The following is a 144,179-nucleotide window of genomic DNA, read 5'->3' on the forward strand; positions in this document are numbered from 1 at the left end:
ATAAATATAGAAAAATCAAATTAAAAAAAAATTGAAGGAAAAGAAAAAAAAATGGCGTTGCAACCACAAAGTCAATGAGTTTGCAATTCACAATAAATGCAACTTTTAAAATCCAAGGTGCGTTATTTTTTCTTAGTTTAATGGTTTTATTTAAAGATTTTATTTCATGGGGTTTTGATTTTAAGGATGGAGTTTTAATAATTTGTATGTTTTAACTATCGAGGATGTATTTTTTAATGGTTTTTAATGATGATTTTTCAATAAAAATAATTTTCAGGATAAGGTTAGATTCTTGAAATACAAATAGTTTATTTGAAAACGCGGTATAAACTATATTCTCTTAAATTTTAAATTGTTTTTGTAAAAAAATATTATTTTATATTTTTAAATTATTTTGATATAATCATCTAAAAAATAACGGCAATTCAAAAAGAAAGAAAATACACAGTAATCTTAATCTTTTTTTCATTAGTGTATTTTACTAATGATTTAAAAAGATTTATGGAAATGTCACCATCCCTCGAAGGTTTGATATGGGCAGGAATTAAAATCATGATCCACACATGGGTTTTTGTCACCTTTTGTTTCATTCTAGTGTTCCCTTGACTCGCAAGCTTAATCATCTCTTTACAATCAAGTGTTGTTTTGTTGAATCGTTGTAGTCAAGCAAACAACCAAGAATCGATCGTCCCTCGCAATATTTGATTATTCGATCAATTATTTTGATCTGATTTCTTTTTCTTTGAAAACCCATTTGATTTTTATAACAATCTGCCAAATACCTAGAGTTAACTAGCAATTAGAGATTCAAATCTCATTTTTTTTTTATTTTTTAATTCACGCAAGTTGTTGTGTTGATGTAATTTCCAAGTATATTCCTATCCATGACAAAAACCCTCATTCATAACAAGTGTTTAAATATGTGCATGTTATACTGTAGATATGACCGAGTGCAGATCTATAGGCATAAATCTAAAACTTGTACTACAAGGATTTTTGTCGCAAATAAAAACTTACATACTTTCTAATCACTTCTAAATTATAAAATATTATTAAATTTTTTAAAGATTATTGAGTATATGATATGATATCATTTATATGATGCACTATAATGAGTTATGAGGCACCATTCTGATTGTGAAGATTGAAAACATTTTAATAAGATGTATTTTTAATTTTTAATAGAACCATGGAATGTATATCTTAAGTTATGTCCAGATGAATTTAATCCATTATTGTAATTTGAAATGATATTTTTTTAAAAAATTATTTTTTTATATTTTTGGATTGTTCTGATGAGCTATTATTAAAAATAATTATTTAAAAATAAAAAATATTATTTTAATATATTTTTAAATAAAAAATATTTTAAAAAACAACCATTCGTTATCTTCGTTAACCTGACCACCTTCTTGATTCCGTTTTAACACCAGACAAGGAATCCTTAATTTTCTACTCATGGGACAAATCCATAAGACCCCAGATTTTAGGCGCAACCTAAATATCGTGAATTTGCCATGGTCCCTAGATTTCATGAAAAAATTCAACTTCCCAATTCACAAAAAATCCCAAAAGATTTCAGGGAGGCATTTGGTTTCTCGGAAGCAATACATTCTCCTCGTCCGTATCCAAAAATCTGAGCGGGATAAACGGCCCTTCTCTCTCGCTGCCTCGACGCAAAATCTTTACTCTCTCTTTCATCGAAATGGAAGTTACCTACCCTACCCCTGCGCTTGCGTTCGACTAAAAGTACACCCCGCCGCTTTCTTTACATCACACGCATTTATTTTCGTCGTCAGAAAGTGTTTAGAATTATATCAGTTTTTTATTTTAAAATTATTTTAAAATAATATTTTTATTATTTTAAATTTATTTTTAATATATTATATTAAAACAAACTAAAATCAATAAAAAACTTAATTTTTTAAAAAAACTTCAAAAATTTGAAAAGTATGTTTTAAAGCAAAAACAAATGTAGCGGGGCCAAAGCAAACCTTAATCTTCGCAATACGCCACGTGTTAGTTGCCTTAACACCTCATCCTCCCCTCCCTCAGCCCCAAAGCAGCAGAAGTACAGCATAACTCAAGAGCGTTAACTCTTCACAACTCCCGACAACAAGGAGCTGTTTGGCTACCTCTCAATTCCTTTCTTCCCTTATTTTTTAAGAGTATAGTTTGGTTTTCTTTAAATCTCGACAACGTGGAGCATATAAATTTTAGTTCAAGAGTTACCACCAATTAATTTTTTATATTATGATGATAGGAACATCTTTCTCAACATTCCCCTAAAATATTCATTTGGACCCGTGCTCAGGAATAATCAACCCGAAATGAATTGGGAGGGTACCAAACAATCCCTTAGAAAAGTAAAAGGAAGAAATAGTTATATTAATTTGAATATTATTGTATACTTTTCTAATAAATCGAGAGTAGTGGTGCTTAGCCTTTTCATTTATTTCTCTTTTTTCTCAAAATCTCTTCAGGAGAATTCATGCTCTCTGACCCTCACCATCTAAAACCTTTCCCTTTTTTATTTATTTATTTATTTTTTAATAATAAGTTCCCTTTTTGTTTTCCGAGCTTTGACCCTCTCCGTGCTTTATTTTATTTTTACAAATACATCTAAAGAGAGCCTGTCTCCCTTCTCTCCCCTCCCGTTTCTCTCTGTGACACCACCACTTCCTCTCGCCGGAATCCTCTCAATCCGCCACAAAACCGACTTCATCGACCTTGAAGACTGCTATTTGCTCTTTATCCTTCTTTCCAACAGTGATGATCACCGGCTTTGACTTAGTTTTTTTGGTGGTTTTAGAGAGAATTATAGATCTGTAAAGAGCTGGTTTTTTGGTTAGAGAGACAGAGTGAGAGTGAGGGGGTATTGATGTGAAGAGGAAGTAGATGGTATATGATGAACGGAGCTCCGGTGAGCGATCGGAGAGGGAGGTGGTGTTTTCGTAAATATCTTCACATGGAATGGCAGATCTTGTTAGCTACGGTAATGCCGAACGTGACATCGAGCAGGTACCTTCTTCTCCCTTTACCCACGCATGAATTTAATTTGTGTCCTAAGTTCGTATTTTTTTTTGTTTGCAAATTTTCGGGTCTAATTTTTGCTGCTGTTTTATTTTAGGTAGGAAATGCCATCGTTTTTTTATTTTTTTTGTGAATCTCTTCTTTTTAAATTTTCTTTGGATGCCTATTTGGAGAAGTGAAATGGAATTATGTTGCCCTGTTTTGACAAATTTGGACAGAAAAAGTGGTTAACTTGTTGCAAGGTTTGTTGAATTCAATGTAAAAAATTGCATAGAATCATGATGCCCTATTTGAAAGAAAGAGAAAATAAAGGAAATTGCTTCTCTCGTTTTTAGTTATGCATTATCCGAGTTAAATTAGGCCACATATTTGTTTTTGTTATGTTTGGAGTACAGTCATAATGGGCCATAAAATGCCCATATATTTCATTACCATTTTTCTTTTGGGAACCTTTTAGTTGGCTGCGGCTATTTTTAGCAATTGAAGTGGGGTTTGAAGGTGCATTTTAGAATTTAGAGGGAACACACAATAGGGAAGAGTAGTGCATTTGTCTCAGCTTAATACCAAAACTCTACGTGTTATGCCAAGAACAATATTGACCATTGATTTTGGATTCACGATGGGATTAATAAACAATATATTTCATTACATGTATTGAACCAAATCAGAAATACTTTCAATGTCATTGGGTTGGTTCGTTCATTTTGTTTTGCAAACTTGTAAAGGATAAGATCAATTTATAAGACGGGTTGTGGAATAGTATCTCCGCCGAGGAGATTCAATAATGAGTTAGGAAAACAAGCAATAATATGCATCTGAAAATTCTACTTGATAATCTTAACAAGCAGTTGTGCCAAAATATGTGTAAAACAATTAACTAAATTCAAAGAGGACACCTTTTTCCTTTTTGGTTGTCTTAGTAACATATCGTCCACATGCCAATTGTATCATGCCAATGGTTCATCTTCTGCGTTTTGCAGGCGTTAATTGCTTTGAAGAAGGGCTCTCAACTTTTGAAATATGGTCGCAAGGGAAAGCCAAAGTTTTGTCCGTTTAGACTTTCTAATGTAAGTTTGATTCTTGAGAATTTGACTAGGGACACTTCCAGTTTCTGCTTTACTCATTTTCAGTTTAACTGTTTATGGTTAAAATCACAGGATGAAACAAGTTTGATCTGGACTTCAAGTGGTGGTGAAAGAAGTTTGAAGTTAGCCTCAATTTATAAAATTATTCCAGGACAAAGAACTGTGAGATTTGTTTTTCTCTTCTGTATCTGTTTTTTTTTTTTTTTTTTCCCTGTTAGCATAGCATATTTAAAGCCTCTGCTCTTGTATATTTTGGATAAATTTGTTGTATTTATTTCCTCTTAAATGTGCTACCAGGCTGTTTTCCAAAGATATCTTCGCCCTGAAAAGGACTATTTATCATTTTCTCTTATATACAACAACGGGAAGCGGTCCCTCGATCTGGTTGGTGATGAAATTGTGAAGTTGTGTTTTGCTGCTTCTATATCTCTTAAATTGTGAATCTTATATGACCTTGCCTTTAGATTTGCAAGGACAAAGTTGAGGCGGAGGTGTGGATTGCAGGCTTAAAGGCATTAATATCCTCCAGTCAAGATGGGCGCTCCAAAATTGATGGATGGAGTGATGGAGGCCTCTACCTTGATGTAATTCTACCTACTTAAACTTTAGTTAATTTTCACCTCATACTTCCTCCTCTTCCCCTTTCTCTTCCCCACACCCTATCTGGAATTGGAGTTGTTCTGTTTCCTTTTTTTATTACGTTAGTGATGTTATGTTCTTGTTTCAGTGCGAAATACAATAACTATGAATATTGTTCCTGATAATGCTGCTGTGTATTGCCTGACATGAAAATATCTGATTTCAGGATGGCAGAGATTTAACATCAAATAGTGCTAGTGACAGTTCTGTTAGTATTTCGCGTGATATTAGCTCTCCAGAGATTTCTGTCAGTTTGAACCCAAATACATCTCCGAAGAATTTTTGGCCTGAGAGTTCTCTGCATTCTGATCGGTCACATGTAGCATCAGAAAACACAAATATGCAAGTCAAAGGATCTGGTTCAGATGCTTTTAGAGTTAGTGTTTCCAGTGCTCCCAGCACTTCCAGTCATGGTTCTGCTCCTGATGATTGTGATGCTTTAGGTGATGTATACATATGGGGTGAGGTCTTATGTTCTGTTAAGGTTGGGGCTGATAAGAACACCAGTTATTTAAGCACTAGAGCTGATGTGTTTCTTCCCAGGCCTTTAGAATCTAATGTAGTTTTGGATGTACATCATATAGCCTGTGGAGTCAGACATGCTGCCATGGTCACAAGGCAGGGTGAAGTTTTTACATGGGGTGAAGAATCTGGTGGGAGGCTTGGCCATGGTGCTGGGAAAGATGTTATTCAACCTTGCTTGGTTGAATCTTTGGCAGCGACTACTGTTGACTTTGTAGCATGTGGAGAATTCCATTCTTGTGCTGTTACAATGGCTGGGGAACTCTATACATGGGGAGATGGGACGCACAATGCTGGGCTTCTTGGTCATGGCACTGATGTCAGTCACTGGATACCCAAGAGAATCTCTGGTCCTCTTGAGGGTCTTCAAGTTGCTTCTGTAACATGTGGTCCATGGCATACAGCCTTGGTGACATCAATGGGGCAGCTTTTTACATTTGGTGATGGAACATTCGGTGTCTTAGGCCATGGCAACAGAGAAAATGTTGCATATCCTAGAGAAGTAGAATCACTTGCTGGGTTGAGGACAATTGCTGTTGCTTGTGGAGTGTGGCATACCGCTGCTGTAGTGGAGGTTATTGTCACTCAATCAAGTTCCAGTGCTTCGTCTGGAAAATTGTTTACCTGGGGTGACGGAGACAAAAATCGTCTTGGACATGGTGACAAAGAACCTCGACTTGAACCCACATGCGTGCCAGCATTGATTGATTACAATTTTCACAAAATTGCTTGTGGACATAGTTTAACTGTTGGCTTGACCACGTCAGGACATGTTTTCACAATGGGCAGTACTGTTTATGGTCAGCTTGGGAATACTTATGCTGATGGGAAGGTGCCTCGCATGGTAAAAGATAAACTTTATGGAGAATCTGTTGAAGAAATTGCCTGTGGTGCATATCATGTAGCAGCTTTGACATCCAGGAACGAGGTTTATACCTGGGGAAAGGGTGCCAATGGCAGGTTGGGCCATGGAGATGGTGAAGATCGAAAAACACCTACTATAGTTGAAGCTTTGAAGGATAGACATGTGAAATATATTGCATGCGGTGCGAACTATTCTGCAGCTATATGCTTCCATAAATGGGTATCCGGTTCTGAGCAGTCCCAGTGTTCGTCCTGCAGACAGGCTTTTGGATTTACTCGGAAAAGGCACAACTGCTACAATTGTGGACTTGTTCACTGCCATTCATGCAGTTCCAGAAAAGCAACAAGAGCAGCCTTAGCTCCTAACCCCAGCAAACCATATCGTGTCTGTGATACCTGTTTTGTCAAACTAAATAAGATGTCAGAACCTAGTAACACTAACAGGAGAAATGCTGGACCTCGCCTTTCCGGTGAAAACAAAGACAGGTTGGACAAGGCTGATTTAAGGTTGTCGAAGTCTACACCGCCTTCAAACCTGGATTTGATTAAGCAACTAGATACCAAAGCAGCCAAACAAGGAAAGAAAGCTGATACGTTTTCTCTTGTTCGGTCATCTCAAGCACCTTCTTTGTTACAGCTGAAAGATGTTGTTTTGTCCAGTGCTATTGATCTGCGACCAATGGTTTCCAAACCTGTTCTTACGCCATCCGGAGTGAGTTCCAGGTCCGTGTCACCTTTTTCAAGGAGACCTAGCCCTCCACGTTCTGCAACACCTGTTCCAACGATGTCAGGACTTTCCTTCACCAAAAGTATAGCTGATAGTCTGAAGAAAACAAATGAACTTTTGAATCAAGAAGCGCTTAAGTTGCGTACACAGGTATGCTGGCTGAAATTTCCACATTAATTAATCACACATTTCTGAATGAATTAAGTTAGGTTTTCTTTTGGGTTGGCTCAATTATTATTTGGTTTGGATGGAATTTAATTTTGATGGTATGGATCTTGTTTAGGTTGAGAGCCTGAGACAGAGATGTGAATTCCAAGAATTAGAACTTCAGAAATCTGCGAAGAAGATACAAGAAGCTATGGCAGTAGCTGCCGAAGAGTCAGCTAAGTCTAAAGCTGCAAAAGATGTTATAAAATCACTTACTGCACAGGTACTTCTGCTTTACTAACTGTTCATTGCTTCTCTGTTAATGAATTTTCAAACTTCTCTATGATAGTCTCAGCACCTTGATGGCACGTGTCACAATATGTATCTGCCTTGGCAAATCTCTAAGAATTTGATGGAACAGAATCTGTAAAACTTGAAAACACTGATTGCCATTAATTTAGTTAGCTTTCCAATTTGTAGTGATCAGAGAATATACTTTTTTTTTGTTATTAGTGTCATTAGAATTTTTCATATATTTTCTTAATTTTTGTGTTGTATTTATGATTCTAAACTATTAATTCCAGCTCAAGGATATGGCTGAGAGGCTGCCGCCTGGGGTCTATGATGCTGAGAGCATGAAACTGTCTTACCTACCAAATGGTTTGGAGACAAATGGCATTCATTATCCTGATACAAATGGAGGGCGGCATTCAAGATCCGATTCTATAAGAGGAACTTCTTTGGCTTCCCCGACAAGAAGCGACTCCACTTCAATAAATGGAACTCTAAGTATCGCTCAATCATTCCGGGATTCACCTGTACCCAATGGGAGGGATGACCATCTGGCTGCTAGACTGTCCAATGGTGGTGGAGGGGTTCAGCCAAGTGGTAATAGTATGTCAGAGGCGATTGATGGTAAGGAACCTTGGTCCCCTCAAGATGGTGATAATGGTATGAAATCTAGGGATTCATCATTGGTTCCTAACGGGAATCAAGTTGAGGCTGGGTGGATTGAACAGTATGAGCCAGGAGTGTATATTACTCTTGTTGCCCTGCGTGATGGAACTAGAGATCTCAAACGAGTGCGCTTCAGGTACTTACTTATTTCATTTTATTTTAAATACTAATGGCTCACTCATTTTGTGGCTTAGAAGCAGAATAAAATCTAAACAACTGGTTAACATGATGTTGATGATGGGCATTTTTTTATAAATCCCTGTCTGGATTTTTTATAAACAATCACAGACCATTTTGAACATGAGCACAGATTGTTATATGGGTTTGAAATCATTTCATTTACATCAGTTACTATTAATTTATCTGCAGTCGGAGAAGATTTGGGGAGCACCAAGCAGAAACTTGGTGGTCGGAGAATCGTGAAAAAGTGTATGAGAAGTACAATGTTAAAGGTTCAGACAAATCATCAGTTACTGGCCAGGCAGCACGTAGATCAGAGGGAGGCATGTCCTCTTCTTCTATACCTTAGCAGCTAAATGTGGGAGGGAGGGAGTCTCGAAACACATTTTCTACCTTCAACAAAGAAGGTTTTAAGGTTAATCAAAGATGAAGAAAGTCAATAGCCCGCGTTCTATCCTCTTCTCTTTTTGGTGTTATCCTCCCCACCTCTCCCCTTAATTATTTCCTTCTTCCATTTAATTTCTTCGGGGGGTATCAACCCTTTACATATCTGCTGTATTTGTAGTGTATATAAAAGCATCAATTATGACAATCTAGGCAAGAAAGTTTTTGTCCCTGGCTTTCCAGCCATCCACACTGAGCTCTTGGGTCCCATGTTCTCTTTATCATGCGTTCTTGTTATGCGTTGATTTGTTTGCAGGAGCTTTCCTCGATGCCTTGCCCTGCATTTCATTGTTTTAGATTGTTCAAACCAGATCATAGGCAACACAGAAAATCTCAATCAGCTGTAGTTATCCGAGTTATAAGAGCTTCGAGTTATGGTTTTGGTCATGGAATACCGAGCATTAGGTAGTTAAAGTAAAATCTATTGAGTAATTTTCATCCCTTTTATCTAGCATATGACTTGTGTTAACAAGTTTCACAGAACATCATCTCTAGTATCGCCCCGGATGTAGCTTTATTGCTGTCCTTTTTAACCTCTGGAATTCTTGTAGGTCGAGCCACTTCACGCATCCTAGCCAGATCTCACATGGTTGTAACAGTATGCTTTTGAATCAAAGCTTGTGTGGCCGATCGGTACTGCTGAAAGCATTTTTCAACAGTTTCGTGTGGGTTTCAACGGCGAACGAGTATCATAAATGAACAGAGCAGTACCTTAGTACGTTGTTTATGCTTCTGTCGTCCCCGTGAAAAAGTTTAACTCTAAGGTCATGCTAGCCATGATGGATGAATAGGAGGAAGGATGGATTGGATAAAATGAGGATGAGCAGAGACGAAATTGAAAGTTTTGCAAACCGTCCTTTCTCCAATCCCTCCTGGTAAACGCTCTAGTCTTTCCTTGTAGGCCTCGTAACCATATTTTACATATAGTATGAAAGCAGGCAACAATTTCCAAAAGTGGGGCTGGTTGAATTTACACACATACACCAGAACAAGTTCATGACACAAGATGAAAGAAGGTTAAACAAGGTCACGCACACACATCGTCACACCACTATTTTGTAATGCGATTGACCTAGAACCGCCATGGAAGATAAAACAAACAATTCTAGAAGGGTGCGCGTGTTTCAATGAGGTTTGATTATTCACTGGCTAGCAATACATCTACTACATTTAACACGAGACTGAAGTCAGATCATATATTTTATACAAACACTGGCATGATATCTTGTATGAACTCTTTCAAGAGGAGTTTTGTGAAGGGGAAAAAAGTGGCAAGCTTTATGTCATTAATCAGCCCACCAAATAGTACGTTGATATCCCTCTACCAAGGAAAGTTTAAAGATTCAGCAAGGGTCCTCCTCCTTGTTTAACCAAACCCACTTGAAATTTCCCTCCTCCAGTATCCAAATTTCATTTTTTTTGTAACGACCATTGACTACAGGCTTTCTTCGACGATGACCATTTTCACATGGCCCCTCCAATTCTCCCTCAATTAGGTCATAATAACATGATCGTTGTTTTTTATTTTTTTTTCAACTAGCATAAACAAATCCATTTTGACCTTTTCTTCTACAAATGTCACCTTTGATAGAGATCCACGTCTATTATGTCATCTTTAAGCTGGATAGTCAAGAATGTCTGGTGCTATATTTACCGCTTAAATCTTTGATCTGCTTCTACAAACACTATCTCATTCTTTGACGTTGTAATTGGTTAATATGATGCCAAATAGATTATAAAATTTGACCAATGAAAATTTACAAAGATGTATAAATGAGAGCATATCCTGATAACTATGAAAAATAAATTGTTTGAGTATTATACATGGTCTAGAAAGTGGAGTACATCTTTGCGGGTTGTAGTAGGTATAGAAGTGTAATGGAGATACGTGCATATAAATCCATATATTAACCTACTTTGAAAATTGAGGAACAGCTGCAGGAGTACTCTTTTGTAGACCAGTGTAGGAGGATAGCTAGGTATGCAGCAGCACCTCAGAAAAGAAATCTTTTCCATCAATTGATTGTTATATCAGATCACTCAAAACGAACATAAAATTACGTCACCTTTACATAACCCTTGAGCGTGTAAGGAAGGTCAATTTGATCAACTGTTCATATCAGCAATGCAATATTAAAATTAATTGATTATGAGAATCAGCGAGCTCATCAATTACACAGCACGATCACTGCTGTAATAATAAATATAAAAATAGCAGTGCCAACTTTGTAAAACGGGGTGGATACATGACGGAAGAACAACTACATCCTATCCATGATGAACCAAGAGTAAATAAATAATCAAGCTCAATGTCTGAGAATTCTAGTTAGCAAAACAAGAAGAAGCAAGGCAAGCATGAAGAAAAGAAAAGAAAAAAACAGACTGCAAGTTTGTTACAAATATTTATAGTAAGTGTTTACAAAAAATATTTCCAGTCAGTTTTGAGTTATCATTCTATTCCACCCAGGAACAATATATGTAATTGCGAGAGCTATCTTAAAATATATCCTCCGAGAGAAGGAGGGTTCACACTACATGATGCCCCTGTAGATATACAAGCTTGAGCAATTAATATTTGCTAGCTTTCTCATGATCTTAACAATACTATAACTTCTCCCACTAGATGGGCCAAACAAAAGAGAAATGCCGACAAGTTGAACAAATAACCCCACCAGTCCTCGTATACTGATATACATACCTTGCTTCTATGAGTAGTGAAAGGATTAGAAGACTGATCAAGTGATCACTTGATTAGTCATGGAGTCTCATTCATGGAAACGACTTCGAACTTTGTAAGCCGATGTCATTGTGCCTCTTTGAAGGACCAGATGGTGGGATCGGCATTCCTTTTGGCAAGAAACCCATAAAAGTACTTGGTGATGAATTCTGAGAATTGGGCTTCATCATCTTGAAAATTTGACTCTGCCGCGCGCCATATGTATGACTAGCTGAAGATGTAATCAAGAGCAACCATAGAGCTAGAACTAGATGACTCCTCCTGCCCATTTCACCAATCCAAGAGGGAAAAAAGAAAAAGTGTGTGAGAGAGAGGGAGGAGGGGGGGGGGGGGGATTTGGTAAGCTAAAAGGTTTAAAGTGGAGATGACTGATAACTACAAAAACTCATGCATAGGATATACTAGTAATAAATAATGAGTGTGGTATGTTGGTGATATTGAGAGGGGGGGGGGGGGGGGGTGGTGGCTTGTTTGCGAAGGAAATGGATGAAATGTTAAACAAAGAGGAAACAAAGAGGAAATGTGGAAACATGAGGAAGTAAATGCTGGGTCGTCATGTGCTGATAGATTAACCTATTCGGCTGTGCTCTGTTTAGTGTATTCGGAGATTGATGACTAACGTACACGACCAAGTGAAATAAATAAATTGTGCTAATAATACCCTGCATATTAAATTTGTTCTGAGAGGGCCTCGGATTGAACGGGTCCTTAGGAAGTGTGTCTTGAAAGAAAATGCATTTGATGAAACATCAAGGCCAAAATGGAAGAAAAAAGATTTGGAGAAAAAGAGGGATTTGTCTAGCACAGTTAGGTGTCTGCGTGGGGCCATGCCATGCTTTAATGGCCGACTACAGACATGAACTGAACTGTTGTGTTAGGTTCCCCAACAAAAACAACATGGAAATCTGTCCCTTTGCTAATCCGCTAAGACCCTTCATAAACCTTTCCAGTAGAGGGTCTTCACGACATCATTTAAAGGAGAGTGTCCTCCCATTCCCCGCACGTAGTGTACTGTGAGTAATACCAAATCTTTTGTTTTCTTTAATTCATACGATATTCCACTTTTTTCAGTGACATTATTGAAGTGTTCTTTGATCTCAATTTGTGAAACAGGGAGGGGAAGGATACTGATCAATATACATAGCGCAATCAGCAAATTGACTTGAGGATATTCATTACTGTTGACTAGAAAAAAAGGATTCCAATAATGGGTTCTCCTAGCGTTCTTTTTTTTTTTTTTTCTTCTTGTGAAATTTAGGGAAATGTGCATAAAGATTTATCTCTTAAAGATGAATAATTACCAATAAACTCTATCTATGGTATTCTTGTTAGATCAATAAGTTCATGTCTTCTTATATTTTCACAAAAAATCCTTAAAATGCATTTTATATAACTTTTTATTTATCCTTTTGCTATTATAAAATGTTCCACAGCAAGTTTATCATGTAACATTTTAAAATTATATTCTTTTGTGATTCTTTTTCCTAAAAACGTTTTTAGATTTTTTTAAGATATAGGATTTATTATCATATAATCTATTATTGTTAATTTCTATAATCATCATATGAAAAAAAATCAAAATAAGAGGAGCAAATCTAAAATAAAAAAGGCTAAAACAATATCATTAATTATCAAATTGAAAAAACAAAACAAACAATATTTTACAAAAAAAAACTCAAAACAAAAACCCAAAATCAAAAGAAAGAGAAGTAAATCTAAAATCAAAATAAAATAAGAGGAAAATTAGCATTTCAATGTTTGAGGAAATAACATTAATTGATTTAAGGGTAAAATTAAAAAAAAAACCAGACATTTAAAAAAATTCAAAACAAAAACCCAAAATCAAAATAAAGAAGATCAAACATTTGATTGAGGGGTAACCAAGTAAATTTGCTATTCATTTTCAAATCAAAAGACAAACCCGCTGTTGTCTTGACTTGATAATTACAAAAAAAATCAAAAGAAAACGATGAATAAGCCCTTTGACTATAGTTAAAATATATTTTTTTCAAGGGATAATAAAGTAAATTTAATCGGTTTTATAAATAAAAAGACAAAATCTACCCTTTATCATAGATTTTTTTTTAATTATTTTAAGAGCATCTCACCATTACATTCTAGAATTAAAAAAAAGAAAGCATCTTAGACTCCAATCAAAATGATAATTACTAGTTTGTCTTCGTGAAATTACAATTGTATCCCAAAAGCTATTAGAGGAAAAAAATAGCAATTACACAATTCTCATCCACAGTTAACTAAATCTTTGGCCACAATGATTTCTCCACCTCTTTTAGTTTTTTTTTTCAATAAGGATAATAAATGAGTGCACTAAGATGCCTCCACACATTCTACAGAGAGATTAGCCTGTGTATTTCTGTGGTTGCAATATGTTTTTGTAAAAAAATAATTTTTGTTATTATTAAATTATTTTGATGTATTTATGTTAAAATTAAATTTTAAAATAAAAAAAATTATTTTTATATATTTCTAAATAAAAAATATTTTAAAAAATAACTCTTATTATAATATCAAATTAGCAGATAAAATCGAGGGATAAAAGTAATATGGGCAGTATTCTTGTTAAAGTTTGAGGCTGAGGTAGGGAGGATTTTTTCCAAACTTAAATTGTTTTTTAAAGTTTTTTATCTTGAAAAGTTATTAAAATAATAATATTTATTAAAAATTATTTTTTAACATTTTCACATTAAAAAGACTTAAAAATTAAAAAAAATTAATTTTTTTTTAAAATACAGTTAAACCCACAGTAGCAAACACCCACCACGTTGGAAGGGAGATTAGGGGGTAAGTTATCTTGGGATTGAAAGTTTTGAGTGACTGGTCTATGCACGTGTAACATCTTCTGAACACCAGCTAGCGTTGTGGAGGCAAGTGATTCTCTAATTGAGGCTTTTTTTCTCAACTGACGGGTGTTTTTGTCAATGTTATTGTAGCACTCCACCGTTAAACCCTTGTCAAATTTGTCGATTATTCAAACTCGTGTCCGTATTTTGCATGCAACCCCTAGACTACAATATGCATGTCACTTGAAACATAACGTGCTCTCTAGAACTCTTCAGAATTGAATCAAGAACATATTCCTTTCTTGTGATGCCTTTCAAGGCCTCCAGAACACTTTTTTGTGTGTGTATTTTTGACCTTTTGCATTGCCTTTCAATATGTTTGGCAACACCTGCCTCTGAAAGACTAAAAATACACCTTCGTCTTTTGTGGCTGGGACTACGCCATGTGTAGGTTGGGTTTTTTTTTAGATACAATCTCTATAAAGCATAATATGGACTGTTCAACTTGCTACTTTCTGCATGACTTTTCTTCATTGACTGGTAATTTTGAGACAAAATAGCACTACTTTGCATCATCGGCAATTTTGAGCTCAGGCAATGCCTAGGCCGTCGTCATATATACCGTGATATATCAGTACCTACCCAAGCTCAACATTTGTTGCCGGGAACTAAAGACCGGTGGCATCCACGAGGGAGATGGAATTTCTAGAATATCGGGCGTGAGGTTAGGGAGTTAAGATTCAAAGGAGGTTGAGGCTCTAGAGAATATATTGGGCTTGTTGCTATGCTAGCTCACATAACAGTGACCTAGCTAAGCATAGATTGAAAATCAAAATAAACTAGCTACTTGGAATTAATGAAAGGACCACTTCCTACTTGGAATGTCAGTTTTCACGTTGCTTCCGTTAAGATCCTTTTCAAACAACAAGATTCAATTTTCACGACTAATATATATATTTTTTAATTAAAGGGAGTATTAGACTAATATGCATATTTTAACTTAAAATTAATAATTATATAAATTTTTAATCATTTTAAAATTTATAAAACTTGAACTAATAATTTTAAAAAAACAAACTTACAACATAATCAGTTAAGCTATTTCTCTTTAGATTAATATATATCTTTTATATAACTATAGTGTGAAAATAGTGATTTATTTATACTTTTTTAGTATTGGTTAATAAAATAATATTTTTCATTCTAAAAAACTATTTATTAATTTAATAAAGTCTTGCTTTAGCATTCATATATTAAAATTTAATAACTGAAAGTCCCTTTTCTTCGTTTTTCTTTTCTTCAAAAAATGGTAAAAAAAAACTATATTAAATTATTTCTCGTAAAAGAAAAAATGTAAATGCATCCAAAATCAAGTTTCGTTTATGTTTTGTTTGCAATTTCACACTAAGTAGAACGATAAAAGTATACGGATTCCATCATAAGATTTGATTTCCATCAATTATATATATATATATATATATATATATATATATATATATACAAAAAAAATAAAATCCTCAGGGGGTTGGCGTGGTAATTATGAAAGTTTACTCTTGTTTTAACTTTTCTGTTCAAACCTTGAGATAATTAATTAGAAATATTTATAAATTCTTATGAATACACAACAAGAACAATCTAAAAAATGCATTTTTAAGATTGTCCATATGAATAAACTTACAAAATATTAAAACGTTAGGGGACTGATATTAACAAGTAAAAAAAAAAAACAGAGAAGGGCAAAGAGGTAGCGGATGTGAAACTCGGCCATTGAAGTGCAAATCAGCCACACCCCACAAGGTAGTTCTTAACTCTTTCCTCGTAAAGAAAACGAACATAATAAATACATATATAATTACGTATGGAAGCATCCAGGGTTGTTTGATAGCTTGGATCTGAAGTCGAAGGGCTGCCCAGCTATTTCATTAGCATCCACAGCTGGAAATCCGCCATTTTTTGTAGCTTCTACCTGGCGCTATTCCATATTTACCTTGAGCAACTTGATGATCCAAGAGACTGGCTAGAGAGGCGATTTTCACAACTGATTAGATCATTTATTTTGACTCGTACTATCAGAGCACAGAGTGGGGTCACGGTGGCCGGCTCTGATGACTAACCAGCTGAAATCTCCATTAATTAATTGGGTGAAAACGTAGAGAAAAACGACTTGTTAAAAGAGAGAGAGTCTCTAAATAATTGTTGCTGTAATATTAGCTTATTGACATGGGGTCGCCTTTTCATGAAGTCAAATAAATAGAGATGGGGACATGGCAGAGAAAATTAAGAGCACCAACAGCCTGATCAAAAGAGTCGTGGTGGCGATTGCAGGGATTGAAGAAAATCACAGGTTTAGGTGATAAGTCAAGAGTCAACAAGGCATGCTAGTCCATCCCTGTATTATTGCAGATGCGTTTTCTTGTGTAGTTGTATTCAAGGTTTCAAACACAGACCACCCGTTTCCTTAGTTATAACTTTCTTTGGAGTTGAAACTTTTGTGGTGTCCATATTCTTCAAACATCCATTATTGTATTCACTTGTTAACTATAAATTAAAGAGGGGGGTGGTTTACTTTACCCCTCAATCACTATTTATTTATTTATTGAAATATTATTTTGATTTTTTATTCATATTTATTTAAATTCAATCTTTAATGTTATGTCTGCTTTTTTTTTTTATTAAGTTGTTATACTCTCGTAACTCGAATTATAAGTTTAATAGGTTAACCTGGTTGACTCAAGGTTTTTTTAATTATTTTTTTAATTTTATTTTTAAATATTTGGATTGTTTGAAAATTAGACTTCATGATTTATTTTATTTATTTTTATTATGTTATTTCAGTCTCATAACCTGAGAATAGTGTTTCAAGAATTAACCCAAGTAGAGTTGAATTATTTTTTATGTCTCATTTTTAGTATATTTTTTTTCAATTTCATTTTACAATACTAGATCGATTGAGAATTAAATTTCATAATCTGTTTTGATTTGCTTTTTATGATGATATCTTTGTCTCATGATCAAGGTCACTGATTTTGACATTTTAATCCCTATTAAATCAAGTTGTTTTTTCTTTTTAAAAGGTTATTTCGGTCTCATGATTTAGGTCATGGATCTTTTAAAATTTGATTTTATTTTTATCGGGTTGCTCTCGTCTCATGATCTGGTCACGGGTTTAACAAATTGACCTAACTGACTTTTTTTTTTCTTTTTTTAATTGACTTTTTACCTAATTTCATCATTTAATGTTGTGTTTGATTGAGAATTATGTTTCATAATTTGTTTTAATTTATTTTTTATTAGTTTATCCCGGCTTCATTACTCGAGAACAAATGTTTAATAGGTTAACTCAGATTTACTTGACTAATTTTTTATGTCATTCTCTTAATTAAAATTTTTACAAATTTTACCATTCAACATTAAACCCAACATGGGTGATTGAGAATTGAGTTTGATAATTTATTTTGATTTGCTCTTTATAGGGTTATTTTTAATCTCATGACCAAAGTCGCAGATTTGGTAGGTTAACTCGGGTTAAATCAAGTCATTTTTATGAGGTTATTTCGATATGATGACTCAGGTCACGAGTTTGGTGGATTAACTCGAGTTGTTTTTCATGTTCTTTTTTAATTAATTTATTTTTATTTGATTTGTTTTCCATAGGATATCTCAGGTTATGCTAACCCGGGTCGCTTTTTTAAGTTCTGTTTTACTTGATTTGTTTTTTCAATTTTATCTTTCAACATTGGTTTGATTAAAAATTAAACTTGATAATTTATTTTGATTTGCTTTTAATAGGATAATCACAATCTATAATCTTAGTCGTAGATTTGACATAGTAGCTTGAGTTGATTCAAATCAATCCAATATATTGTTATCTTAATATTAAAAATAGTTGTTATCTTGGATTTTAGTTTTTAGTGAAACTATATTTTTACAAGTTATATAGATTGTTTTTAGACCTATAAATTCAATCAAGTTATATCGAATTAACCCCTACATGATTAAAACTATTTTTGCTAAAAAATATATTTAGTAACATCTAAATATGTTTTTTCATTTTAAAAAAATGATACCCTATTCCAGCATAGCTCGGGTAAATAATACAGTAACTCTATTAGTTAATATGCTTATTTGTACAAAAATAAATAAATAAATAAACAAACGCATATGATCATAATGCGAACAGTACCATCCTGGACTCGTAGTAATAGTTTATCAAGTACAGATTTTGAATGGCAAATGAAGGCAAAAAAGTCTACGTACCCCTGTCCTCATCATGAAATAAATAATCTTTTGAGTAGGCGTACATATTAATCTGTGATATAGCCTTCTTTGCCGGTGCTGTCCAAGCATAGATTAATAATAAAAATATTTATTTTTTTATTTAAAATTATTATTTTTTTATTTTCATATTATTCAAATACGTTGGTATAAAATTAAAATTTTAAAAATAAAAATATATTATTTAAAAATAAAAAAATATTATTTTAAAATAAAAAACACTTAAAGAATAATTACTATCACACCCCTGAATTAAAAAAACACATCTTTGTATTCTTTTATAACAAATGGAGGAACCGGTAAAATATTTGAGATCATGTCTTAAAAGAATACTAGTAAAGCTTGACTAATTCTATCCAACCGTGTCAAAATAAATAAATAAAAATGGTTAAAATCCTTGAAACATTGAAAATACCTTCAAATAAAATTATTATATACTACTATACAAAAAAAAACAAAAAAAAAAAAAAAACATTGAAGGGTGAAAAATAGCTTGGACTTGGAGACTTGAAGGTGGTAGGGGACCACCGAAAGGAGAAGAGTTCCACCACTAATCCACAACCTGCTCCCTCTTCCACGTCTGTTCAATTCCCCACTTCCATCCTTTTTATTAAAAGAAGTGGCCATGCCAAGAAAACAACGACGTTACCCTTTGACTCCTTCTTCCCCTACAAATCCCCTCTTCCCTCTCCTCCAATCTTTGCCTCTCTCTCTTTCTTTTTCTCTAAAGAAACAAAAATGGGGAGAGACGAACTCTGCATAACCGTACCCAGTCTTTTTCACTGTCCGATTTCTCTCGACGTAATGAACTCTCCCGTGAGTCTCTGCACCGGCGTCTCATACGATCGCTCCAGTATCCAACACTGGCTCGACTCCGGTCACGACACCTGTCCTGCCACCATGCAAGTCCTCTCCTCCAAGGACTTTGTTCCTAACCTCACTCTCCGCCGCCTTATCAACCTCTGGACCTCCTCGAACTCCTCTCCCTCTACTGCAGATTTGGAAGAGAAGGTTATGGCTTGGATTGAAGAAATTAACAACGCAAAACCCGAGAGGTGTTTGGATTCGATTGTGGAGTTTGCTAGTCGTGGAGAGGTGAACAGAAGTCTTTTGGCAAGTTTTGATGGTTTTTTGGAGACTATCGTTGGTGTTTTGAGCATAAATGGCATGCAAATTCGTGTTTTGGAGTCGGTTGTCAGGATCTTAAGTTTAATTTTGCTTGAAAACGGAGTCAACGAAAAATTGCACAAACTAATCCTCAAATTATCTTCGAACTCGAGTTGTTTACCTTCATTTATTTCTATTCTGCGAAATGGGAGTTTAGAGTCCAAGATGGCATGCTTCACTGTTTTAGAATCAGTTACTACAAACAACGAATCAAAGCGATTCATTGCAGGAGTGGAGAACAACTTCTTGCCTGTTATAATTCATCTCATCAAAATAGATAACGACAACCAAGAGTTACACGACGTGGTTTTATCGTTCTTGATTGCGGTTTCTGTGACTCGCTCCATCAAGTCACAGCTGGTTCAACTCGGAATCGTCGAAGTTTTATCTAACATGATGTCGAGCAAAAACGCTGCCATTTCTGTCGTGGAGAAGTCACTGAAGATATTGTCAATGGTTTGCACGTGTGCGGATGGACAGTCAGCGCTAAGCGGTGACCAGAAATGTGTGGGGGCAATAGTGGAGAGACTAATGAAGGTCTCAAAAACGGCAACGGAGGATGCCGTGGTGGTGCTGTGGAGCATGTGTTGTTTGTTCAGGGATGAGAAGGTGGTGGAGAAAGTGGCGAGGAGTAACGGAGTGACAAAAGTATTGCTGGTTATGCAAAGTGAAGTAGGGGAAGGGAATTATGTAAGGAGGATGTGTGGTGACTTGATCAAGGTTTTGAGATTTGGGTGTAAGAATGTTGGTGGATTTAGTGGGGCGGTGAGCTATGAGACCAAAACTACACATATCATGCCTTGTTAAATCTTGATATGCTGTTGATCTCTGGGGGTTTTGTGGATTATGTGTAATTGGGAGTTTTTCTCTCGACATTATCAAACACATGAACAGATAAAAGACTCGATTTTCCCCCCTTTATTATAGAATTTGAACTTGTAGCTTTAGCTTCGTGTCTAATGAAAAAATTTACTCAGTTACATGACTTTATGGTATATTTTTCTAGCTCCAATACCCTTTTCAGATCAGATAATATATATACCATCTAATTGATACAGTGTGGAAACAGAACAAAAGAAAGAAGGGATAACACCATATCGAGTAGTTCCATCCCATATTTTGCAACTGCTTGGCTTAAGATGTCTGGAGAAAGAAAGCACTTTATGTTTTTTTTTTTTTTTATTAACATCTTATCCTTTGTTTTCCAATAATTATTTTGAGAAAGCATTTGCGGCTTCCTTTCTTTCACTGGTGTTTTTTTTTTTTTCAATTTGAAGTTGTTGCTTGGTATCATTGTGATGGTTTACTGGGCGAAGAAAACTAATAATCAAGAACTTGTTGAAACTGTTTCTACAATTATTTGGACGAAGATTGACTTGCGTTTTTCTTTCTTGACTAAAAGATTATTTATTAACCAAAGTATTGTGGGTTTCCAATGATGCACTCTGTCTGAGTGTTTGGGAAGGAGGATTCGTAGAAGGAAAATGATTTCCAAATAAATAAATCATTCTAAAAGTCTGTGAAAACTGATCTTGCAAGTGATAATCAATGAATTATAGATCCCCCAGGAGTATTAAGTAATGGATGGGAAATGTTGGTTTTGAATATCGTACTCGCAGTCACAATAATAAAATAAATTTATTTGTAATTTTTTAAGATATTGGTAGACAAATATAAAATTATTTAGAGATTTATTATCTAAATATTTAATCTTCTTTGATTTTGAATATTTTTTTAAAATTAGATTGTCACAAACAATAAATCGTTTAATTGTCTGGTTTCTAGTGATAATCCACACTAACCACCGGTGATAAATTTTCTAAATCCTTATTTAAGAAAGAGGGATTGCTATACCTAGAGTATTAACTCTCTATTTTGTGACGCTTTTGCACCGATCAAGCCAACTGGATCACATTGAAAAAACTCTTACACTATTTAATTTTAAACCCGATCTAAGCTAGGAGTCGATCAAGATGTTTTTTTGTTAATTTCATCAATTTTTTATCAATTTCACTCTCCTAATTTCTTATTGGCCGGCCAAGTCGACTAGGTCATGTTAAGACAACTCCCGCATGGTTTAACTTTAAATTCAAGCTACGCAAGAGTTGAGTTGGAAGGTTTTTTATGCCAATTTCATTATTTTTTCTCAATTTCATTCTTATAATATTTTTTATAGTCCTTTGGAATGTCTTGAGAATGACAAAGTCAATTATATCATATTAAACTAACTTTTATATGATTTAATATTAATCTTGGACTAAACAAGGGGTCAAGTAAAATGATTTCAAGGTTGATTGTTAGGCTGGACTGACTAAAAATACATAATAATTCTATATAACCTAGATACATTTTTTTTTATTATGTTCAAGAATTTGTTTTTATCCAACCCCGTAGTGTGAAAACTAGTTTGTTTTTTATGACTTGGACTTGCTCAATTAATATCAGTGAAACCTTAGATGGAAAAACAGTAAGCGAAACCTTTTATAGTAGAGGTATGAATGATGACATGCTTCTTCTTCTTCTTCTTCTTCTTTTGCCAAAGTTGTAAAGTATCGGCAAAGACCATTCATTGGTACTTTTTCCAAAAGGGTGTTGGGTACATGTGTACAATATGCTAAAAACAATTTATGTTTGAATGTCAAAATGATCACATGCATGCATCAAGTAATACATGCATGTGTCTTGGTGAAAGATGAAAAGAAAATGGTAGCAATAAAATCTCATCAAGCATTTCATATTCTCACATTTATGTTGCACATACATACATGTATGTTATATTAGGTAAGCATCATGTTGAAGATGCATGGGCATGCAAGAGAGAAAATGGAGACATAAATCATTCATTATCTGGGAAACATGACGACTTTTGTTTGGGTTTCCACACAGAGGCTGCATTATTTTTTTAGCCTCTTAAAAAAGTTAATGGGTCTCCTCTTTGATGGGTTGGGAGGCATGGAGGCTGAGTAATTGAATATGGTTGTTGACCTTCGACTTCTTGGATCCTTACAAAAAAAGTCTTCTTGTGGGAGGAGGATCAAGGGACTTCTGATATAAGTTAGCATTAATGAAGGCGGAGGAAAATCTTTTGAAGGTGTATTCTAGGTATCTCTCTTTTCAGATGCTTATTTGAATTAGCTCAGTGCGGTTGACGGGGATTAGTTATAATTAATTACTTTGTGAGGTGATTATTTATAGAAGAAAATCAGAAGCCATTAACGCCTCCTTGGAAAGGGAAATGTAAGGTGTCATCCATGAACAAACGGACATTTCTATACCAATATGAACACTCGAAGGCCCAAAAATAGAAATCCTGAGTCGTGGCATGACTCCTCAGCCCAAGGTGTGAACCCCAAGCTTAAAAAGACAGGCATATGTCCGCGGAGCTGTCCTACAACTACTACAAGTGTTTTGCCCAATAAAATATCAAATTGATTGGAAAAAATCAAATCAAAACAAATTATGTTGCTCACTTAATAATCAACCAAATAAATGATAAAATTAAAAAACAAAACATATGTAATTGATAAAACTAAAAAATTAAGAAAGAAAGAAAAAATAAACACAACTCCAGTCTCTCGAGCTAGGAAGACCCAAAGTTCTTAGGTCTCCAGAAAAAGACCCATAGTTCTTAGGCCTCTAGAAAAAGGCTCAGGTGCGCGGGTCTGGAGCAGCCCGAACACCTAGGTCTTGTTTTTATTTTTATTTTTATTTTTCTTAAGGAGTGGACGACTGGTTGTCCACTCCTTAATGCTTTGAAAAAAATAGTAGGCGGCATGCACTACTCTGATTTTAGCAATCTCTAGTTATTGAAAAAATAAATGGGTCTATTTCAGATCAAGAGAAGTTTATTATCAACCATATTTGGACCCAAAAAAACACTCTAAACACCTTGTTAAACATATCTACAATCTTTAATAGCTCAGAAATTAACTCTAAAACCCACAATCAGCCTAAAATATAAAAAAAAACACCTTTTATAAACTTTTCCTATTAAAAGAAACCCATTGAGACCAAAACCACATGTTTTCTTGGCTTGAAATTTGTATCAACTAACACTTTCTCTCTTCTCTCTCAAATAAGAAACCAAAAAATAAGAAAAATGATATTTGGAACCAAATTGAATCTCATAAATTGTTAATGATTGAAAGTTTATAATTCTAAAAGTTGAAGGACTAAAGTATACATTTAGCCTTAAGTTTAGAAAAACTATATTTTTTTGATGTTTTGTTTTCTTAATTTAGCACCCTATCTTTGAATCTTGCCTTTTAGTAATAAATGTGCTTTAATTAACCATTATATGGGCTATAAAGATGTAATAAAAAAAAGTCGAATCTCACCTAGATTACATTAGGTCACCTGGATTTAGCTAGGCCAGTTGCTCCTTAAGATTGTTATTGTTTAAAACCTAGCCAAATCCCTAGATTATATGGATATTGCATTAATTTGTCCGGCCAAACTGAATTTTATAAATATAAAAGTAAATGTACTTTTTTTTTATAATCAACTTAATTTTAAGTTAATTTTGATTTTTTTAAAAAAAAAGATATACATGAGCTTCTTAGTGGTTCTAATTTTAGAAAGAAGAAAAATTGAATAAAATTTTAAAAATTGTTATTTTAACAACTTTTATTTATTCCCTTTTCTATGTTTAATTTGTTTTGGGGAAATTTGGGTTTGATTTAAAAAATTTCGTGAGCAACCACGCCACGAAAACCCTAATTTTGTCCCCACAGCAAGTCAGCAACTTCCTGGATAGTTCTACAAATGAATCGCCCTATCTTCAATCTCAGCTTTCTACAGCATCTACGTGCGCAGGGAAAGGGAACCTAAAAGACATTGATATCTTGTGGCCAAGCATTATTTGTCTCCAACTTGCTGAAGTAAATATCATTTCAAGAGAAAACGATCAAGCCATCTTCAGTTCATCATTCACAAAGCCATTAAGCTCTGCTTTGAATAGCTCATTGCCACAACTTGCACTGCAAGTTACCATCTTCTATCCAAGAAGGAAGCCAATGAGCTAGCAAACATTTGGCCTTGCTATGGCCCCGAGGCTTCCATCTGAATCCTAATACTTCCATTCCATAACAGTATTAAATCTATTCATCGTTGTTGAACTGCCAACCAATTAGTTTGTTGACGCAGCGATCGATTTTTATCAACGCAACTTTAAATGTCTAGTGCTGCTGCCAACCATAATCATAATAGATAATAAGAGTATAGAGAACAAATCATATTGAATATAATTTCATGACGTTGATAGAAGATTTAACAAGTTAATTTGAATTGACTCAAATCATTATGCCATGCAAGGGTAAAATGACAGCGGATCTTGGAAAATAATTGATGTGCATCTACAACCCTATAAGCTCAGCCTCTTGGACCGGCTCATCCCCGCTACTTATGCCGCACTTACGATTTTCTACTCCCAAGACTGAAGCCAATAATTTTGACATCATCCAAACCTCGGCTCATTTACAGACTTCCCTCTCAGAAACGCTTAATCTCCTCTATCCATTTTCAGGTAGGGTGAGAGATAACATCTATATTGACTGCTTTGATGAAGGTGTGCCGTTTGTGGAAGCCCGAGTCCTTCTTGCCATGTCTGAATTTTTTAAACATCCAGAAATCGAGTCGTCGAACAAATTCATTTCATGCTGTGCCTTCTCCAAGGAACCAGGGGATGGGTACCCCTGTTAGCTTTCAAGCGAACACATTTTTATGCGGCAGAACGGTAATTGGTGGGCGTATATCTCGAAGTCCACCCTGATTATCCTTGGGTGGAATGTGGGCTGCGATTATCCATGGGGGCATAAAATAGAACAGTCCATCCTGATTTTGCCAGGACATCATCCATCTTTCCACCAACAGATTCTTTCATAAAAAGTAGGATTCTACAGTTGATGCGAGAACGTCTTAGGATCTTTGTTTGATCACAATTCACTTGCCACACTGAAGCAAATGACAAAAGGGAATTGTGAAGCTGAACCAAGCCGTTTTGTAGCACTGTCTTATTTCATCTGGAAACATTTCTTGGCTGCATTTAGAGCTGCAACAGGCTCCTCAAGGCCATCCGTTTTATGACAAGCAATGAACATGCAGAGCAGCTGACAAGGTCCATTTGCTAATACGGAGATGGACATAGGGTTGCATGAATTGACCGACATATTAAGTGAAGCTATTGCGAAACTTGATCAATGGTTACTTGAAAAGTCACAGGGAGACGAAGGAATTCAAGATGTTTCAAAAAGCATAGACATGCTAGAAGATGTGCTTATTGAGGAAAAATTAGATAGGCACTATTAGATAGGCACTCCATCACAATTTGGACTAATATTGGTGTTGATAATGTTAGTCTTCGAGCCTTGAAGCCTGTTTGGATTGGGGTTTTGGGAAAGTTGGTGCTGCGCTTATGAATTTCACTATTTTGATTGAAACAAAAGGGAGTAGAGGATTTGAGGCATGGATCACTTAAGATGAAAAAAAGAGGCTATATTGAGGACGATCCTGAATTCCTAGAATATGCAAATCCGAACCCTAAAATTTCAAGCAGCAGAAATTGCCATGCAAGGGGTAAAATGACAGCGGATCTAGGAAAATAATTGATGTGCATCTAATAAAAAGGTTATGTTGAAAGCAAAAAAAAAAAGACGAGGACTACAACGACAACGACAACGACAATAATAATAATAATAATAATAATAATATAGGGAAATATTATTAGGCAAGCCAGACAAGGCATTGGTTTCCTTTTCTTAGTCTCCATGTTTGTATGTGAAATATGTAGTCGGATTCAAATGTTTTCTTATGCAAAATACAAAAAAGAAGTCAACTCCATTTTCATACAAGATACTGACCCACTGTAAAGAACAACAACATTCTCTAATCTTAAACCCTAGTTAGCACAAAGTAGAAAAATGATCCTTATTACTGATAGTAACATCTCAAAAAAGAAGCAGCAACACCATTGGATGTTTTTCTATGGTTGATTTGCTGTAACAAAACAATCAGTGCAACTCTGAATGGTAGAGTCCGAATGCAGTTGCTGAATTTCTCATAAAGAAAAAGATCAATTTAGCTGTATGAAGATAAAGATGTGCATCTAATAAAAGTAATGCCCACACACCAGATGATTGGCTTTCTTCTAGTTACTGCTGCTTTTATGTGATTTGACAAGCTTCCAATTCTGTGAGTTATAATTAGAGAGTAAAATAAAACCATTCTTAGGGTCTCACCTTACAGCTTAATTTGTGCAAATGTTACTTAAAAGACATTTTATAAATAAAGCAATCGTCATTTGGTATGCTTAAAGAAAGACTTCATTCTCCATTCTCACATTTGCTCAAATCTTTTCATTAAAAAAATAAATCAATAAATGCATATAGCCACACAATCTCTATTCAGGTTATCCACTATAAAACAAAGAGAAACAAATTAATCAAACAATGTGTAAGTAAAGTTGCCTATAGCATTCCTTTCTAGTTTCTAGCAACTAATAGTAAGAAAAAAGCATAAGTAAACTGCCTAAAGCTATTCCTTTCTAGTTTCTAGCAACTACATTCCACAGTGTGTTTCCATATGGAACATCTTGCTATTGCAATTAGATTCAGCCAGTAGCTCGGGTTCCACTACAAAATATCATTGGAATAAAATGAAGTTTAAAAAGGAACAGTGTGCTCAACTAAATCACAGGTATTTGAGTGAAAAACTAACAAAAAGAGAATAATAACAAAAAATAGTTAGGTAGGGGTCCTGTACAGTAAGTAGCTGATGGTAACAAAACAGTATCTTCCATTGTATCTTCAACTTTTACATGCATTCCAGTGGTCAATTGATAAATCAACAGCAATAAAACTTAATGACTTTATTATCAGACCGTGAGCATGTGTGGCAATCAATTAAGAAAATAAGTCAACAAACAATGAAAGTGGATTCACTGGAACTCATGCAAGAATTTTAAATCAGTATTGCAAGCACAATATCTTTCATGCTAATAATAAGAGACCAACCATGTTGAATTTTCTTATTCCAAGTGTGTACAAATGCAGAAACGAAAATTAGTTTACAACCATTTCACCAATAGAAAAAGCAACCAACGAGAAAAACAAGGGACAAGAATTACCAGCAGCAATGGCAATCAATCCCAATTCACAGCCACCAATCAAGTAGGAGCAGCATCCAACTTGCGCAACTCCTTGTGCCTCAAGTACCGATGCAAGATAGTAAGCCTTGCAGTCTCAAATGCAAAGTATCCCAAAGCCGAAAAGCAAGCACTATGAACCACTCTAGGACCCATTCCCCTAGTAAAACCTACCCACCCTTCCTCCGTCAAAATCTGCTTCACTGTCGCCGAAACACCACTATACATTGCAGCTGCAGCCTTATCCACAACGTCCTTATTCATTTGGGTCATCAACCTGGTCTTAACCACATCAAGTGGTGTGGTTAAAGACGCTGAAATAGCCCCAGCCAGTGCCCCACAGCTCACACTTTCAATTGGCAGCAAACTGTTCTTTTTAGTCTTAGTCAAAACAGCAGCTTTTAAATACTCGAATGAAGAATAACTCAGAACACCAGCAGGCAAATTCCTTAACAAAGTAGCAGAATACCCTGCATAAAGACCCAAGATACCATCGTTTTCCAAAATTCTCAGCAAAACTTCCCAAGATCTCCCCTTTGCACCAGCTTGCATTTGCTGCGTAATCAATTCTTTAGGCACCATTATTGCTGATGACACAATATTGCCCATTGCACCAGCAGTTGGAGGGATAAGCACAGATGGGTACTTCTCAAATTTTGACAAAATTGATTTACCAAACTCACAAGTACCAAAATACACGGCTGAAGATGCAGTAGAACCCACAATAACAGCAGATACACCACTATAAAACCCCAAAATCCCTTTATCTTGAAAGGTCTTAATCACAGCATCAAGTGTATTTTTATAAATCTGAGATGCACCCTTTGTTTGCAACTTCGTTTTAATTGTATCAAGCGGGTGCAGACACACATAAGTAAATGCACCAGCTATGCCGCCGCCGCCTGCTCCTATAAGTGCTCTCTCAAAAACAGAGAGGTTTTTCATTAAAGATTGGACTTTGGGGCTGTTTCTTGAGGTGGATTGGACCCATTTTGGGCTTTTTGGTGCGAAAATCTGGGAATTTAAGGAGTTTGAGGCAAATGGGAGGGTGGTTTTATTGCGGGTTTTGGTCGGTTTTTCTGGGTTTTTAATCAATATAAGAGAGGAGAATTGAGTGAAGAGGTTAGTGAAGTCAGTTTGGATTGCTGGGTTGTGGTGATTTTGAGAGTTTGGAGATGGGAGGCCTAGAGATGCACACAGATTTGTCTCCATTTCTGAGGGGAAAAAACGCTTCTTTCGCTACCAGCCTCTCATCTTCTTTCCAAGGGTTTTTTGGAAGCCAACATTTACATGAGAGACCAGAAACGGTGCCGTTAGAGGAAGGCACCAACGCACCAGCTACTACCAAAAGACGGCCTTTTTCTTGTGCCACTTATTTAAAGCCCACAGCATTGCAAGTCAGAAAACAAGCTCAAGATAACAAAAAGAGACTACAAGGCCAATGACTGATAATCCCAAAGGGAAGCCCATTCTTTATATACAATTTGATCAGCTGCGAACTGCAGGTCTTTTCCCTCCAAATTCTCTCAGGCCAAGAGAAACAGATCATAGAATCAGATAACCAAGAAAGATTCAGTTTTGGGTTCTCAAATCTTCTGTTTCTTGCAAGAGCAACTTCTCTATATCCAATTATCAGATAATCATATCTGTGATTTCAATGCGTTCGTTTTCTTTTCTTGTTTTCTTGCTCTCCTTCTTTCTTTTATTTGATTTCAGCTTTCCCTCTCTTTCCGTCTCTTTCTTGCCAGATAGAAATGTTACTCTCTATGGTGATGCACATCTCACAAACAATGCCATTAGTCTCACTCAACAACACACCTGCCCTGCTTCATCATCATCATCATCTTCTAATGGGGTGGGGAAAGCTCTCTACCTGTACCCAATTAGGTTTCTTGATCCTATAACTAACACAACCGCGTCTTTCTTTTGTCGATTCTCATTTTCCATTATTCGATCCCCACTTTGTTCTTCTGGTGATGGTATGGCATTCTTGATTACCTCTAATGCTGATTCTTTTAGTCTCTCAAAAGGGTACATGGGTCTTCCAGAACCAGCCTTAAACCCTCAAGATTCATTCATTGCAGTGGAATTTGATACAAGTTGTGATCCTTCGCTTGGTGATATAAGTAGCAATCACATTGGAATTGATGCTAACACAATTGTCTCTTTTGCTGCAATTGATGCTGTGTCAGTAGGGATTGATCTACAAAGCGGGAGGCAGATCACGGCTTGGATTGAGTACTCAGATTCATCCAAGTTGATTCAGGTGTGGGTCAGTTACTTTCAAGTCAGGCCACCAAGTCCTATTCTTGTGGCTCAGGTTGATCTCTCTGAGCATTTCAAAGAGTACATGCATGTTGGTTTCTCTGCTTCGAATGGTCAGGGTTCAGCTGTTCACATTGTTGATCATTGGCGGTTCAAAACTTATGCGACTCTCTCGTCCGTGACACCTAGAGATACAAGTGATAAGGGGGATTGTTTAATGTGTTATCCAGAGAATCCAATGTACAATTACGGGCCCGGTACTCAAAATGGATGGAAAAAAAAGCTACTAGACATGGCTCTGGGATTGGGAGGTTTGGCTGCATTTACTGTCTCCTTAATTGTAGTTCTTTTTGTTATCATTTTCTTTGCGATAAAGAAAGGAAAGGGTGTTGGCGGAAGAACTGAAGAAGGCCGAATTAATAGAGTACCAAGAAGGCTGTCAATTACTGAGATTAGGACAGCAACAATGGGATTTCACCGAAGCAGAATTATTGGTCAAGGCGCTTCTGCTACAGTTTTTAAAGGGTATCTGTCCTCTTGTGGATCAGTGGCAGTTAAGAGGTTTGATCAGGCAGGGATTGAATGTGCTCGCAATCCTTTCATCACTGAGTTTGCAACAATGGTAGGTTGCTTAAGGCATGAGAACTTGGTTCAGCTTCAAGGATGGTGTTGTGAGGGAACGGTATTAGCTCTAGTCTATGAATACTTGCCCAATGGTAGCCTTAACGAAGTGCTTCACAAGAACTCCAGCTCTGCAATTTTTCTCTTGTGGAAGCAAAGATTAAATATAGTCCTTGGAGTTGCTTCTGCTCTTTCATATCTACATGAAGAATGTGAGAGACAGATAATTCATAGAGATGTGAAAGCTTGCAATATATTGCTTGATGCAGAATTCAATGCCAAGCTTGGAGATTTCGGTTTAGCGGAAGTCTATGATCATAGTTCTGTGATGAGAGCAGCTACTATACCAGCTGGGACAACAGGATATCTCGCTCCTGAGTATGTTTACTATGGTGTTCCATCGGTGAAATCTGATGTTTACAGCTTTGGTGTGGTGATGCTAGAAGTAGCCACGGGAAAAAGACCTGTAGATGATGTTGGTGCAGTGCTGGTCGATCGGGTATGGAGCTTTTGGGAGGAAGGGAAACTGATAGAGGCTGCTGATTCAAAGTTGTTAGGGATGTTTAATACACTGGAAGTTGAGAGGATGCTCATGGTGGGACTTTCTTGTGTGCACCCAAATCATGAGATGAGGCCAACAGTTAAGGAGGCAGCCGTGATTCTTAGAGGCGAAGCGCCACTTCCTGTTTTGCCACAGAGGAAACCAGCAGTGGGATTTCAGTCTGTTTTGTCAGAGGATTCCGATGAAACACTGAATTTAGCAGGAGATAACAGTCCATGTACTGATGATGTAACATGGATGACACCTAGGACCAGTTTTGGCTAGAACAAGTTCAGAAAACATCGTGCATTTAAATGTATGCGTATGAAAAACCATCTGCAGTTTGAGTTTTAATTTCTTTTGATAATTTTCCTGTTTCTGAAAAACTGATATGATCTTTTGCTAAGTTTGTGGATCTTTTAGATCTCTATGTGTCATCATGCATGTCAAGATGTTCAAAGAATTGTATGCCTCATGGTGTATAAATGAGAAACAATTATTTTTTCGGACTTCTGTATTTAGGCAAATATGGATGCCTTCTTATCTATTCCTGAAAGGAGAAGGATAATTGAGTGCCTAGTTTTTTGTATATCATGATTTCGCAAGTTATTCGAAACCATGCTAATCAATTCTCAAGTTGTTTTCTCAAGGCATTATACTTATAACGATGATGTGCCTTTGCTGGACAAGATAAATCTGCATTTTCAATGCCATGAAGCACTCAATAATACCTATCCCAATTGCTAGGAATTGAGATGCACATTTATTTTATCAGTCTGCATATTGCAAAAGTCTTTAGTTGGCCACGACTTGTGTGGTTGTAACCTGATCAAGTAGTTGAACAGCGAAGTCATTCTAAACTTTGAGTCAGGTCTCTCAGATCAATAGCAGATTTCAGCTTCACAAACTGGAATGTTCGGGGGTGTTTGAAAGTGTGGTAATGATTGCTTTTCAAAGTGTTTTTCGTTAAAAATATATTAAAATAATATATATATCTTTTAAAAATTATTTTTGACATCGACACATCAAAAGATATGAAAACATTAAAAAATATTAATTTGAAACCAAAAAAAATTATTATTTTTAAATATTTTTAAAACACAGTTTCAAACTGTTTTAAATTAAGAGCAAACTGTGATTGTAACAGGCATAATCACATGCTAAATCCACTTTACCATAATAACATGTCTTGTCATTTCTTCCTTGTGTGGATTTTGGTATGAGCATCATCAATGTAATTGCTGATCACTTCAATAAATTCCTGAATTTCCGTTGAGATTTTGCTTAATTGTAATAAACCACAATGATACACAATGACAATCTCAACTGTAGGCTTGAAAATTATCTGTAAAATATCCTAACACTCACCTTTAGGCTTTAGCTCAGCCATGAAGAGTCTATTGAAATCACCTCCTTTTGTATAAGGAACATTCCAGGCCAGTCATCAATAAAAGATTTATGAATTTTCCTTTGTAATTTTGTAGAAGGAATATTTCCCTTTTTGTATAGAAATACAACAAATGCTTGACTATTATTAAAATCAATGATGTTGGTGATGAAGTCCTGAAAACCTCAAACAAAAATGGGTTTTTAATGGTTATATCTTGGGTTGTGGTGATTGAGCTTAAATGTAAGCTTTTCTCTTTAAGCTTGGTCACAAATCTCTTTCTCATACTTGAAACCCTTCAATGTTTAAGTTAATAAATGTAGAAGAAAAAAATAATGTACAGGAAAAAATAATAATGTGAGGAGCAAGAGAAAAGTGTGTTGGTTGAATAAACTAGTACGTGAAGCTCAATTTGCTTGTCTTGGCTTGGTTTTAATGTTTTACTAGATGACCAAAGGTATTTATAAACCTTTAGTCAAGCCAACATACCATATGGAGAGTGATGTTGTAGGTATCTCATGATGTGTGGAGTTGTAGGTATCTTAGTGAGTGGAACAATGATGGAGAGTGATTTTATGGTGAGTCAAGAAAACTAGATATCATTGGTAAAGAGATTGATGTTGGTTTATGGTGTTGTTATGCCATTGGATGGAGAAGTTGATGCGTCTGCTCTAGATAAAGAATTTGTATATGTGAGGTGTGACATGCCTATATAGAGAACTTGTGTGCTTCCATAAAGAATTAGTGTGTGCGAGGTATGCATGCACTAGTAGATGGTGCACAACTCCTTGAAGCTAAAAAAATGCATTAAGGTGTATGCCGAAGGTGATATTGGACAACTCAAGGTAAGTTAGGAGAGAGTGAATGAGAGACTGTTTAGGTCATCCTAAAATGACTCGGATTCTAGTTATTTGGGCTTATAATGTATAGCCTTTGGGCTTAGTCCTATTGATTACAATGAAGTCCAAATGGTTAGAATTTTTTTTTGTGCACTCTCATTTACCTCTGAAGTCTTTTAAATTATGGTGTTTGAAAGACTTGACCATAAGAAATAAGGGAAATATTTATTATTTTATAATGATGTTATCTTTTTGTGGCATTTTTAAAGCTTGCAATAGAGATAAATGTTTTTTTTTATAAAAGAGATGAATGTTTAATCAATTTGTTTCTTCCTTTTAAAATATAGGACATTATTATTTAAAATTTGGAGAATGTTTTGTGATCATGGAAGCAGTATTAAAGCATTATATAAGGAGATTGCAGGCTTTAATGAATTTATTTTTAGAGACATGGAGATTTTGTCATGGATATTTTTATTAGAGACGTGGAGATTCATTTAAAGATATGAAGATATCGCCATGGATATTTTTATCGGAGATATAAAGATTTTTCTATAGAAATTTTTATCGAAGACATGGGGATTTCATAATGGAGAATTGATTGGAGACATGAGTATTTTCATTGGAGATATTGAGAAACACTACTAGTTTTATTAAAAAGTTCAAAAGGCTTTCTCAAATGGAGATATAATTTTTGAACATTATTGAATCTCATGTAATTCAAGGTGAGGATCTTTCCTTGTGTTGTATAAATAGTTGCATTTTTTTCTTAACAAAATATTAAAGGTGACCTTTGGTAATCAATCTTTTTATCTTCCTTTTCAAGGCATGACATTCTTCAATATCATGATTGTGGTCGTGGTGAAAATGAATTATTGGGGTTCCTTGTGTTTGTGTCACTCTTTATAGGATGTGGATATTGTACGAAGTATTTTCCCTTTATAATAGCCAATACCTCAACATGCGTTGTGGTCAAAGGTGTGGTTAGGAGTTTAGAGAAAGCCATGTGATTAGGAATAGATCCCTTAGTGTTTCTTTTGGATGCTTTGGTTAGAGATTGATTATATTGGAGAGATTTTTCTCTTTGCAGATGCAAATGAGGGTGTTCTTATCTAGTCACATTTTCTTTTCTACTTGAACATTGTTTTTCATCTTTTGTTTCATGTTGAGGAGAGTTCGATCACATAGAGTATACAATCATTCCTATAAAGAGTAATTGTATACCTCGCCAATTAAGGCTTCAATGGTGATGTGTTAGAGTAGATTCTTCATGTTGAGCATTTTCTTGTGAAACATTTAGAGATATATTCTAGTGTTTTCATCTTCTTATTGTATAATGATAAAGAGCTTAGATGTGATCGTTTTTTGTTGATATACTTGTGCTGAAGTGAGAGATGAGTTTGATATAATGATCGTGAAAGTCAAGGGTGAAGTTAGGCTCGTTTGTTTTCTATAAAGTAGTTTCATTTTAGAAAATAATTTTCATGAAAAGTGGATTATTTTTTAATGTTTCGTAATGTCAGGAAAAATAAGTTGGAAAACTGTTTTTAGTATTTGGCTATATCATGAGAAATTAACTAGATAATCACTTATTAATATTTTATTTTTTTCAAGTTTATTAAAAGGATGAGACCAGATCTGACATATGAAAAAGTTGAAGGATGATGAAATTGAAAAAAATAAATTATTTCAAATAAAACAAATAACAATAAAAAGAATGAGAACCAAATCTAATAGATAAAAAAAATTAAAGGAGGATGAAATAGAAAAAAAATTCAATTTCATAAATTATTTCAAATAAAACAAATAGCAATCAAAATAATAAGAAAGTGTTTAGTCATTTCACCTTTTTTTTTTAAGTTTTGAAAAGTGTTTTCTAGAGAAAATAAAAAGAAAACATTTTTCTTTCTTTAAGGATAATTTTTCATTTGACTAGAAAATATTTTCCCCTTGATCGATTTTCCTTAAGGTTACTAAATATTGAAAAGTAGGGAAAATGGTTTCCAATAAACTGTTTTCTTGGAAACAAACGAGGCCTAGGCTAAAAGATATGGTACGACACTCAAACAAATCCATGGAATGTTGTTGGGAGAATTTTGCACATAACATCATTGTTTTGTATTACAAGTTGTAGGATATTTCTTATGTTTTGTATGTGCTCTCTTATGTTTATGAGTTCATTATAGTTGTCTAAGTTGGTCTTGGCATAAAAACAATACTTGGAGAGACAAGTGTGTAGCACTTGACGATAAAATGGGGAATCTCCGACCTGATGAGAGTGATGTTCATTCTTAGTAGCTCGTTCAACTACTAATCTAATCTCCTAGTTGGGCTTTTTTTCTATAGAAAACATACAGGTGAGATCTAGAAGAGGATTGGTGAAAATAACCACTCTTGTATCTAGAATTTATTAAGAATTGTTCTTCATAGCAGATATGATATTTTTATAGAGTTAGAGTACATCTATTCTCATTTGATTTCATGTCTGTTTTATTCCTTCAGGGAAATGGAGTTATCTTTATACATTCAGTAGTGTATGTGATGGAGATAACTATTATGTTTCCTATTGATGGAATAAAAGATTACAAAGTTGTTTTTGTATAGCTTACACAACATTGTTGAGCATTTGCACTTAATGAGAATTGGTTAAGGTTTGAAGAAAATGAAGTTCCTATAATGGGAACATTAATTATTCTTCCATGTCTTAGAGTTTCTACGTCATTTTCTAAGGACAAAAGTATTTGAATGAGGTGTAAAAAGGGAATGAAATAATTTTTGTCCAAGTTCCTATACATGACATTACTAATGAAGTCTAGAAAATCTCAAATAGAAATGGGCTTTTCATGATTGTGTTTCGGGTTGTAGTGATTAAGCTTGAATGTTGACTTTTCTCTATAGGCATGGTGTTTCCGACAAAAGTTTCTTATATGAACAAAGGACTCTCTAATGCTTAAACCAATAAATATAGGAGTGAATAATGTACAATAAAGAAAAATAATGTAAGAAGCAAGCAAAAAGTGTGTTGGTTGAATGAAGCGGTACTTGAATCTTAACTTGACCAGCTTAGCTTGGCTCAAATTTTTTATCTAGTGACTAGAGATATTTATAAACCTTTGGTCACATTTGTGTGCGCGAGGCATGTGACTATTTGGAGCTAAAACAATAATTGAGATGTTTGCTCGGGATAATATCGAACAACTTGAGATTTTATTTGCTATTTTTAATTACATACCTATATATTCTGTTTATTGGAAAAAAAAAATTCTAAATATTTGAGCTTTGCCTCACAGGGCTAGAAATGTTTTATATAGGTATGGTAGATGGAACCTCAAACATTGTTTTTTCCAATGAAGTTAGCATATAGGCATGTAATATTAAAATCCTAAAATTTTAAACTTTGATCCTAAAATAAAACAAAACATCTACTTACAAAATATAATATTCATTAATGATAACTAGTAAAATATTTGGACATATATGGTTCTGACACTAACAAATATTACTAACTAAATAGGTAACCCGTGCTTCATCGAGTGTCGAGCTGATTTTTTTTATAATGTTAAAAAATGATATTCAAACGCTTTTGATGTGTTTTAAAGAAAAAGAAAAAAATCCACAAATCAACTCATAGACCCTACTAGGTCCAATGAGATGGTTCATCTAATTATATGATAGAAAAAGCAATGATGGTAAATGGACTAGATTTTAAAAGAAAAAAAATAATAACAATGACTAAAAGAAAAAGAACACTTACCAAAAGAGAAAAAAAAATACAAAGCAGAATCCCAAGATAATTCAATGGTAAATGATGAAGTTGGAAAACAAATAAAAAAAAATAAAGAGCCAACCCGAACTAGCATGACAAACTCGCAACTTGGATCACAAGGTCGGGCCAATCTCATAGAAAGTAAATTGAAAAAAAGTAACGATGGTCGATCCCTAACAATCTAAATATAGAATGATGAAAAAAAATATTAATCAACTAAAAGAATCTCAAAAAAATAAAACACCTACAAACCTGGGTAAAGGCCACTAAACCTTGTGAGCTTGATCATACAAACAAAATAACCTAATAGAAGATAAAATGGAGGAAAAAAAATGATGAAGCTCAATTTTAAAAAGAATCCAATTTTAAAGATCGAAACTGAAAAAGGATATAAAAAAGCTACCCCAAAAAAAATATCTGAGTTAATCAATCAAACATGTTGTCTAAATCTTGTGATAAGGATAACTTGATTAAGAGGAAATTAAAAAAAATCATAAAGCTTTTTTTTTCAAAATAAATAACGTTGAAGGATGAAATAAAAAAAAAAGTGCAAAAAAACAAAAAACAAAGTCAACCTATGTTAACTTTTTTAACTTATGACTTGAGTCACTAAACTGGAAGCATCTAATTAAAAAAAATCATGAAACCCAATTCTCAACAAATCAAATGTTGAATGATAAAATTGAAAAAAAAATCAATTACATAAAAGGATCCAAAATAAAAAAATAGCAAATATGAGATTGAGGACTAAATTTAAAATAAAAAAGAAATGAGCGGACAATATAGAATTTTGAATTGAAAAAGAAATCCAAATTCACAACATGATTTGAAATACAAAATAAAAATTAAAAAAATAAGGACTAGATTTGAAAAAAATAACAAATCACAATTATAGATTTTGACAAAAAGGCCTAAAACAACAATTAGAAATATATATAAAAAAAGGATCAAAGTTAAAATATCAATAAATAAGAGGACAACTCTTAAATTTTGAATGGTCAATGCGAATTTCGAGAAGAGAGAGAAAAGAGAAGAAGAAAAAATAAAAAGTCATTGACGATACACTGTCACATAAAATGATGACATGCGCTATCTTATATGGAAGGAGCACCCCGATGCTTCCAATGTCATCATGAAAGCTATCATATGTCACCCAACTTTGATTTTAAATTATATTTTATATTTATTAAAATACTAAATTACCTAACAGTCAACTTAATAATAATTAAAAAACCAAGATAAAGAAATCCCTTAAACATTAGTTAAACAAGTTTTGCTTTTATGAGTAATTTAGTTATTTCACTATATTTTTTAAATGAAAAAAGTTTTACCTATCCACGATTAATATGATAATGACTAATCAACCTTTTGAAAAAAATCATATTATCTCCAATAACAAATTCATCATTTGTTTTAGAAGGATAAATTAGTCATTATACTATTCCAATGAATAATGAATCCTCTCACATTGAACATTGTTTTTTTTTTTGCTCTCTAATTAGTTTTTGTTATTGATAATATTAATATGTATAAAAAAACAAAGCAAAGGTTAAACTTTATGGTTTTTTTGGAATCAAATTACATATAGAATTGAATTCAATTTTACATGTGATTTGAATTTATTTGATAATCTATTTTGAAAAATATTTTTTTATTTTTTTTTAATTTTAACCATAGTTGATCCCATGTAACTAATTTGAAGTACATAATTTGACATTTATTATTTTCTTTTCACATTATTTCACAAATTTTTAAAATCTTTAAACGCAAAGTCAGAAATAATTTTACCTTCACTTTTTTTTTTTCGTGTTCCCAGTTCACACAATTAATTTCTTATCTCTACTCTTTCACGAAATTGTTATGACTTTTTCAAAATACTTCTAAAACTTCGTGATTAACGATTACTTTTTAAGTAAATGACGCGTGTCCCAAGTGCCCTAAAAGCGCCGATACTTGCGTTAATGCTGTTTTTTTTTTTTTTTTCCCTCTCCTACGAAAATATACTTGAATAATCTTGTGCTAAATGAAATTAAAACCCCAACAATCTGCTAATATGCTGGCTGTTATGGTAGCAATTTTTTTTTAAAAATAATTATCATTATAATATTAAAAGAGTGTTTAGAAATACGTTAAATCTATATTTTTTTCAAAATTAATTTTTTTTATTAAAATTAATTATTTTTATATATTTTGTATTATTTTAATATGTTGATTTTAAAAATAATTTTTAAAAAATAAAAAAAATATTATTTTAATATATAATACTTTGAAAAGTAATCACAAACACATTTTCAAACAGAAGAATATGCTCTTAGTGCATCCAAATATGTTTCTTAACAGCATTGGTTTTTTAAGAATAAAATTATGAATGAAAGTATTTTTAAATTAGTTTAAATAGTAATTAAGGTTAAATTATTTTTTTAGACATTCTTAAAATCACAAACTCTTACATTTACTTTATTTATTCAAAGAAAATTAATTAATTCTCCTGGATGTTTAAGAAAACAAATCTTTTCAATCAAGGCAACTTCTCAGGGCTCCAAATGGTATTCTAGTTTATCAAATATTAGTAAAATTAGTTAATTAATTCTCTTGGGTGTCATGGATGACTTTCTTTTGTTATTAAGTTTCCCTTATTTTTTTTATTGTCCTTAATAAATCTAAAATCCCAATTCCGACTGTGATCTGAAAATCCATTACAGTATTGCCCTAATTTTTCCAAGAAGAGAGAGAGATAGATAAATTTGTTCGGACTCTTTTACCCAATTATGATCACAGTAAATTTCTTTTTGAAAAGATTATTTTAAATAAAAAAAATAATCAACCGAACCCTGCTAAAAGAAGTAAAAAAGAAAAAAGAAAACTTAATATGTCTGAAATCCCACAACTCCACTTTTTGGCCTTCTACGGTACCTCCAGGCTCCAGTTCAGTGTTGAACGCCGTACAGCATTGTAAATAAACACAAAAATAGAAGAAAAACGGCGCAACAAAGTACAAACGTATACATAAACACAGCGTTGTCGAGAGAGAGGTGGGGCATTCGAAATCGAAACCCTGAATGAATTCATATTGCTTGCTGCGTTCTGCTTTCACTGCTGAAAAATCCGCTGGATTTATGATACTCTTTTGATTTAGACCTCAACTTCACCATGGTTAGTTAATTTCCCTTTTCCCTTGTAATTATTGGGTTATTGCCTAGTTAATGTGGAATCTCGAATGATGTGATGTCAGGGTTTTCTTTGCAATTGTGAAGGAGTTTTAAACTTTCTAAACTGACCCTAATTTTCTCTTCATTTTTAATAGCATTGGGTAGATTGCTTTCAATTTTTTTTTTAATTCTTTTTTAATGTGGAGACTACCGTAGAAATTGCTTTTCTGGCCTCTTTTTATGACATTATTGAAGTGAAGTTATGCTTCTGTGTTTGCTGCCTGCAAAACCGTTTTGTGTGTAGTATAATATGTTTTTGATGAATTCTTCCTTGCATATACACATATTGCAATGAAAATTTTATTTTATTATTTTTTCGTTGAGGAATTGGGACCTTTAATGGAAATTTAAAACTTTGGAACCCAGTGAAATTACTGCAATTGCTACTAGCCCTTCTTGTTTCAATGATTTCTATGAAATATCCCTTCAATTGAAGGAAAAATGAGTTTACTTTGTTTTGCTAATTATGTGTCTGCTAACCTAAAAAAAAGAAAAAAAATGATTGACTGCATCATTCATTGATGCTTGACTTTTGATATAGCAGGGCAGCAGGCTGCCAAAAGCAAGCAAAACGACCTGTAGGTTCACACGTTGAAACTTGTATGGACGATTTTTTTTTGTTTGTTTCTTGAACTTCTATGAAACCTGTTTTCCAAAATATCTGTGGTAGCCCAATTATGATAAGGGTTGATAGTATGTCTCGCCTCAGATGTGGCAATCAAACAATGAAATGCTGAATAGGAGGATGTTTTGCATGCACATCGTGTGTTGCTTCGTAGCTGTTCTTCTGGTTCATCATAATTAAATCTCAAACTTATGTGAATCTCTCTTTTTAACTGCTTAGCAGTAGGCTAGGACTAATCCCTAGGAGAGAAGATACTGGTAGTCTTGCTTTCTGCAGTCATGAAACGAGGAATGGGTTTATGATTCCCATGCATATCAAATGACTTGCTTCATGTAGTTTCTAACATGCTTTTGATTAAATTCCTTTTGTCTTTCTGATGTTTAGTAGCACTATTGTTAGTTTTTCAGGCCTTGTGCCCTTAAACTTTTTTGTGGTATAAATATTCCATATCCAGAGAAGGAAAAACATATGCATTAACACCATGTATTTGGTGTTGCAGGTAACTATTTGTCAGAAGTGCGGTGATAGAGGATTTGATGCGGCTTTGATTTTTTGTGATGAGTGTCAGGCTTACGCTGTGCATTGGTGAGTATACCTGTTGTCCATTTGATTGCAATCTGTTATACTACTAATGCTAGCTAATTTGGTTTCACATCAACATGAAGAAAATCTGTAATTTTTTTGGGATATTGCCATTATATACAATAACATGCCAGCTCAGTTGGCACTTTAGTGGTGGACTGCCATCCCTCTTGGAGTATAATTCTATGCATATGCTGGATGGACTTGCTATAAATGCTACATCAAACTTTGAGTTTGTAATTTTTGTAATGGGATAAAACATTGTTTTGTGGTTGTTGAATTTTCTTGCTTTGATTTACTAGATTGAATTGGCTAGTCAGTAGTTTACCTTTCATTGATGAAAAGAGAAGTTTCAGATTCTGATGTTTGTACTTTCCTTTTGTTTTTCAGTTATTGCTTAGATGTATTGCCAGCAACTTTTGATGAATATGTCGTCTGGTTATGTTATCACTGTGAATCAAAGGCTGTAAAATTATCCTCTCTTGACAGACCTAACTCTCCTATAAGCACAGAAAGTGACTCAGACAGTTTAAAAATTATCCAACTGAAGAAGAAAAATCCCTTAAAAAGACTGGAAGGGAAGCCTAAGGAAATGGTTTTTGATTGCTCATTGACTAACCCTGACTTGCTGAGACCTCAAATCAGCTCTGACTTCCAACTTGTTGAGGTGGACTGCTGTGAGGATGATGGAAAAGATCAGAAACTTGGAAGTCAAAATGGATTGCATGAGGACAGTGTTCCTGAAGTTGCTGAATATCTTGAAAGTAAAAATCCTATATCTCCTCTACCTGACCTTCAACTTGTTGATGTTGATTGCTCTCAGAATGATGAGAAAGATCAGAAGCTTGGAGGAAAAAACAGTTTGGAGGAGTCTGGATTCCAAGAGACAGAACCTCTTAGAAACAAAAACTCTCAATTGGTTGTATGTGATGTTCAGCCCCTTCAGATACATTGCCGTGAGGATGGGGGGGAAAGTCAGAAGGTTGGGAGACAGAATGACTTGAATGAAGGCAACTTTGTTGAAGAAGATGAATTGGATAAAACTAAGAACTGCCACGTTGATGCTCCTCATTTTGCTGAGCAGAGTTCTATTCATGTGCTCCCGATAAGAGATCCTATTTGGAGGTCAGTTTTTAATTATTTTATTCCATATTCCCACACAAGTTTTTGATGAATTATTATGTGATATAAAAGAAGTAAAAAAGTTCAATTTGATTGTTTGGTTAACAGGGGAAGCATGAGCATCTTCCAAAATAATTATGGTGCTCCTGGTGGAATTGTTGCTCATTTGTCTAGCATTGCATGCTCCAGAGCGAGTGAGGAGGCAAAAGGATTATCTGGATTGCTTTCACCAGAATTGCTTCCTAGATCTGGGGTATGGCCAAAAAGTTTCCGGAAGTTGGGGCCAGCAGCTGATCATATAGGTCTCTATTTTTTCCCGGACAATGAAAGGTGTCAGTTTAAACAATTTTGCACTAGATTTCTTTTTTTGTTTTCTTGTTTTGGCTACTTAAAAGGATTCCTTTTCTTCTCTTCCAGGAATGAAATTGTTTTTGATAGCCTAGTAAACGACATGATCAGCCAGGACCTTGCCATGAGAGTCGTTATTGAAAATGCAGAGCTCTTAATTTACACTTCTAAGATACTGCCCATGGATTGTTGGAGTGAGGCTCTCAAATCTTTTATCTGTGGAAAAGCTCTATTTTTTCTTCTCTCTTTCTTTTTTTTTCCCCGAACCATCGTTTAATCTTTCTTTTTCTAAACTGACTTGCAGGATTCCAGTCAAAGTTTTATCTGTGGGGAGTGTTCAGGCCAAAGAAGCCTTCGGCACCTGATGTTGTGCCTGGAGAGCAACAAGGCCTCACAAAGGCCATAACCTGGGAAAGACGGAGTCCTGTTAGTCCTTTAAGCAATGGCAGTTATGGTTCTGGCTTGATGCGTCCATCGCAAGATTCTTAATCAGAATTTGCACATTGATTCCTTTACGGTTCCTTTCTTATTGACTGAAAGAAAGTAAATATTTAGCTTAACTGCAGAAGGACGTAGGAAAAATGGATGGGGCACATCTAACATGAACATGACCCTTGATCATTGGAAATCTATAGCACCACCTCAAATGTTTTTGCTTTAGAACTGTGACAGGTTTTTGTTGATGAACAGGACGATGGAAATATGGAGGATGCTGCACTTTTCAAGTTACGTTTCAATTTATATATATATATATATATATATATATATATATATATATATTACTAGGAGTGATGATTGCATTTAAGAATGAGTTCTCATTGTAGCTGTGGATTGAATGAATTGCTCATAAGCTATAAAAAATATTTATCATCATGTCAGTGTCAGTGTACGATAATCTAATCTTATATTATTATTTTTGGTTATTACAAGTTGGTGGTGATAATATTTTTGGATCAGTTCTTGCCATTCAATAAAGCATTCATTGTGAAGATTTATGGTTACTTTTATAGTACCAAATGGAAGAAGATGTTCATCATGTCATTTTTTTTAATATATAAAACATCGAAACTTGATTGCTTCTCGTGTATGAAAGGCAAAATCGAAGCTCTTTGGGTTAATTATTTGAAAAAAGAGCTACTGCTCATCCTCATAGATGAAATTTCCCTCTTAAACCTAGGAAACAGTCCAGTCGGAGGACCATGTGTTTCAAAAACGTGTTTGTTTTTAGTTTTAAAAATTATTTTTTAAAATTTCCAACACTACTTCAATAGTTTTTTAGACAAATTGTATTGATTATGTCTACAAGCTGTATATACGATGGTATAAGCAAGTGAAAGACATATTACTGTTCAAAAGGTCTGCACGATTATGGATTTAATATTAGGCCAGCCTGCTAATGCCCTGGTAATTACCTTTTGTTTTCAATAATTTCAACTTTCCCAAAGTGATTAGTATAATAATGCTAATATGAATTTCATTGACTGGTCTTTCTTCCTTGACAACTGTTCTTGTTTAACCACTCCCACGTAAGTTGGCCAATTAATATAAAATAAGTAGCAAGTGGTGAAGTATCGTATTTGATTTCTTTTTACTTTGTGGCCCCAGAAGATGGAAGATAAAAACTTTTAGGGGTAGATATTTTTTTGTTTTAAAAATTATTTTTTAATTTAAATTAATATATTTTTTGATATTTTTCATGTGTTATATTAAAAATAAATTTATATAAATATAAATATATATTTTAATATTTTTTAATAAAAAATACAGGTGCACGTCTAATTCAAGAACACCTGCACGTCTAATCTAAGAACACTAGAACCTTTTCCGCTGTCAACTTGGAAGTGTCTTTTCTGCTGTCAACTTGGAAGTGTTTGTTCACATTGATAGATAGTGTGAACAAACTTGAATGTAGAACGGGACGGTCATATTTCTTAAAACTTAGATAATTTGATTTAAGTTGAATAATCATGTTCTAATGTTTTAATATATGATATAATTTTTTTTAAAATAATAAACAATATGTTATTTCTCTTATCTAATCCAAATTACTAAATCTAAAATCAATGATAAAATATGCTGTTTTGAAAACATAAAAGAATTCAAATCCATGAAGTACGTGTCATAAAACATTGGATCTGGACAGATGTTCAATGCCTTCACATTTACCGGGGAGAGGATAACATGTTCTATACTTTTATTGACAATTTGACAAGAGTTCTTGCGTCAGCGGCGGCCCACTGAAGCACGATGTATCCAGGTGCTCTTGACATTCACCAACTCTGCTGCAATATTCCAGCCTCAGGGCCACATATGAAGAAGAAAGGTGCCTAGCCGCTGTCCAAGTTGGGTTTACCTGTATCAAAAGGTTACGGGGGCAGACCGACAGTGTTAAAATTTGAGATTTCACCTGAAGTTTACCTTCAAAATTATGGAAAACTATCTGTGCTGTGTAGCTCAAGATCCATTCCACATTCCAATAAACTAATAAATAGATAGAAGACAGAGGTCATCGGGTGTCTAAATGGTGGGAGAAAACAGCACTTTACAGCGAAAGAGTATCTTGCTTTTCCAGGGGAACCCAATGGTAATGTTTTGTTTTAGGGAAAATTCTGCAATGCCTTTGCATAAATTGAAAGACATTAATTTCAAAGTGTTTTTACTTAACGTAATTTATATAGTTTTCCAAAACGATTTCTGTAATTTTTTGAGCAGTATACACAGTTTTCCAAGATGAATATTGTCATTTTCCGAAACAATATATACATATATTTTTTAGTTTGGCTTATTTACTATTATTGTCGCCTATGTTTTTTTAATTATATTGTTAAATTAATTATATTTATTGAACTAAATTGAGTCAATAATATCATTTTTTAATTTTTATTGCTTATTTAAAAACATGCTTCAACATTATTTTTACGTTTGAAATTTTTTATCCAGCATGCGGCATAACGTAAGCAACCTAGTTGCCTTCTAAGTACTTTCACACTTTTTGTGTTATATATTAAGATATTTGATATTATAATATTTTTTATTTTTACTCAATCATAAAAAAAAATTGTTTGGTTAGTTAAAAGTTTCTGCTTTTTACACCAAACATCACACATAATTACATTTTAAATTCTAATTTTATATAAACTAAAATAATTTACTTTTCATTAATGAAAAACTATTTTTATTTATTTTATATATAAAAATTCATCTCATTACAGTTTTAATAAAACACATTTTTTAAAACAAACAACTAAAATATATTTTTTTATTGTATTTTTACTACAATGCTCAAAATACTCTTACTCGTGAGCAACTCGCCACCGCTCGGTCTCGTGGTCATGGCAGTGATAATTCATTTAACTGTGATGCCGAGTTAAAAAAAAAAAAAAGGCAAAAATTCAAGGCGAAGGGTTTCCTTTACGAGAAGAGTTTAGGTTCAAAATGATATTTGTCAAAAAGGATGAAATTGGATTTGGTAGAGGAGCTTGACTTGACTTTGATTCATGTATTAAAAAACTAAAAATCAACCCTATTTCAAGCTGCTTCAGTGTAACACCTGATCAAGCGACCCCATTTTCCTTGTTTTGTTTTTAATAAAAATTGTTGCCGCTCTCGTTTCGCGTTAACCCCGTGTTCTTGTCATGAAAAAAAAGAAAAAAAAAAAGGGGATAGAATAAGTAAGGTGATTATATATATATATATATATATATATATATATATATATATATATATGGAAAAAAAGATATGAAATATTTACCTCTGCCTGTGCGTCAGCTGCTCGAAGAAAATAAATATATAGTTATCGCCATAAATAGAGTAGTTTTTTTTCTTCTCTCTTTTTTGAAGTTCATAAATAGAGTAAATTGATGATAGCTAATGAGGATCCATTTCAGATATAGAGGTCATGACACCCTTTTGATTTATAACCAGTGGAGGTCTGGTTTTAATGCCTCTTTAATTTGAAGGGTCCCAATGCTGCAATGGATTTGTATGGTTCAGTGATTTTATTAAATGTTATTTTATCTGATATGCCAGATCCAACCTCATGCCATCCGAGGTCGCTTACAAGAATATTATCTCTCGATTCGTGAAAGTCTTCTACACCGAGTCTCACTGACAAGCTGCATATATATAAATCATTGCCACATATCCCACAAAATGCTTCAAACAGAAGCGAACTCAACGAACTGTGGCATTGAAATATTCAAACATCATGATTGGAAAGAGTATAATATAGAATAAAGAACGCATAAAATGGTATTTATTGTTTTAAATTGTATGCCACAGAGTACATGACAAAAAGGGATGAGTCTGATCAACAAGATACCTGGGCTAGCTAAGGTGCCCCAATCAAATGTCCCACCGAATTAAAAATGTGAATAGATAAAGCCATTCAGAACAATCCAACTTGCTAACCCCCCACATGAAAGATCAGATGACTTCCACTATAACCCCATTTTTCTATCATCAGAAGCGAAGTGAATTAAGCTTAAGAAAAAATTACCAAAACCTTTCCCATTTTTCTGTATCTCTCCCTACCTTGATACTATCAAAAGTCAAATATATTATTGTAAGTATTGAAATTATTGAAAAGGTCAATAGATGGAGTGCTTGGTGAAAAGAAGGTTGAAGGACTAGGCATGAAACTACCCTCAATAAAATTCCTGTTGCCATGAAGAATAGGACTCAAATCATGGAAGAAGCTAACCGAGTTTGGATCAGCTGATGCTGGAGAGAATAAGTTTGGTGGTATTGGAGGAAGTGAAGCGGGCCCAGGAGACAGAATACCAGGACCCAAATTTGTTCTCTCCATTACTTGATCGATCTCCATGATCCCTTCAACAAAACCCACATCTCCGCCTAGCTGCTGCTTCAGCTGATCTTTTGGTGACTTGGCCTTCTCTATTGTAGCATACCTTGCCGCTGGCGATATTGCACCACAATCATGATCATTAAAGGGATTGGAGGAAGTTAATGTGGATGAACAAGTGGAAGTTGACGAGGAACCTGTAAGACGTTGGACTAGGGTCATGAAGTCATTAGGGTTTGTATGAATCACCTTTGGTGACAGTGTGTAGATTATCACCGGAGGGCGTGGCTGTGTTTGTTGTTGATTCTGTGGTTTCTGGTGTGATGGTTGTGGGGCCACCGGGGGTTTTTTGATCTTGTGTGAATCTTTGCGGATTTTCAAAGCTGGTGGTCTAGGACCTTGCAATTCCTTTCTTGGTGATCTGCTGATAGGGAAGTCTGGTGAATCCATGCTGAATCTTGAATGGTACTGAAGAAGAAGGAACAAAAGTAGATGGGGATGACGGTGATGAAGAGGGGGAGGATGATCGTTGTGTTCTAAATTATAAGGGGAAATGCAGGGGGGGAGATGATTGAAATATTTAAAGGGAGCAGGTCAATGGAAATAAAGGGATTAATTAAATACCATTGGAAGATGACAAAAGCAAAGATTGGCTACTTGTGTAGTCTTTTCAAGTGAGAGACGGCTGGTTTCGTGGTGTTACGAATGTTTGAACATGTCAAGTTTTTCTTGAGAGGGATGTCAGACGTGGAAAGGGTCATTTGCCATCTGAGACCAAGCCTTGATGACTTAGCATGAGCATGTCCATGTAAGCAAATACAGGAGTAAAGAAATGGTTATGGACAATTCTGTCAAAATTGCTAGTTTCTTTGTAATATTATATGATTTTATGAGTTAATATTTATCTAATGTGTAAAATTAAATTAAAAATTCAAGAACTAGTAAAATTGATAAAATCATGAAAAATCATGATTTCACTACTGTTTACAAGTTTAATGGAATCACAAGTGCTCCCCCAATTAACTTATTTTTCTCCCAAATTAAACCAAAAAACCCTAGCTCACTACTCTCTCTTTCTCTTTCTCTTTCTCAAACCACCTGACACTACCATCTCTTTCTCAAAACACTTTTTTTTTTATACATCGTCTCCTTCTCCTTCCTCTCTGTTTCTTGTTTATTGTAATTGTTGTTAAATTGCACTTCCAAATGAATCAACAACCACAACATCACAGCTAAACCCAACTCTCAACCACTAGTGATTATCCTTTCCCTGCTCCTAAATATTGGCTAGCACCCACCTTCTCCTAACTAGTAGAAAGAAAGATATATGACATGAATAATTGTGAACTTTATGATTTGATAGTTGACATCTTTGATATATGCTTACTAATTTCATTATATACATATACATAAATAGTGCACTTATCATGTAATTTCTTTAAAGTCACTAATAATTCACAATAATTCTAATTATTCTCATTTTTTGTTTTGTTGCTTTCCTTTCCTTTTTCTATCATATAAATTTTTTCATGTTAATCAATAACAATGATATTGAATAATATTTGTTAAATTTTGATAGTGTATGATTAGTTGACTTCATTGTGGTGTGTGTAGCCATCAATTGAACACTGAATGGGAAACACAAATTAATGGAATTTAATTTCAGTAAGCCATGATAGTAATTTTATGCTATCAATTCTTAAAATTTTCATGGATATATATGATGGTTTCTGGATATGGTAGCATTTTCTTGATCATATCAATAATTTTATAGTTAGTGGTTGCAGAGAGCTTTTAGAGCTCAAAATCAATCAAACTCAAATGAGTAGAACCTGATCGTGAAAGTAGTAAATCTTAATGTATAAAAGTCAACTTGAATAAGTGTTGAATTACCAATTATTCTGTTTTGTATTGAGTTATCTCAGTTCACTGTTTATTCCAAACCACCCTTTCATTTTCTTGATTAACAATTTAATTATGGTACAATTAGGTTTTGACTTTAGATTAACAATCTTGTTTGAATTGATTATAAGGCTAATTTGAATTGATTTTTGAACTGCTGAACACATGATATCTAAAAAAACTTCCATTGGCATTAGACATGATATGGGATGATAACATAGTATAGATATTGTTAAGAATTCAAGAGAAATTCAGTGCAAGTATTGTCAAAAAATTCTTAGTTGAGACATTTACAGTTTCAAATATCATTTGGTTTGCACTCGTAAGGAAGTTGAGCTATGTTAGCAAGTACCAATAGATGTAAAGAGAATGATTTTGGATGTTTTGGTGAAAAATTAAGAAGCATTTGAAAAGGAAAGAAATGCTTTTTCAATATATTAGAAAAATGATGAAGATAAAGGGAAACAAATTAGCTCAATAGATAAAGAAAAAAGAGAAGCTAGTGGGAATGAAAGTATACAAAGTACCATCAATTAGCTGTTAAAAAAGGATTTTATAAAAGAAGCATGTTGACAAATTGCAAGGTTTTTCTACATTAGTGCGATTCCATTTAACTATGTGAAAAATCCTAAGTTTCTTAAGGCATTTGAAATGGTTGCAAAGGCCTGGCTAAGTTTCAAGCCTTCATATTACCATGATATTAGAGATAAGTATTTGAAGCAAGAAGTTGATTAAACAATGAACTTACTTGAGGAATACAAGCTAGAATGAAAAACAAAAAACACGTGTAAAATTAACTTACAATTTGACTTATTTAAGGATGCAAAATGGTTGTTTGCATTAAGGCTGCAAAGACAACAAGGAATAAAAAATTCCAGCTAAATGATGAGATTCTTCTAGGGATGAATGCCCATAATTATAAAAGTTTGCAATCCAAGTTCTAAGCTTGACTTGTAGTTCATATGTATATAAGTGTAACTGAAGTGCAATACTTGAGATGATGAGTTTTTTTTTGATATTTTGATATTTGATAAGAATCTTATAAGTTATAAATTTGAATTTCTTGCTTAGGTTCATAAAATGAATGACTTGGAATTTGTAGTGTGTAATTTGAAATTGAATGATAACCAAGTAAAAAATCATGCTGATAATTTTGATGAAGATGTAAATGATTTCTCTTCTAATGATGATTGAATAATTAAGGAAGAAAATCATGGTGGTTCATCAAATTTTGATTTGCTTGGTATCGTTAATAGTGCAACACAAAGAGAAAATGGTAAAGAAGATGAAAGTAATGAAGAAAAAATTTCTAATGATGTTGAAATGGAGAGTTATGGTATTGGATATGATTTAGATATTCAAGTTGATGCCAATCTAAAGAATTCAAGGAGTTTTGAGTTAAATATTATTGATAATATTGGTATTGGTATTGATAATATATACCATTAATATTTAAAATATTGGTGTTTATACTAGTAGTAGCACTAATAATACTCTAAATGGTAATGATCTTGATGGATGTATGAATGTTTTAGGAATAATGAAGAAGAAGAAGGTATTAATGTTGGTTTTAGTTTACATGATACACCTGTAAATTATTTGTTTTAGGCTTGTTGATTGTTAATTAATGAAATTTTATGGATATAATTATATTGTAAGGGATTTTAAAGCTCAACTATGTATGATTTTTTATTTGAACTATGTATTTTAAGGTGCTTGAACTTTTGTATTGTTTATTTCACTTTTGTTTTAATTATATTATACTGATATTTATTACTTGGCTGAAATTATCTATATAATTAGTTAAATTTTTTTTATTTATGACTTTATAATTTTATGATCTAAGTTTATATTTTTCATGTCATGTCAAAAAAAATATTTTTAACAATATATGGTAATGAGGATTAAAATGTCTAAAGTTTAAACAATTACAAGTGCATTTTTAACCTTTAAATGATGAAAAAATCTAATTTCGTAGGATTAGTATGCGTGACTCACCAATGGTATGAGCTTCACATCAACGTTGTTTTGTCTCAAGATTCTTTGATAAGGTGGGCTCCTGGTTGGCATTATTTTTCAGAAACATGATTCGATTGTACTTTAAACACCCCTTAAAATTAAGCTACGAGAAAGAAGGATGAAACATATATTTTTTTTAATGAATGAATATGTTTCATTGATTAAAAAATAAACCGAAACAAAAATATTCTGATTTATAAAGAATGATTACATCAATATGTAATGCAAATCAAATTAAAAAAACCACAAAAGCTTGACAATTCATGAAATTGAACAAAGCTAGAATTGTCGAAAGCTTTCTTCAAAAGTCTAGTCACATGTAATCTCAATTGTGAACATAAATAATAAAACTAATTTTCCATAGCAACTTTTTTTTTAGATATTTGAAGGCAGACTAGTCACATATAATGTCAATTACAAATGCGACACAAGTTCATTATAGACTTTGCTTATTGGTCTTTGAGCCATTCTAGATAGGTTGTTCTTTTTTGTTCAATTCCTTTCCACCTTATAGTCCATGCCACTTCCCGGGTAATTTTCAAGATGTCCTTATCACTATGAAGCTTGTATTAAAAAATACGATAAATAAATAAAACAATGTTTTCTTCTCTAGTTTTTGGTTTTTTATTTTTATTTTTTTATAGAAAATGTCACGCTTCTCTTTTCATTGATCCTTCTTCTTCTTTTTCTTCTTCTTCTAACCCGTATATGAATAATATATATGTACTCATAATCTATTTAATGAACTTTTGCACTCCTATCTTGACACAACTCAAAATATATTTTTAAATAAAAAAATATGATTTTATCAATTTGAATGAAAAACTTAATAGAAAAACAATTAAAGTATAAAAAAGAATTGAAAAATTAAATATTATATAAAAATATATAGACATAATTAAAAAAACACAATATAAAAAATGAGGTCAAAGAATAATTTTAAATAGATCCTATCAAGTAAAAGTTCTTTAAATTTGAAACCTGCACAAGTTAATCACCACTTTAAGTTTAATTAATTAGTTTTTTAATTAAAAAAAGTGATGAAATTTGAACTTATGACTATTTGATTATCTAAAATCTGATACCATATCAAATAATTATCTTAATAAAAAAATTTAAGCAACTAGGTTGAACCTTATTAGTACTTTTATATTAACTTTCTAACACATCACTTCAAGTAAAAGCTTTTAAGCTTGAACCTTGAATAGACACATATTATTTTGTGTTGAAATTATAATTTTTAATTAGAGAAAATAAGTGTAGTGATGTTTGAATTCGTGATCGTTTGATCAATAAGATTGCTATTAATGAAAATGGTTATAGATGAGATGGTTGGATTGAGATGAGTAGCTAACCTTTGAGATGAGTAGTTCGTTGAGGTCTTGAGGGTAGAAGACTTGTGAGATGAGCTATTTCACCTTTAGAGGAGTTTATAGCCGAAAACACAGATAAAAAGGCTAAGGATTTTGATCATGAACATTGTGCTAGGTTTCGACACCATAGGACCTGCAGACACAAGGGGTTTGACTATATGATTATTTTATCCATAGAGAACAAATAGGGATTTTTTTGTGATGGTTTAGACATAAATTTAAGGGGGTATTAAGATGAAGATTCTAGCTTTTTAGAGTAGAAACGATCCTAAAACATATTTGGCATGAGAAAACAAAGTAGAGTTAATCTTTGATTATTAACATTACTTTAAGGAAAAAAAAGTAAAACTTAATGTTATTGAGTTAACGAACTATGTTATTATTTTGTGGGATAAAATTATTTTAGGTAGAATAAGGAATGAAGATAAATCTTTAGAGACTTGGTATAAGATGAAAGTAATAATGAGAAAGAGGTTCGTTTCTGGATATTATTAAAGAGAATTATTTTAGAGATTGCAGAGTTTGACTCTAGGGTCCAAGAGTATGGAGGATTATAAAAAAAGATAAAAATTTCCTTGATTAGAGCTAATATTATGAAGGATTAATAGATGATCTATCCATTAAATAGAAGAATTAAACATCAAATTGATCTTGTACTCATAACAACAATACCTAACCAACCAGCTTATAAAAGTAATCATGAGAGATAAAAAAAAACTTTAAAGGTAAGTGGAGGAGCTGATGTCAAAAGGGTACATAAAAGAAATCATAAGTTTATATGAAATTCTAGTGTTGTTGGTATAAAAAAAATATAGGACTTGGAAAATATATGTTGATTATTGTGCAATAAATAATATGATGAAAAAATAGCCAATAGTTTATTTTAGTAAAAAGGTTAATGGTGAAACATTGAATTATCCTACTTGTTATAAGGAGCTTTATGCTTTGGTAAGAGCATTGAAGACTTGACAACATTACTTTTAGCCCATTGAAACATCTAAAGGGCTAAGAGAAGTTGAACCATCAACATGCCAAATAGGCTGAGTTCATAGAAACATTCTCATATATGATAAAATACATGTAATGTTAGGAAAATATAGTGGTTGATGCACCTTCGTGATGACATGTGCTTCTTTCAACTTTAATGTTAAATTATAAGAATTTGAGTATGTGAAATATTATATATAATTATGATGATTTTGGCCAAATTTATAAAGCATGTGAGAATTTGGCATTTGACAACTTTTATAGGTTTGATGGTTATTTTTTTAAAGAAAAAAGATTGTGTGTGTCTAATTGTTCCATGCATAAATTACTTATTTGTGAAGCTCATATGAGTGGTTTAATGAGGCACTTTAGGGTTGCTAAAACTTTAGATGCCTTGCACGAACACTTTTTTTTGGCCTAAGATGAAAAGGAATATGTAAAGAATTTATGATACATACATAACATATAGACAATCTAAGTCTAAAGTTTTACCTTATGGTTTATATACTTTTTTATCGGTACATAAGGAACCTTGAGTTGATATATCTATGAATTTTTTTTTAATAGAAGTGTCACACCCGACATCGCGGCGGCCTTAAAAATAATTATTTCATGGAAAAGAACGGATTTCTGGCATCTTGTTCTTTGATGGTGAATGGTCTTTGTTTAAGGAGTCGCCACCTAGTATTATGGTCACTAGGAACCCTAACTGGTCAACAGAGATTCTATGGTTCGGGACTGGTTACGTAAGAGGGAAGATATTATCACCCCTTAAACGTTCTGCCTGAGGCAGACTGCATTGCTGGTTTTGTCTCAAATTGCTAAACATTTATTATTTTATGTTATGATGATTTTGCTCATAATATTCCTGACTCTGTCGCCAGTGAATATTCAACTACGGATACCTCCAACTCTGGCGTTGGTAAATATTACGCAGTTATAAAACAAAATAAATTTAAATCCATATTTTTAATATTCCTGACTCTGGCGCCAGTGAATAAACAAATAAAATAAATTTATTTTTACGCATGCACATTCCTTTTTTATTTTTCTAGTTAAATAAAATACAATGAAAGAATAATATAAATTTAAACCGGTATTTTTATTCCTGACTCTGGCGTCAGTGAATAAACCAATAAATTTATATTGTTTTTTTATTTTATTCATGCATACATACTTTTTATTTTTTTATTTTTGTTAACCTTTTTATTTTTTTTGTTTTTAAATTTTTTTATTTTTTTATAGCTCAGCCAGCCCGGCTGGGCTCAGCAGCACTGTGCAAGTGAATTAAAATTCACTTGCACAGTGTAAAAGACGCCGAATTGAAAAGGAGAGCTTGCTTACCTGGTCTGCGAGGCGATGAAGACGGTGGCGAAGCTTTGGCTGGCCGACTACATCCTCTACTCTTCTCCTTCTTCGGCTTTCCTTTGTTTCCTTTTGATTCTGTGCCCGTATACTTTAGTTTTCCCGCAGCTCCTGAGATGACGAAGGAAACAATAATGAAGAGCCGGTTTATTGTGATGTTCTTTGAATGAATACTGGTCTTTCCTTTGTTTGCAGGGACGAAAACAGTTTCAAAGATAATTCTTGTCACTGTGTGTGTGTGCTGCCCTTTTTCTCCCTTGCTCTCTGCGTTTTTATTTCTGCGTGTCTCTCTGTTCTATTTTTTTTTTGTGTGTCTTTTAGGGTTTTCTCTCTAATCGTTCTCCCCTCTTCCCCCTGTTTTTCATACCCTGAGATTTGTATTTATAGTGCTAGAGTCCCTTCGCTTGTGAGAAACCAAGTTTCAATCAAACTCATTCTCTTTTTTTAAGTTCGAATTTGATTAAGAATCAAATTTAAAAGCGGATAACTATCATTATCTTAAAGACAAGGATTATCTCGAAGATAAAGATTATCTTGAAGATAGGGATTATCTTGAAGATAAAGATAGAATGATAAAAACACATTGTAGTCCTTAATTTTCACGGAAGTTAACAAATCACACTTTTCATTGAAATAAATCTCTGATCTTTTAATTTTTCATTTTAAACCCTGTAAAAATTAAATTAAAAGTCAAAGGGCCAAAATTGGGTTATGACAAGAAGTACTGTGTTTGATCTTGATATTAAATTTCTTATCTATTTTTGGAAGGTTTTGTAGAATAAGTTAGGCACAAAGTTGTTATTTTTGACTACTTGTCATCCACAAACAAATAATAAAATTAAAGTGATGAATTTGACTTGAAATACTTTGTTAATAACTATAATTCAAAAGAATTTGAAGAATTGGAAAGATTGCATGTCATTTGTTTAATTAATTGCATATAATAAAAATCTGTATTCTACTATTGACTATCTACTTTTTAAAATTATTTAAGACTTTAATTCTTTAACTCATTTTGATTTGATTCATTTTTCTATTGATGTAAGTGTTAATCTTGATGACAATTGAAAAATACTTGTAGTGATGGCTTCTCATGAGAGAGTATAATGGTAAATACAAGGAAAAAAAAACAATATACATTCAAAGATAATAAGGGTTGAAAAAGGGTTATTTTTGAACTAGGTGATTGAGTTTGAGTTCATATATGCAAGGAGAGGTTTTCAAAATACTGAAGATCTAAGTTGATACCAAGACAAGATGGTCCATTCTAAATCTTTGAAAGAATTAATGTCAATGCTTACATATTGGATCTACTAGTTGAGTATGATGTTAGTGCTACTTTTAATGTTTCCAATCTCTATTTTTTGTTGTTGTAGGTCACGATTTTAGGTTAAATCCTTTTAAGAAGAAAGGAGATGGTGTGATCTAAACTACATTAAAAGACCGATTAGAAGTTTTAGATTAGACAATTATAAGGTTAAGAGAAAATAAGCTTAAAGATTCATTCAATGGGCTTATTCAAAGTATTTTGGCCAAGTTAGATTTTAAGGAGACTACATATTCAACAAGTGATGTTCAGACTTGGTCAATTTAACATATGTATAAGAGAGGTCTGATTCATCTATTTTATGGGCTAATTAACTTTGGCATTTATAGACTTATTTGTTTTTATGTGTTTCATGAATTCCAAGTTATAGGAGGATTCCTTATTGTGTGTGGAAACATAGGAGACCAATAATTATTTTCTTGTTTGTTTTGGATTCCAAATGAAGGCATCATGGTCTATTCGGTCAAGGGTCCTTTTTAAGCAAAGATTTTACTCAATATGTTTTTAATTAATTACTAGAGTGCAACAACATAGTAATAATTCTCAGAATTATTATTTATATTATTTTCATATTTGGGCCTTATTTTAATTTGAGTTAAAGTTAGCCTATTATTTTTTTCCAAGTATAAATATTATTTTGTAAGACTTTTAAGAAGTTAAATACAATATTGTTGCATATTGTATGTGTTCTTATGAGAGGATTATCTTGTTTTGGTTTTTCATTGAACTACTCTAATTTATTAAAGAATTAACCAAGTTTTGTGGTGTCTTTCATACTTATCGTTCATATCTCTTCATAGGTGTTGGGTGAGGGTTTGATTTCTATAGTGTTGGTACCTTAGTACAAATTATTATTGTGTCAAGTTTAATCATAAGCTTGAATTTAGATTTTTTTAGGAATGGTTTGAGTGTAAATTTTTATATTCACAAGGTTCGCAACATCCACCCTTTCCCCCACTCTTTGTAGTGAGTTACTTGTTTGTATATCCATGCTACGCTAAGAGGGATCCAAATTTTCTTAAACATAAAAAGTTTTTCTAGATCTCATGAAAATCTTTGGCATTGTTATTAAAACTGAAAATATAGTCGGTTTGAAGTTTTTTTCAAAAATATAAATTTTTCTATCAACATATTTCTTATTTATCTTAGCCAAAATGATTTTTTTTAACTAAAAGCATTGTTTAAGTTTTCTTTTTTAATTATGATTGTTAAAGCAAGTTAACAAAAAAAATCAAAATAGTATGTTCATATTTTGTGATTGTAAACTATATAATTATAAATATGATAAAATCAATTCAAAATCTATTTAAACATTTTAATAATAAGCAACCGATTTCAATTGAGTTTTCATAAATAATTTATTATTAGTATTATTATTTTCAAATCAAATGCATAATAATTGAAAAAAATATTATTTAAAAATTCAAATAAAAATTTATAATAATATTTAAAAATCATGTCAAAACTGAAAAGTAAGTGAATCTAGTAAAAGTTTTTCGGATATAAAAGAAAAAAGACAAAAAAATAGAAAAAAATAAAAAAGAGCTAGGTCGGCACGCACGCCCAACCCTAATTTTCATGACTTCAATCACTTAATTCCTTGTTCTCTAGGCTACAACTTTGATTTGATGTAAAATAATTAAAAAATATATTAAAATTATTTGCAATTTATATAAATACTAAAACACCATAAAAAAACCTTAATTGTTTTAGTGTTGTAGGTTTATATACACACACACATACAAGCCCACGCCCACGCTAACACACAAACACACATCGATGATTTAAAAAATAGTAGTAGGAAATTAGCAATAAAAAAGAGAAAAAAGAAAAGGAAGAAGAAGAAGTTTCATATCTTTAATGCGGAAGAAAGGACAAGATAAGAATTCTAGTTGAGTTAAGAACATGACTAGAGTAGGTCAAGCTTGACGCTGCTACTAAATTTCCAGACTTTCTTCCCCAAACGGAGGTCAAACCTAGCAACATAACCTTTTAAGCTTGACCGAGCTAGCATCAAATTTTGAGCTACATTGAAATTTAAGGAGATCGGGACAGAGAATAGAAATCCTGCTCGAATGGAGGATTTTGAATGGCTAATCGATAGACTTTAAAGATAGGTGAGTGGGTCTTCGAGAGCACAAGGTCTTCTATTAGGTGGCCATACTTAATACTTAATTCGATCTCCAAGATTGGTTGACATGTTCTTCAAAGAAATGTCACCAAGGACCATCTTGATTTAGCATATCATCGAAAGAAAGTTCCAAACACCTCTTGCTTCAGCATGCTCTCTCGTACTTTTTCCAATCTGACTTGCAAGCACGAAGCTTCGACAAATAAAATAACTAGAAAAAGCACTTAGATCGGATCAACTCACTCTCTTTTTTATGCATAAAAAAATACACAACTGTTGTCAAAGTGTTTTTTAGAGCAACGAAAATCATGATTGTGAATTCTAAACTTGAATTGTATATTTAATAAAATTTAGCCAGGTTCCTATGAGTCAATAAATGTCAATATTATTATAATGCTATTTTTTTAATTAAATATATTTAAGAGATAGATATAGATTACTGATTCATAGAAGCCATACAAGTTTTTGTTTTAATTTTTTTATATATCATTATTTTTATATATATAAGAAGAGCAATAATTTAAATTTTATTGAAATAAAATAATTTGCAAGTATAACTCCTCTTTCTCTTATTAATATATATTACCTCAATAAAAAAATATATTTTTGTTGTTGTTCTATGTCATTCATAAAAAAAAATCACCACTAACATTAAAAAAAAAAAGAAATAGATTAATATCCTAATCCCTATAACCTAGCTAGGACTCTCTCCCCTCCCCAGAAAAAAAATCCACTAAAAACTCACTGTTTCTCATTCAAACAGTGTAGTGTTGTTGAACTGTCTCAATGTCAAGTCCCTTGAGTTCCACCAATGATTCCACATGACCCTTGAGTGTGTGAAGCTCCCTCAGTCTGGAACAAAAACAGACCTCGAGAGGAATTAATAAATACAGATATAGATAGGAAAGAAATTGTTAATGGTGAAAATCTAAAGCTTCGGAGATTATTACAGAGCGACCTCAGCGCGCATCTTCGCCTATTCAGCAATATCAGATTACTCTCCGTAGTTGCTCTTATCATGGAAGAGTTCCGAGCCTTCAGGAGGATGCATTCCATGAATGGTGCCTGACTCACAATACTCACTTGTAGGTATACAGCTGATGCATGCTGGTAATTATGGTTGTTCCTGATTGACCTAACACCAAATTTACCCTGCAAATATTGACAGTGTGCTATCAATATTTGTACTACAGAATACGACAACCTGGCAGAAGGAATAAACATTACAGGTAAGTGATGAGTTACAAAATTCAAGATAATTAACAATAACATTGATGTATGATATAATTAATTGATTTTTTAGTTTAAATAATTTGATTTATATTTTTTAGTCACGATATCTGGTAATTTGATATGAAAACTCTTAAAAGGTAGTAGCTAATAGCAAGTGATGCTGGTAAACTAAGGTGACCGATAGTTATGGTAGCAGTAGGTGGTGCTTGGTAATCCAGGTTATCGATAGCTGTGGTAGTAATAGGTGGTGTCTGGTAAGTCAATTAACTGGTAGCTGGTACCTGCAAAATATCTCTTTTAATGGACGTGAAGACTTTTCGATGGTAAAGTTAGTAACTTTGTAAAGAGAAAAAATGTAATAATATTTTAGAGAGATATAATCTGAAAATATGAATGATGAAAATGTTGAGAATGAAGAGATTGTGAACATTTGACTTGAAGAATTTATGGTATATTTATAACTTATGAATCTTGTTATTTTACATAGAGAAAGAGCTGAAGTGTAATTTTATTTTTATAATATTTTAAGTTATATTTTACTCAAAATAATACATATTAGATAAATACTAAATACCAAGAAACTCACGTAATATCCTAAAAAAATTCTTTAATGAGTGCTAGGCTCGGGGTGTATACTCAAGCCTATGGAGTATTTTTGGGCATGTTTGGGTTTTTATTTATTTATTTTATTTATATCCGTCAATATGATTTACAAAATATAAACATGATAAAACCATGTGCTAGTTGTAAGGTTTATTGTAATTCTTACAGAGAAGAAGTCAGAACTGTGAACATTCCAGAAGAATACAACAGTCATTAAAGCTAAGTAGGTGCCTAGAATGACACCAGTAGCTAAGATCTCCTTATGCATCCAGGAATCAGGAAGTGGAGATGGTTTCACTCTGTCTTTGGAAATAGTCATGATTGTCCCATCATTAAGTATGGCAATGATCAAAACCATGAAAGGAGAAAAGTCAAATTTCCAAATTAGAGCAAGGAGCAGAAAACCCAGCACAATACGGATGGTTATAGACACTGCATAGATGGTGTAATTCTTCATTCTCTGGAAAATGGCTCTGCTTATTAACACAGCACTCACTATCACAGTCAATCCTGGCTCTGTCAGGACAATGTCGGATGCACCACGGGCTGCATCAGTAGCCTTGGCCACTGCAATTCCGATGTCTTCCTTCTTCAGAGCAGGCGCGTCCTTTACTCCATCTCCAGTCATCCCGCAGACATGCTTCCTAGCTTCCAGCCTCTTCACAATCTCATACTTATGCTCTGAATATTTGATCATTAATTAAACTCATTCATATGTTGTTTATGCATAAAATGAAAAAAACTAGTATTATTTTCTTCTTCAGGGAGAAAAGGCAAGATGAAAAATTATATCCATGTAATGCGTGCTCATAAAGGATTTAATTTGTAAGAGGATCTAGTTTTTTTGTTTATTAAAAGAAAATAGAGTTGGATGCTTCGATAACGAGGGAAGCATCAAGTTGCATGTAAACAACATTAATCACATTGAAACAGTAGAATTTAGTCCAATTACCAGGGAAGACACCAGCAAAGCCATCAGCCTTTTCAATAAGCTCATCAACAGGAAAAATAATAAAAAAAGAAATCTAGGAAGTGAAAATGGAGAACAGAGATGACAGAGGACCAAATACTATGGAGGAAAAAATAAATAGAAAATTGAGGAAAAAATAAATAGAAAATTGAGCTAAGATTGAAAAATAAATAAATGGAAAACCAAGTTGGGATTGGAAAATTCAGAAGGATCTTAATTCCATAAAGAAAATTAAAAATCCCTAATTAAATATGGAACAAAATAAAATCTTCCCTAAAATCTCAGTCAATGGTGGATGACACTGCCCAGGTAAGAAAGAAGAGGAGCAGCTATCCCATCGATTCATGCGCCTCCTCCCTTCACTGGTGTGTGAAACCACGTGACATATACCCGTAACCCCTGCCAACCCAAAATCTAACAGTGTCCAGTCGACTCCAACGACTCCCAAAGGTCCTTTCTAACCTTTAATGCATTGAATTATTTATTTTCACAGGTTTTTAGTTATGCTGGGTAGATGTGAGAATTATTTATTTGGTTTGATTTTTTTGATATATTGTCCTTTTGAATTGGGTTGAATTTTGAAGTGGTTGGTTTGAATTTTGGATTGGTTGGATTGATGTTTAAATTATCTATATTAATTGGTTTTTGGATATTATATTTTTGAATTTCGATGAATTTGGGTTTTGTTGGTTTGATTTGTGTGTGTTTAAGAATGTCATTGATTGATTTTGTAATTCAAAATTGACCTATGATTGTAAATCATTTTAGGTTATTCTTCATAGTTGTATTCTAAGTAAATGTTTTAAAAGTTCTAAATATTAGTATCATATTTTTATTTATTTATTCTTATCATTTGTAATAGCTTAGGATGTCATCGTAGCTCAAAGTTAGCTTATGATTGTAAATCTTATTTAGATTTCTCTCCGGATATTGTACTAAATGTAATTGAATTTGTATCATAAATATTGATGGGATGTATATTTGTATATGACTTTTTTTCATGGATTTTTATTTGTCTCATAATTTAAAGTTGATCTAAGAATTCTAAATTTTAATTAGGTTTTTCTTTTGATGTCGTATTGAAAGTAAGCAAGCTGAATTTTCTTTTAAATATTGATTTTTTTTATTAATTTATATGGTTTGAATTCCTCTTGTAACTTAAAAATCAGCATGTAAATTATAAATTATAATAAAATTATTCCTCGAATATCACATTAAGGGTAGACTAGTGGTGCAGGTGAACGAGTTTGTATTGTTGACAAATTTAGCTTAGATCCCATAATCCAACATAGGCCATTATATGTAAGTTAAGGTTTTGAAGTTTATTTAGGACATCATGGCAAAAACTTAATAAGGCATAACCATCATCTTGGGTTCAGAAACCATACTTAAAGGTAAGGATTGAGTTTTGTTGTGAGGTTTAAGATCCAAATTAGTGCCTTAGGATTTAGAAGTCTTACACCTTTAATGACCAAAATACTATTACCCTTTTAGAAAAAAATTTAAATTGTACATATGATGGGTACTTTATATCATTAAAAAAACACAAAGTAGTTTATCTTAGTTAAGATATTTTATGGTGATTTTAATTCTCTCTAACATAACTAGCTCCCTATCAAGAAAACTCGAAGGATTTGTTAGAGTTTCTAATTACCATAAAACTAAGTGGAAATTCTTTATTTTTTATTTTAACTGTTAGCTCGCTCAGATGTCCTCCACAACAGTTAGTTTAAAGCTTAGCTTTGTAAATTTTTTCAATTTTCTTTCTATGGGGTAATTTTATTCTCCTGACTCAGGTTGCGAGTTTAATTGGTTGAGAATTGAGCATCATGATTTTTTCAATTTGTTTTTTATTAAGTTAGTCCGGTCTTATGACTTAGATCGCAGGTTTGCCAAGTTAACTTTTGTTGACTCATTTTTTTTTTTTATGATTTTGCCATTCAATAATGAGCTGGTTGAGAGCTAGGTTTTATTTATTTATTTCTATGGGGTAATCTCATTCTTATGACTCGATTCATGTGTTTAGCAGATTTTCCCGAGTTGACTTAAGTTATTTTTTTTATTTTAATCCTTTAATTTTTTTTTCATATTATGAATTGGATTTACTAATTTATTTTGTTTTGCTTTCTATAGAATTATTATGGTCTCATGACATGGGTTGAAAGTATTGCATGTTAGCAAGGGTTGGTCTCAAGAAGATACGAAATGTTGCCTTCTCTTTTTTAATAAAAAGTGTCATCCAATAATTAAAAATTTTAATAATTTAGTAATTTTAATTTTTAAATTTCTTAAAACATTTGGAGCAATTTTTATCTTATATCCTTATATAACTCAGATAAATTTATCAAATATCAACATTAACTAACCAAATAATAAATCTTGCCATGGGATATATTTCTACTATTTATCCACTTGCACTCATAAAACAACTTCATGAATAAAAAGGTTGGAGGCGTGGCTATCCAAGACCATATAAATTACAAATTAAAAGACTAGATATTATAAAAGGCTTTATCTTCATTTGATTTCATTGTTATTTATTAAAATCAAAGTGGAAATGGATATCTCTTGGATGTAATTTTTGGAAGTGTTATGTGTTAGTCTTAATTGATGATGAAAACATTAGTTTGATTGAGTTTTTAGAACTTTTTTCTAGGAATTATACAATTAAGAGACAATTTTGTGTTATAAAGGCTAACCATGAATCTCAAATCCATGGATGGCTAACCATGGTGGTGGTTAGTGAGCCAAAAACTCATGCCACCATGGTTTCTAATTAGGGCATTATTTGGTGTTAATTTTATGGCATGATGATGAATTGTATGTAGAATTTCAAATTAATTTGTGATGTGTTAAACCATGATTGATGTGTTATGGAAGGTTGTGTATGTATTTTCTTCATGTAAAGGATGGTTTAATTTAAATGCACACTATGTGTTTTATAAATTATGGAAATAATTGTAAATTGATTTATAATGAATTAAATAATGGTTGTTATGTTTTAGAGAGGTTATGTATGTATATTTTTATGTAAGGGATGATTTAGTTTAAATGCACACTAGATGTTAGATGAATCATGTAGAGGAAAATAAACTTATTAAATGGAAGCTTGTCAATCTTGATAATGATTAACTAAATGTCATAAAAGAAACCATGCATTAGCTACTAAACCTCCAATCATGGATTAAGAAGAAATGGTGTGGGATATTGATTTACTTAAGAGTATAATAAATGTACAAAAGTAGCATGTCATTATATTGTTTTACAAAAATAAGTGATGATAAAATTGGTCATTAGATTTTATTATGAAAATGGATGACAATACGATAGATCATTAAATTATATTACTAAATAGGTCACAATATGATTGGTCATTTAATTGTATCACAAAAAAAGGTGATAATATGTTTGTGTATAAGTAATAAATGAACCAATGAAAAATTAGGTACTAATTTGGGATATTCTTTTGAAAATTCAGGGGGACTTAAGAAGTGAAACCCTCAATAAGACGAACACACTCCATAGGAGTTACAAGTATGTGTTCATCAACTTCTTTTTAGTTAAAGAAGTGTTTTGCATAATTATTTAGTGTGTGAATGATGCATGTTATGGGGATGTTTAAGTTATATGAAATTAAGTCGGCCGTAATGATAGGGGCTATGATTTGAAAACTAAGTTGGCTGCAATGAAAAAGGGCTATAATGAGAAATTAAGTCATTTGTAATGGCAAAGACTATAATGAGAAATTAAGCTGGCCGTAATGGTAGGGGCTTTAATGTGAAATTGAGTTGATCACAATGACAGAGATAAAAGAACATCTTAAAGCATAAGTTATGATTATTGAAATGGATAAATGGATACATAGTTAATGGAATATTAATTTATACATGAAAGTGGTAGAATAATAAATATAATAAAAAAGAAAAGGCTTATTACTTGATGAGAAGGATGAAATAAATCTCGTAAAAGGACCATTAATGTTGTGTTTAATCCAAGATTTTGGTAGAGTTATTAGTTTTAATGGATACTTATATTCTTAATATATATTCTACATTTCTATATGTTTTATAGGTACATCTCATCTAGGACTGAGCATTTTCAGTTCGGACTGGTTTTGGACCAAAATAAACAACCAAGCCGATTTTTTTAAGTTTTTGAACCGAACCAAATCGAAAACCGGTTCAAACTGATTAATTTCGGTTCGGTTTTTTCCCCTTCCAAACTGGTTCAAACCGAAATGCAATGCCAAGATGCCATCCTCTAAGAATCAACAACGTTGTTCTCGTTGTTACAACTTCTTGCAAAGGAAAAAATAATTGCAAAAAAACAATATCAGTTCTTAGCAATCACTGCTTTGATTTTTCTGGACACTCTTTAGCTTTTAGGCTCGAAATAATCCCTCTCAGGCAATCAAGGTGGGATCTTTTTATGCCATGACCTATAAAGGAGAATCAAGTAAATCAATGGAAAAATCATCAGCACTTCACCTCTGACATGACAAGTTTGAGAGATGAGAGACAAAAAGCATGGAAGATTGGAAGAGAAGAGGACAAATTTGACTCAAATGTTGAAAGGAAATATTGAAGCTTTACCTGTAATCAATTACTTTTCCTTTACGTTGACCTTTAAAATCCAATCTGTGTGTCATATCCAAATCATTTGAGAGATGAGAGACAGAGAGCATGGAAGCTGTGAATGAAAGGGACCCTTCAAACTGTGAAAGCATTCAAAGGGTTAATGGGAGGGGAGGGGGTGGCTGTGTGAAAGGGAAAGAAATGATAAATGGTCTGCTAGGGTTGTTGATGCCTAATGACTATTGAGAGAGAGGAGGCGACCCGTGACTTGTTTTATTTTTTTTTTCATTTTTAAACCGAACTGGTTCGGTTTAATTTGGTTCAGGTTGGCCGGTTCAGGCACACCAAAACTGGAAACTGAACCAAACCAGATATTTTTCTAAATATTTTAACCGGTTTAATCGGTTTTTTTACCGGTTTGGTTTTTTTAGTTAATTGTTTTCGGTTTTCTTGATTAAATCAGTTTTTCAGTTTTTTTGCTCACCCCCAATCTCATCCATCACCTTAACCTTGATATCATACTTCATATTTTCTTAGTTATTCTATTTTAGGTAGAATTTTGTAAAACTAATCAATGTTATGTAAATAATTCATTATATGTACTTTAAGCTAATAATACCATATGGATTGTAAGAAAAACAAAAAGAAAAGAAGACTTTTCTTTTTTAGAATGTTTGAATATGTTCAACGAAATGTTATAATCATGTTATTTTGTATGTATGTTGTGTATAATCATATTTTGTGATGGATGGTGAGCCTTAAGCCACCTTTGTATTGATAATTTGTGACTTGAGCTTTTTTGGGTAGGGTCTCTGTATAGGAAAAACTATTTTGAAATTTCAATAAAATAAAATAAAATAAAAGTCTATTTTGCTATAATATAATCATTTGAAAGATAAGATTGCTTTATAAGATTTACATTTTTTATTTAGTTGATTTTTTGTTTTATAGGTGTTTTTAGTGTGTTTTGAAATTGTTAGGTGATTTAGGATGGTTTGTATGATTTTCTATGGACCAAGGACATTTTTTTGTTTTTATTTTTCAAAGCACAAAATAATGACCCAATTTCTCTTAGAATTAAAACTCTCAAAGCATGGCTATATGGGCTTTTGATAATTATTATTTGGGCTTTAAGGCAATGTGGTAATTTGATAAAAAAAAAAGCTTTTGGATAACGTGTGTAGCTAACTACAGTGATAGAAACCACTGTTTCGCCACTATATACAATTTGACTCGATGCCCTTTTTATTTTTACATGGTGTGTATTGTGATTCCATCGGGTTTGGTGCCTCTTCAATTTTCTTTTTTCCCTTTATTTATCTCTCTTCCACCTCGATTTATGTGCTGCCCCTAAAAAATCATGGTAGCCCTATAATTTCTGTCCTTTCAAATTTACTCCTTGCTTTTTTATTGCAATTTTTTTTGAAAAAATAATCTTAAATTGGAAAATGTTTCAATTTCATCCTCCTTTAAATTTTCAATTCTCAGATTTGGTTCCCATTTTTTAGATTATTACTTTTTTATTTGAGATAATTTATAAAATTAATTTTTTTTGCAACTTCATCATTGTTCAATTTTTTTTTCTAACAGTTTTATCCTCATTTGTTTTATTTCTATTTTTTTCTTTGAAAACGTTTTTAGATTGATTTTTTTATCCTCAAACATTAAAATGGTTGAGAATTGAACTTCTTGATTTAGTCTGAGTCTGAGATTTCTTGAGTTATGATTTTGAAAGATTAACTCAGGTTTGGGAGATTCATCGGATTTGCTTGGTTTTCCATGTTATGAAACTATAGCTTTCCTTTTTATATTTAATTAAATTAAAATTTTTTATTAAACTTAGTAGACTCAATGATCTAAGTCTCAAGTTTCTTTTATTATTTTAGAAATCCTAGCATCACCTTTACTTTATTCTTCACAGTTCTAAAAAAAAGGGTTACCCTAGCCCTTAGCGTTGTGCCAACCATTGATATAAGTTTACTTAAGTTATTTTTTGTGATTTTTTTTAGTTTAATTTTTTCATCTTTTGGTTTTGGGTTCATTATAATTGAGCTTTTTAATTTGTTTCAATATGAGTTCCATGATTTTACCACGATCTCACACCTCATATCTCAAGTTTCACAACTTAACCATTGTTGACCTAGGTCGATACAATGTGTTGTTATTTTAATATTATTTTTAAAAAATATATTGTCAAATATGTTTTTTAATTTATATATTTTAAGAGTTTTTTTGTTCATTATGCATAAAATCTTTGACTTCCCCCACATGTTTATTTTTTTTCTCAATCTTAAAAAAAATCAATTTATTTCTTAGCACAAAAAAAAAACTAATGGTTGGTAAGTTGCGTACTATGTAAAACAAAAACAATTAGCGAATTCTTTTTAGAGAGCGTTTGGAAATGCGGGCCAATCCGTTTCCAAAAAATTTAAATTTTTTTTGCTAAAAAATCAATTTTTTTGTATGTTTCGGATTGTTTTGATATGCTAATCTCAAAAATAATTTTTTAAAAATTTAAAAAACCTCATTTTGATGCATTTCGGAATAAAAAACACTTTAAAAAGCAACCGCAACCACACTCCCAAACAGGCTCATTGGAGGTTTTAATATCTAACATTATTTTTTTTGAAATAATGTGTGTAGATATAGATTATAAAAATAAAAATTTGAAGTGTAAAATATTTATCTCATATAAAAAACTTAAGAGTCAATTCATGTGGATGCGGGCTATATATTGTTATCTTACATTGAAAAATTAAGAAATAATTCATGTGGATATAAACTATAAAACAATATGTGAGCCTAAGTATTCATAAATTAATTTTATATTTTTTGGACTTACTAAAAAGATGAAAACAAAAAAAAATGGGTCTATTCCGGGTTACAATAAATCACCCGGGTTTCAGGTTGACCTGGCGGGTTACCCTAGTTTGATTGGGCCAATTGTAAGCCTGAGTTTTTGTGATTTGAAACTCAGTCAAGGACCTAAGTCGCTCAGGTCGGGTCAAGTTTTATAACTATGATTATGATTACTTTTTGTGTTTGCAATTTAAAAAATATAGTTTTAAGAAAAATACTATTAGGTGCTATTTATACAAAAAGTAGGTTTAAAAGGACATGTTTTTGATTAAAACTACTGCGGGATGGATATTTGTATGCAAAATAAATAAAAAACAGGTCTTTGTAAATTAAAAAAAACATGTTATTTTAGTTTTAATAAAATTAAAATTTGAAATATAATTATATGTGGAGCCAATGCAAAAAGTAGAATCTATTTTGCTAACCAAATGTAATGTTAAACTCAATAGAGTATATGATCAAAGTATTTATCATTTATCTGGATTAAAAGTTTGGTTAACAAAATAGAGACTATCAAATAGTCTCCATGATAGTTTTCAATTTCTATTTTCATTGAGCTTCTAAACTGACTTTTAATCTATTCTTTCCTTTTCTTTTTAATTTTTTCTTCTATTTTTTTCTTATTCCGATTGAATGCCTTTTGATTTAAGAACTGAGGCTTTTCCCACCTCTTTAATTATTCTTATATAAAAAGTGAAAAAGGTGCTCCATTTTTTTTCCTTTTTCTTTTATTTTGAAATATTATCTTCTATTTTTTTTATTCTTTTAATTTTACTTTTTAATATTTTATTGATTTTGAATTATTCATCATAATTTATTTCAGTTTGTTTTTATAGGCTTATCATAGTTTCAAACAAAAGGTATGGTATTTATTTGTTGCTTAATTTTACAAGTATCTATTTTTGTTATCATATCATTAAATAAAAATATTATTTTTCAAAAAAAATCTAAACCTAGTTGAGTCCATGATACGATTTATGAGTTTATCGAGTTAAGTTGTCAAGCTCAGGTTGATCTAATATGTCACTCTCTCAATAAAAAAAAAAAGAATCATGTCATCTTGTTTTTTAAGCCAAACCACGTTTTTACCAATCATTTGGGTTGTCTTTACACTCATCAAGTTAGTTGGGTCATGTAGAGGCAACTCCTATGCGAGTTGATTTTAAACTTGAGCTAGGCAATGAATTGAGTCAAGAAGTTTTAAGGTTGACCTGCTGGATTAGGTTTAATAACAATGTTAACTAGTTCATTTTAAAAAAAAATCCATCTTCCAATCTTTCTCTTTCATTGAATCCTTTGTAGCTTTTTTTTCTTTCTAATTCCATCCTTCAATGTTTGCTTGATTTTGGATTGGTATTTATAATTTATTTCATTTTGCTTTCTATGAAGTTATCGCAATCTCAAACAAATATCCCTATATTTAATTGATATTTAATTTTTCAAGCGTCTATTTTTTTATATATCATATCATTATGTAAGAAATAGTTTAAAAAACATAAAGTTGTTAAATCCAGTAGAATACATGATCAGAGTTGCAGGTTTGGTTATAAAGTCAAGTCAATCTAATATATTATCGTTTTAATATTAAAAAAAAAAATATTTTGAATTAATTACTATGAAATGCATTTTCATTGGGTTTAAGAATCTAGTATATATGCTACATTTTCCCCGACTAAACACTACAAAAAATTATCACTAAAATGCATTTTCATTGGGTTTGGTTCCTGATGGCAGTTTAATTTTGTCCGAGGTTTTCTTACTTTCTTCTAGCTACCTTTTTCATTTAAATATTGATTTTTTTTGTCTTTTGCACTTGTACATAATAATTGTTAAATATTCCCTTCATTCTCTTCTTATCATCATTGCAACTAATCATAATAATTTTGTCATGTATAGCAATGATAGCATTATTGAAATGAAAAAATTGAAAATAATATAGTACGTACCTTATGATAGCTAAATTTTCCAAAGCTGCTGGATAGTGACAGTGACCTCAGGCTGACTAGTGGTTTCCTTTATTGGCAGGGGATAGTGAACTGGGTGGTCGATCTCCTCCAGGTTACAGAGATGATTCAGATTCTAGCAAGTGGAAGAAAGCACAAGTTGAACCTACCTTACAAATATTTCTCAAGGTAACACAATGATGCATAGAAGAGTTAATATGTAATCCCTCAAGGTAAGCTAGTCTTCGAACTTTTTGCAGCTCCAGGGTGTTAAGAAATCTAAAGAACACAAGCACAAACTTTATAGAATCAGTGGCACAGTGCAGCCAGGAGAGGCTCTTGCTTCTCAGAGGAAGGGCGAAACCTAACGGTGGAACCATCATTTATAATGAACAAAAATATAACAAGGATTTGGCATACTGTTTGGGATTCTTTTGTACCTGCCTTAATTAAAAGGATTTAAATTTCAAAGTAACACTAAAAAATAATCACTTGATGAAGTTTTACACTTTAACTAATAATTCAAGAAATATAATCAATCTGAAATTTTAACACTTAAGTATTGACAATAAGACATTAATAAAATTCAAGAACAAGAAAAATTTTTGCAAAAAAAAAAATTATAATCATGGAGTTATCCCTGATTTGAGGACAACCATGCAATGAAAGTTCTTGATAGAAAAAATATATATATTCTAGTTTTTTTGGGATTTTTTTGGTGGTTATGAAAATAATTGGCTGCTGGTTAGAAGTCCACTGGTTCATCTTTTGATTATAACTTACTAGTATAAGCCTTCAAGTAACATGTAGATTCTTTTTTGTCTTCAAATTACGTACATTAATCTTTTATTATTATTATTAACGTAGTGTTCGGGTCAGCTTGTGCATATCTCGATTAATCCCACGGGTCCTGAAGTTAACGATCATGTAAATCTCTAGTGACTCTGAGGTTTATGAGATTTAAACTAGTAATTTTTAGAAAAAAAATCTAGAGTCTAATCAGTTAACTTACACTCCTCGTAATTACATTTATTATTTTCTTAAAATTTAAGGATATTGCATCATATAAACTTTTTTTTTATCTTCTAATTATTCACATCGATTGATGCTCACATTTTATATATCTTCACCACAATTGAACTTCTCACGTAACCTTTGATCCATACAAATATGAAATAGCCCATTAATATTATATAAGTCTAGACTTCTACCAAGTTTGATTCATAATCAAGTTTGGTCCATTCTTCCTCTCCCAGACTTTATATTTTCTTAATTAATTTTTATGTATAACACATACACTATGACAAAAGATAGAGTGAAATGGTGCTGAAAGTTTAATTCTATAATAAAATGGGTGAAACAGGATTGGTATTGTGAAGCAGGAAGGTGTTGCATTCACCCACCTTACTTTAAAAAAAACTCTAACTTATGCTGAATCACTTCAAGAGTGTTTGTTTCTATTATTGCTTTTGTTTTTCAAGCAAATCACATAAACAAAATGTTTGATAAAATATAAAATGTTAATTATTGTGTGTGAGACCCACTATAATTTACATTTTGGTCGCAGGTTACCCGAAAGCAGCATGAATCTGCTTCTCCCTTGTGTCGCGTCTTTGCAGAGTGAATTAATTCACTCTACATGAACAATGGAGATGTTCTACACTATTCATGGCCGAATTAGGTCTGGCCCAAACTTAAATGCATTGAATCACGTCTGATCTAGTAAAAAAATTCAATGACATTACATAAATTAGAAGGAGATCATATTATAACGTAGCATTTGCAGAATTTGATTGCAATCCCAATTTTGTTTCTGATGATATTTTACTTGATTTTGTTGCACGCTCAAAAAACCATGAAAAGTGTAGTCCTTGTCGGATGAATTTTGTACGTGATGGAATTGTAGATAGATTAATTGAATAATAAAAAATATTTGATATAAAGTTTTATTTATTTAATGATGTAATAGTAGTAGTTAAATCTACAATATTTAAATTAAAAACATCAATATTAATATATATCCTTTTTAGTTAACCAAATACATTAAACTATTTTTTATTCAACCTCAATATAAACCACAGTTTTAACCAAACTTATATAAATACCAAACCAACCTTAACCAAAAGAACTTTTATAAAACAACTTTATTCAAACCACAACCACAAAAACTACTACAATACTAAACACACCGTCTTCCTAATGAGTTAACTAGGCAACAGAAGAAAAAAAAGGGTTGTAGATGTTATTCATGAGCCGGGCATTGAAACATGATTTCCTGGTGGATCACTACCTTTTATGCCTTAAATTGACATTCGACTTGTTATTCTATCGCTATCAGTGTTATAAAATTTTTCTTAGTGATCTGAATAAAAATCTTAATATTAATTTAGATTAATTGTTTATTTAGTTCAACTACAAGGTAAAGCATATAAATTGATGTAGATGGGTTTGAATTTTTTTAAGATTCTAAATAGTTTGATAAGGATTTTTTATCAATGGATTATGCAAACAAACTTAGCAAACTCTTTTATGGACACGTGGGATTACACCTAAAAAGATGCCCAATCATTCCCTCTTTTATGGACATGTGGGATAGAATTAAACCTAAAAAAGCCTGATCATTCCAGATTAATTGTTTAATATAAAAGGATTATAACTTTTAATTTGACTGTTGGATCGGACTCGAATTTTATCGGATTATTTTGTATGCCTAGTTTTATAAGAGACTTAGCTTGACGTAACTAGCCAAGTTTCAAAAGACCCTCAAATTAGACCATGAAAATGTTGTTTGAGATAATTTTATTATTTTCCCTTAATTTTTTCAGATTGTATATTAATTTTGGATTTTTTTCTTTTTTTTTTTTTTTATTTTAAGGATTTTGATTTTTTTACCTTTTAGAGGTTGAATTCTTACCTATTTAAGAAGTTGTACATCTCTTATAAAGATAGAATATATTAGAATTATATTTTAAAATAAAACTACAAGTCAAGGTTCTTAAGGTGGAAACTTATTTGGTCAAAACCTTATCTTTCTAATTGCTTGATGTTTTTCTTTATTTATGCTTCCATCTGCATCATGTATACTATACACATAGGATCACAATAATAAAAAAATCATGCTTGAATGAGATTGCATAAATTTAAACTAGATTATTTAGTAGCATTTACTTGTTGAAGTATTTAGAATCTAATTTTGATTATGATAATTTGTTTGTTTTCAAGGATCACTTCTCTAGCCTTAAGGTTTTATTTCTCATCTCTTGGTACAAATGAAATGGTTGTTGTCGCGGAGTGCGCGACGTCGCGGCGATCGTCCACCCTCAGGATATGTAATGGGGGGTATATATATCAGGTAAATATGGGGAGACAAGGAGTTCTTTGTCTCTTAACAATGAAAAAATTGGTGTGGGAGTCGTCACCTAGTATTTTGGTCACTAGGAACCCTAACTGGTCTCAGAGATCGGGCACGGGGACTGGTTGCGTAAAGGGAAGGTATTAGCACCCCAAATACGCCCTACCTAAGGTAAGCTGCTCTGTTTATTTGTCTGATAAAATCAAGGTCCCGTTGTGTTTCCTAGTTGTTGGTCCATCTATGGTTCAAGAAAAGTCCTCCTCAATAAGGAGGTCCTTATCTTATCGGGTAAAACCTAACCGTTCTAATGTCTATATATAAAAAAACATATTTAATATCAGGAAAACGTTGTGTATAAATTCATAATCCCATATCTGAAAATAAAACAAAGAGATTTTTTAGAATTTTTGAAATATTGGCCTAGTTCTCATGGCTTGAATAAACTGGTTATTAAAGCCAAAATGCATGTTAAAACATATATTGTTTTTGAAAATTTTCTTTTGTTGTGTGAAAATATGATGTTATGATATTTTTATATATATATTGGAGAGACTAGGCCGTATTTTAAAACAAAAACATTTTTTAATTATGTATATTTTTTTTGATGTTTTGACGCAAATCGGGTATTTTAATACTGGGTTGGTATTCTTACGGTATAAAAATACAACCAAATATTAATCCACTTTGATAAAAATATGCAGAAAAATCAAAAATATTTTTAAAGATATTTAGGAAATTTTTGAAAGCAAAAGACATTTTTTATTTTGAAAATCTTTGACGCTTTGCTGAAAACTGGGTATTTTAATACCGGATTTGTATCTTTACAGTATAAAAATACAAACCGATATTAATCAAAATACAGTAATAAAATTACAGAAAATCATATATTTTTTTAATAATTTTTACAGAATTTTCTTAAAATTTTTTTCATATATATATATATATATATATATATATATATATATATATAAATATATAAAATACAAAATATAATATATATATATATAATATATAATATTAAATCGGGCTGGGCCGGTCTCAGCCCCAAGTGTTGGGCCGATTTTGGCCCAAAATGTATTGGGCCGATTTCGGCCCAAAAAACCTAATATTCCCTTCTGGGCCAGGCCCGGCCCAGAAGGCAGGGCTGGGCCAGGATCCGCCTGACCCAGCAAACAAAACGGGCGGGGGGAATTATTTCCCCCCCACCCCTGCATGCAGAACGCTATTCGTTCTGCATGCAGAGAAGGAAAAAAAAAACACAAGAGTGAAGGTGGAGAAGAGTTACCTGGCGCAGGAGGGGTGGCGTCCTGCTGCGTTTCTGGCGGTGCTGCGGTGGAGGCCGGCGGCGACTCGCTGGCGGCGACTCCAAACAGCGGCGCTGCTGTCTCAAGCAGCGGAGAGAGGGATTCTTCCTCTTTCCTTCTCCTCTGCTTCCTTCCCTCTTCTTCTGCTGCTGTTTTTTTTAGTTTTTCCTTTCTCTCTTCGGTTCTTCCCTTTTGTGTTCCCTTCCTTTTTTTTTTTTCACTTTCTTCTCTCCGTTCTCTCTCTTTCGTCTCTTCCTCCTCCTTCCTTTCGGTTTCTTTCCCTCTTCTTCTTCTCTGTTTTTTTTCTTCCCCCCGTTTTTCCCTCTCTCAGTCCTTGGGCTCTATTTATAGAGGCTAAGGGTGCTGCCTTTTACAGCTCTTATGGGAGTAGTCGGCTGGTCGGCCATTGGGCGCGACTGCCAAGGTTCGGTGGGTGGTGCGCGGTGGGTGGTCGGCCATTGTGTTCGGTCGGTGGGCTCCAGGCGAGAAAGAGAGAGGCCGGCCAAAAAATTCAAAAAAAAGCAACCTTTTTCCTTCTTCCCCGCTGCCTGTTCGGGGGGGAAGAAGAAAGATGAACAGTGTCGTTCAAAACGACACCGTTCTGCTCTTTCCTTCTTTTTTTTTTTAATATATGAAACGGCGTCGTTTTGGAGAAAACGCGTTGTTTTATTTAAATGTGGTGCCAGAACGCGCCAAAGTCCAAATCAGCCCTCAATCATCTTTTGTCCCTTCAATTGCATCCCTGCCGAATTCGAACCCCGTCCCTATATTTGGCCGCGTTTTTCACTTTGGTCCTTGGCCTCTGAATTATGCAATTGAGCCCTTAATTGATCAATAAACTTCCAATTTCTTCAATCAGAGCCCTGATTTCGTTAATTGCAGCCCCTATACTTACGCGCCTTTTTCAATTTGGTCCTTGGTTTCAGATTTCTTCAATTAAGTCCCTAATTGGCCCTTAAACTTCAATATTTATGCAATTAAGCCCCTGATTTGACTTAATAAATTTCCCAAAAAATATATTTTGGCCCCAGAACTTAAATTTCTTCTAATTAAAGCCCAAATTGACTTAAAAATCAATTTTTCTTGCAATCAAATACCTTATAAAATCATTTAAAAATCCAATTAAATCCAAAAACATCCAAATTTGGGCTTTTCTCCTCAAATTTCAAATTTTCCTTCTCAACAGGGCTCTCCTCCTTCAAGAATATATTGTCAAAAATCCAACCTTTGTATTTTTAACCTCATTGACCAATTTTCCGACAATTTTCTGAGCGTTTCTGCCTCCTGTTATTTTTTCTTAACCTCCTTTGGTTATATATATATTTTTATATATATATTTTGTGGGGGATCCAAAAATGGATTACAACAGATGCCCCCTCTTTATAATGCTTACGGAGCAGGGATTTTGCGCAGTAAGTTTTATAAAGATAAACCCCAAAACAGAACTCCCAGAACTGATCTGGTTGAAGCTTGATTGATCTGATACTTGTCTTTTATAGCAATCTCAACTTGGAATCCCATCTGGCGATTCCATTTAACCAACATGAAATATGAGGTCTCATCTGGCAACCTCCTTTAACCAATATCAAAATACGAGATCCCTTCTGGCGACCTCCTTGAATGAATATCGAAATACGAGATCCCTTCTGGCGATCTCCTTTAATCAACTTGGAATCCCATCTGGCGATTCCCTTTTTTTCTCTTTTTGTTTTTCTTTTTTACCAATACGAAAATACGAGGTCCCATCTGGCGACCTCCAAATAGCGAAGCACGAGATCCCTTCTGGCGATCTCCTTCAACTTGGAATCCCATCTGGCGATTCCTTTTATTCAAACGAAAAATGGGGTCCCATCTGGCGATTCCTTTTATTCAAACGAAAAATGGGGTCCCATCTGGCGATTCCTTTTATTCAAACGAAAAATGGGGTCCCATCTGGCGACCTCCAAATAGCGAAACGCGAGATCCCTTCTGGCGACCTCCAAATAGCGAAACGCGAGATCCCTTCTGGCGATCTTTTTTTATTCAACTTGGAATCCCATCTGGCGATTCCTTTTAACCAACATGTAAAACGAGGTCCCATCTGGCGACCTCAAATAGCGAAACACGAGATCCCTTCTGGCGATCTCCTTTAATCAACTTGGAATCCCATCTGGCGATTCCCTTTTTTTCTCCTTTTGTTTTTCTTTTTTACCAATACGAAAATACGAGGTCCCATCTGGCGACCTCCAAATAGCGAAGCACGAGATCCCTTCTGGCGATCTCCTTCAACTTGGAATCCCATCTGGCGATTCCTTTTATTCAAACGAAAAATAGGGTCCCATCTGGCGATTCCTTTTATTCAAACGAAAAATGGGGTCCCATCTGGCGACCTCCAAATAGCGAAACGCGAGATCCCTTCTGGCGATCTTGTTTTATTCAACTTGGAATCCCATCTGGCGATTCCTTTTAACCAATATGTAAAACGAGGTCCCATCTGGCGACCTCAAATAGCGAAACACGAGATCCCTTATGACGATCTCCTTTAACTTGGAATCCCATCTGGCGATTCCTTTTATTAGCCAACATGAAAAAACGAGGTCCCATCTGGCGACCCCAAATAGCGAAACACGAGATCCCTTCTGGCGATCTCTTTTAATCAACTTGGAATCCCATCTGGCGATTCCTTTTATTAACCAACATGAAAAAACAAGGTCCCATCTGGCGACCCCAAATAGCGAAACACGAGATCCCTTCTGGCGATCTCCTTTAATCAACTTGGAATCCCATCTGGCGATTCCTTTTATTCAACATGTAATACGAGGTCCCATCTGGCGACCTCAAGTAGTGAAACACGAGATCCCTTCTGGCGATCTTCTTTAATCAACTTGGAATCCCATCTGGCGATTCCTTTTATAACCAACATGAAAAAACGAGGTCCCATCTGGCGACCTCCAAACAGCAAAACACGAGATCCCTTCTGGCGATCTCCTTTAACTTGGAATCCCATCTGGCGATTCCTTTTATTAACCAACATGAAAAACGAGGTCTCATCTGGCGACCCCAAATAGCGAAACACGAGATCCCTTCTGGCGATCTCCTTTAACTTGGAATTCCATCTGGCGATTCCTTTTATTCAAACGAAATACGAGGTCCCATCTGGCGACCTCCAAATAGCAAAACACGAGATCCCTTCTGGCGATCTCCTTCAATCTTGGAATCCCATCTGGCGATTCCTTTTATTCAAACGGAATATGAAATATGAGGTCCCATCTGGCGACCTCCCAATAGCGAAATACGAGATCCCTTCTGGCGATCTCCTTCAATCTGGGAATCCCATCTGGCGATTCTTTTTATTCAAAGCTGAAATACAATGTCGTTCTTCCTGATGGCAGGGTTCAAAACTTTTCATTTTCTCTCTTTGTCTTGTTCTTTTTGTTGTCCCAGAATCCACTATGGTTCGAAACCGTGATTCTTTGCTATCGCCCACTATGATTCTTTCTTCGTCTCCAATCTTGCTGGAATGTATTAAGAACTCCTCCTGCAATGATTCAGAAAGCATATATGCAATGATTTATGATTAGATGCCATGCATGCATTCGTACCTGATTTTGAAACATAGGCCCCATCCTCTTCTTCTAGTTCACGAGACTCCCTCTTAACATGAGCTTGTTTTTTGAAGTCGTATGCTGGATTCATCTCTCGTGTTGTCTCTGACTTTCTTCAAGTAGTCCTTTTCCCAAAATGTATGACTTGTTATTGCCTTTTTGTCATGCTTTTGTCAAATGCTTTAGCTTGGTTTTTAAATCTACAAGCCTTTGTACATTTTAAACCCGTAAAACTTTTCATGAAAACATCTCTTATTGCCCCCAGTGTAGGGGTGTGATTCTAGTCTAGGCTTTTGTATAGAGAAGAAATTCGTTCAGCCGATGCTAAACGTTTTAGGTGCGATAACAACAAGATATGCACTGCTAGGATTAATGTAAAAATGATTGTTGTGAGATCAATGCAAAAGAGAAAGAAGTCAATGGCCAAACTTTGCTTTATTGATTTAGAAGCCTACATCAAGCATAATATCTTTTTACAGAGTCAGAATTCACAGGTCGAGCTAGGTCTTCTCCATCCATTCTAGCCAACTTCAGTGCTCCTCCTGAGAATGCCTTCTTTACTACGTAAGGACCCTCATAATTCGGTGCCCATTTGCTTTGATCATCTCCAGGTAGTGACAATATTTTCTTCAATACTAGATCCCCTTCTTGAAACAACCGTGGTCTAACCTTTTTATCATACGCCTTAGCCATTCGTTTCTGGTAAAGTTGGTGATGACATATTGCCGCCATCCTCTTTTCACTGATCAGGTTCAGTTGCTCGTATCTCACTTTGGCCCACTCGGCCTCTTCTAATTCGGAGTCCATCAACACTCTTAACGATGGGATTTCTACTTCCAAAGGCATCACTGCTTCCATACCGTACACCAGAGAATATGGGGTAGTCCCTGTCGAGGTCCTGACTGTAGTGCGGTATGCATGAAGAGCGAATGACAACATCTCATGCCAATCTCTATATGTGACTACCATTTTCTGAATAATCTTCTTGATGTTCTTGTTGGCGGCTTCTACTGCGCCATTCATCTTTGGTCGGTATGGTGAAGAATTCGAATGCTTGATTTTCCATTTAGTACACAGCTCTGCTATCATTTTGCCATTGAAATTCTGTGCATTATCTGTCACTATCTTTTCCGGAGGACCATATCGACAAATCAAGTCCTTCTCTATAAACGTCTTCACTACGTTCTGTGTTACGTAGGCATATGAACTGGCTTCCACCCACTTTGTGAAGTAGTCAATAGCTACGAGGATGAATCTATGACCATTGCTAGCTTTTGGGTTAACAGGACCGATCACGTCGATTCCCCACATTGCAAACGGCCAAGGAGATATCAGATTAAATAGCGGAGCTGGCAGCATATTGACCTTATCACTGTAAACTTGACATTTATGACATTTCCTGACATAGTCGATACAGTCTTTCTCTAGTGTCATCCAAAAGTAACCAGCCCTTTGGATTTTCCTTGCTATCATATGCCCACTAGCATGGGTTGAGCAAATCCCCTCATGGACCTCCCGTAATGCCTTTCTAGCATCTGCCTCATTCAAACACCTTAGCAGGGTTCCATCAAATGATCTTTTGTACAAAATCTCTCCATCTAAATAGAAGTCTATAGCCAACCTTCTCAAGGTTTTCTTATCTGTTTTGGAAGCTCCCATCGGATATTCATGATTTTGCACAAGGTTCTTGATATCATAATACCAAGGTTGTCCGTCTATCTCTCCTTCAACTAAGCAACAGTGAGCTGGGTCATTTCTAATGTCAATGTGTACCGGTTGTACCTTGCACTTGAGATCAATGGTAGTCATAGCAGCTAACGTGGCCAAAGCATCCACAAAATGGTTCCCTTCCCTTCCCAGATGGGTGAATCTAATTTCTTCAAATTCCTTTGCTAACGTGGATAGGTATTCCTGGTACGGCCTCAACTTTTCCTCCTTGGTTTGCCATTCCCCTTTAACCTGACAAATAATCAACATTGAATCTCTATATACATCTATCTTCTTTATCTTCAACTCTAATGCCGCTTCTAAACCGAGGATACAAGCTTCATACTCAGCTGTATTGTTGGTGCACTCGAAATGCAGTTTAACCGAAACTGGATACTGTTTCTTATCGGGAGAGATTATTACCGCACCGGCCCCGTTACCATATACATTCACTGCACCGTTAAAAAACATTGTCCACCAATCTGTCTTCTCTTCTTCTTTCTCTATTGACAATATATCTTCATCAGGGAAGTCAAAATCCAAAGGTTCGTAATCTTCAACAGCATTATCGGCCAGATGGTCCGCGATTGCACTTCCTTTCACGGCTTTCCTTGTCATATATACTATGTCATATTCTGCCAATAAAACTTGCCACCTTGCAATTCGACTTGAGAGAAAGGGCTTGTTACAAATATACCTCAGAGGATCCACTTTTGAAATTAACCAAGTGGTATAGTATAACATATAATGTCGCAACCTCTTTGCCGCCCACAACAAAGCCTTTCTATCTCTGTGTATCTAGACTCGCATTCAGTGAATTTTTTACTTAAGTAATAAATGGCTCTTTCCTTCCTTCCGGTTTCATCATGCTGTCCCAATACACATCCCATGGCTGCTTCAGTTACTGTGAGATATAGTACTAGAGGCTTTCCTGATACTGGAGGAACCAGTAAAGGTGGATTTTGTAAATAATACTTGATTTTATTGAATGCCTTCTCACACTCCTCATTCCAGGTTCCGGGATTCTTTTTCCTTAGTAGTCGGAATATAGGTTCACACGTTGTTGTTAGCTGAGCTATAAACCGAGCAATGTAGTTTAACCTTCCCAAGAATCCTCTTACTTCTTTCTCCGTCTTGGGGGATGACATGGCTTGGATGGCCCTTACTTTATCTGGATCCACCTCTATACCTCTATCACTTACCACAAATCCTAACAGCTTGCCCGATTTAACTCTGAATGAACATTTTGCAGGATTAAGCCTTAGTTCATATTTCCTCAACCTCTCAAACAACTTCCTCAAAACTTCAACATGATCTTCTCCCCTTTTAGACTTGGCAATCATGTCGTCTACATACACCTCAATTTCCTTGTGCATCATGTCGTGGAACAAAGTCACCATTGCTCTTTGATAGGTCGCTCCTGCATTCTTCAATCCAAATGGCATGACCTTGTAGCAGAATGTTCCCCAAGGTGTGACAAAAGTTGTTTTCACCTTATCCTCTGGAGCCATTTTTATCTGGTTGTATCCTGAAAAACCATCCATAAAGGAATATGTAGAACTCCGGGCAGCGTTGTCTACTAAAACATCTATGTGTGGTAGAGGAAAATCATCATTGGGACTAGCTTTATTCAAATTCTGAAAATCCACGCACACTCTAATCTTCCCCTTTTTCTTAGGTACCACAACAATGTTAGATACCCATTGTGGGTACCTAACTACTTCTAGAAAGCCAGCATCCCATTGCTTCTCGAGTTCTGTCTAGACCTTCATCCAAACATCCGGGTGGGCCCTCCTCAGCTTCTGCTTGACTGGCTTACAACCTTCCTCCAACGGTATCTTATGTACTACAATATTTGTATCCAAACCAGGCATATCTTCATAGGACCAAGCAAAGACATCTGAATATTCTTGTAATAGGGCGATCATTTTTATCCTTTGCTCAGAAGTAATTAAGGTACCTATTTTTAACTCCTTCTTGAACTGATCACTGCCTACATTGATGGTTTCGAGTTCCTCTGCAGCAGGTTTCCAAGTTTGTTCCTGTTGTTCTACTAGCCTGGTGAATTCACTAATATTGCTTTCATCCCACTCTTCTTCTTCCATAGTTATCACATGTTCATTCAAGTTTGGCCATTTATTCTTGATGCTAAATGTTTATGATGTTGCAGGAGATCCGCTTTCAGGATTCCTGAAAGCGGGAAGTGTTTGGTGTAAATGCATAAGAAAAGAAGGCAATTTGTGAAAAGTGCATGATCTCATAATTTATTTGAAGAAAAGGTGGGCTCCATAACAAACATAAAATCTAGCTGACATCATGAGCCTTGATTGTCAACTAGAGGAAATAAAAAAACAAACATAAGCAATGACAAAAGCATGCTAAGGCAAACAAAGTTGGTTTACATTTTGAAAACCACTGGAGCTTCTTGGGTCACCCAGTTCTGGAACTTCTCGTCCTGAGCCAACTTGCGCACAAAGGTTTTGGCGGAGACGTCTTCTATGGTGTAGACCGTCAGTTGTGGGAGTGCTTCATCTCCCTTTCTTGCTACTGTCTTCCTGTTATCTCCTTCCACCTTGTTTTCTCCCAAGGTATTTATGCTCATGTTTGACAGCTCTTGATCAAGGCTTTCAGCTTCTTTACCATGTTGTATTATGTATGCAGCTTTTGGGAATGACACGCTAAGAGGAGGGATTTCTAGCTTTTCTTCCTCAGGCTCTCTTCCTTTAATTCTAGCCATCCTTCTTGCCCTTCTCCGACCAGCAGCCCACCGATAATCCTCTTGGCTAGGTTGATATCCTAACCCAAATTTTTGAGTAGCATTTTTCATCATTGTCGGACTAACCCCTTCTGGTATCCCGATAATAAGGTTATACTGAAATGGGATCCCACGGTTCAAGAAGCATAGACTCGCCATCCTTGTTGCTTCTAAGATCCTTGGCCTTCTTAACACTGTGTTCTCCGGCACCCAATCAGTGTTCACAATCTCAAAGGCATGGATATTGTTATCCTTGCAATCACCTGCTTCGATAAAAGGCACAACCACATTCTTTATCATGGATACTGTCTCCTCGGCCTTGACAGTTACCAACATCCCGTTCATGATATACTTCAGGCATTGGTGCAATGACGAAGCTACTGCCCCTACTGCATGAATCCAAGGTCTTCCTAACAACATACTATAGGAAGGGTGGATATCCATAACCTGAAGTGTTACTAGGAACATTTGTGGTCCCACATACAACTCCACTTCCAAAGTCCCAATTATTGGTCTAGGTGAGCCATCATACGCTCTGGCCATCATAGTACTCGGTTTTATATGGGACTCATCGATCGGCATTTCTTCTAGAATATGCTTTGGCAACACATTAAGGGCCGAGCCATTATCAATGAGTACTTTTCCTATGAGGCAGTCCTTGCACCTAACCGTAATGTATAAGGGCTTGTTATGTCCGGTACCTTCAGCATCAAGTTCATCAGCCGTGAAGTACAGGTAATTAGTTGCATGGATCCTCCCCACCAGATACTCCATGGTTTTATGTTCAATGTCTTGGGGTACATATGCCTCATTCAGTACCTTTTGCAAGGCATTTTGATGCGGCTCAGAGCTGAGTATCAAGGACATCAGGGAGATCCTAGCTGGAGTCTTCTTTAGTTGATCTACTATGCAATATTCACTATAATTGATCAACTTCAGGAATTCATTTGACTCCTCTTCCGTTACCGGCTTATTAACTTCTAGTGCTTTGTCCAGATCTACCACTTCTTTGCCCTTTGCCTTCCTCAACTCCTCGGGCGTAAAGCAACGACCACTCCTGGTTAAGCCACTTATCTCAGTCTGGAACAAAGGAGCTCGAACGTTGGAGGTATAACCATAATTATAAGGCATGGCATTGTGATTCCCTTTTGTGTAGGATGGTTTGACCAAGATTAACCTTGGGGGCCCATTAGCCGTTTGTTGGATCCTGCATACTCCTGTCATCTCATCTTGACCTTCCATCATGCTCACCTCACCCCTGCTCTCCATGGGTTCAATTCTCAATTGCCCTATTTTTAACATTTTTGCAATCTTTTCATGAAACTCGATGCAATCTTCAATATTGTGTCCATCTCTTCCATGGAACTCACAATAATCACCTCCCGCCGGATGGCTTCCCACATTCGCCTCTAGAAATCCTGATCGTAGTAACATGTCGTACATCTTTTCCATAGACACCTTCAACATCTTGCATTGATTTCCCACCTCTATCATGCCTATTCCACTACTGCTTGAGGCATGTTTAGGCAACGGGTTTGAATTAATGTTGGGCTTGTCTTCAAAGGATACCCACCCTATCTTAATAAGCTCCAACAACCTTTTCTTGAAAGCGTAACAGGTTTCAATCCCATGCCCGGGATTACCCGCATGGTACTCACAAGTCAACTCGGGCTTGTACCAAATTAGGAATGGTGGTTGTAATGGTAGTGTAGGGATAGGAGCGATGTGCCCAATGCTCAATAGTTTGGCGTACATGTCCTTCAAAGGCATGGGTAGTGGCGGTAGTTGTTTTGAAGGGTATCTTATATAGGGTCTTTGGTAGTGATTTTGGTGGTTTGACTGATTATTTGTTCGATTAGGGGAAAAAGGTTGGTTAAAGTTCATGTGTGAGAATTGAGAGGTAGGTACTTGTGGATTGTGAGAATCTACTTTCTTGCCTCTATACCCGCCTTCCAAGTGGTTAATATCACCTTCCCTCTTTCTTCCAATAAAACCCTTCTTTTCTACTGGCATTGCTATTCGCCCAGCTTTAATCCCTTGTTCTATCCTCTCAGCTATGCGTACCGCATCATAGAAATGTTGAGAGGAGCTACCCATTAGGTGCTCATAATAAGGTGCCTTGAAGGTATTGGCAAACAAGCTCACCATTTCTGTTTCTATCAAAGGGGGTTGGACATGCATGGCCTCATCCCTCCATCTTTGCGCATAAGCCCTTACCGACTCCTGGCTCCTTTTCTCCATTGCCATTAGACTTGTTCGATCAAGAGCGATTTCCATGTTGAACTTCTACTGTTTGAGGAAAGCCTCTACCAAGTCTCTCCAGCTTCTGATCTTGACACTATCTAATCTCATGTACCAACTCAAAGCGGACCCTGAGAGGCTATCCTGAAAGAAATAGATTAGCAACTTATCATCGCGGATCACTTCTGCCATTTTATTGCAGTAGGAACGAAGGTGAGTGTTTGGGCATTCCAAACCAGTGTACTTAATGAACTCTGGTATCCTGAAATCTTTTGGTACCACGATGTTTGGTACCAGACATACTTCAGCTGCTCGCATAGGGTCAAACCAGTCATTACCCTCAACTGCCCTTAATCTTTCTTCCAAAGCAAACAACTTGTCCTGGTCCATCAGACTGGGAGACCTATTATCCAGGGTTCCTTCCGCTGTTAAGTCAACAGTGACTGGAGCATGAGTTGGTAGAATAGGAGTAATAGGCACAAACTGCTGCCCATTGGCCGAGTTTGCCCCCTGGTTTTGAGATGTTTGAGGAATGTGAACTGCTGGTGCTCCTTCAAGCTGTTGTACTGATGTTCCCTCCCCATTCTTAGCTCGTAGAAGCTGCTCTAGTAAGTCAGTTAGCCGAGAAACTTCATTCTTTATGGACTCCAACTCGGTCTGATAATGCGACTCTAAGTGAGCTCTCTCTTCGTTCTTCATTCTTGCTCGAGACCGGGTGTTGTGGATTTTGGATGTGGGACCTATGTTTCACGGTCTGGGATGCATGGAGAAATGTAAATGAATGTATGATAAAGAAACAATGTATGAATGCATATGTAAATATGCATATGTAAAATTTTTTTTTTAAAAAAAACGATCGATGGCCAACATTCCTCTTGTGTAATGGGCATGGACTCTTTTTGTCACGTTCCTTATCAGAAGTAGTTTCTGCTCAAGCTGCTGCTTTGGTAGGCTTATATATATTTTTTACAAAAGATGGGTCAAAGCCCCTTTTCATTAATATTGGCTAATACATCTCTTAAAAAGATGGTACAAAATAATAAAAAGAAAAATACATCAATCTTCCTCTTCATTCATATCTCTAGCCACTGGTAGGAAAGCGAGACCTCGATTCTCAATTTTCTCTAAGAAGGCGTCCGTCTCAGCCAAGCTTCGTCGATAACGAAAGATGTCCCTTCCCACCCTTCGAGCATTGGCTCTAATAATCCGTGCGTGAATGGCAGCTTCATCCATTTGCTCATCTATTTTGGCCATCTTCTCTATAAGCAACATGTTGTTACGATTCAAGGTATGGTTGTTGGTGTCAATCTGTTCTTTATGTTTTTCTGAAACTTCCAACTTTTTGGTCAACTGTTTCACCTTTTCTCGTTCTTTGTCAAACTTCACCTTCAACGTTCTAATTTCAATTTTCTTAGCTGCCAAATCTGCCTTCAAAACCTCCTCTTCATTCCCCTTTCTTCTGAACTCTTGTAATTCAGCTAGGTGACTTTCTCTCATCACGTATTTCTTGTTTAACTCATCATACTTCTCAATTCGGTCCAACAACTCTGTTTGAGCATGTAAGAATTTGTCCTCGACATTCTCTTGATAGCCGTTGAAGTCGGCTTTCAATGCTTCCAATTCAGAGCTGCTTTGCATCCAATCTAAAATCAGTTTTCCTTTTTCTTTCTCAGATTCTTCTATTACGGCCTTTCCTTTGCTCAATTGCAACTCCAACACCCCTATTTTCGCATCTCTGGATTCGAGCTGTTCATTTAGAAACGCTCTACTTTTATCTCCTTCCATCATCATCCTTTCTAATGCTGCTTTATCTCCCTTGCTTTTTCCCAATTCTATTTGGAGCCTTTCTAATTGTTCCATAAGGTCTTCCTCATTACTGACCTTTTTTCTTTTCAACGACCCTTTTTCAATTCGTGAAGGCCCATCTTCTGAACATGGCTTTTTCGGAGCGACAATCGGGGTCAAATTCCTCCACTTTTCATATCCTTCACTTGAGCTCGGGTCTCTCAAACTTTCTGACTCCTTTTGAATCATAGTCAAATGGCACCAATCTTGTTTGATGGTTTCAAGAACTTCTCTCGCGGATTGATCCTTGAAAAACCTGAAAAATTCAGCAAGTCCCACAGTTCTTGGGATGTGTTGTATGCCACCTAACTGTCTTATCACCAGAGCCGAAGCGTAGCTGACATAACCTGTGATCCCAATTAAAGGTACCCAACATTTTTGTCCACAACTTACTATGACATCAATTGATTTAACCTAAGGGGCCTTCCAACTAAAGCTGCTATTAGGTAACTTTTGCAGTTTTTCCATCCAACCTTGATCACCCAGGATTCCCCATTCTTCTTCCTCCACTATCTTCAAGGGTTTTTGGTTAAACCACCAAAAATTATTAAAGATCGGCTTCTTGGTTTCAACATGGCTCACCATCCAGATGTATAATAACTGAGTACAACATCTTCTGTGCCTTTCCCCGTCTTTCTAAAATGGTTGAGGGTCAGCAAAGTTTCAGCTAATATGGTAGTTGTAGGGTTGACATGAGTATTTTCATATTCCACGAATGCAGCAGCAGCTTCTAGACTTATAACCCCTTTTAAGCTTGGAAACAACACAAGACCATAGATCCCCAGAGCGATTAACTTGTCTCTTTCCAGCACTGAGACGTATTGCTCTTTTTTTCTTTCTAATTCAACTTCCAAAAATTTCCACTTTAAACCGCTGCCATTCTTCTCTAAAAATCTGCTCAGATGTGGAATCTTCAATAATTTCGACAACTCAGGAATCACCTTGTCATTTCTCAAAGGAAAGTAAACCCGGTGTAGGTGTTTGGGAAACTCCATCAACATTCCATACTCCTCTATAGTGGGACACAAATCCACATTTCCAAAGGAAAAGCATCTGTAATTGGGATCCCAAAAATTAATCAAGGCTTTGATTGCTGGGTTCAATACTTCTATCTTTGCAATTTCTAACAATCGCCCATACTTCCCGAAAAATGCTGCCTCATCAATGTTCTGACTATGGCCCAATATTTTCTTCATTTCATATGCTACGCAATTCAGGTCTTTGACTACTGGAAGCTTCCTTGCATCATATCTAAAGCAGTCTCCTTCTGATAGTTGTGACAATTCAGAATTCTGCCCATATTCCACAGTAGAAAATTTGGTAATGATGGCCATCTTATCGTTTCAAAATACCTGAAAACCAAATGCTTTATGGTTTAGATTGTTTTATGCAAAATGTATTTTGTGGAGCATACACCCTATAGCTGGTTCTAAATCTTTTATGCTTGACGAGGGTAGGTTGGCTATTCAGTCTCTAAAAAGGGTCTCTTGTTGTCCCAGTGATTGCCCTCGTGGAGGCAATATGGGGGCTTGTAGGCAATGAGATGGCACATGTACCAACCATTACCAGTCTAAGCACTCAGCGAAGAGTTGGGGTTTACGCAAACTTAAACCTTGACTAAAAGTCGTAAGGTAAGCTGCTAGTCCCCCACTTAACTTAAAGTTTGTGTGTGCTCTCAAAAATAAAGTATGTGATGCATGTGACAGTTCTATATAAATGCATGAAACAGTTCTATACAAATGCATGAACAATATTGCATAAAAATATTTAAAGCATATAAGCAGATAACCAAAGGAAAGGTAAATTAACAATAACGCATGAAAACACAAATAAATCAGACAAAAACAAAGCTTAGTCCACAAGGTCCCCAGTGGAGTCGCCATTCTGTCGCGGAGTGCGCGACGTCGCGGCGATCGTCCACCCTTAGGGTGTGTAATGGGGGGTATATATATCAGGTAAATATGGGGAGACAAGGAGTTCTTTGTCTCTTAACAATGAAAAAATTGGTGTGGGAGTCGCCACCTAGTATTTTGGTCACTAGGAACCCTAACTGGTCTCAGAGATCGGGCACGGGGACTGGTTGCGTAAAGGGAAGGTATTAGCATCCCAAATACGCCCTACCTAAGGTAAGCTGCTCTGTTTATTTGTCTGATAAAATCAAGGTCCCGTTGTGTTTCCTAGTTGTTGGTCCATCTATGGTTCAAGAAAAGTCCTCCTCAATAAGGAGGTCCTTATCTTATCGGGTAAAACCTAACCGTTCTAATGTCTATATATAAAAAAACATATTTAATATCAGGAAAACATTGTGTATAAATTCATAATCCCATATCTGAAAATAAAACAAAGAGATTTTTTAGAATTTTTGAAATATTGGCCTAATTCTCATGGCTTGAATAAACTGGTTATTAAAGCCAAAATGCATGCTAAAACATATATTGTTTTTGAAAATTTTCTTTTGTTGTGTGAAAATATGATGTTATGATATTTTTATATATATATTGGAGAGACTAGGCCGTATTTTAAAACAAAAACATTTTTTAATTATGTATATTTTTTTTGATGTTTTGACGCAAATCGGGTATTTTAATACTGGGTTGGTATTCTTACGGTATAAAAATACAACCAAATATTAATCCACTTTGATAAAAATATGCAGAAAAATCAAAAATATTTTTAAAGATATTTAGGAAATTTTTGAAAGCAAAAGACATTTTTTATTTTGAAAATCTTTGACGCTTTGCTGAAAACCAGGTATTTTAATACCGGATTTGTATCTTTACAGTATAAAAATACAAACCGATATTATCAAAATACAGTAATAAAATTACAGAAAATCATATATTTTTTTAATAATTTTTACAGAATTTTCTTAAAATTTTTTTCATATATATATATATATATATATATATAAATAATACAAAATATAATATATATATATAATATATAATATTAAATCGGGCTGGGCCGGCCCATCCAACTGGGCTGGGCCGGTCTCAGCCCCAAGTGTTGGGCCGATTTTGGCCCAAAATGTATTGGGCCGATTTCGGCCCAAAAAACCTAATATTCCCTTCTGGGCCAGGCCCGGCCCAGAAGGCAGGGCTGGGCCAGGATCCGCCTGGCCCAGCAAACAAAACGGGCGGGGGGAATTATTTTCCCCCCACCCCTGCATGCAGAACGCTATTCGTTCTGCATGCAGAGAAGGAAAAAAAAAACACAAGAGTGAAGGTGGAGAAGAGTTACCTGGCGCAGGAGGGGTGGCGTCCTGCTGCGTTTCTGGCGGTGCGGCGGTGGAGGCCGGCGGCGACTCCAAACAGCGGCGCTGCTGTCTCAAGCGGCGGAGAGAGGGATTCTTCCTCTTTCCTTCTCCTCTGCTTCCTTCCCTCTTCTTCTGCTGCTGTTTTTTTTAGTTTTTCCTTTCTCTCTTCGGTTCTTCCCTTTTGTGTTCCCTTCCTTTTTTTTTTTCACTTTCTTCTCTCCGTTCTCTCTCTTTCGTCTCTTCCTCCTCCTTCCTTTCGGTTTCTTTCCCTCTTCTTCTTCTCTGTTTTTTTTTCTTCCCCCCGTTTTTCCCTCTCTCAGTCCTTGGGCTCTATTTATAGAGGCTAAGGGTGCTGCATTTTACAGCTCTCATGGGAGTAGTCGGCTGGTCGGGCATTGGGCGCAACTGCCAAGGTTCGGTGGGTGGTGCGCGGTGGGTGGTCGGCCATTGTGTTCGGTCGGTGGGCTCCAGGCGAGAGAGAGAGAGGCCGGCCAAAAAATTCAAAAAAAAGCAACCTTTTTCCTTCTTCCCCGCTGCCTGTTCGGGGGGGAAGAAGAAAGATGAACAGTGTCGTTCAAAACGACACCGTTCTGCTCTTTCCTTTTTTTTTTTTAATATATGAAACGGTGTCGTTTTGGAGAAAACGCGCCGTTTCATTTAAATGTGGCGCCAGAACGCGCCAAAGTCCAAATCAGCCCTCAATCATCTTTTGTCCCTTCAATTGCATCCCTGCCGAATTCGAACCCCGTCCCTATATTTGGCCGTGTTTTTCACTTTGGTTCTTGGCCTCTGAATTATGCAATTGAGCCCTTAATTGATCAATAAACTTCCAATTTCTTCAATTAGACCCCTGATTTCGTTAATTGCAGCCCCTATACTTACGCGCCTTTTCCAATTTGGTCCTTGGTTTCGGATTTCTTCAATTAAGTCCCTAATTGGCCCTTAAACTTCAATATTTATGCAATTAAGCCCCTGATTTGACTTAATAAATTCCTAAAAAATATATTTTGGCCCCAGAACTTAAATTTCTTCCAATTAAAGCCCAAATTGACTTAAAAATCAATTTTTCTTGCAATCAAATCCCCTATAAAATCATTTAAAAATCCAATTAAATCCAAAAACATCCAAATTTGGGCTTTTCTCCTCAAATTTCAAATTTTTCTTCTCAACAGGGCTCTCCTCCTTCAAGAATATACTGTCAAAAATCCAATCTTTGTATTTTTAACCTCATTGACCAATTTTCCGACAATTTTCTGAGCGCTCCTGCCTCCTGTTATTTTTTCTTAACCTCCTTTGGCTATATATATATTTTTATATATATATTTTGTGGGGGACCCAAAAATGGGTTACAACAGTTGTAATCAATGCCTCATGATTTCAACAATATTACCTTATTTGGTTCTACTACTAAACAACACCAAAAAACTTTAGGAAATACTAGTTTCTTGACCTGCATTATATAGTTGCTAGATTTTTTCTTAATATTTTAAAAATTATAAAAAAATTAGGAAGTAAGAAATTCAATACATGTTGGCTGAAACACTTATAAAATACTTAAATGGTGATACATTGGACAAAATATTTTTCAAAAAAATATATTGACACCTCGACACATCAAGTTGACTTGGGCCAACCATAATTAACCTGTGAAACTCATGATATTAGATATTAGATAGTGATAAAATCATGGAACCCATAATGAAACAAATTAGATAGTCTAATTATAATGGATCATATATTAAAGGAGAATAAACACATAATTAAAAAAAGGATTAAAAAAGTGATTCTAGTAAAACTACATCTACGATTGACATAACACTGCGGGCTGGGACAAATTTTAAGAAGAAGAAAAATGTTAAGGTGAAGCTAGGATAATATTTCAAAATAACATGAAAGAAGTAAAAGATAAAGTTCGGTTAATTTAATAAAATAAAAAAGATAGCCCTAATTTAACAACATGAAAAATAATAAAAACCTAGGTGAATCTCATAAATTTGAGTTAATATTTTAAAATTATAACCCATGAAACCTCGTATCTGAGCTTAATGAAGAATGTCCATTCCTAACCAATTTAATATTAAAGGATAAATTTGAAAAAAAAATCAATCTAAAAATCTTGTCATAACATAAAATTAGTAATTAAAAGAATAATAATCAAATTTGATATAAAAAAATTAGAAGATGAAATCATAAAAATAAATCTATTTTATAAATCACTTAAAATAAAAAATAGCAATCAAGTGAATAGAAATCAAATCTAAAGATTAAAAAAATAATATATTTTTTATTTTTTAAAATTCTTTTTAACATTAGCACATCAAAATGATATGAAAATACAAAAAAAATATTAATTTTATATAAAAAATAAATTTAAATTTTTTAAAAAATACTTTTAAAATATAAAAATTGAAGCTTTCAAAGGTGGAGTTCTCGTTTTCTTGCAAGAACCCCAAGGCTAAAGCTTATTTTGACTCAGCAAGCACATTTACAGTCAGCATTTAAGCGAGAGTATAACCATTTTAATTTCTTCCCTTTTTTCTTAATACAGGTTTAGGTAATCTGTCATTTTCTCCCTTTCTTCTTTGCCCCATTTCGTGTCTATATTTCAGCTTTGGCTCCTTGTTCATTCACTGGGAGAAAAAAATAAAGGGAAAACCCCTCCATCTCCAAATAAGAAAATGCTCCATATACCAACCTTTACCTCCAAGTGTTTTGTTGATAAATTAGTAACATTTGGTTATTGGTTAATATTAGATGTTTGTGGTAATCTTACGAACCAGGAAAATCTTTCATGATCATGACAAAAATATAACACCTTTAACATCATGTGATGAGATCGGCTTATACGATTACCATCTTTTCTAAACCTCTCCCATAGATTAATATGCATAAACCACTCCAAACTTAGTAAAAGGATGTTGTTAGTGTTAGTGACACGCTCAAAGATTGATACCGAATGTTTTACCAAGAATTTCTTGGAATTAAGCTATCAGACCCCCAGAAGAATTATAATAAGCAACTGGGTCTGGCTCCGAGATGTTTATGATGTCGTGAGGATCCAGGAACTGTAAACACCCAATAATTAAGCTCTTTATCACGATGGCATACAAATTAATTGATCACTCTCTCCCGTAAAACTTACACGAGATAAAAATCCAATTTGAGAAAGAGGTAGTTCTTTTTCTGGGTTCATCTGAAGGGCCATGGGCCTCAGGCTATGATCCCAGTCAACATTTTCAGAGTTTAATTTACCATTTTTCTAGCTCTTTCCCCCCTCTTGTTCGAATGTTTTGTCAAATACTAGTGCGATTACATGTTAGAGCGACAAAACTGCTAATCTCATCCGTCCACGAACTGTAGCAACTATTTGCGGTTTATGGAAACAAATTTTTGGACAAAACTTCCATATTTCCCGATTTCAAGAGCAACCAGCTTCCACTACTAATTTCATATGACGCCGTGTACGAAATCATGGGTCCCAATAAACCGTCATAAACCGGTACCTATACACAGTATATTATGTCAAGCGACACCATGCCACGCCCATGTCTCTTATTTTCCTAGACCTTGTTATTTGGCAACACGCTGGACATGACGTTTTTAGTGCTATACAACCACACATTGAACATTCTGGGATAAATAACAAAAACCAGAAGAAAATGAGTCGTGGAAGCTTGCTGAAAGTCAATTTATTAACCGTCCTATAAATTATTTCTGCAACTTTCTTATGGATAACATGAAAGTTATGCAAAACCTCCCACGTGATTTGAATTATGATCTCTCGATATCAGACCCTACGGGAGATAGTTGATAGTTGCCCATAACCGATTGATCGATATTTCTTTGATTTGTTTCTGCAACTAGTGATGACGTTTTCTTGTTGTTGTGGGTAATTTTGGAGGAAAACGGAATACGGTAAGGGGTGCGCGCGCGTCCACATAGTCGAGGCTTTGTTTTAATGCAAGTGCAAAGAATATCGTCGGGGTGTGTGTCGGTGAATCGCTGTCGAGGGAGAAATGAGACATTATTGTTCGGAAAATGACATCTCGGTAAAGCTAAAACCACATACATTGTAGCACGAGTTTTTTATTCGAAGAATGGTGTTGATAGAAGTCTATACATGGTGGGAGAAGTAGGCGTAGGTCTCGAACAGTGTGGTAAAGAGAGAAGACCTCCTACTTAATTATTGAGTATCTCCCCCTTCGTTTTCATCATGATACTCAATAATTAAATACATGTGTAGCTGTTTATTTTTTCTTTGTTCAGTTAGCTGAATTCAATAAATGAATAATTGCTCTTCCTTTTATTAACACTTCACAGTTATGAGCAAATTCAATTAGATATTTGCTCATAACATGCATGTAACCCACGCTTGCCGATTTTTTTTTCCCTTTTAAAATTAATTTTAAGCATGGAAAGCTCATCAATCACATAGTAATGTAAAAAAATTCAGAGAGAATCTAAGAATTTATTTATAATTAGAATAAATAATGAAAAACAGAAGTATGTTAACTAGCTAGATATTTTTTAACTGTTTGGATTTTACAACTCAACACCAGTGTAGAATCCTTTTTAATTTCTTTTTTTTTTAATTTGAAGATAATAGCACATTTCTTCATCGATCTAGTCCATTGAAAATAATTCAATTTCTCTAGATATTGGATTTAAATAAAAAGTTAGTGAAAAAATATACCTTCTGATAATATTTATCAGGTTAATCTCAAAGATTTTAGTATAGAATCTTCTGGAACTAAGGAATACTAATTGTAAAAAAAAAAAACCACTATAATATTAAAGAGACATTTATAAACACTCAAACTTCTTGACTAATTACAAAAGCTACTCTCTCTCTCTCTCTCTTTCTCTCTCTCTCTCTCTCTCTCTCTCTATATATATATATATATATATATATATATATATATATATATATATATAAAAGGTCAAAGGGTAAGTTAATACTATTTATTTCATTCATGCTTTATTGCGGGTCAGATAATTTTTTAATAAAAAAATATATACAAATTTTTTAAATGTATTTTTTTAATCTAATTTTAAATAAAAAAGTCTATGCATATATTTAATTAAATACATCAAGAACCATTTGTATTAATAAATATATAAAAAAAGTATTAACACATCTATTTAACTCGTCTCGTTGTAGGTCGAATAATGTTTTTCTAACATGAAAGAATTAACGTGTAGGTGTTATTAACGTATTTTATGATATTAAGTAAAAAGTATAACCATGAATTAAAAAATTAATGCTTATATATAATAAAATATAATAAAGATCATATATATTAATAAAAATATGTAAGATCTCAAACTAATTTTTAACATAGTATAAGAATGGAACAATGTTGTAATTTCTAGAATGAAACATTATTTTCCTAGTCTTTGTATAATAATTTTTTTAAAAAAAAAGTGTAAAGAACAAAAATAAAAAAAATATGGATAAAAACAAAAAAGAATGGTATAAATAGGTTATGTATAAAGTGATAAATATTGAAAGTGTAACAAATAAAAAATAATATTTTTTTCCAATAAAAAAGTGTAAAGATTAATCGGTAAAACTTATAATCATACTCAAAAAATTTACAAGAAAATTTCATTTCTTTTTAGTACATATATAATATCAATCAAGAGTAGCTTAATTGACAACCAAGCAACTATACGCAAGATTTTATTTTGTATCCATAAAACTGCTCGTGTCTCCTCAAAATTCCAAACGAAATTAAGCATAAAAAAAGGTTCAATTCTCCCTCGCAATTCTGCAACTAGCTCGTTCCATGAATGATCATGCATTGTACCTGATTGCTTGTTCTTATCGTTAAGATCGACTTCGGAAACCCAAGAGATGCATTGACCACGAAATTGAGGGATTTATGAACGAAGATCGAGGATTGACGTGTGGCAATCATCACCCGCAACCTGAGATCTAGACCATTATTATCGATTAATTTGGTTGTTTTCTTACGTTAAGGAAAGTAATAAAGTAGAAACCTAACCATGGAATTGTTAGGGAGGAAGGCATGCCACGTTACAGTATTATGCACGTAGGCAACAAACATGGCCTAGCTAGAGGGAATGGGGATGTTTTCACCTTTTGTTCGTGACCTGTGGATTGCATCTGTATATTTTTTGAATTGTGAGTAACATTATTTATATTTATAATTAATGCGACAAGTGATTTTCAATTTATGTGACTAATTAAACTGGTTAGATGATCAGTAACCAATATGAAGTGTTGGCTATATAAAAAAAAATGTGCATATGAGGTTGAAGCGTTGGTTACCTTTTTGAAATGTTGGTTACGTGTATAAAGGTGAAAATGATTCTTATTTTAGAAAAGAACACGTTATAAATTAAATAACAAAAATAAATAAAAATATATTAGTCGAAATAATAATAGAAAAATAAGATAACAATAAAAAAAATATATCAATATATATACTAACAGTGATTGAATTAATTAAAACATAGGTCTTGTTAACTTAAATTCATGAAATTATTTTTTTAAATACTAACTAAAGGTATATTTGTTAAGCAAAAAATATTTTCTTCTAATTTTTTAATTGAGCCATTTTCCATTTTCTAATATGTTAAAAAATTCATAAAAAAATAAAAAAATTATTTTCTATTGTACAGTGATTGTAATTAGATGAGAAAAATAATAATGTTAGCGATAGTGATGACAATGTTGATGGTAATTGTTAAGGAGTTAATATAAAATTAAATTATTAATGAGACATTCTTTAATAGTTTAACTTTAATTTTAAGTTAAGATGATTTTTTAATATAATATTAGAGCTTAAATGTACAACAAATAGTTAAGGATTCAAATCTCACCTTTTTTTTAATTGAAATTATAATTTCAATACAAAATAGTGTTGACCCGTGTAAATTTTAAATTTAAAAAGTTTTAACTTGAAAGAATATATTAAGAAATTACTATAAAATTATTAATAAAATCTCACATATCAACTTAAATTATAAGTTAAGATGACTTTTTAATAATGAGAGTAGTAGAGTAGTGGAGTAGTGGTAGTGACAGAAACAATAATATTAATAATATTCGTAACCCAATATAAATTTATAAAATTAAAAAACTAATACTTTGATTAAGTTTAATTGCGTTTTGCAAATTTGTGATCCAATTAATCAAATTTCTTTAGATTTAGAAAATACTATTTCATAAACAATTAATTAATAAGAGGACAAAATATGGACCATCATCATATAAACTTAATAAAGATATCAAGCTATATATAAATTATGTATTTATAACAAAATAACACATTATGTGACAAAATTTAATTATTATTTTTTATCATAATCCAATTCATACTTTTAAAGTAGAGTTTCTATGATCATCTAACCCAGAGGAAGAAAAAGACAACGACAAGTTATAAGATGCTTTGACTTGTCATCCTCAATCACCATGAAGAAATGCCACGTGAAGCAATAGAACCCACACTAGTACAGGTATGAACACCCAACCTTTCTTAGCCCAAACGGCTCGCAACCGACCTCGTTTATATCAATCAAAATCATGCTACAAGCCCCATATTTCTAGTCCCCACACACATGCCCTTGTACTAACTATCACACAAAATCACACCAGTACACTTCCTGTTCTATCACCCCAGATCTCTCGTTTTTCTCTCCGTATCTCTCCCCAAACAAAAAAGTGATATATAGCACTGCCTGCGAACATGTACTCTGCAACTGACCAAATGATGTTTCAATGCCCTCCTAGGCCATTGCCAAAGGAGAAGAAATGGAAATCCAAAGTCGAAGCTGCTCCAAATTGCCCTCGTTGTGCTTCTCCCAACACCAAATTCTGCTACTACAATAACTATAGCTTGTCACAGCCTAGGTATTTTTGCAAGGGTTGTAGAAGGTACTGGACTAAAGGAGGGTCAATAAGAAATGTTCCCGTAGGTGGTGGTTGTCGCAAGTATCGCAGAGCCAAGTCCTCTAAGGTCTCCCAGAATGAACGTGCTGCGGTTTCGGTGAATTATTCTAGGACTAACGAGACGACATTAGCTTGTTCCACGAATAAAGACTCAATGGTTCAACAAGGCGGAGCTAATGGGTCTGATATTGATCTAGCTGTTGTTTTCGCTAAGTTCTTGAATCAAGACTTGAGTTATGAGCCCGATTTTACTGGTGAAGAATTGCTTAATGAGGGCGGTGATCAGATGGTGGATGTATCGAATTCTTCAAATCCATCTGACAGCTTCCAAAATGATTCAATGATGGAAAGCCTGAAGCGGTCTGATCTGATCCAAGAATCCAATTTACTTGAGGGGCAATCTCAGGTGCTTGTAGGACAGAAGCAACGACTTGAAGAAGAGAGACTTCAAGAACTCATAGAAAGTCAAGACATGAATGCATTTGGGTTGCAAGATTTATTGAGCGATGAAATTGTACAAGATGCTTTGTGGTCTGATGATGCAACCTTGCCTAATTTTCCTAATTGGCAGCCCATGCTACAATTGCAAGATTTTGATTCATTTTCAGTGGATGATCGACTAAAGATTTCATCCAATTTTATCAGTGATAATAATTGGAGTTCTTTGGATCTCTCGGGGTTTGAGGTTTTTTCAAGACCTTGATATATACTTTATTATATTTGAATTTATTAGTTTTCACGTGATGATTTATTCACATGTTTTTCTCTTTCTTAAAGAATCATAATTGTTGTGTTGTTGGAAATTTGTTTAAAAAACATGATTAATTAAAATATTTAAGGTTAAATTAAGACTAGGGTCCATTTATTTTTTGAGTTAAAACTTTATTAAAATTTAATCTCTAATATTTATTTTTTAGCATGGAATATTAACATGATTTAAATAAATTATAGATGAATGAGAAAATGATCTCAAAGAATCTTTTGTTGGCATGTTTTGATGAAACTCAAAACCTTTTAAAAAACTTTATTCTATATTAGAAAGAATTTCTTAGTGTTTATAAAGTGGGTAGTTGAAAAGTTAAAACTAGACTCAAATGTCACTTAAGCTTTTAAAAAAGAGAGATGTTCTGGGCAAAATGGACTTCGGGTTGAAATTCATACATGTGAGTCGGCTTGAGCTAGGCTCGGGTATGAATTTATTGTAAAATGATATTTTGGACTACAAAATATTATTTTTTGCTAACTAAAATTTAAACTTAGACCTGGTCCATGAAAAATTATTTTTTTCATCTCATTGTTTATCCATTTCAACCTATGAATGTTAACAATCTTTTCTAGAAGCTTTTAATTTAAGTATAATTATTTTTATTAATAGTATCCATGCTAGGACTTTATTTTTGTATCAATTATAAGTTTGAATAGATGCTTAATATGCATGCTAATATTCTTTTAATATATTTATGTTGAGAGTATGTTTGACATGAGTTTTTATTTTATTTTTAGATTTAAAATTGTATGCACTCTAGGCTTTCCTTGAATACTTTTTATGTAAATAAATTAAATAACATTACTTAGTAGTCTAATATATTTATAACTTCTGAGAAACAAGTGTTACATAACATACCTATAAGAATGAAAGATCATGGCATAAACATCATTATAGATGGACTACGTGGATAAAATTAATTAAAATATACTATCCATGCCTTGTTTTCTCTTTGCTATTGATTTGGTTATAGTAGATGACAAAAAGAATAACCATTGATGGGAAAAAAAAAATACGCCCAACTAAACTTAGGAATAAGAAAGGAAAAAAGAGAAATAAAGGAGAGAAAGAGAAAGGAAGGGCTTAACCAAGCCCAATAAGAAAAATAGATAAGTGAAAAGAAAGAAAAAAAAGTGAAAAAAGAAAGGCCCAACCAAATCCAAGAACAATAAGAGAGGGAGGAAGAAAGAAAGAAGAAGAGAGAGAGATAAAGGGCCCAACCCAGCCCAATGAGAAGGAGAGAAGGGAAAAGAAGGAAAAAAGAACGAGAGGAGAGAGAAGGGAGGCCCAACCTAGCTCAACAAAGTTCAGCATATTCGAGCCTAAAAAGAAAGAGACAAGAGAGAAGAAAAAAGAAAGAAGGAGAAGAGAGAAAAGAAGGGCCCAATTAAGACCAAGAAGAATGAGAGAAAAAATAATAAGGTTTTAACCGATCCTAACAAGGCTCGAATCAATCAATCCCATAGGGTAAAAAAGAATTAAAAGGGGGGGGGGGAGGAAAGAATATGTAGAAATGAATGGAGAGAAGAAAAGAAAAAAAGAAAAGAAAAAACAGGTTACTATAGCATCACTAGAGCTACTCTGCCAAAACATTCTAGACCATGAAGAGCACCTTGCTGATAAAAATCCAATGCCACCATGGAAAACCATCATCAAAGGTTAGAAGGACTTGTATGTATCACCTAAAGGAGCAAGCTTAAGCACACTTCAATATGTGGTTTACATATGTTAGACACAATTCTTTTCTATTTTCTATTTCAATAATTGATTCTTTAATAACTTTTTATTCCAGTCCTTAACTCAGCCCAACCTAGCCCAATAAAGAAGAGGAGAAGAAAAGGAAGATTAAAATTTTCTAAATAGGCTTAACAACACCCACCAAGAAAAGTGAGGGAGAAAATGGAAAAAAAAAACAGAGATAAAGAGAGAAAGGTGGCCAACCCAAATAAGCAAGCACGCTATTCTTTATGTGTTGTTAAATCTCATATTAGACATGACACGAGGGTTAAAGCACTCTCAGTATATTGTCACCGTCCTGATTTCTCTGCGCTATAAGTTATTAGTGTGAGCACACACCTGAATTCTATGTTTTACAAGTTATCAGTGAGGTGTCTGTTTAAATGTTTTGTTTCATAGAGTGGGATTCTATGTGAACAATTCATTTCATAGGTTATATACGGTGATGATCATAATAAGGCAATTATTTTTCATGACTACCCTTATAAGTAGGATATACAATATGTCTATAACACTACTCTCTATAAGAAAGATACATGAGATTTAAAGGTATATAAATACCAAAGACCAATATGTATGGAAGAACAATAGATAAATATATACATAGACCACAACATACATTCTTGTATATATTTTTTTTAATTTCTATACATTATTTTTCTCTCATGCTTTACTAACTTAGACATTGAAGGGTTTCTTGTTTTGCAAAGAGAACTTATTTTGCAGGAAAATGTATATTATCAACCCAAGCCCAATTAAAAAAAAGATCTTCAAAGTTCATTAAACAACCATGAAAAGACCTAAATTCATTTAAATTTTTTCTTACTTTTTCAAATAGTTATCTACTTAATGGCAATTTTCAAATGCAAGTTAAAGAAGTAAAGCATTTTCCAATTAAACTAATAATGGGTCATACCTAGAGGAATCATTTATATGTGGCTTAAAGAGAATTATATATATTATAAAGTAATTAATTACTTATTAAGTGGAGTGGGACTAATAACTAGTACAAGAAAAACTAAAAAGTGTGCAGAAAACATTGTGCACTTACACTCAAAACACTATGGCTTGCAATAATATTTTCTTTGTTTTTTTTATCGTTGTGTACTTTTCTAGTCCTATCACCAAACTTTTTTTTTAATTGTATCCTTTTATATTGTGTTGATTGAAAATTGAACTTCATAGTATATTTTGATTTTTTTTTTGTTATGGGATTCTCACAACTTTAAAAAGACATCCTAATATTATGTTAAAGCTTGATATGGTAAAATAGAGTTTAATTTTATTGCTTATAAAAAATTGATACTTAGGAAACTAAATTGACATTGAATAAAAAATGAAGGCTATTTTTTTAATTTTTTGTCTCTTTAGTTTGAAACTTTTATGTTTTGGTCCAAATATTTATTTTGTTCACATTTCAATATCAAATTTAAGAGATTAGACAGAAAGTCACTAGCAAAAGAGAAATGAGAGGGAGAGTTGTTGGTAGTCTGTTTTTCGACAACCAACAAAATTGATTGTGATGTTAATGAGTTCTATTTGACAAGAAGAATTCCATCAAGATGTTTTGACCTTTTATATTGCTAGAAAAGATGAATCAGGACGAATCAGGACTCGAGAATATTTTGTCATCCAAGTTTATTTTTTATTTTTTGATTGATTAAAGATTGTTTTAATATTAGATATGAGTTTATTGAGGTTTATGAATCTTATTTTTTTAATTTTCAAGTTTAAAATTAAAGAGGTTGAAAATGGTTTTTTGAATGCAAAGACATAAAGCCCAATGGATGAAGAAAAATCAGTGGATGCATGTCATCTGCCTATTTGAGAATTAGAAAGAGCTTCTAAGTTGTGGCATCCACCTAGATGCCAAAGCAGTTGCAGTATTCTCGTCCAGGGGTGAGTAAAAAAACCGATAAACTGAGAAAACCGAAAAAAAATAACCGAAAAAACTAAACAAAAAAAAACCGAATTAACCGATTAAAAAATCACAAAAAAATTTCTGGTTTGGTTCGGTTTCGGTTTCTAAAGTCTGAAAACTATTAAACCGAACCGAACCGAACCGGTCAACCAGCCAACACTTCAAAAAAAAGTAAGTATAAATACAACATTTTCTAACCCTAAAATCACTTTTAGCCATCAGCCGCCCCCTTTAACCCCCCTTTCCCTTCTCTGCATATCCCTCCCTCCTTTTAGCCCCCCCTTCTCTGCATATCCCTTTCCTTTCTCTTTACTCTCCTTTGCGTTGATTTTTCTCCCCTCCTTTTACTCTTTGTAAACCTAAAGTTACAGGCTTTATAGGATGCATGCTTGATGTGGGTAAGTGCTAAGTTGTGGATTTTTTTTTCCTTTCATTCCCCCCCTTTTTTTGCCCTGTTATCTTTTGCTAGCTTGTGTGGCTGCTGGTTTGGACAATTTATTCATACAAGTTTCAGCAAACGAACATGACATCTTTTCTTTATCATGCGTAGCAGAAGCTTTGGATTTGGAGGCTCTTGTTTTAATTGTGGGCGGTCGGGGCATAAAGCATCAAAATACCCAAACAAGGAAGATTTTTAGTTGCCTTCTTCGACGTAGGGATTAGGGATTTTTTTGGGATTGTGAACAAGTTGGAATAATTTCGGTTTGAACCGGTTTGGAAGGGAAAAAAACTGAATCGAACCAAATCAAAATTAATCGGTTTGAACCGGTTTTCAATTCAAAAAATTAAAAAAAATCAATTTACTTGTTTATTTTGATTCAAAACCGAACCTAACCGAAAATTTTCAGGTTTATTCTCGTCATCCTTGCTTTGCTCTAGTTAGTAACGCACTAGTCAGTAACATTAATCTTGAAACGAGTACCGGGCCCCATTGCCTTCATTAACTTGCGAAGGAATTGCATGGCGTTCTGTACATGGTCAATGTATACGTTCTGCTAACATTCAGGGATATTGTGATACACTTGCATTAAATTTGTACAATCAAGCTTGGACGAGAGTATATATTTCAGCTATGAGGTCAAGATCTTAGTACAATATTTTCACATAAAAAGGAAACAAACAATTAATTGGAGAAAACATGGAGCTGAAAGCTCCAAACCTGTTCTCCAACAACTGGAGTACGAAAATTGAGGTCCTGAAAATTGCAGTCATGTGAGAGAACATCCTCCAATAACTGTACTTCGCTTCTGGGATTGAAGGCAAGGAATAATTAACTTTCGGATAAGGATGCCAATATCATTAGCAGCGAAATCCGATGATAAACCAGGAGCATCATAACTGCACCACAGTAATTTCCTTTGGTCCTTTTTGCACTTTGCTGCAACGTTTAGTTGCCTTTGTGTTGCTAATGATAGTTGAGGAAAGGTGGACTTGGGGATAGGAGAATGGACGTTACTGTTGACTACTGGGTTGTTCAAATACCTTCGCATTAACATTTTTTGGTTGGACTAATGGCAATTTATGATTGAGGTTTTTTCTCAAACTCATGCAGGCAGGCTCCTAGACAATAATGACTCATTGATGCCATGGCTCAGTGTAAGAGTGGAAATATCATTTTTACCTAATCGTTTGATGGAGGGTGTAGGCATCTAGCATCCAGAATTTCAAGACTTTTAGTGAGGCAAAGGAGCCGATATTCCTTTGTTTTTGGCATGAGAAAATAGGTGTGAAAGCTAATGCAAATGGAGAGAGTCAAGACTAGCATGTATGATCATGTGTCCTTCTAGGGCTCATTTGATCATGAGTATGTGTGATGGGGCAAGTCTGACTAGCCCAATGACGGAGTTGGAGCTTAAATTTAGAAATGAGACGAAATTAAAATTGCTTTTTATATATCATCTTCCACATGCACTTCAAACATTATAAGTGTAGTTACTCTGTCAGAATCTCTTATTACAACTTGTGAAACCACATATGAAAAAAGAAAAAAAGAAAAAAAAACACCTTCCATCTTTCAGTGAAACACTACTGAGGCCTGAACTTCTCAAATTAGGAAAAAAAGCTAGCAGCCATTTGATTTAAACTAGGTCCAGGAGTTGTCAAGCCCATAGGGATTTAATTTCTGAGTTTAGTTTCACTTTGACTTGGCCTATGTTGCATCAATTAGGCGATATATTTTACCTTTGACAAATACCAAATATGCTTACGCAAAACTTCCGGCTACAAGGAACGACTACAATTTCAACCAAACTATGCATTCGATTTCGAATAGGTGATTTTTTTAGATGATTCTCTGTTGATAGATCAATAGATAGAGTATAAATATTGTTAAATTTAACTAAACTTTAACTCTATATATTTATAGTAATCTAATTTTGACTTTTTTTAAAAAATATTTTTCCAAATAATTCTAAAACATGTGAAAAACATCAAAAATTCCAAAAAAAAAAAAGTATTTTCAGACATTCACACACAATTTTGCAATTTTAAATTTATTTTATTTTGTTAATGTCTTTTAAAAAAATCAAAATTCAAATAAATATGTTTTCAATGCATTCGCATACATTTCGTATTCCATGAATACTTTTCTTATCATATTGATATTAATGTTGTTTTTTAAAAATATCAAAATACAAAAAAAGAGATGAAAAAAGTCTTAGGCTATAAATAGAGGAGAAGAAAAAAGAGATGAGGGCTGAAAATTTGGAGAGAGAAAAAACCTTGCCACCACATTTCATGTCTCCAACCAAAAAACCCTAACTTCATATTTCCTACCAAAAACCCTAGCCACCATAAGATTTTGAGAGAAAGTGAGCTTAAATTTAAGAAAGAAACCACACAAAAGAACCCTAGCATCTTCTTTTCCACCAATAACCCAAAACCAAACCAAGAAACCTAACCACCTCTCCACCTCCCTCATTGAATTCCGATCACCCACACCACCATTCCAACCACCAAAATCTTCCCCACAACATTCATGGCAGCATAGAAACTCGTGGTAGCCATAAATCCAAGAGAAAACACCAAAAAAGAAAAGAAAAATAAAGTTGCTAGTAAAAAAGACAACAAGCCAACTGAAAACTTTCCAGCCATGGATCTCTCTTGTTGGAGGGAGATGAACAAAACCTCCACTACCAGGAGAACTATAAGGAAGTGGTGCAGCGTGCGGATATAGCCACTCTCCTCTCTAGTAAGCTCAACAATGCCTTGCAAGGTAGGCTGTCAAGGAAAAAAAACAGCATCAATGACAAAAAAGGTGAACTTTGAACGACTGGATATCTCTCAACGGATGGAGGTGATGTACACCTCCACCACTATTGGAAAAAAAAAAACTAAGTGGTTCTTCTTTTGGACAAGGCCACTCTTTTCCACTACCTTCATTTTAGTCAAATTAAGCAACGCAATTTGAGCCACCACAACCAAAATTTCTAGCACTATTTTATAACTTTCACCTACTATTTCAGCCTCTTATAGTCCATCTCGTCCACTCTAGAAGGTTAATTTTAAACCCTAAATATATTATGAATGATTATTGTGGTTTGTGATTGATTTGGATGAATATTATGATAAAAGTTTTGTGTTTGAACAATGTTGAGATTGATTGTGTATGTTTGTAGACATTTGAATTTTTGCATGTTCAATTTCTCAACATGATTATGATGATATTTTGGGATTGATTCATGTATATGAAATTAATTTTTTGTTGGAATAATCTTAGGTTTGTGATTTTATTTTAGGGATAAAATTTTGGAAGTAACATATATTTTCAAACTCTTGAGTTTTGGTCGTGATTTTATTATCCATGGGTTAACATAGGATAGGTAACCCCGTAATGGTATTTATCCTTAGAATTTGACTCAAAAATGATAACGAAATTATATATATATATATATATATATATATATATTCTATACTAAATTTTGGTTGTAGTTTTATTGTCCATGGATTGTCATAGGATAAATAACCCTTTAATGGGATTTATCTTAAGAAGTTTACCCAAAAGTGATACTACGTGACACTAAATTTTAATTATGGTTTTATTATTCATGGATCAACATAGGATAAATAACCCCTTAATGTGATTTATCCTTAGAAGTTGACTTAAAAGCAATAATAAAATCATTTTGAAAAATATATTTTCTATATAAAAATTTTGATCGTAATTCTATTATCCATGACTAACATATCATAAATAACCCCTTAATGAGATTTATCATTAAAAGTTTACCTAAAAGCGATAATAAAATCATTTCAAAAAATATATTTTCAATACATAAATTTTGGTTGTAATTTTATTATCCATTGACCAACATGGGATAGATAAACCCTTAATTGGATTTATCCTTAGAAAAAATTGAGAATAAAATTATTTTTTAAAATATATTTTTCAAGGCACGTTAGAAACTTCTTTTCATTAAAAACAAACAACAATGCAACTTATTTTAGATAGGATATATAAGGTGATGTTTATCTTTTCTATTACATAATCAGCTCCTTATCCAAAACCTCTAAAAGATCACTCAAGGTTCTTAATTACCATAAAATTAGTTGGAAACTCCTTTTCCATTTTTACCCCTTCTCACACCAATAACTCGTCTCAGTGTTAGGTGGAGACAATATAAATACGCATAAAACATTTATATTTCTTTTAAAATACAATATAATAAATGCATATCTTATTATTCACACACACACACACATATACACACCTTAAATATTTATATTACTACTTCATTTTATGTAAAATAATAAATAATACTCAAATAAATATGGACATTTAGATAATGTATAAATATCTAAGTTTTGTACCTGTTGGATAATAAATAAGGAATGGATACAATAAAACCCATTATGTGGATATACATTGTTATCCTCGTATACAAAGGGCTTTTGTTTCTGTAAATGTTGAAAATAATAGATTTTTTTTTTCTAATAGATTCACTTGGGCTTTTATTATACTATTGTTGGAAAAAATATATAAGGTGGCCTATATTATACTAAATTTTCTTGATTGGAAGGAAAATATTCATTTTGTATTGGGGTGTATGGATTTGAATTTGGCTTTACATGTGGATGAACCACTCATAGAAAATGCTTAGGAAAAGACTAATTATAAGTGGTGGGAGTAATCTAATTGCTTAACTTTAATGACCATAAAATCTTGCATAAGTAAGAGTATTAGGGGTTTCATCTCTCAATGTTTCAAGACAAAAGATTTCCTAAAGGTCATAAAAGAACAATTTGATTATTATGATAAGACATTAAAAACTTAATAAAGAGGCTTTCAGAGATGTTATTTGACTATGATACAAGTGTTCACGAACATATTATGAAAACTAGGAACATTATTGCTCAATTAAAGTCCTTGAAGCTTGAGATTTCCATGTCATTTTTCATTCATTTCATCTTGAACTCTTCCACTGTAGAATAAGGTTCATTTAAGATTTCTTATAACATACATATGAAACAATGGTCAAATAATGAATTATTTACCATATGTGTTCAATAAGAAATGAGATTGAAACATGAGAAACTTAAAAGTACTTATTTACCATATGTGTTCAATAAGAAATGAGATTGAAACATGAGAAACTTAAAAGTGCTTATTTGGTTTCTTAAGAAAATGCCAAGAATGGTAAAATGACCTTTAAAATGAATAAGCATAAAAATATGCTAATAAAGCAACATGGTAAAAATAACTAACATTTCTAAAATATGGACATGTTAAGAAAGATTGCTCTAAGTATTAGAAATAGCTCATAAAGAAAAGTAAATTCATCTCTTTAGTATGGACTGATTCTAGTTCTATAATTTATATTGTTAATACCATACAGAGATTTTTGTGTCTAATAAAGTTGAAAGGAAATAAAGGAGGCATCTATTCAAGAAACCAAATAAGCTACAAAGTTAAAGTTGTGAGAACTTTTAGATTAGTTTTAAAATTTAGACTTGCTTTGAATTTGAAAAAAAAAATTATGTTCCATCATTTTCTAAAAATTTTATTTTAGTTTTTAGACTCTATAATGTTGGATATGGATTTTTATATAATGGAAACATTTTTAGCATTTTAAAAAATAAATTTTCTATTAGTAGCGGAGCATTAATTGATGGTTTATGTAAAATTGATCTAGACCCTTTCTTTTGAACTCAACTATTTATCAATGCATGTTTATTATGATATTAAAAAGAGCATGATTGATGAGAATTTGTTTATATTACGGCATAAAAGATTAGGTTATATCTCTATTGAAATAATTAAAAGAATAGCGAATGATAAAGTTTTAAACGCTCTTGATTTTACTAATTTTTATACTTATGTAGATTGCCTAAAGGAAAAGCAAACTAACAAGACCACTAAAAAGGCCTCGAAGGGCTTAGAAATTTTAGAAATCATACATGTTGACATATGTGGACCATTAACACTCCATGCTTAAATGGTCATAAATATTTTATCTCATTTATTAATGACCATTCTAGATTAATATGTCTTATCTTTTATTCAATAAGACTGAAGCATTTGATACTTTTAAAACTTATAAGTATAAGACTGAGTTAGACAAACAAAAGGAAAAAATCATAAAAATTATAAAATCAAATAGAAGTGAAGAGTATTATGGTGCGTACACAGAAAAATGATAAATGCTAGGTCTATTTGCAAAGTTTATTTCTTAAGAAAATGATATTATTGCATAATATACAATGTTTGGCACACCATAATAAAATAATGTGGCCAAAAGAAAGAATCGTACACTTATAGACATAGTAAGAAGTATGATTAGTAATTTTAATGTACCATTATCATTATGGAGTAAAGCACTAAAGACTGTTATGTATATTTTAAATAGGGTTTCATAAAAAGCTACGTATAAAAAACCTTTTGAATTATAGAATGGATAAAAGTCAGTTTAAATCATACACATCTATGGGTTTGTCTTATTGAGGCAAAGATTTATAATCCTTAACTAAAGATATTCAATCCAACAAAAACCAATGGATAGTTGATTGGTTATGCAGTGAACTCTAAATTATATAAGTTTTATTTTCTTTCTTATAGTATAAGAATAATGGAGGCAATAAATGTTAAATTCCCTGAGGATCTCATTTTTAATAGGAATGATGACTATATTGTGTACCTTGAAGAGTCTAACTTTGATGTTGGACCTAAAGATGATCTAAATTTGTTTCACAACTATGAATAGAGAAAATTCTTTTTTTTTAGTATAATATAATGAAAAAAAATAGAGTCTGCGTCTAAAAATCAAGTTTGGGACATCATCACATTACCATAAAGATCCAAAGTCATTGGTTATAAATAGGTTTATAAAACTAAAAGAGATGCTCCTGGTAATATCAAATAATATAAAGCTAGACTTGTAGCTAAGGATTATACTAAAAAGAGAGAGATATACTAGCATGAAACCTTCTCTCCAGTTTTTAAGAAAGATTTATTTAGAATAATAATGGCATTAGTAGCTCATTTTGATTTTGAGCTACATCATAGAATGTGAAAACAACATTTTTAAATAAAAATTTGGATGAAAAGGTATATATGAATCAGCTCGAAGGTTTTTAAAATGATACAAATAGCCACTTGTTATATATATATATATATATATATATATATATATATATATATATATATGAACTAAAACATACCTCTCGACAGTGATATATTAAATTTCATAATGTTATAGTCTTATATAATTTTATTAAGAACATTGTTGATCAATGTATATACCTTAAGGTTAAGGGGAGTGAGTATATCTTTCTTATCCTATATGTAGATGATATTTTACTTACAAGTAATAACTTGAGTTTGCTACATGAGACAAACAATTTCTTTCTCACAACTTTGATATGAAATATTTGGGTGAAGCCTTTTATGTCATTGGTATAAAGAATAAAACAAAAAAACAGGTCTAAAAGGATATTAGAATTGTCTTAAAAAGCCTATATTCAAATTGTTTTTGAAAGATTCAGAATGTCAAATCGTGCACCTTCAGTAGCATCCATTGTCAAAGGGGACAAATTCAATTAGAATCATTGCCTACCAATTGCATTGGAAAATGAGCAAATGAGAAACATTTTGTATACATATGCAGTTGGCAGTTTGATGTATTATAACAACCCCGAAATTTTCCAGCAATATATTTTTAAAAATTCATGATTTCTTTTTAAAAATTTCAGCAGAGTTTCCCCTAATTTAGCATATCCCAAGTTATCGACAAAATCAACATCAGTCCCTAATCAAACATTTCCACAATTCAATATTATTATCATACTCCAACACATCTTAATCAACAATATTTCACTTTCTCAAACATATCAACTCAATGAATAATTTTTTTGCTAAAATGAAGAAAGAATTATCTTAACCATGATACACAAACTATATATATATATATATATATTTGGCCCCTCTTTTTTTGTAAATCATTTTTTTGTAAATCAAAATACAGGAATTTACCCCTTTTTTTTTGTAAATCAAAATACAGGAATTTACCCAGGAGTTACATGTATGCACAAGTTTGTATAAAACCTGACTTGACATTTGCTGTAAGAATGATGTGAAGGTTCCAAACCAATCACAAAATGGACTATTGAAAAGTTGCTAAGAAAGTCATTAGGTACCTCCAAGAAACCAATAATTACAAGTTAACTTACAAGCATATCGATCACCTTTAGGTGATTGGTTATTTAGACTTAGATTTTTTTAGTTACATAGACATAAAAAAATCTACTTTAGGATATACTTTTGTTGTTGTTGGAGGAGTTGCATATTGAAAAAGTACTAAGAAAACTATGTTGTTTCATCTATTATGAAAGAAAAATTCATTGCACGCTATGAAGCAACAAAACAGGCAACCTGGTTAAGCAATTTTATTTCTGGTCTTAGAGGTCATTTGTTTACGTAGTAGAGATTGTATTTCAATCAAAACGCAGGAGTCAAGCATTTGGTAAAGAAAAAACCATTAATTACTGTTCATAGACCCCATCACTTTCTGTGTTTGCAACGTAGGATTGGAAGAAGCAGGTGTAACATGCTTTTCTTGCACTGTTTGTGTTAATTGCACAATGAACAGTGCAATTAACATGAACAATGTATACACTGTTCACTTGCACTGCGTGAACTTTTTTTTTAGTGTGTTAATTTTTTAACCTTTTTTTTAAAAAAATATTTTAGAGTGAATTTTATACCTGATAATATTTTATCTAATTTTATTACATGTTAAAAAAATTATAAAAACTGTAGTTCTTATCGAATGTATTTCGTATGTAATAGAATTGTAGATAGTTTCATGGAATAATAAAAAATATTTTATATTAAGTATGATTTATTTCATGATGTAATAACAATAGTTAAATCCACAATATTTAAATTAAAAATCATCAATATTAATATATATAATTTTTAAATTATTTTATAACCTCAATTTTAAAAGCATTCTTAACCAAACACATTAAACTACTTTTTGTTCAACCTCAATTTCAACCGCAGTTTTAACCAAACATTTATTTTTCAAACCAACCTCAACTAAAAGTACTTTTTATAAAACAACTTTTTTCAAACCACAACCACAACAGTTACTACAATACCAAACACACTCTTAATGTTTCTGATTCCATATCAAAACTAGTAAAAATATATTTTTATAATGCAATTGCAATTTTTTTCTATAAGAATAATAAAAATGGAAGCCGAAACAAGCATATTAGCATAAAGTATCTCATTGTGAGAGAGAAAGTAAAGGAACATGAAGTGTTTAATGAGCATTGAGCTAATGATTGTGGATCCTATGACTAAAGCATTGTAGGCAAAACAGTATAGAGATCATGTGGATCGTATGTGTCTAGCTATTTCATTTTATGTATGAATTAACTTTTTTTTAGTTAATTATCTAAATATTTTTTTATGTTATCCTTAGAGATTAAAGAGATGTTTTATGCATATAAAGTATTATTTTATATATTTTTGGGATATATAAAGTTAGACCCGAATGATTTATTGGAAGTTCATTCATAAAGTTTTTTTGCTCATTAAATGCTTATTTTAAGGATATAATAAATTGTAATGCATGGAAGGAAGTACTTAATTATAAAATGTGACTACTATGATTCTATATTGTATTTTTTTAATTTAAAAGTAAGTGTTTCAACTTGCTAGATTTTTTGAACTCTATAAACATATTGTCACTTTTTAGGTGGTGTCAAGTGAAAGAATGATGGAAATTTTTTTTAAGGTGACACATGTTATGTATATTTTTTAAATTAAGTGTCAATTATGGCTTATAGCCCATTGGACTTTAGTATTGTGGTTCCAACATTTTACCAATAGAAAGATTATTTCCTCATTTTAAACAAAACAATTCTAAAAAAAAAGTATAAATGTTTTAAAATAAGATATGAAATAATTAATATATTATATATACAATGAGATTTCTTGAATATATTATTGTTGATATTTCTACTTTTCCTTTCTTTAAATACCACAACTATATATACAAGGCTAACATTTCTGTTACATGCCTTGATAATTATGGATTGAGGGAGGATAGCTATTTTAATTTCTAGATGAATTCTGAATTGATTTGGGGTTTGATATTAGTCTAAAATTATAGGAGGATAAGGATTGTAGTTTTTCGGTTTTCATGGTTGTACTTGACGGTGTCAAAGGTTATTGTTTAGGTAAGATTGTGTTTACGGATGATTATTGTAGAGGGAATTGATGAAGAGTGTGACTTAGATTGGATTTTTTATGGTTTCCATGGTGGAGAAAACTGTGATTATTAGTTGTGTAATGTTAAAGGTATTTTTGATACTAAAAGAAAGATGGTTTATGTGTTTATTAGATAGTATGAGGTTTATAGGTTCTTAATTGGTTGACAAGTAGATTTTTCTGGTCTTATATGATTAGTTTTCTAGGCACATTTTAGATGATGTTTTGCTTGCCTAATATTTGATAACTTTGGATTAGATTTTGGTGTGAGTTTAGAAAAATTGGTAATGGTTATTGAAAGCTAGTTTAGCTTACAAAGGTTGTTGCCTAATCTTTGATATCACTAGTGTAAGTGATATTGCAGTATAGTTTTATGATTGCTAGCTATAATTTTTATGATCTCTTTTAGGCTTAATCACGTGATTCATTAATAAACAAAAAGCTAGGAAACAAATGTACATTAAATCATAAAGACTTAACTATTTTATGCCTAATTAAATTGAATTAAACCATTACTAAGAATTTACAGCAACAAAACCAGGATTGAATGAACTCGTGGAATAACATGAATAAGAAATTGATAGTGGCTTGAGAGAGATTAAATAAAATCATGGATTTGATATTAACTTGAAATAACCTATAGATCTATAAATCCTATAATTATTAGAAACAAGAAATTGATAGTGACTTGATGAAATCATGGTTTTGACATTAACTTGAAATAATCTCACCAATCCATAAATACTACAACTAGTATGAATAAGAAATTGATAGTAACTTTGAAAGAGATTGCAAACAAAACTAAAAAAGAAATGCAATTAAAATCATTATAGAAAATTTGCAGCATCAAAACTATGATTCAGTAAACTTTATACACTTACAAATCCTATAGTTAGCATGAATCATAATTTGATAATTGAATGAACTCTTGGACTTTCTAACATATAACTTACATGAATTAGTAAATTTAGATAGATTGCCAAAAAGATTCAAACCAAAATTCAACTAAACTTGGGACATATCAAGGATTGAATTTCAAATGAGGATTCTGCATCTTTTGAATTCAAAACTTATAGTATGACCTTATTCATTTCATAGAAACCTAACAGTAACATGAACTACTATAATCATAAAAAATGAAGGGTCATGATAATGCCTTCACAAGAAATTTCAAAGCATCATTATAATAACCAACATGTGATATAATCATAATATGATCTTGGTAGAACTAGATCATACATGAAATTAGATGTCATGATAATTTTTGATTTTTTTCACCTTTGATAACCTCTAGAACAAGCCTTCACTCCTTATTTTTCCACAATCCAGCTAAACTTTTTTTTACCAAATATGTTTCTCTTTTATTACCTTTCTCTCTATATTTCTTCTTAGAATTTTCTCTCTATGTTTGTGTGTCTCTTTCTAAAAAGAGAAAGGGTATTTATAGGTGAGAATTCGAGGGTTGTTGGGGTGATGAGCTAGGATGGAAAAGCTTAAAATCTAGGATTGAAAAGGGACTGAATTTCTAGGATTAGGGTTGACTATAAGAATGTATTTGGCTAAGATCTTGGTATCAACTCAAAAGATAAAAACAAGATTTTTTTTATATCTTAATCATAACTGGTATGTTTGTGAAATAAAATCACATGTTTTTATATTGTTAGAAGATTAATCATGATCTGAAATTGAAGTTAAAGATCGAGATTCATGTTAAGATTATGGGATTCAAATATATTTCTAAAAAAAAAAACGATGATTTAACGACATGTCATTCCATTTAAAGTGGAATGACATGCCGGTTTGGGTTCTTTATGACGCGTCATTTCATTTAAAGCGGAATAACATGTTGTTTACAACTGCAATCATGATTATATGATAACCAAAATAATGTTATTTCAAAAAAGTTAGAAGTCAATTTATTCTCTCAATTTAGGCACTATTTTAGTTTTAATCATTGGTCCTATATACTTTTAATTTAGCACAATTTGACCTTTTTTTATATTTCTTTCAATTAAGCGCTTAGCTAATCCACTTTTAAATTTTATATTTGGTCGCTTTTTACAGTTTGGTTTTAGTTTTCAAAATTGTGTGTTTTTTACCAATTTGACTTCCAATTTTGATTTCTTTTTCAATTAAGCCTTTAATTGAGTTTTTTAATTTGGCCATTTGTTTCAAATTAATCTTTAGTTCTTTAATTTTTCAAATCTTAGCAAATTAAGCTCTTTTATTTAATTTCTCTTCAACCGAGTCTGTAATTGTAATCCACACTATTCCTGGATTTTTTTTTCAAACTTCCTAACTTAATTGACTTGTGAAACTCAATTATTTTTCTAATTTTTCCTAGATGTATATTTGTTCCTAACTTTTTATATTTTTATTATTTATTTATTGGATGATTTTCTAACTATTTATAACTGAGCTTGGTGCACAATATTAAAAATGATGAAAAATAATGAAATAATTAAAAATTAACTAAATTTATTGGAAAGACATTTCTTATTTGAAAATTACCAAAAAGGGTGACCCGTGGCCCAACGAAGTGCGAGAAAACTATCGAAGTATATCCTATAACTATTATTTTATTATTTTATTTTCAAAAACATTCTACTATATTGACAACAAATAAAGTATATTACAAATATATTTTAAGAACATGGTTAATAAATATATTTGAAGTCAAATTAAAAGTGAGATCCACTTAGTTTTCAACTTGAGATTTTATTAGAAATTATTCCTCACCAAAAATACTTTAACATAAAACATTAATTTGTTTGAGAAAATTATGGATGAACAAGAAATTGTTCTCAATCAACCATTGGTTAACATGTTTTTTAGACCTAAGTACTCTCAATCCTATATTGAATGATTACAATATTTTCTTATAAGTTATATAGTGGAAAGTTAAAGAGTTAAAATTAGACTCTAAGTCATCGATATAGTATGATTTGCAGAGATTGTGGTTTCTGAGTAGTTATATAGGAATTTACCCCAAACATCTATGTTAATGGCCTAACAAATATTTTCATAGACCAGTGAAACAAGTCTAAACCCAAAGAAAGGCTTGGTTACACTAGACTAGGATAATGGCTTAAAATAACAATAATAAGATATTCAATTGTTAGATCAGACTTAGATTTTTACAAGAGATTATAAAAAAACCATTTTTTTTATGGAAACCCACAAAATTGGTTATTGAACCATTAAATCTCTTGAAATTAGGCTTAAAAGTTGTTGTTTGGGTCAATTTTGTTAGATTTATTATTTGTTTTTGGATTTTATGTTATTTCCTTTATGTTTTATTATTTTGATTTTGATTTCTTGTTTAGGTTGATTTTTCTAGCCTATAAAAGGCATTCTAAACCTTTTGAAGAGGTAGAATTGGTCATATTAATATTTAAGAAATAAAATAAGGTTTTTCATATTCTTTGAGTTTTAATCTTATTTCAATATATCTTCTGTCTTTTATGCTTGTCATTATCTTGTTGTGCTTCATCTATATTAGTTACCTAAGCTTTAGAAAAGAGAAGCCCCAAGCTAACAGAGCTTTGAGTTTAAGCCACACGCACTTTCTCGGAATGGCATGAGGCTTGTACCTATGTTTAAGTTTTCATTAAATTAATTTTAATTAGAAAATATGTATTTTTAAATAGCAAGAATTAATTCTGATAATTAACATAATTAATTTTGCATGCATAACCTCTTTTATTTTATTTTCCTATGTTTTTTCAACTTATTTGCCTATAGTTTTACTTAGTTTTTGCACTTTTTTGCTTTTGTTTATGTTCTTGTACTTCATTAAGAGATATCGAGTTGAATTATTCCATTAGCTCTTAAACTTTTAAAGAAGATGCATTCTTTAAAGTTAATTATTAAAATTTTAGGAGGTTATTTTTAATAAGATTGTTTGCACCAAGTGACGAGTATTTTAATTTTAAATATAAAGGGTTTAATCATTGACAATATATTATAATACACTTGTTTTAGTTCAATATTTTATGTTTTAAATATAGTGATATGTTTTGTATGGGTTAAAAAAATTATTTTAATATATTTTTTAATAAAAAATACTCTTAAAAAATATTATGAATTACAATACCAAACATGCATCCACCGAATAAATAAAAATTATAGTTTGAGTGGCAATTCTTTTAATTAGAGGGTCAATTAATGTCACCGTCTCACTCATTAAAGTTTGCTATTAAGGTGTGCAAGTTGAATGTGATCATATTATAATTATTGATTGTCTCATCATAATTATGTGATTATGGTTTAAATATGTGGAAACATACCATAATATGAAATTTATGAAATTATCTCTTTTTTGGGCCACAGGCTGCTAACTACAGAAATTGCTTTCTTACTCTCCTTAGTGCCTTTTACATATGTGTCAAGTCTGTCTGCTCGACAATGACAGTGTCCCCTTGAACACTAGAGTAGTAGTGGCGGTGTTAGACTTACATGGAATATTTTATAAATTGCAATTGTTTATTTTAAATTTAATTTGTTAAATTAATATATATGATAATAATTAAAAGTATGATAATTAAATTAGATTGTATGCATGTTTATGAATTTGAAGAAAAATACTTAATCTTGTAATTGAATTCAAAACAATTTTCAAATAATCACATTGTAAATATTTTAAATTTTGATTGAATAAAATGGAGGGTGAAACATTATATCCAAGATTAAAGAACATTTGTCAGCACAAAAGCATTAAAACCATATATCAAAAATTAAAATTAAAATTATACATATACTAAAAAAAATAATGTTTTCCTAATTGTAAATTTTTCTAAGTTTTTACTGTAATGGGTATTGTTGCCATGACAAACCTATAATTGTTTTTTGGTTTTTTTCATAAAAACGTTTTGCTTAGATTTTTTTTATACTTAATATATTTATCACTTCACACCTGGTTTATTTATCATCTTTTTTTTGTTTTTATTTTCATTATTTTGTAATTGTTTTTAGTTTTTCCTTTCTTTTCTTTATAATCTTTTTTTGAAAAATTATTTTTTTATATTTTTTACATTTGGAATATTTATTACTCTACACTTGATCTATTTATACCATTTTTTTTGTTATCTTCATTCTTTTGTTTGTTTTTGTAATTTTTCCTTTTTTTTCTTTACATTTTTTTAAAATTATATACAAAGAATAAATGAAAATGGTATTTCTATATAACAATGGCAATATTGTTCCATTTTCTACTACAAAATAAATTAACTTAAAATCTTACATGTTTTTATTAATATATAAGATCTTCAATTCATTTTATTATATGTAATTATTAACATTTTGATTCATGGTTTTTTTTTACTCGATGCTAAAAAATATATTGATAACACCTACATATTCATTATTTTACATTAAAAAAAAAATTATTTGACCCATAACAAAGTGAGTCGAATATAGATGTGTTTATACTTTTGTTTTGTTTTTTTGCAATTACTGGCACATTTAGTTTTTAATATATTTAATTAAATGTATGTATAGGTTTTTCAATTTATAATTAGGATTTATTTTGCAAATAATATTAAAAAAACTTATATATTCATTTGTTTGGCCAAAAAATCAATTATACAACCTGCGGTTCGGGTTAAATTACTAGTTAAAAACTAATTAACGAACGAGGGAGGAATAAAGTTGCCAATATTGTACTAACAAAGGAGGGTACAAAAAAAAAGGAGGACATTAAAGTTGTGTTGCTTTTTCATCGTTTCCATGAGCAGGTTCATGCATGGAGGAGACATAGGTTCTCTCTAAACGAGGCAAGGATCTTTCCTATTATCTCTTTGGAGAAAGATCATTTGCTAGCATGATAGAGAAACACCTTTTCTTTTCTTTTCTTTCAATCCCATACAAACTGATTAGGAGAGCTTACCTTGATTATGTTTCAGAACAGGTTGTGGTGTCCACCTCCTTTTTGGTGCTTGTCCTTTTCAAACTCTGGATTGTAGGGCATCTTAACTCACAAAAGGATGAACAATCATTGTATGAGAACCACTGAAAATGAAAAAAGAAAAATAAAATAAAAAATGGTATTAGACATTTATCCTGCACGTAAAAAGAAATATTAACAGACATCACAACGTAACATTTCTTTTTGAAATATGAACCTCATCCCTTGGCCTCCGTACGTCTGGATCATAATCGGTCCCGATGCATTAACATTTTGGTACGTGCAAGCAAGATGATCTGCCGCGCTACTGTTATGCAGTCTTAATCATAAAAAAAATGTCATATTTAACTTGTAAGTTATTTTCACAATAATTTCTGACAGAAACTTGAGAGAATATGAGTGCATATATAATACAATAACATCATTTTCACTACTGAAATTTATCTGTTGAGCATGTTTCGATAGAGATTTCTTTTTTAGCGTCTTCTTGTCATATAGCTAGCTAGCTAGAATCATGGAACCAAATTACCACAATCTTACAAAAGAAAACATGAACAGTCTCAAATCCAATCTTGTTCCCAAGTTTTTCACACATTTCACTGCTACTTGGTGTTTCAGATTTCAATCTATGAAAGCTTTTGCATATCAATGGACATCCATTTAAACTCAAAAACTTACAGCAGTAGTATCACATCAATACTAAATATACTGCAGCATGACAAGTAAATCTGTCAACGTTACCATCGGTTTGGCCCGAGCAACACCACACAAACTCATATACACATCAGAAAGAAGGGTAGCATAATAAAATTCTGAAGGAAGACAAGTATCAAAGCCCAAAACATCTCTATATGCAAGCTAAAATTGTACTGTATCGGTACCCATCTAGCTACTCCAATACAAAATTACAAACAAGTGGAGTTATCCACAGAACAGTAGAGGATTTCTAGTCTGCAGATATAGTAGTCTATTACGTCAGTAAATGTGGAATAAAGGAGGGGCAGTTCAATATTCGACTGTCATAAAAGAACACAAACAGAAATTTGAGAGACTGGTGTGCTATAATTAAATGAGATAGCACAGTAGTAGAGAGAACCGACCGCATGATGTCAAGCAATGCTATCACAATTTTTCTCTTGTTTCTCAACATCTCTATCTTTCCAGCCATCTCTGCCTTGAACCAAGAAGGCCACTCTCTGCTTTCATGGCTTTCAACCTTTAACTCTTCTTTTTCGTCCACTTTCTTCTCAACATGGGATCCAAGCCACCAAAATCCATGCAAATGGGATTATGTTAGATGTTCTAGCAATGGTTTTGTCTCAGAAATAATAATCACCTCCATCAACCTTCCTACCGGCTTCCCTACCCAGCTTCTCTCCTTTAACCATCTCACAACTCTCGTCCTTTCAAATGGAAATCTTACTGGAGAAATTCCTCGGTCGATAGGAAACCTGTCCTCACTGAGCACCTTAGATCTCAGTTTCAATTCTTTGACTGGAAACATCCCAGCAGAAATTGGCAGACTATCTCAATTGCAGTTACTTGCACTAAATACAAATTCATTGCATGGTGAGATTCCAAAAGAAATAGGAAATTGTTCAAGGCTTAGACAGCTGGAACTCTTTGACAACCAGCTCTCCGGAAAGATTCCTGCAGAACTAGGACAGTTGTTAGCTTTGGAGACCTTTCGTGCGGGCGGTAACACAGGAATTTATGGACAAATTCCAATGCAGATATCCAACTGCAAAGGACTACTCTTTTTGGGTCTTGCAGATACTGGGATTTCAGGAGAGATTCCAAGTAGTTTAGGGGAATTGAAGCATCTCGAGACTCTTTCCGTCTACACAGCTAACCTTACAGGCCGCATTCCAGCAGAAATTGGCAACTGCTCAGCGTTAGAGCATCTTTATCTGTACGAAAACCAACTTTCAGGCAGAGTTCCTGATGAATTGGCTTCGTTGACAAATCTCAAGAAGTTGTTGTTATGGCAGAACAATCTAACTGGGAGCATTCCAGATGCTCTAGGCAATTGTTTGTCTTTGGAAGTTATTGATCTCTCGATGAATTTTCTAAGTGGTCAGATTCCTGGGTCTCTTGCCAATTTGGTTGCATTGGAGGAGCTTCTTTTATCAGAGAATTACCTTTCAGGAGAAATCCCGCCTTTTGTTGGCAACTATTTTGGCCTGAAGCAGCTTGAGCTGGATAACAACAGATTCACCGGTGAGATTCCACCAGCCATCGGGCAACTGAAGGAGCTTTCGCTGTTTTTTGCATGGCAGAACCAGCTCCATGGAAGCATACCTGCTGAACTAGCCAGATGTGAGAAACTTCAAGCATTGGATCTTTCGCACAATTTCCTTACTGGTTCAATTCCACGCTCTCTGTTCCATCTCAAGAACTTAACTCAATTACTGCTGATATCAAATGGATTTTCAGGTGAAATTCCTCCAGATATTGGTAATTGCATTGGTTTGATCCGTTTACGATTAGGATCAAACTACTTTTCTGGTCAAATTCCCTCGGAAATAGGTCTCTTACATAGCTTGAGCTTCCTTGAATTGTCAGATAATCAATTTACTGGAGAAATCCCTCCAGAGATTGGCAACTGCACTCAACTAGAAATGGTTGATTTGCACAACAATAGGCTCCATGGAACCATTCCCACATCTGTCGAGTTTCTTGTTAGTCTAAACGTTTTAGACCTTTCCAACAACTCTATAGCAGGCTCAGTACCTGAGAACTTGGGTATGCTTACATCCTTGAACAAATTGGTAATTAACGAAAACTACATTACTGGTTCTATTCCGAAGTCCCTTGGCCTGTGTAGGGATCTGCAGTTGTTAGATATGAGCAGCAACAGGCTCACTGGTTCAATCCCAGATGAGATAGGTCGATTGCAAGGACTAGACATCCTCTTGAATTTGAGTAGGAATTCTCTAACGGGCCCTATTCCTGAAAGCTTCGCAAGTCTTTCGAAACTTTCCAACCTGGATCTTTCGTACAACATGCTCACAGGAACACTGACAGTGCTAGGCAGTCTTGACAATCTTGTTTCTCTCAATGTCTCGTACAACAACTTTTCAGGGCTGCTTCCTGATACCAAGTTCTTCCATGATCTCCCTGCCTCTGTATATGCTGGCAATCAAGAGCTCTGCATTAACAGAAACAAGTGTCACATGGATGGAAGTCACCATGGCAAGAACACCAAAAACCTACTCGCGTGCACTCTTCTCAGTGTAACTGTTACCTTGTTGATTGTGCTTCTTGGGGGACTTCTGTTTATCAGAACCCGTGGAGCTTCTTTTGGAAGGAAAGATGAAGACATCTTGGAGTGGGATTTCACCCCATTTCAAAAGCTTAACTTCTCGGTAAATGATATTTTGACAAAGCTCTCAGATTCAAACATTGTTGGGAAAGGTGTTTCAGGCATTGTTTATCGTGTCGAGACTCCAATGAAACAGGCCATTGCAGTGAAAAGGTTGTGGCCGCTGAAGAATGGGGAAGTTCCAGAAAGAGACCTGTTTTCTGCCGAGGTTAGAGCTCTTGGATCAATAAGGCATAAAAATATAGTGAGGCTTCTTGGATGCTGTAACAATGGAAAAACCAGGTTGCTCTTATTTGACTACATCAGCAATGGGAGTTTGGCTGAATTGCTACATGAGAAGAATTTATTCTTGGATTGGGATACAAGATACAACATAATACTGGGGGCAGCTCATGGCTTGGCTTATCTTCATCATGATTGTATTCCTCCAATCGTACATCGTGACATCAAGGCTAACAACATCTTGATTGGACCTCAGTTTGAAGCTTTCCTTGCAGATTTCGGGCTGGCGAAGCTCGTTGATTCTGCAGAATGTCCAAGAGTTTCTAATACAGTTGCAGGTTCTTATGGGTACATTGCCCCAGGTAAGTAGAACAAGCACTTGCAGGTTTTAGTAATTTAGTTGAGTCACATTTTCAACATTTCTTCACAGAACAATTCAAACACCGCTAGTAACATCTGCAACCTTCATATTATTTTTTTCCTAAACAAAGAAAACTAACGATTTCGTTAGAAGAATTCTTGCATCAATTTGGAAAATGGTTTTCTTTTGAACTGTGAAAATATAATTGGGACCATCCACTCGGCTCATATTTGCTAGGGCTCATGTGTTAAATCAGTTCTGAATTTGCACTGCATTCAATAACTCTGACCGCTAGTTGATTTCAAGTCCCAAACATAACCATCCCTCAATTTTACAATGCAGAATATGGATACAGTTTCAGAATAACAGAGAAAAGTGATGTGTACAGCTATGGTGTCGTGCTCCTAGAGGTCTTAACAGGGAAAGAACCTACTGATAACCGGATCCCTGACGGTGTCCACATTGTCACATGGGTTAGCAAGGCACTTCGAGAAAGAAGAACAGAATTGACATCAATTATAGATCCACAACTACTTTTGCGATCAGGTACACAACTCCAAGAAATGCTTCAGGTGATTGGGGTGGCCCTCCTGTGTGTGAACCCTTCCCCAGAAGAACGGCCCACCATGAAAGATGTAATAGCAATGCTGAAGGAGATTAGACATGAAAATGAATATTCAGAGAAACCAAAATATCGTGGCAAGGAAGCAGCTACCAGTCCAAAAGCATCAGTTCACTCTTCTAGTTTCTCTAGATCATCTGAACCTCTAATTAGATCACCTTCCTAAATCCTTACTTCTATAAAATCTTGCATTTAGTTCATTGATTATTTTTCGAAAAAAACAAAATAATTTGTATAGATTGATATATGGAATAGCACCAGGGCTACAGATCCTGTTTCTTTTACCTTGTTTAAGTTTGGGTTCGGACCTTCGGTCAACTAGCGGGTGCAATCCTTGTTCTTATCGTTCTCTCTCTAAAGCAAAGACAAGGCAATGAGTTAGTTTACAGTGCAGAGGATAATGTTTCCCACCTGTAGTTAAAAATGAAAGAAAAAATGACACTGATACATCATTTCAAGAAGCTAAAAAATTTCAGACAGGCATTTCATATTCAAACAGCTATTCTTTATTCCACTTTCCTCCCAGTCGGAACATTCAAAACTGCTAAGATATGCATATGCCCCACCACCAAGGAAACCAAAATGCCAAGAGGGTAGTGGCCTAGATTCCACTCAAGCGAACAATAAACAAAATTATCTGAATCAACCAGACCTTAATCCTACCCAAAATGGTGCAGTCTATCTTATTCTTTTTTCCCTAATACGCTTTAAGAAACTAAAATGCCCCCAGACTGTCTATCTTAGTACCAGAAAGCCGTTTCCATGGACAACAGGTCACAGAAAGCAAACAATAATTCAAAGTGCTACAGTCCAAATAAATCAATCAGCATGGCCTTGTTATCAAAGGCAGCTTTCAAATTGGGACCAACGTAAAAGGACATTTAGCTTTTGATCCTACTGGGTTGTCTGTAGGGAGCTGGCCACGGAAAAGCCATTGCAGTGACAAAATCTTGGTTGGCATTTGTTAAAATAAATCTTGAAATTATGGAGATGCGGAAGGACCACCACTCCCTATAAGACCATCCAACATCAATCCTAGTAAAGATAAAGAGATCTCACGCTCCATGTTCTGGAAAGGATACATTGCTTCTAGTCATGTGATATCAAACCATCTCAGGCCCACAAATAGCTTTAAGAACCCTATCAAGCTCTAATGGCTAAGAATGCAAGCAAGCAACCAACTTATAAATCGAATGAAAGGTGTAGTTTGCCACACAGCAACTGCAATAATACTGTTAAAAAAACAAAAGCCGTATTTATTTATTTGCATACTGTCAGCTATATCTTTTCCCAACAATCATACGAGTAAGCAATTTCTTAACCTGCTGCAATATCTGTTAATACCACTGTCCTAGACCAGTTATGGCTTGAAAAGTGTAACTATTTCTAATGCAAGTTCATAAATTCATTAAGAAAACATGAAATGCATGCTGCATGAAAAGAATTCAAAGAATCAAGAAACATAGCAACGGGAACAGAATTTTGCCCTTAAACAGCAGCATGACAAGAGCAAGGGAACCAAAAAATCTGGCTGTAAGTTTACAACATAAATTGCACAACACAGCGATATTATACCATCAAATTAATCTTGTAATGCGAAACAGTCCAAGAACCAAGACCATACAAATCTTATTTCAGGCTTTCAAAAACATCGCAAGGAGAATACCACCCAATTTATGTTATTTGTTCCTAAATACATGAAAACATGATTCGAGCATTTTAACAAACCAATCACCTGACTATATATATATATAGGTGAAATTAAAGGAAACAGGGAATGTGATGCATGAATTAAAAAGTACAAACCTAATCAAGAAACTTAAGTTGGGCCTTGTATAATTACATATCAGGAAGAGCTGAAAAGGGTAGGTGACTTTCCCCATCGTTGTACAAAAAATCTCAATGGTAATTGCTTTTGTGTAATGAACACGGTCTTCCATGTAGATCAAGCATTTTATACCCCTCATCTTCACGTCCACTACTCCCGACAAACTATGGCATAAAAAAATCCAAGTTGTTGAATGTAAAGTGTTAATATATATGTCTTGGAGCTAAACATTTGATTAATTAATTGATTATATATGACATTTATTTTTTTTGTGTTAATATATTTAATTTTAATAAAATTTTTATTTTTATTTAATATTTAATATTTATTAAATATTTAATTAATAAATTTAATATTTGATTAATAAATCTCAAGTAAAGATAAAGTCAATACTTTACAAACAAAATTATAAAGCTTTTATAATTATAGGATTCATATTGTATCAAAGTATTGTTCTTGATCAATGCTCTATTAAGATTGAATATTAATTAAAGGTCTTGAGACTGATACATATTATTTTTCTCATAAAATTTGATTTTTATCTTAAGATAAAAACACTTTACAAACAAAATTATAAAGCTTTTATAATTATAGGATTCATATTGTATCAAAACATTATTCTTGATCAATGCTCTATTAAGATTGAATATTAATTAAAGGTATTGAGACTGATACATATTATGTTTCTCATAAAATTTGATTTTTATCTTAAGATAAAAACACTTTACAAACAAAATTATAAAGCTTTTATAATTATAGGATTCATATTGTATCAAAACATTATTCTTAATCAATGCTCTATTAAGATTGAATATTAATTAAAGGTATTGAGATTGATACATATTATGTTTTTCATTTTATGAAAGAAAGTAGTTGTTCTCATAAAATTTAAATCCTTTATTTTTTTTTCAATTTCATCCCTTAAAATTTAATTTAATTTGATTTTTATATCAACTTTGATCCTTATTTTTTTTTGTTATTTATTTTTCTCTTATCCTTTTCTTAGTTTAATTTTTTTTTATTTATCAAATTTGGTTCCTATTATTTTGATTGTTATTTATTTTATTTAAAATAATTTATGAAATCAAAGTTTTTTTTTTCAATTCTATCTTCTTTCAATTTTTTTATATGTTGGACTTATTCCTCATTTTTTATTGCTATTTATTTTATCTCTAATGCTATATTTGTTAAATTTGTCCCACTACAAGGTGAACTCCACTGAACATGCATAATTGTAAAGGAAAGTCAATGAGTTACTACAAAAGGGATTTATACGAGAAATTCTTATTTATAGCAAAACAAAGTAGCAATAATTTGATAAACTTATTAAAGTTTACACTGCCATAAAAAGGGAAAGCTTGTTTACGAACATCTTAAATGTTCACTGAGTGATTTTCATAGGGTTTATAATATCTTATGAAGGAATCTCTTTTGATCCTCATATAGTTCAAGTGATTATAGATTGGTTCGGGCTGGTCCGAGCCTAAGAATATTCATGAAGTCCATAACTTTCATGGGCTTGTTACTTTTTATCATTGTTCTATTAAAGGATTTAGTATTATCATCTCTTATCACAAATTATTTGAAGCAAGGTGAATTTAGATGGAGCAAAATAACAAGTGAAGCATTCGAAGAGGCCAAGGAAAAGGATGATGCCCTAGTGATATAACTCCCTAACTTTACTAAAGTGTTTGAAGTAGAATGTGATGCATTAAGAATTCAAATAAGGTAGTGTCATGACCCGAATCCCGGATCCATGACCGGCACATAGGCAAGGTTCCCTTCCAAGGTTCCTACCTATGCGAACCCAAACTTACACACAAACTTATCCTAACTCAATCAGAGTTCAACGCAGCATTAATAACTAAATCAACTTCATAATATAATTGAATTGTCTTAATACAAGAGTTTATATAAGTTCAGAGTTTTAGAGCACTAACTAAACATAAAGGAAAGGTACAAAGTACAACCAAAAAGCAGGTTCTGAAGGTCCAACAAAATGACCTGCTATCAAGCTATAAGCCTGAAAATGATAAATAATGAGATGGTGAGTTCAACAACTCAGTGAGTAGATAACATTCAATATACACACACGAGGTAATACAGCAATGAGAAATATATATACAAGTATAGCTCTAGGTTCTTATAGAAAGGTTTCTCAAATTGGCCATAACAAGAAGATCATATGGTAAAACTCGTCAGAAAATCAAAATGCAATGAGCATGAGGCTCCGTACTGTGGGATGATCAGTCCACACAGGTTGGTGACTCCCCCAACCAACTAGGGTTCAGATACGATGTGCACAAAGACTAACACTACCCTATTAGCATGGGTATTCTGACTGACATACTATAGGTTCATAATCATAATCTAACAAACATATTCATATCTCAAAGCTCAACTCGTGACATCAATCAAATGAGGAGCTATCAATTCAGAAGTCAATTCAAAATATATGTTGGTTCATATCAAGAATTCAGATTCAATAATTGATCATGCTTTATCAAAACAAGGATAATAATCAACATATATATTATCAAGAAGCATGATCCAATTCATATTAACAAATCAAATATTTATAATATTTCTCATGCATATGGAAAATTATCCACTCACCTGACTCGAAAGCAACAAAACTCAAAGCTGATATCGAAGAAAATCCTACTGACGTCCCGCCGGTAGAATATCAAGATTATCTGAATATAAAGGAGACATATTTAAGAATGACTCAAAAAAAAATATATAACCTATTTAATACACTTATCTAAGGGTGTATTTCATAACCCTAAATGTTTTTGAACTAACTAGTTATCTTTCCTAAAAACCCAACATTTAACGGTTTTCCCGAAATCTAATCCATAATAAAACAATTAATAAAATTGGTAATAATTCACTAAATAACCCTCAATTATTCATCAAACCAATCTGAAAAAGGTAATATTACAGCTAGGGACTAATCTGTAATTTATCATATTCTTAAGGGTTAAATTGCAACTTTTGTCAAATTGGAGGACCAAACTAAAATTTATCATAAATCCATGAATATACTGAAATTATGTCCATAATTCATCCTCATTTCTGTCTAGATCATCTCATTATACTCCAGAGACCATTCTGGAATTTTACCAAATTTTTAGGGTCAAATTGTAATTTTTGTCAAATTGGAGGACCAAATTGAAAGTGTTAAATTCTCTTATCTATACAGTGATTTTGTCCATAATTCATATGTTATTCTGTTTAGAATCTCGGAATAGGCTCCAGGGAACAATTTGCAATTTTTCAAAGTTCGGGGACTAAACTGTAATTTTTGCAAATTGAGGGACCAAATTGAATTTTCATCATCTTCAACCTCCAATCCAGAATTTTAACAGAAACCTACTCTTCTCCCCTGATTTTTAACTCAACATTCACCATTCAAACAAAACTATAACTCAAAATCATCACAATATTCCATAATCAACTAAATCATCAATTAACCACAACAATCAACCCCTAACATTCAATTTAATTCATCAATTAAACTCAAAACACAAATTTCATAACCCTAAAATTTATCAAAACCGAAATTAAAGCTAAAGAAAACATATTATACACATTAAAGCATAATCTTACCTCTTTTTACTTATTTCCTCCAACTCCTTTTCTTTTTCCCTTATTTTCCCCTCTTTTCTCTTCTTCTTCTTCTTCCTCCCTTTCTCTCCTGCCGGTTCGCTCTCTTAATTTCAGATCTCTTCTTTTGTTTTTTTTTCCTTCTCTCTATTTATATTTATCAACTATTGTTCAATTATCACACTACCCCTCATTTAATTTATTCCTACATCTAAGCTTTCAAGGGCTTTCTAGCCTTTTCCTATCCCTTTAATTCAAAACATTATAGGTAGAGTACTTAGTCAGGAACGTCACCCTCTAACTTATTTTAGTGAGAAACTTGATGAGGCCAAACAAAAATTCTCAACTTATGATAAGGAATTTTATGCGATATTTCAATTCCCAAACAAAGCTTAACTATAGGCATGATAGTTAGGTTAAGCATTTACAAGCATATTTATTTGTTATGAAACATAAATGTGGAGTTGAGAACACTGTTGTAGATGTTTTAGGTCGCCAAATTATGTTTTTATTTATGATGATTGTTTAAGTTACTAGTTTTGATAGACTCAAAGAAGAATATGAATCATGTCCAAAGTTTAAAGAGACATACATAGCCTTGAGAGATGGACATCTCCTTATCATAAATGGCTATTACCTCCAAGAAAGGTATTTGTTTCAGGATAACAAGTTTTGTATTTCGCAAACATTAGTGCATGATTTCTTGATTAAAGAGATCCATGTGAGAGGTCTTTTGGGATATCTTGGGAGAAATAAGGCCATAAAAAAGATGGAACATCATTTTTTAGGTTCAATTTAAGGAGAGATGTAGCCAAATTGGTTGGTTAATATGGAACATGTCAACTAGCCAAACATGTAAAACAAAAACATTGTTTTATTCCTTTATTCATATACTCAATTATCCTTTGTAAGATATAAGTATAAATAGTTTATGCTTAGGCTTCCATGAAGCACGATTATATATTTGTGGTTATTGACAGTTTTTCCAAGATGGCCCCCTTCATTCCTTGTACCAAGACGACAAATGTCTCAATAGTTTCTAAGCTTTATTTTGATGAGATTGCCGAAGTTGTAGGGCCTTTCTAAAGTTATAGTTTCGAATAAGGATGTGCAGTTTACGAGTTTTTTTAAAAACTGTTTAGCATATGATTAGTACCATGTTAAAATTCTCTAGTTCTTATCACCTCTAAGAAAATGGCTAAAGTAAGGTGGCCGATCAAAACTTTGATAACTTTTTGAGATGTTTAGTGAGTGACCATAATAGTAATTGTGATTTGTTTCTTTCTATAGCCTAGTATGACTACAATAGTTCAGTCGATAGGCATGAGTCCATTTAAAGTTGTCCATAATTAAAACCTACCAAGCCTATAGATTTTTTTCTAATATCTCTTCATGCTAGGGTGTCTGAGTGCTAAGTCATTTGCACATAGAATTCAGGATTTGCATAATGAGATCAATAAACAGATTCCAGCAAGTAATGTATAATATAAACATGAAGCTAATTTACATAGATGTAATAAGTTTAATGATGAAGATTATGTCATGATATAGATTAGACATGAACAATATCATCCTATATCTAATAAAAAATTATAGGCACTTAGTGTCGAACTATTCAAAGTATTATAAAAGGTTGGATCAAATGTTTATGTCATTGATCTACTAGCTAACTTTGATATTAACTTTACTTTTAATATTGAAAATCTAGTTGCATATAAGAGGTAATAACTCATCTCAAATGACCCTTTTAAAAGTCCTTCCAAAATCCATTCCTGGTGATTTTTTAAAATCTTATCATCGACACCAATGGATATATTGATGCTATTTTAGATGAACAAGTTACTTTTACCAAAGATAATGAGGTTCAACAATTCCTAGTTTGTTAGATAAGATGACTAAATTCAAATTGTACCTTGATCACTAAAATAACATTCCAATAACTTAATCCTAATATTTAAAAGTATTATCGAAGCCATTTAGAGCTATATTCGACGAGGTCGAGTTTCTCCAAACCTGAGAGAGTTGGTATGAACATCAAACCCGCACTATAGATTACACATGTATATGGACAAATGATAGTCCAATCTGTCACTCTATGGTAGATTGAGCACATTTATGTCTACTTATTGAAATTTTATTTAGTTTTATTATTAGACTTATTCTTATGTTAATTTTGGACATGTTAATTTAATGGGTCTTTAACCCTAATTATTGGTATTGACTAGAGTAGAGACGGAGCCACATGGGGCAAGAGGGGGCAGTTGCCCCTTTTAACCATAATTGTTTTTCAAAATATTGTTTTATATGAAAATCTTAATATAACAACCTAACATGTCATATCTTGCAAAAAAAAAAAAACAAGAAGAAGAAAAGAAAGTAGAAAATGATGTGGCTAGAGAAAGACCACAACTTGTAGGTTTATATCTGAACAATTTCTACGTTATTATTTTTTTTTGTCAATTTCTTTGCATCTTCTTTTAGTAGTTAGGTTGGTCTCTCTCTTTTTTAGCTTCTTCTTTCTTTATTTATTTATATTGACTGGCTATATGCCATACCTACTTTTTGGAATTTCAAGATTGCTATGATTCTTGAATTTTTAATATTAATTTCTTTTCCAATTCTCTAAATAACAAATTTAGTTGGGGTTATTTCATTTTTTTTCTCTTTCAAGAAAGTTTGAGAATTTTAGATCTAAGTTTTAATGGGTAACAAACAAAAATCAAATTTTTAGGGTTTATATTTTTTTAGCTAAGAGACTAAATAGTTTGCCAAACAAAATTTGTATGGATGACTTGTTATTTTTAAGATGTAGATGTAGAGTGCTTCAATATGTTCTGTTAGCAATTCTAAAATTACTTAATCACTTGTTATTTTATTATTCATTAATTAGGGACTGAAAAGTAATTGTCAAGTTTATAAACATAATTCAATAACTTGGATCTTGAAAAAATTAATTAATCTCTAGTTTTTGCATATTATTGCTACCAATTATTTATATAAAAAGTTACTAATTTAAAAATATAATTGTTTAAAAAGGGATTACAAACTTACACCATTTATGTTATGAATTGTTTAACAATATCATTAACATGCAGCTTAATGAGTTGGATGATCGTTTCACTCAGACGGGTATGAAGTTATTTCTTTGTGTGGCATGTTTAAACTCAAGTAACTTTTTCTCTGCTTTCAACAAAAAAAAGTTTATTGGCATTGCTTATTTTTATCCCAATGAATTTTTTATATTAGATCTTATGGTACTTGGTGACCAACTTAATACATATATTATTGATCTATGTAGTAATAACGAGTTCTTTAATATTGAAAGTATTGCTAGTCTTGAGTAGAAAATGGTTAAAACAAAGAGAAATTTAATATTTTCATTGGTATATATGCTTATCAAATTGTCATTACTTCTACCAGTTGCAACTATTAAAGTGGAGAAAGTTTTTTCTGCTATGCATATTGTAAAGAGTAGATTGCAGAATAGGATAGGAGATAAGTGGATGAATGACATTTTGGTTACATTAAGAAATATATCTTCAATGAGATTGATAATGAAGTTATTATGTAGTGGTTTTAAAATATAAAAACTCGAAAAGAACAATTATAATATAAGTTTTTTCATTTTAAAAGTATTCTTAAATTAATTTTGCTTGATATAAATTAATACATATGTTTCAAATTGATTTCTCTATATAACACATATCTATATAATATTAAGTATTTATTAATAATTTGTTTTCTCATCTAAAAAACCCTGGCTTGGCCACTGAACCAAGGGTTTATAATATTACATGTTAGACAATTATGGCTGAACAAGAAAAGAACTTGCTGACAAGTTTTTCCTCTCTCCCTACTGTCTTTCTTTCTAGCTTCCTCTTTCTTTTCCTTGGTTTCTTCTCTTCTCTTCTCTCCTCTTCTCTCCTCTCTCCTCTCTTTTTTCTCTTCAATTACTTGTTGTCTCCAATAAATATACATCATCTTCTTTTTTTTCATTTCTATTTTTTAAACAATAAACAGATAATACAAGAATGTAAAACCTATGTAGCTCGTAATATCATATTACATGCATATCCCAATACAATAACTCACATGTTAAACTAAACCATGCCCTCTGCACTTGGAAGATTCCACCGATGAATTAGAACACCAGATGCAAACAAAGAAACAGCAATTGTAACAAAAAAAAATTCCAAGCCGTAGAAAAATCGATAATAGGCTATGAATATCACAGTGATCATGAATTGTCAGAAAGGAGACAGCATCCCAGAGAACAAAATTTAGGCTTGTGAATTATGATCATGGAACCAAACATTGAAGGTGCCCCAGGATGCCACTTTATGCTGCATCCAGCACTGTTGGCAACAAGAATCAGTGACTTGGGCATTCAATTACAGAAAGAGAACTTAAAGGCACATAACAATGAAGAAAAACAAGATACCCTATACCTGTGTTTCTTAACTGATGATACTGGTTGGCCACTAAGAACACAGTCATTTGCCAGACTTTGGTCCCTAAAATTATTAACAACTGGTTAATATATTTGTTCCAAAACAATAATGTGACTTGTTTACATCCTATGTGCTTGCTTTCATCCATCATCAACAGCCAATGAATGCGATAAATAACCAAAAAGAAAAGCTCCGTCGCATCCTTGAGCAGGTATTAAGTAATAAATTTGCCACTCTTATGATTGCAAATGTCTAAAACACCTCAAGTAATTGCACGTTAATTTTTTCTCCTGTCTCCCTTGAGAGGAGAAGAACACTTCAGTAGTGTGGATCAGGTTGAGGCAAGCATTAGCATAACTCATCGGGAAACGGTAATTAAGTGTTCCGGCATCCTCTGCCATCAATTCTGGCCCATCCTGTGAAGAACAACTCCATTTTGGGTAAATCATACTACAACTTCAAAACAGCTCTAATCTAAATGAAAGGGGCTTATTAGGACCTGTGGGCGAGTAGCTACAGAGTTTGAAGATACAGCAACAACTGCAAGTCCTTTTCTGTAGCAGAAAACAGGAGGATTTCAGTATCCTTCTTCATGTGTTTAACGAATGGGCAGTGATTGCAGAAGAACATAACCTGCGCCACCAGATCCTTACAGCACATGTAAAATAATTGAATGTATTTTAAGTGAGATGAAACAATGTCAGAATCTCTCTTTCAAAGAGATTCGTTTGCCAAGTTGGGACCATCAACTACAGCTTGATAAGCCAAGGTTTTCACATCCAAAACTATGACAGTAGGAAGGCCGCCAACGATTCTGGTCAAGCTCATTTTCTTCTGCATTGTATTAAACTTTTACAGTTCCAACAGCAACCACAACGATCTTGCATTTTTCGAGTCTAAGCAGCATATAATTTCCATAAATGCTTCACAATGATTAAGATTCTATTCTATAATCCGATGAACCAACCTTAACTAGTTTCTTCCCTGGCAACCTTCCATACTTAGTATCACATTCTTCATGGCTGCAGTCACCTCTTTTGATCACTAAAATCTAAAAATAAATCTTGATAATTACTTGTCTAGTTTATAAGCCTGAAGAATCAATCCACTGATTGTTGATGAAACCTCACTATTTGCAACTTCCCAACAACATTACATTGCACTTTACTAGTTTACTTCACCAAACATCTAATATCATTACTAAGATAAACCAATTTAAGCAACTTAAAAAAAAAAAAAAAACCCTACAATATCAAGAAAACAAGACAAAAGATTTCGAATCATAATTTTTTTTTCCCTTTCCCTCTATTTTACACATCATAAATTACCCCACAAATTTCTACATGAACAACAAAGTAAAAGATGTGGTTTGCTCAAAAAAGTGCAGAATTACCAGTAAAGCAGGATATGGTTCAAAATCTCCAAGTTTTCCCTGTTAGAGGCTCTGGCAACTACATATATAATCATTAACACTGCCCCATAATTATTTGACGTCGTTCCTATGATGAATCAGATTTATAAACATGGATGATATGTCGAAAATTGGTTGAAAATCAATTTTGCCATAGAAATTCATCAATGTTCCACTCTAACCTTATAATTTAAAATTAGCCTTCTAGTTTTCTAAAATTTTTAATGTTACTCCTAACCATTAAATAGTCTACTTTTAAATTTGATTTATAACATACATGAGGACTTGAGAGAAAATAAATGAGAGAAAGTAAGAAAAATAAAATAAAAATATAAAAAAGTTAGTATTTTTGTTATAAATTAGTTAGAAGTAAAGGGAGATTTTGAAACTTTTTTAAGACTATGGGGGTAACATTGAAAAATCTTAAACCATGAGAGTAGAAATGGAACATTTCTATATATATGTAGAGTTTACCCTTGAATTTGGGTTTGTCAGCTTGATTGCAACCATCAAATAATTTATGAGAGAGGGAGATATAAAAAAATATGAAATTATAATGGAACAATCAAATAGTAATTTACAAACTTGTACAAATTAAATAAACTCTCTCATTTAAAATTAAATGGATTTTTTTTTCTCTATGGAACTCGAGGTCTCTTTCCATGTGATAAAAAATTAAAATTAAAATAGAGAGATCCTGGGAGAGTATATTGCATTTACACCTTGTACAATGCCACATTGCTGTCTAGTCTCCTAATCACTAATTATTAGTTTAATTTATCAATGGATTGTTCCAAGGCTGTCGTCGTCCATATGTTACCTACAGAGGTTTATTTTATTTATAAAAAGAGTTTGAGTGCTTCACAGTGAAAAATGCCCGTGCCCTTCCTTCCATGTTTTTATAATTGTTAGTTATGATTCTCGACGAGGAATCCGTTGTGTTCACACTGTCCTTTCTCTCTTATCCATGGATAGTTTTGTGAAGTTTTTTAATCCATTTTAAGTATTAGGAAGTTCATATCACTGTCAATGTGTCACGTACTCCACTGGATGAGGAGCAGCAGGCGAGCTGGGGACACAGTGCAGCCAGCCAGCATGCCATAGCTAGAAAGAAACTCCCGTAGAAATTTGGTCGATTACCCAGTTCACAAGTTATACAGAGTTTTTCCTTCTTAATTATCCAAGATCAGACCGGTTCTTGAGCTTATGAGAAATAAATCTTGAATTGTATAAATGGTGTGCTGTTAAAATCAACACAACAAGAAGCAAAAATGAATGTCAACGCTGGACAAATCAATGACATCATCTAACAAAGAAGTAAAGCTCTAAGAAAGGCCTCTCTTTATCCACTCATACTTGATAAATATTTATTTTGAGATAGCATAATCAGCAACAAACAACAAAAAAGCAATGCAATCGAAAGAGAAATTCATTAGAAAAACAACACAATAAAAGCAATTAAGAACATAAATCATAGAAAGCAAATGTTGGGAAAGAATAAGGGAGAATAGTTACTGAACAAGGAATGAGGTTCCTTGCTTTTCTAGCTGTGAATTCCAGCACCCAAGCACAGTTCCAAGAAGCCAAGAACTTTAACCTTAAAAGTTGTCTCTGATCAAATAAATGACAAAGATAAGATAGAAAAAGAAAGCTAAAAACAAGAAACGCTCTGCAATAAGATACCTTTTTTCTCTTAACATGTTGCTCAACCGAAGCATAATTTGAAGAACAAAAGAAACCTAAAAAGCAAATAAGAAAGCAAAAAGAAAAAAAATTACAAAAATAAAAAGACAACACCCAAATATAGTTGGAAATGACCAAAACCTAACAGCTTATAATTCCTAGTTATCACAAACAGAATTATATTCTATATTTTGGTTCCTGCTAAAAAACACAGTGATTATCGAATTTCTAACCCATACAAACTTTTCATGCCACATGATCAAAAGAAAAAAATCAAACAAAAACACTAAAGGATGGTTGGGTTTGGATGGCTAGATTTGATGAATGACGGTGGTGGCTAGATTTTTTATATATATTTAATGATAAAATCTTAATATTTAATACAAAGGCATTTGTAATAATTAAATAAAAAATAATAGCATACTTGTAAATAATCAGAGAACTTTTATAAATGTTAGCATGCATATAAATTTCAAACTGTAATTTTTTAAAATTCAATAGACAAATAAAATATTGACTAAACTATAAGATTTTGGGGGTTAATTTCCCAAATATTTTTATGATGATATTATAGATTGTTTTACGAATAATTATATATTAGTATAATATGTGGAATTTTGATAGTAATTTGCTTATTAATTAATATTAAATGAGAATAAAATGTTCATATTTATTCTAATTGTTTTTTTTTTATCAAATTAAGAACCCATGAAAAAAAATATTAAAGTTTTTTTTGAAAAAAATTATATATTAATAAAAAGGAGGATTTTCAATGGAGTATAAATTATTATTTTTAATGAGAAACAATTTCATTGTCTTATAATTAAAGATAAAAAATTGAAGAGTTTCCCACAAATATGATAACTTGTTTCTTTATCTTCATATAATTTTTAATTTATTTTATTTAATACACAAATCAATTATTCAGTTTGCATCAATTATTCAGTTTGCAAATATATATATATATGGGTCATGATTAGCTTAAGCTGGGTAGCGTCAAGGGATCCCGAGATTTCAACGAAACAGCCTCTGTAGTTGTTGTTGTTGTTGTTGTTAGGAGTAATATTTAATTACCTGCTTCTTCTTCTTCTTGTTGCTGTTGTAATCCGTAGACTTATTTTGCTTTTCTAATTAAATCAATTTTTAAATGGTGTCTATATCTAATGTTAAATCACTGTCTTACCCAAAGAATCCTACGGCCAGGATTGGTTATTGTTGGAAAATAAATAATTTTTTAATATCGAATGAAATCTCCTGATTCATGAATGTAAACTAACATTGAGAGATTTGCTTATCACCCGGCGTGGTTTATGTCTCCACAACTACCGATGAACAACATGGATGAAGAAAAAATCTATCTGCAAATAGGAATTACTGCGTGTGAACCTTCTTTCTGATTGCATGCAAATCTTTTATGACTCGCGGAGTCTAGTAAAAGAGTTCGTGGATTAAAGTAAATAAGGAAAAATTACTTTGATTCTCTCGAGATAGAAAAAAAATTACAGCCCGTCAGTCACACTTACCTTCGCCGGTTTGGCATTAAAATATTCCTAAGCTATACGTTTTTATTGGTCTATACCACATTCAATCAAACGACTATTTTCTCTAGCCAATAAGGAATATTTCCTTCAAAGATCAGCGACTTGCTTCAGGAGATAAGTACGACACCACCGTTACAGGATGAGCTGTATCTTGTCTTTACGAGTAAGTCAATGGATGAGGTGTTTAAATACCTCTACTGCCCATCAATATAGGCAGGATGACCCAACTCTTTGCTACACACAAACACATGATTTTATTTACAATTTCTATTTAAACTCTTTGCTACACCTACTTAAGCATAGAAGACTCGTATAAAATACATTGAGGACTTTATTTTGCGAGTCACAGCCTATCTTGAACAACCCATACCAGCATTGGTCGTGGAAAGTCTAGGAAAGCCTTTGAAGTTTTTATGTAACTTCATTAATTAGTAGTAGTGTAGTACGAGGAAATTAAATAAAAGCTAGTTTATTTTTTTATTTCGTAAATTTATTCTTTTTATGGCAAACAACATTGAAAATCCTAGAGAGAGAGAGTGACTGATCTCCCACCATCTCCATCAATTTGCTCAACAAATGAGAGCACTAAATGAAATTGTTTTGGTCACTCAGCAACAGTTCAGAGCTTTTCCTTTTCTATCACGAACCATACAGCCAGTCGTTACTCTCATTATGTATAAAGAACTTCACTTTCTAAAATAAACTACCTATAATAACATGCAAGAAAGTTGACGGGAGTATCTTCGCACCTCTACCATGCTAGGTAATCGATCGCAACATGAGCATTCACAAACATAACTCTTTAGGCATATCTATATAAGTCAAAGGATAAGGCCACAACCAATCATGACCACACCTATCACCATTACAATCTCTCCTTTATATAGTACAACTCAAGTGGTTCTGAATGTAAAAGACAATGACGAGAAGATAACAAAAAGGTTGCTCACCAACCAGATGATTCTCCATTGTGCTAGAATGTATTAAATACTCTTTTTCTCAAATATTTTGTCACCGTGAAGATGAATTTAAACAACCATGATTGTTTCACTGACCCTAGAAAGCATTGTAAAATGTTAGAAGCAATCTTTAAATTGATGATACAAAACAACTATTTAATATACAAGATTCTCCCTACTATATTTCTTGGGTTTGCATGAGCCTAATACCACAATATAGAGCTCGATTATATATTCAATTTCTTTGATTTATATAGTAAGATGGTTACTCATTTTAGTATTAGAGTTCTTGTTAAAAAGAGCTCAGTTAAGCTCTTTGTCATTACTAAAAAAGAAAGAAAAAACATTAGAGCCTACTTGAAGAGATTTAACAAAAAAAAATAATCAAAATGGAAGGCTTGCTTAAACTTGTAGCTATAAAGACATATATTAGTAGAGTACATAATCACTATGTGTAGGAGGGACTATAAAAGGTCTTTTTAATGTCAAACATGACATAAAAATCATATACATGTAGAGAAAATAAGTATGGTAAAGTAAGATCACCCACACTTTCACAAATAAAAAAAGAATCTTCAAAACACAAGCAGCCACCAGTCAACTCCCATACACTCAAAAGTAACCCTAGAGGTATAATGTGAAAAAGATTAGTATATCCAGAGTTAATAGCCACTCATTTGAACACTATTAGAGTAGAAGTGCAAACAACCATCAAATGGAAAGATTTTATAGAGTATACACCACTTATAAAGAGAGATAATGATAGGCACAATCTAAATAAATATTTTATTTTCCCAAAGACAAGGAGCATAATACAAAATAATATTATACTCTCAAGAATAAGATAGAAAGACTCATTGCTAAGGGTATCTCCAATAATTTATTAAAAAAAGTAGATCATGGAAAACAATGATAAGAAGTTGATAATCCATATAAGTCATTACTAGAGATCAATATGATCTTAGAAGGAATATCAACAGGAGGACATTCTAGTGGGAAATGAAAATCCTATAAAAAAACTAGTATTCTTCTCATGATTTCTAAACCCTTTGTTTGAGCCTAATATATTTACACTAGAAAACAAAAAAGGAGTGATTTTTCCCATAAAAATACCCTAGCAATTACCATAGTCCTATCCAACCATAATGTTCATAGGGTGTTAATGAATTATGGAAGTACAATCAACATACTCTCTAAAGATGTCATGAAAGCAAAAGGCATACCAATAGAAGGTGCATTAGACCTTTTTATTACCATTAGCACTTACCCTAAGTGTCATACTCTCCAAAAAACTTTTATTGTGATCAAGATGAATTTGGCCGCTAACATCATACTAGGAAAACACCTACTGCATGAGATCAATATAATAATTAGTATGAAATATTTAGCAATGATTAAAATATGATGCATCCAGAGTTGTTGGCTAACATAGTATTGGTCAAGAAGTTAAATAAAAAGTGGCGTATATATGTAGACTTCACTGTCTTTAACAAGACATGTCCTAAAGATAACTTTTCACTACCAAAAAGTAACAAGTTATTAGATTCAATAACTAAATTTGAGTATGTGAGTTCCTTAGATGTTGACTCAGGGTATCACTAGATACCTATACATCTAGATGATAAAAAGAAAATATCATCTATAATAAACAAAAGGGCTTTTTGTTATTGGGCTAAACCTTTTGTCCTAAAGAATGTCAAAGACACTTATATTGATGAACATAGTTTTAAAAGTCAGCTAGGCAAAAATATTAAGTCCTATATTGTAAAAGAGTATGATCTTTAAGTAGCACTTTTAGGACTTTTATAAAGTCTTTTATGTCCTACATATGCACCAAATAAAGTTGAACCTTGCAAATATGTTTTTGTAATAAAATAAGAAAACTTCTTAGGGGTTTGTGGTCATCAATATAGAAATTAAGTATAATATTAAGAAGATTCAAGCTATCTCGAACATAACTCTAACTCAATACGTCAAAGATGTACAAAGACTTACAAATAAGTAGCAGCTTTAAACATATTTATTTCACGTATAAGAGAGCATTATTTGCCTTTCTTCAACACTTTTAAGAACATCTTTAATTTTGCATGGACTATAGAATGCTAGAAATCTTTTAAAGAGTTAAAGTTTCATTTCTCCTCTCTAAATGTCCTCTCATATCCAAAAGAATAAGAGGATATTTTCCTAACCTAGGAGTATCAAACCTAGAAGTGTATACATTACTAATATAAAAAGAGGAAAAAATTTTAAAACTAGTTTACTATACTAGTAGAGTCATTCATAATGCTAAGACTAGGTATTTAAAAGATTGAGAATGTGGCTTTAGTGCTAATTAGTGTAACAAGAAATATGAAGTTCTACTTTCAGGCACAGTAAGTAATTGTGATGATTGACCAGCCTCTAAGACAGATTCTCTATTATCCTGACTTGTATAGATGATTAGTGAAATGAGAAATAGAATTATGAGAGTTTGGAATCAGATATCAGCCCAAGCTAGTTATCGAAGAGAATGCAGTGGCGGATTTCATTGCTGAATATTCATTCACAAGATCTCCTATGCTAGAACAATATAAGATATCAGATTCTCAATTTGCCTCAAACTTATAGGTATTATATATTGCTGGATATTTAAACACTAGTGGGAGTGAAGTAAAAGTTATATTGACTAGAACTATAGCAAGATTTTTTAATATGGTATTTGTTTTGAGTTCTTTTCCTCTAATAATACAGTAGAGGATGAGGCCTTCTTAACTTGTCTGATATTGGTAGAAAATCTTTGTACATATCTTCTCTATATATTTAATGACTCTCAACTTGTTGTGGGACAATACAAAGAGTAATTTGAAGCTAAAGAACCCTCCACAATTAAATATTAAAAAAGGGTTTTAGTGCAAATCTATTTAAAAGGAAAGGGGAAAGTCAATCTCTATCCTTAAAATTATATGAAAATAAAATGGAAAGATCAACCCCCTTTAAAAGCTCATGAGTAACAATCCAAAAATTTCCCCATAATGTATAGATTGAGGTACTAGAAAAAATCAGTGTAGAAGAAAGAATAGATATGGTGATAAGACATGTATTTGGATATAATCTTCTAGGTGACAAGTTGTACAGAGGTTTAACCACCGAATATTTGCTAAAATGTCTATCTCCAAGTTCATGTATTGAAGTCATATGAAATTTCTACAGTTATACATAGAGAAATTAATATCATCTATATATAAAGAAAATTTAATGCACCTCATGTGCATGATTGTCACTCTAAGAATGCATTCATTGTGTGTAATAAGGTATGTTATTTTTCACCCTACACAAATTCTATAAAGTCAATTTTCAACTTGAACACGTGAAAAATTAACATAGGGGGGTAAAAGACAATAATTTTTTTAAAAAACATATTTTCCAGCTATTTAGGCTAGGCCTAAATAGTTAGGGATCCAAAATAATAAATATATACAGACACTACCCTTATACGTTGAGCTACCTGTTTAAAAAGTTAAACATGCAGACTCCACCTTTATAAGATGAGTTATGCTAACATTGCCACCCTACTATGGTGAACTACACTTCGTCGAGCTACACTTCATCTCTCCAAGTAAGTTAGGGGATGATGTGTTTAAATACCCCATACTACCAGATTGACCTGTCAATCCAGTCCAAGTTTAATAACTATGCTAGAAACTGGTAAACGATGATGTGGTTGGTTACACTGACATGTATATAAAAAAATGGCTTTCACTTAAAATTATTGAGAAAAAAATAAAATAAAAACATAAATATTATAGAATAACCAATCAAAAATTTAGTGTATTATATGTTAACTTAAAAAATCTTGGGAATGTTGTGAAACTTTGCTTAAAGAAAGTGATAATATTTGTTAGTTTTTTTTATTATCACAAAACCAAATAAATGATGAAAAATGTATTCAGAACAAATAACTTTAGAGAGAACCTAGTTGGATGATGAGGTGATGCAATATTGACATCTTTTAAAAAAAATAATGTCACTTTTTTTTTTAGAGTTCACTTTAAAGAAAGAAACAAATA

The 144,179-nt window shown here is 33.0% G+C and overlaps 9 protein-coding genes across 10 annotated transcripts; 6 read left to right on the top strand and 3 right to left on the bottom strand.

Annotated features, from left to right (window-relative positions):
- Positions 1-2,513: 2,513 nt before the first annotated feature.
- Positions 2,514-8,788, top strand: LOC133694450 (PH, RCC1 and FYVE domains-containing protein 1-like). The gene is made up of 9 exons (XM_062115958.1): positions 2,514-3,021; positions 4,014-4,100; positions 4,191-4,280; positions 4,416-4,502; positions 4,583-4,702; positions 4,924-7,020; positions 7,154-7,300; positions 7,602-8,110; positions 8,344-8,788. Exons 1-9 carry the CDS (start codon positions 2,974-2,976, stop codon positions 8,501-8,503), a joined length of 3,345 nt encoding a protein of 1,114 aa, XP_061971942.1. The 5' UTR covers positions 2,514-2,973; the 3' UTR covers positions 8,504-8,788.
- A 10,255-nt stretch (positions 8,789-19,043) lies between these two features.
- LOC133694336 (U-box domain-containing protein 28-like) lies at positions 19,044-20,563 on the top strand. The gene has a single exon (XM_062115831.1). It carries the CDS (start codon positions 19,150-19,152, stop codon positions 20,383-20,385), a length of 1,236 nt encoding a protein of 411 aa, XP_061971815.1. The 5' UTR covers positions 19,044-19,149; the 3' UTR covers positions 20,386-20,563.
- A 6,998-nt stretch (positions 20,564-27,561) lies between these two features.
- Positions 27,562-29,039, bottom strand: LOC133695393 (protein MITOFERRINLIKE 1, chloroplastic). The gene has a single exon (XM_062117369.1). The coding sequence runs from the start codon at positions 28,928-28,930 to the stop codon at positions 27,740-27,742; it is 1,191 nt and encodes a 396-aa protein (XP_061973353.1). The 5' UTR covers positions 28,931-29,039; the 3' UTR covers positions 27,562-27,739.
- A 326-nt stretch (positions 29,040-29,365) lies between these two features.
- LOC133695394 (L-type lectin-domain containing receptor kinase S.6) lies at positions 29,366-31,692 on the top strand. Its single transcript, XM_062117370.1, has one exon. The coding sequence runs from the start codon at positions 29,376-29,378 to the stop codon at positions 31,428-31,430; it is 2,055 nt and encodes a 684-aa protein (XP_061973354.1). The 5' UTR covers positions 29,366-29,375; the 3' UTR covers positions 31,431-31,692.
- Positions 31,693-39,995: 8,303 nt separating this feature from the next.
- Positions 39,996-43,748, top strand: LOC133693840 (PHD finger-containing protein 1-like). 2 transcript variants are annotated; one of them, XM_062115174.1, is made up of 6 exons: positions 39,996-40,290; positions 41,471-41,556; positions 41,944-42,678; positions 42,784-43,005; positions 43,093-43,217; positions 43,328-43,748. In XM_062115174.1, the coding sequence occupies exons 1-6, from the start codon at positions 40,288-40,290 to the stop codon at positions 43,510-43,512; spliced, it is 1,356 nt and encodes a 451-aa protein (XP_061971158.1). In that variant the 5' UTR covers positions 39,996-40,287; the 3' UTR covers positions 43,513-43,748. The 2 variants fall into 2 exon arrangements, with proteins under 2 accessions (XP_061971158.1, XP_061971157.1); XM_062115173.1 differs by lacking the exon at positions 39,996-40,290 and having other exon boundaries at positions 41,438-41,556.
- A 3,503-nt stretch (positions 43,749-47,251) lies between these two features.
- Positions 47,252-48,410, bottom strand: LOC133693107 (nuclear speckle RNA-binding protein B-like). The gene has a single exon (XM_062114227.1). It carries the CDS (start codon positions 48,275-48,277, stop codon positions 47,567-47,569), a length of 711 nt encoding a protein of 236 aa, XP_061970211.1. The 5' UTR covers positions 48,278-48,410; the 3' UTR covers positions 47,252-47,566.
- An 11,276-nt stretch (positions 48,411-59,686) lies between these two features.
- Positions 59,687-87,841, bottom strand: LOC133694306 (ATPase 8, plasma membrane-type-like). The gene is made up of 5 exons (XM_062115795.1): positions 87,494-87,841; positions 61,720-61,792; positions 60,934-61,448; positions 59,890-60,083; positions 59,687-59,783 (listed from the first exon to the last, which is right to left on the bottom strand). Exons 1-5 carry the CDS (start codon positions 87,839-87,841, stop codon positions 59,687-59,689), a joined length of 1,227 nt encoding a protein of 408 aa, XP_061971779.1.
- A 10,904-nt stretch (positions 87,842-98,745) lies between these two features.
- On the top strand, positions 98,746-99,908 carry LOC133693283 (dof zinc finger protein DOF1.2-like). Its single transcript, XM_062114470.1, has one exon. It carries the CDS (start codon positions 98,873-98,875, stop codon positions 99,776-99,778), a length of 906 nt encoding a protein of 301 aa, XP_061970454.1. The 5' UTR covers positions 98,746-98,872; the 3' UTR covers positions 99,779-99,908.
- Positions 99,909-120,955: 21,047 nt separating this feature from the next.
- On the top strand, positions 120,956-124,935 carry LOC133694653 (LRR receptor-like serine/threonine-protein kinase RGI2). The gene is made up of 2 exons (XM_062116274.1): positions 120,956-124,030; positions 124,372-124,935. Exons 1-2 carry the CDS (start codon positions 121,225-121,227, stop codon positions 124,815-124,817), a joined length of 3,252 nt encoding a protein of 1,083 aa, XP_061972258.1. The 5' UTR covers positions 120,956-121,224; the 3' UTR covers positions 124,818-124,935.
- Positions 124,936-144,179: the final 19,244 nt, after the last annotated feature.

This window comes from Populus nigra, chromosome 5, assembly GCF_951802175.1.
Source record: "Populus nigra chromosome 5, ddPopNigr1.1, whole genome shotgun sequence".
NCBI classification, from domain to species: domain Eukaryota; kingdom Viridiplantae; phylum Streptophyta; class Magnoliopsida; order Malpighiales; family Salicaceae; genus Populus; species Populus nigra.

Bases quoted from the DNA above. Each gene is read 5' to 3' on its own strand.
- LOC133694450 (XM_062115958.1), top strand. From the start codon at position 2,974: ATGGCAGATCTTGTTAGCTACGGTAATGCCGAACGTGACATCGAGCAG. The intron at 4,703-4,923 runs GTAATTCTACCT...ATCTGATTTCAG, and splicing joins ATGGAGGCCTCTACCTTGAT to GATGGCAGAGATTTAACATC. The intron at 7,021-7,153 runs GTATGCTGGCTG...GATCTTGTTTAG, and splicing joins CGCTTAAGTTGCGTACACAG to GTTGAGAGCCTGAGACAGAG.
- LOC133694336 (XM_062115831.1), top strand. From the start codon at position 19,150: ATGGGGAGAGACGAACTCTGCATAACCGTACCCAGTCTTTTTCACTGT.
- LOC133695393 (XM_062117369.1), bottom strand. From the start codon at position 28,930: ATGGAGACAAATCTGTGTGCATCTCTAGGCCTCCCATCTCCAAACTCT.
- LOC133695394 (XM_062117370.1), top strand. From the start codon at position 29,376: ATGCGTTCGTTTTCTTTTCTTGTTTTCTTGCTCTCCTTCTTTCTTTTA.
- LOC133693840 (XM_062115173.1), top strand. From the start codon at position 41,453: ATGTATTTGGTGTTGCAGGTAACTATTTGTCAGAAGTGCGGTGATAGA. The intron at 42,679-42,783 runs GTCAGTTTTTAA...TTTGGTTAACAG, and splicing joins ATAAGAGATCCTATTTGGAG to GGGAAGCATGAGCATCTTCC. The intron at 43,006-43,092 runs GTGTCAGTTTAA...CTTCTCTTCCAG, and splicing joins TTTTTCCCGGACAATGAAAG to GAATGAAATTGTTTTTGATA.
- LOC133693107 (XM_062114227.1), bottom strand. From the start codon at position 48,277: ATGGATTCACCAGACTTCCCTATCAGCAGATCACCAAGAAAGGAATTG.
- LOC133694306 (XM_062115795.1), bottom strand. From the start codon at position 87,841: ATGGAAGGAGATAAAAGTAGAGCGTTTCTAAATGAACAGCTCGAATCC. The intron at 61,449-61,719 runs GTAATTGGACTA...TCAAATATTCAG, and splicing joins CTTTGCTGGTGTCTTCCCTG to AGCATAAGTATGAGATTGTG. The intron at 60,084-60,933 runs GTAAGAATTACA...CAATATTTGCAG, and splicing joins ACAGTTCTGACTTCTTCTCT to GGTAAATTTGGTGTTAGGTC.
- LOC133693283 (XM_062114470.1), top strand. From the start codon at position 98,873: ATGTACTCTGCAACTGACCAAATGATGTTTCAATGCCCTCCTAGGCCA.
- LOC133694653 (XM_062116274.1), top strand. From the start codon at position 121,225: ATGATGTCAAGCAATGCTATCACAATTTTTCTCTTGTTTCTCAACATC. The intron at 124,031-124,371 runs GTAAGTAGAACA...TTTACAATGCAG, and splicing joins TTATGGGTACATTGCCCCAG to AATATGGATACAGTTTCAGA.